The sequence below is a fragment of the Nicotiana sylvestris genome, chromosome 8 (assembly GCF_000393655.2).
Source record: "Nicotiana sylvestris chromosome 8, ASM39365v2, whole genome shotgun sequence".
NCBI lineage: Eukaryota > Viridiplantae > Streptophyta > Magnoliopsida > Solanales > Solanaceae > Nicotiana > Nicotiana sylvestris.
In genome coordinates this window covers 27,773,152-27,917,330 of record NC_091064.1, presented here as the reverse complement: position 1 = coordinate 27,917,330, position 144,179 = coordinate 27,773,152, and the positions used below count along the sequence as shown (strand labels likewise).

General features: G+C 39.4%; 4 protein-coding genes, 1 long non-coding RNA gene and 1 other non-coding gene across 9 annotated transcripts; 5 read left to right on the top strand and 1 right to left on the bottom strand.

Moving 5' to 3' along the window:
- Positions 1-5,929: 5,929 nt before the first annotated feature.
- LOC138874827 (uncharacterized) lies at positions 5,930-9,439 on the top strand. Its single transcript, XM_070153613.1, has 2 exons — positions 5,930-6,161; positions 9,189-9,439. The coding sequence occupies exons 1-2, from the start codon at positions 5,930-5,932 to the stop codon at positions 9,437-9,439; spliced, it is 483 nt and encodes a 160-aa protein (XP_070009714.1).
- Positions 9,440-9,974: 535 nt separating this feature from the next.
- LOC138874826 (uncharacterized mitochondrial protein AtMg00810-like) lies at positions 9,975-10,451 on the top strand. The gene has a single exon (XM_070153612.1). It carries the CDS (start codon positions 9,975-9,977, stop codon positions 10,449-10,451), a length of 477 nt encoding a protein of 158 aa, XP_070009713.1.
- A 14,218-nt stretch (positions 10,452-24,669) lies between these two features.
- LOC138876658 (small nucleolar RNA R71) lies at positions 24,670-24,776 on the top strand. The gene has a single exon (XR_011402000.1). It is a non-coding gene; the product is annotated as a small nucleolar RNA R71 (small nucleolar RNA).
- Positions 24,777-84,166: 59,390 nt separating this feature from the next.
- LOC138874825 (uncharacterized) lies at positions 84,167-85,875 on the top strand. Its single transcript, XM_070153611.1, has 4 exons — positions 84,167-84,210; positions 84,860-84,929; positions 85,007-85,601; positions 85,745-85,875. The coding sequence occupies exons 1-4, from the start codon at positions 84,167-84,169 to the stop codon at positions 85,873-85,875; spliced, it is 840 nt and encodes a 279-aa protein (XP_070009712.1).
- A 4,791-nt stretch (positions 85,876-90,666) lies between these two features.
- Positions 90,667-91,542, bottom strand: LOC138874824 (uncharacterized). Its single transcript, XM_070153610.1, has one exon. The coding sequence runs from the start codon at positions 91,540-91,542 to the stop codon at positions 90,667-90,669; it is 876 nt and encodes a 291-aa protein (XP_070009711.1).
- Positions 91,543-93,654: 2,112 nt separating this feature from the next.
- LOC104249562 (uncharacterized) lies at positions 93,655-120,581 on the top strand. 4 transcript variants are annotated; one of them, XR_011401875.1, is made up of 5 exons: positions 93,661-94,085; positions 95,125-95,315; positions 95,427-95,597; positions 120,225-120,274; positions 120,409-120,581. It is a non-coding gene; the product is annotated as an uncharacterized lncRNA (long non-coding RNA). The 4 variants fall into 4 exon arrangements; XR_716796.2 differs by lacking the exons at positions 120,225-120,274; positions 120,409-120,581 and adding an exon at positions 95,687-96,036 and having other exon boundaries at positions 93,655-94,085; XR_011401874.1 differs by lacking the exon at positions 120,225-120,274.
- The last annotated feature ends 23,598 nt before the right edge of the window (positions 120,582-144,179 follow it).

Sequence of the window (144,179 nt, the reverse complement as noted above, 5' to 3'; positions counted from 1 at the left end):
CTCCTTCGCGCACTAGGTCGATCATGTGGGCTTCATGGTGTGCCGACAACGGGTTCTGATTGATGTTAGGTGCCTCTGGCTCCTGGACCTCGTTCCTATTTGTGTCAATAAGATCTTGTATGGCAGTCTTCAACTTCCAACACTTCTCAGTATCATGCCTGGAAGCCCCCGAACAATATTCACAGCTTATCGAGTGGTCCAGATTTTTGGGAAGGGGATTTGGCAATTTGGGCTCCATAGGACTCAATAGGCCTAACTGCCTCAATTTGTGGAACAAAGTAGTATAGGTTTCTCCCAGCGGAGTGAATGTTCTCTGCCTCTGCACCCTTTCATTCCTGAAAGTCTGATTCCTACGGAAACCTGGTCCCGAAGGATTCTTGTAGGCCCTTGGTGGTGGATATGTGTTTTGTGGAGGTGGATATGTATTTTGTGGAGGTGGATATGTGTTTTGTGGAGGTGGATATGTATTTTGGGGAGCCAGCGCATGCCATTGCGGGCAAGCCGGGGGCTGGGTGTAAGTTTGGGCGTGATGGACAGAGAAATGTGGCTCTTGTGGTGGGTAGTAGGGCTGTGGAGGGCCGTATGGAATGTGTGGGTAATTTGAGTGATGGGGTCTAGGTTGGTAGTGAGGGGGGGGACCTCTGGATCTGGACCAAGTACCTGCCTCGACTGTTGTGACATCTTCCCTTTTCTTCTTTCCGAGCGCACCTCCCGCGCCGCTCTGGATGGCCTGAGTGGTTGCTTTAATCGCCGAATAGCTCAGGATTTTGTTGGACTTAAGTTCCTCTTCAATCATACCGCCCATTTTTACTACTTCGTTGAAAGATTTGCCAACTGACGTCACCAGGTGACCGAAGTAAGTTGGCTCCAGAGTCTGCAGAAAGTAGTCCACCATTTCCCCCTCTCATTGGAGGATCAACTCTTGCCGCCTGCTCTCTCCAGCGGAACCCAAATTCTCGGAAGCTTTCCCCGGGTTTCTTCTCAAGTTTCAACCATGTGAGACGGTCAGGGACGATCCCAAGGTTGTACTGGAAGTGGCCTGCAAAAGCTTGTGCCAGATCGTCCCAGGTGTACCACCTGCTCGGATCCTGTCTTATGTACCATTCCAGTGCAGACCCGCTTAGACTTTGACCAAAATGAGCTATCAACAGCTCATCTTTTCCCCCGGCCCCTCTCATATTACTGCAAAAACCTTGCAGATATGCCATTGGATCACCGTTCCCCTCGTATAGATCAAACTTTGGCATCTTGAACCCTGCCGACAATTGAATGTCGGGGAATGGGCACAGATTTTTGTAGACCACACTGACTAGGTTTCCTAACCCATGGATATTCCTGAAGGACTGCTCCAGGCTTTTAAACTTTTGAAGCACTTTGTCTTGCTCTGGGCTCTTAGCTGGCTTTTTAGTCTCTACCGGGATCTCGAAGTGAGTATTATAAGTATGAGGCTCGAGTGCTTTGAAGGTTGGTTTAAGGGGGTAATATTGGTTATCGTGAGCCTGAAACAACGACTCGCTGGATGATCTTTGCAGCGTGGCTGGTGGGGGTGCCACGAAAATAGGAACATTTGGTAGAGGAGGGTTCTGATTGGGTTGTGAAGCTTGGGGCTCATAGGAATTTCTTCCCTGATAGTATTGGTGACTGAGGAAGCTTGTCGAAGGGCCGGGGGGAGGGTATTCCGGCGTGTGTCCTGGTGGGAGAGTAGGAGTAACGGGAGGGCCAAGCACTTTTTGTACCCTAGCTAAGGCCAACTGCATTTCTTTCATCTCCTGTCTCATCTTATCCATTTCCTCCTTCAGCATTTGATTCTCCGTCCTTTCATCATCGACACTTTGGTCTGAACTAGTCATACTTTTTAGTATGGGACCTTTGGATCTTGTTTGGTAACGGTAATCTGCCAGAACGTTCTAACAAACTAACTGGTTCGAAATCTCTGGAAGGACAACAAACTTGTTAGAGTTAGAGTTTAACACATATTGCAATTTCACGTTAGGGGATGCAATGTTCCTAGGCAGTTTAACCATTTCTAATATGTCTTTGCTTCGACCGCATGCGTCATTCTGGCTTACTTTGTGTGTGCCTCGTTTAAGTGTTTCTTTCTTTATCTCTCTTTTATTTCTTTCTTTCCCTTCTTTTTTTATTTACTTTGCCTTTCTATTTTTCTTTTTAGTGGTGGTCGAATCTTATGTGGATTGCCTACGTATCATGTCCCCGCATGAATCAGACCACACGTAGTTCTGCCACAAGTGCGGAAAATAAAGACACCATTTTTGGATTTTTCAACCTTTACTAGCAAAACATTTTATTACAAGGCAAAACATTTTTGAAAGGAAATTGACAGACTTGATACAGACTACAGATTTTATACCAAAAAGGGAAATACAAACTCCGACGGACAACAGACTCTGAAGACAAGGAAAATACAGACTCAAACTATGAATGTTTCAGAGTTTCGAATTTTGGCGTCCGGGGGGCGTCGTTCGGCCTCGCCGCGGGCTTTGGTGCAAGGCCCCTTTGCAGATCTTTCAAATATTCCATAATGTGGTGGACATAAATCATTATTGAAGCAAAGAAGGTGGTACGGGACATATCCTCACAAGCTAGGCACTTTATGGTGATGTAGTGCCAGATATCGTCGATTCTTCCCTTGATTCTGTCCCTTTCCATAAGCAATCGCTCTATTTATTGATTCCGCGTCCCCAACAGGTGACCAAAGCTATTATGATATCCCCCCGAGGCTGAATTTCCAATAAACCCGTAAGACCTTTTAGATATTTCTTGACCTCATCTTGCCCTTCACCACCTAAATCATCTCACCATAGCCTCAACTTGAAAGCGATTTTAGTCATTATTGAAAAAGGTTCATTTTGCATAGTGCTCATCTTGCACATTTATTAAAGTGATTAAGCAAAAAATAAAATTTATTTGACTCAACCAATTGGCTATTTTTTAATTTTTTCACAGATTAAAAGAAAGATCCGGTTCCGAACACGGCCTTTCAGCACTTCGGGAACGAAGATTTTGAGGCTGGGTGAGTCAACCGGTCAAAAATCCAAAAATGACTACAAGTGGCCGTTTATGCAAAGTCAGCCTTCCGGTGTCCCTCTTGGGAACATTCAGCTATTTTGACAAAAACGGCGTCACCCGACTTATTTATGACGAAAATTAAATTTTTTTGACATTTTTGTAAAGGAGAGGTTGGACCCGATGATGGTTGCCTACGTATCCCGCACCCTGTGAGAATCAAACCGGCGTAGTTCGGGTAGGTAAAACAAACTTCTTTTGAAAACAAGACTCTTTTCAATGGCAAATAAAACCATTTTTCATAAATAAGACCTTTTTATCAAAAATTCGACAGAGTTTCGACGCTATTTGGACATTGATTTTTTTCAAAACGGGCGATTAACTACCTCTATCTCTCTTTCCTCAAAGTATTCAAAAGCCGGTAAGCATGCAAGTCCGAAGCAAACAAATGCACATGTAGCAAGTTGGATGCATCAGGATGGTCTTTTGTCATTTTGGTACACCTGTCCTAGACAGACCCAACCCCTGTGTTGAGCCTCCAAAGTCAAATGCACATGATGCAAACAAACGTTCCTACTAGGTATCCGACATGCAGCTGAGTTATTCTAGGTTCGTAACCTGGGTATTTGTTCTAGACTATGTACCAGAGAGGACAACTCAAGTCAAGGAGGGGGCTACGTACCGGGGACCCGCGAGATCGTCCGGCTTTGTAACTTGTCTGACCTCTTTCTTATTTTAGGTTATGACACTAACAAAATAGGGAGTCTCAACCAGTAAGCCATCCCCATAGGTGAGAAGAAAAGGGTTTCATAGCAGTTTATATACAGTTCAGATAATATCAAAGCGATAAAAGCAACATTTTGCACATTTAGGCCAAAACATGTAATAAAATCAAATAATAAATGAAGCCAAATAATAACAATTATTCCAGGCTCGAATTATTGAACCCTGAACCAGAGATTCTGGGTTCGTTCCCCAGCAGAGTCGCCAAAGCTGTCACACCTCCTTTTTCACCTGTGCCCGCAGGGGCGTAGAGGAGTTTTTTCTAATTAAAGGACAATCGAAACGGGATTTTATTTAAAGGTTGAGAGTCGTCACTTAGGAGATTTATAGTGTCCCAAGTCACCGGTTGAATCCCGAATCGAGGAAAAAATTGACTCTGTATTACAGTATGTGAACCAGAAATCCGGATAAGGAATTCTGTTAACCCGAGAGAAGGTGTTAGGAATTCCCGAATTCCGTGGTTCTAGCACGGTCGCTCAACTGTCCTATTCGGCTTATTTATCTGATTTTTATACATGTTGAACCTATGCGCAAATTTTAACTATTTACCGCTTTTATTATTATTATGTTTAACAAGCATTGCAACGTCATCAAAATACATCTTGAACAACGTCACATCAATGCACCCGTGGTTATTGACACATTTCAACTCTGTTGAGATTTGGATTTGGGTCACATAAATGTGCACCCGAGTTTGAGAAAGTAAATTATTAAAGGCGCGCCTAAAGCAACTAGCGTATCATTATTTTGGGTAAGGCCATGAACTTTTGCTAAACGGCCTATCCCGAGGTCTAAGTAATTTTATCAACATGTATAGAGGGCCCCGCAGCTTGTGTATTTCTGTTTGTCGAGGCTCGTTTCATTCATTATTTTTAAAAGGAATTTTCAACGTCGTGGAAATGCATCTCGAACCACGTCACAATCAATGTACCCGTGATTAGCAACACATTTTGACCTCGTTGAGATTTGGATTTGGGTCACATAAATGTGCACCCGGGTTTAAGAAGGTAATGTTATTTAGAGTACGCGCCTAAAGAGACTAACGCGGGGCTATTTTGGGAAATGGCCGTGAAATTCGCTAAGCGGCCTGTCCCGAAATCTAAGTATTTTAATATATACAATTATCGAGTGCCCCGCAATCTAGGTACATTATTTGGCGAGGCTCATCTCGTTCATTAATTAAAGGGCAAACCTAAGAGCAACTATGATTCTCTACTTTATTTGTCTCTGAAATAAAAGAAAGAGTCCTAGTTTATTATGTATTGAATTATAATACGTTGAACTATGAATTGAATTCTTCCAGCCGAGCCCAAATAATGAATTTGCTTGTGCACGATTGCAGCAACCCGACATTTCAGCCACCAGCATTTGGGCTCAAAGTCGTGGATCAGTTCTAGAGCCCAACGTTCTTTTAATCTCCCCTAGGAGACCTTTCCGTGGGTTGGAAATCTTGGGACATGTTTGCCACGCATTCAAGCCCAATCTCCATGGTCCCAAAAATTTTTGACCTTTACCCAAACGAACTTACGCTAATGCCTCAATCCTTTCCTTCAATATGCATTTAGTGGGCGAATCATAATAAATCAATATCGAAGCTAAAAGAGATGCAACTTCTGAACTATGACTACATGATATCAAGGCTAGGGTTATTGACACTAAAATATAAACCATTTCTACTATCTATTATACATGGAATTAGTGGTACGAACATAGACATTCTTCCTAACCTTTTAGGCTCCGTATTCCAGTTTTAATACTTTATAGAATAGGGCGCCATACTTGGACTATATTAAAATTGAACCATACTAAAGTCGATTCTATTGAAGAGAATAGGCATAGGTTAATAGTCCATATACACAGTATTTCAAGTATTCAATTAACTTTACATACCACAAATATTCAGATAAGAAAGAAATAGCAACATGGTTCCCAGAATACACTACTTGTACTAGGATGAAACAGACTAAACTAACTACTTTCACATTATGCTACTGGATTCCAAACAAGTTGTTATCGAAGACTGAAAGAAGACAGATCATTCATTCATCAAGCTTCATACAATACAACTTTTACATATTTTTGCGTCTCATCTTCTATGGATTCAAGGGATACCAACCCAAAAATGGAAATACAAGGAGAAGAGAAGGAGGTCAGCAACATGCTAGTAGCAGTCAATACAACAGCAATACACCAGCAGCAACGACTTAATCAATACAAGATCAGGAAAAAAGTACTTCAAGCAATGCAGCAGCAACTTAAACCAAAACTCAATGACCAAAACCAATCAACCTCAAACCATGGGATGCAGCTCTTTGAAACAAAATCTAGTTCCGGATTCACACTTAACCAAACTGGTACAGAACATAATCTCAAACTACTCAAAATACTTCAGATTTGAAAGTGAACTGAAGGTTTGCTCAAAGGGTTGATGGAACAGTAACCTAACACTCTAGACTCAAGTTTAAATACTCTCAAAATTGAAACCTTACAAGATTTCTGAGCTGTTTATTTCAACTGACTAAAAACTGACCTCAAGATGATCTCAAACAATGATCTTTTTTTTCAGATTCAACAGCCCCCTTCTGATTTTAGACTTAAGATTTTCCCCGACCTTTTCTCTTTTAAAGTCTGCCAAAAAAAACAGCCAGACCAGCCTAAAAAGTCCCTCTTCCTAATTCTGTCCAGACCCCTTTTTATCCCCCAAACCTCAGCCCCTTTCCAGCTCTAAGGAGCACTTAGCTAATTAGGAAAGTATTTCTGCCCATGATATTCCCTGACAGCCACTACTACCTGTTTTTCTCTTTTTTAATCCAAGGTTATGGGTAACTTAACTTATTTAATCCACTTCCCATGCCATTTAAACCTTGTTCCCCACTAATTACTAAATAATTCATTAGTTTATTGGTACTTTAATACCCTACTGTCAGAACATTCAACTTAAACCAATTTCAAACCTTTCAATCCCAAAATACCCTCCTAAAGTCCCTAAAATTACTGAAATTACCATTCTACCCCATCAGCTATATCCAATCCTCCTAATCAATTAACCAAACTATAACAGCTATAACCAATCTTAAGTGAGAAATCCTAACAATTGACTAATCAAATCATATGAGACTAACTCCCAATTGACAACACTTAGGAATCAATTCATCATGGTCAGATTCATATCAACATTCAAGATCAGATTCATATCAGCATTCAAGATTAGATTCATATTAGAACAACATTAAGATTCATCAAACTCAAATCACAATTTAAGCTTGAAACTCAATTCAGACCAAATATCATCAAAAATAAAGATTCAGTGATTAAACTAACACATTTCTAGCTTAAACCTAAACAAGAACAAATGAACACTATCAACATACTGAATGAAAACAAACTGACTTATATGAAGAAAAAAAAACATGGTGAATAACAATGAGAAAGGGAAATTGGAACACTTTGAAATAAATGATACCAACAGGCCTATTTCCACACAAACTTAGAACAGAAAATAAACAGGAGGGTAAACCTACTGGAATGAACCAAAAATTAAACTATTATTATGCTAATCTAACATTCAAGCATACCAGACTAATCGACGACACTTATTCAATCGATTACACAAATTATAACATATAACAATCGACAACAAACAGAAGCAATGATAAAATTGGACCAAATAAAAGGTCTGATTGGAGAAAGAAAAGAGTAATCGATAAAAAACGAATTTGAACTCATCTTAAACAAACAAACAACGAAACATGAAAACAAACAGGGAAACAGAAGAAATACCTCCGAACTCAGAAACTGGACGACCCTACTTGGACTCTGACTCGAACCTTTAATTGAGGTCGAACAAACCTTAATCGAGTGTTCTCAACTGAGAACACTTCGACTAAGGTCCACTGGACACCCAACTTCCTTTAATTTGGTCAAATTTCAGCCTTTGGTTTTCTAGGGTTCTTGGGGGTTCGATTTGGAGTTCGAACGGTTCTGGTCTGATTCGAACCAAACCAACTGTGGTTTGGTGACGGGGGAGGTCAGGGAGATGTCCGGTAGGAGTTTGGGACTGGTTGGGGTAGGTTTAGGTTTTTGGAAGGTCAGGGTAGGTTCTGCTCGAATCTTTGATTGAAGATTCGAGAAGTTGGGGGTTGATTCGAGGCAAACGGTTAGCGGATCTGTAATGAGGGTGGTCAGAGGGTTCAGGGGTGTTATTTGGGTGGCCGGCGGCGGCGTTGCCGCCGGGTTTCAGGTGAAAGTGTGGGGTGGCGGCTCTAGGGTTTCGACGGGTCGGCTCTGAGAGAGATGACTGAATAAGGGGGGTGTTTGGAAATGAGAGGGGGGTAATGGGTCTGGGTATTTTGGTACATTAGATTGAGGGGATTGATGTGATCTGTTGGATTAATGAAGATTGATGGCTAGGATCAAGGGGATTAAACAATACGGCATCGTTTGGTTTAAGTAGGGGGTCAGTTTGAATCGGGTAACGGGTCGAGCCAGGGAATGGGTAAGGGAGACGGCTTTTGAACCGTTGGATCATGCAGGACCAACGACTGTGATTGATTGTCGTTGAAACAAAGTCGTTCGAACATCTGTGAGATTTGGACCGGTCTGGGCATCTGTTTGGGCCTGATTTTTGTCAAAATAAAACGGCCTAGTTCCGATTTGGCCCAATTTTTACTCTTTTCTTTTTCCTTTCATTTTCTTTTAATTCCTAAAAACCAAAATTCCTAAATTAAATTTTAAAACCAAGATTATTTTAAAAAGATATTAATTAACCCTTAATAATAATTAACACACAAGATCAAATATTGATTAAAATAATAATCACACAATTAAACAATAAAAATGACAAAGCTACCAAAAATTCATATTTTTGTGATTTTCATTCTTTAAAATTGGACATGGTTTAATTAATTCAAAAAATGCATAATTAAATCCTAAATATGCACGCAACAGGTATTTTGGTATTTTTCAATTAATTAAAACAAGGTAAACATTCACAAACAAAATAATTATCCAAAATGTCACGCAAAATTCTCAAAATTGTACCCAAAGGCAATTTGTTTTATTTTTCGATTTCTTTTGGAGTAGTTTTCGTGAAGCAAAAATCACGTGCTCACACATACAACTTAGAATCAATATCTTAGCCTAACTTAACTTTAAATTTGTAGTTGCTATATTTTAATTGATAATCAAAAGAGAACCAAAAATGTTAGAAGATGAATTAGGAGCTAAAACATAGTCATAGACCATACAAACACTCAACTCCAAATTGAAGCTCCCTGTGGAAAATTGACCTCGATACCGCTATTGGGTAAAAGTATTAGCGCCCACTCTTCCTTAGGTTGAGTCTGCTGTGATCACTTATCATAGTTTTATAAATGATAAAGATGCATTAACTGTGAAACTAGGAGAAACAGAACAATCGAGAGATGATCTAGTAGTCGTTGTGGTAGATTTAAAGGAAACCATTGAGAGTCTAAAGAAAGAAAAAGATGCCTTAACTGAAAAAATTGCAAACATAGAACATGAGAGAGATGATCTAGTAGCTGTTGTGGTCGATCTAAAAGAGACCATTGAGTGTGTTAAAAAGGAGAAAGAAGTTTTAACTGAGAAGGTTGCTAACATTGAGCATGAGTGAGATGACCTATTAGTAGTGGTTGTAGACCTAAAGGAGACACAACGAGGAACAAGACAAGGCTATTATTTCAAGGATACAATTAGGAAGAAGGGATTGACTATGATGAAACATTTGCTCCAGTTTCTCAAATGGAGGCCATCAGAATCCTATTGCCTTTGCATCTCATATGGAATTCAAATTGTTTCAAAAGGATGTCAAAAGTGCATTTCTGAACGGTTTTCTAAAGGAAGAAGTCTTCGTCAAGCAACCACCTGGATTGAGAATCATGAGAATCCTGAGCATGTCTTTAAACTTGGCAATGCTATATATGGGCTAAAGCAGACTCCTCGCGCTTGGTATGAAAGGTTGTCAAATTTTCTTCTAGAAAATGGCTTTACAAGAGGAAAAATTGACAACACCATTTTTCTAAAGAAATGAGGAAGGAACCTACTCATTGTGCAAGTCTATGTTGATGATATCATTTTTGGAGGAATGAAATGATTATTTGAGTGAGGGATTTGCAAAACTCTTGGGAAGTGAGTTTGAAATGATCATGATGGGGAAATTGAACTTTTTCTTGGGTCTGCAAGTCAAGCAAACTCCTAAGGGTAGTATGATAAGCCAGAAAAAGTACATCAAAGAGCTTTTGAAGAGATTTGAGATGGAGAGTTCAAATATCATTGATACACCTATTGCCACTGCCACTCACCTGGATATGGATGAACCTGGTTCTCCTGTAAACAGGACCATGTATAGAGGCATTATTGGAACACTTCTGTATCTCACAGCAAGTAGACCAGACATTGTTTTCAGTGTGGGACTCAGTGCTGGGTTTCAATTCAATCCAAAGGAGTCTCATCTGAACCTTGCAAAGAGAATTCTGAGGTATCTCAAAGGAACACAGGACCTGGTTCTCTACTATCCCTCAGGATATAACTTTGAGGACTTAATAAGGATGATCCTGACTATGCTAGTTATCTGGTGGATAGGAAAAGCACTTCTAGCATGGCACATTTTCTGGGTTTGTGTCTAATCTCATGGGGCTTAAGAAAACAAACTCAGTGGCTCTTTCAACTGTTAAGGCTGAGTATGTGTTAGCTGCCTCTTACTGTGCTCAACTGTTGTGGATCAAAAAGCAGCTAGAAGATTTTGGTGTGTTCTCTGATTGTGTGCCATTACTATTTGATAACATAGTGCTCTCAACATGGCAAAAAATCCAGTTCAACATAAGAGAACAAAGCATATTGATGTGCGACATCACTTCCTTAGAGACAATGTTGAGAAAGAGCACTTATGCGTGAAGTTCTACAGCACAGAAGATCAAATTGCAAAAATCTTCACCAAAGCACTAAGTAGAGAGCATTTTGAAAAGAATCACTTGGAACTAGGATTGATGAAATCAAGCTAAGGACCTGGTCCCTCGATGATTGGCTACGAATGAAATGTACAGGTAAAATAGCTAAAAAGTTTTTTCTGGCAAAATCAAGACAATTACATTTGCAAAATCAGGAAACCTATCAGGGATGAGGCCCAAACACCTTCTTCTTCAAACCAAACACCTTCTTCTTCAACTCTCTAAACTCCATCATGTCTGAAAATCAGGAAACCCAAAGTGTTCCAAGCATCATCCCTACTGTGTCTTCACTTGTTGAAGCACCAGTGTCAGAGCCCACACTCCCCACTCCGACCAATCCACACCCTAAGTTAGAGTCACAACCACCTACCTCTCCGACACAATCGAGTACTAGTTCTCATCGGAGTCACAAAACTTCGACTCCAAAAATGTTTGTGGTTATGACCTCTCCTTCTACCTTGCCTAAAGAAATGGTTGAAGAGGATACCGTAGGGGGAGAAGAAAATCTAGAAATTTCTAGTCTACCTGTGGAAGAAAGCTCTACCAAAGAAAAAGATGTGGGTCATATATATGCTGAATCAACAATGACAGCCCCTGGACTTGATTCTACAGATAATACCCTTCCTCCTTCTGAGTTTACCATGGGGTTACAAGGATAAAAGACCATAGAAAATATGTTGTCAATAGCTGCTAAGGGAATTGTTATTGGGGGTGGTGAAGGTTCTGAGTCTCAGGGGGAAGAAAATAGTACACTAGTGGGGAGTAGGGAACTAGTTCCTGTTGAAATATCAGCACCAGACAGTAGTATTGGGGCACCAACTGAGGGACATGATCCCTCCACTCAAGAGGAGCCAACCCCTAGTTCTTCTCAAGCACCCCAGGTCAGTCTTGATCCTACTCCTTCTCCTCACTTCTACACTGAGCCTTTGTTCATAGTAGTTCCTAAAATGAGACCTTTATCTGAGGAGGAGAATACAGATAGCGAAGAAGAAAATTATGATAATGTGGCTATTGCGAGCTTTATTAGTGCTAAGAGTAGAAAGGCACCTCCTGATACGCTTAAATTACACTTAAATAAATAGTGTAAGGCAGTTGATGTCAAATATAATAACCCAACAAGGTTAGAGTCGAATCCCACAGGGAATAGATGTGAAAAGGTTACTTGAATAGTGTGAAACTCGACTTAAGTCGTAATTCTATTCCTTTAGCTTAAAAAGAGAATGATATAATTGTGAATTAACAAGAGAACTATTTTGTTGTGAGAATGTAATTAATTTGATTAAGGAAACCAAGTTGTATCCCCATCAATAAAATGTAATGCTATCAGTGTTAATATGATATATTTCTAATGGAAGGTCCTTTGATATGCAAATGGTTTCTAAATGACTACCCAATATTTCTCAATAGTTGGGTAGTATTTTCTCTTTATGATTTTTGATCGGCTCCAACCCTGTACCACTATAGAATGACAAGAGTGGTCGATGCAGCTTTTACCCGGAAGGTCGAGATCGAATCCACAGAGAGCTAATATCAGTTTGGAGTTCGGTTTCTATCTAATCTAGCTATGTGCGATATTCTTAATTGCACTTCTTATCATGCTTTGTTTTGGTTATTATTCTACTTTTAATACTAATGAAAAATGAAAATAAGCTAAGTATGATATTTTTGTAAGGGTTTTCTTTATTGGTAAAAAGGCACTAGGGAAGTGACTTATACCTAGGTGGGTATCTAACGGGGTCTAAAACATAGGGCAGACTTGTTATAATTGGGAACATGATATAACTATTGCATACATAATTATTCACTCTATACCTCTTGGTAGTTTGAGTGACTTTGCCCTAATTGGCTTTCTCAAGCCCAATTGGGTGTTTAAACAATGCAAGCAAAATTGGCTCAAGTTGGGTATTACTATCTCTAGGTTTAACCCTTTAATTGGGGCTATCAATCTCTTGAATGCACCCCAATTCCTTGTTAACTTGAATTTCCTAGACTTAGTCTCTCTTTCTCAAGAAGAGCCTAAGTAAAAAAGGCACAAATCAGTATTTGCAACCACCAATTCAACAATTAAAGCATGAATCAAGCTAAATATCATTGACCCATAAACATTTAAGCCCTAAAATTGAATACCCATTAAATACTCATACTAGAGTTGGGCAACCATAGCTAATGGGTTTAGCTACTCATAATCAAAAAAGAAATCAAAGATGGAGATGAAATATAAGCCATAAGAAGTAATTACAAGAGTAAAATCTAAGGTTAATTGCTAAAGATATTCTAAAATTACTCTAAAAGCAAAAAGAGGCCGTTCACGTGTTCCACTAAACAACAGATGCCCTAAAAATTTGAAAAAAACTATTTATACACAGCTAAATTTTTCGGACAAAATTGCCCCTAAGGTGATTCCGCTGATAGCGGAAAATGGGTCGCCTCAGCGCTTGGACTTCCGTGGACGGGCAAAAGCAAGTGCGAACCATGGTACTTCTCTTCTGAACTTGGTCTGAACTCTGAGTCTGCTGAGAGTGAAAAATATACCTCATCAGCATTCTTCCAACCGCGGTCGTGAAATATGTGCACGGACCTCGGTCTTCAATTTGCTCTCCAAACTTAGTTCTCTGATTCTCACTTCCGCTAAGGGCGAGAATTGGACCGCGGCTGCTTCAGATGTCTCCGCTGCCGTGAAGTTTCACTGCAGGCAGCAGCAACTTGTTAAGCTTCAAGAACACTCTCTCAATCCTCAATCCGCTGAGAGCGGCATCAGGACCGCCTCAGTGGTAGACCGTCCGCGTCCGCTGCTATTTCTCGCTGTTAGCGCCCTTTGACTTCAACTTTGAACTTGTGCAGGTTCCACTCCTTTTCGAGCTGGTTATGACTTCCTTGTCTCTTTTTGACTAAACACTGCAAACAAGCACAATAAGTTAGTTTTCGGGAATACTTGTACACACTTTTAATCCAAAACCTAAGCAAAAAGGAGCATAAAATAGGCTAGAATCCCTAGTTATTAATTTTTCCAAATATAAAAGAGTTGCAATTAAGAATGACCAATTTATGCCAAGTAGAACACACTTATCCCTAAGTGATTCTATTAAACAAGGTTTAAAGCCTTGAGTTATTGATATTCACTTCTACCAAACCCTAACCCACTTTTCCAAGTAAAGATAGAGTAAAATGGAATAAGTCAATGTTTGAAACCACCAACAATAAATAAAGCATAAGAAATGAATAAATATCAACCATCCATTATATATATGTTCAATGTTAAACACCCATTAATATTACACCCATTTAGGGTCAACAACCTTAGTATTTAAAACTAGCTACTAATACTAGAATACAAAAACAAAGCAATAAATAAAGTCATAAAGCTTACAAAGGTACAAGATTCTCTCTTCAAAAGCTTCCAAAATAATGGTGTATTCAATGCCTTCAATGTAGTTCCTTTTTCAGACTCAATGACCCACAAAAATCCTAGTAAATCTATTTATAGTAGACTAAAAGTTAGGGTCAAGATTAGACAAAAATACCCTTACAGAACCCTTCTATGACCGCATAATGGTCGTAGACCATGTATGCGATCCGCATAGTTGACACTTGCATCGCAGAATTTCAGATCTTCAAGCCCAGATTTCCACCGCATTTCCATTATGCAGTCCGCATATCAGTTATGCGGCCATATTTTCGATCACAGAAGTGCTACACAGATTTTTCAATTGCAATTGTATGGTCATTATGTTGTTCGTAGAAGTGTTAAGCGACCGCATAATGGACCACACATTTTTCTCTTTAGTTGGACAAAAAACTGCTTCAGTTTGTGGTGATTATGCAGTCCGCATATTACTTCTGCGGTCGCATACTTGCAGCATTCCTGCCCTTTTGTGGATTTTTGACTTCTTTTCTATGTTTTTGGGTCTTCAAGTCTCATGCACTACAAAACACCAAAACTTCATAAGAATTAACTACAAATGCATTGAAAGACGAGCTAAAGTCTATGTAATTGGTATCAAAAGTGCCGAAATGCTACGGCACATCAACACCCCTAACTTAAACTCTTTCTTGTCCTCAAGAAACTAAAACAAAATTATCCTATCCTATACTACTTCTATTTTTGACATGTCACAAAACAGTAGTGACTGTAGATGGTTTTGATAATCAGCTAACAAACATGTAACCTCTTTTATTTACCCTTCATGGAAGACAACTATTATTTAATAATTCAACTAATCAACTTGTGAACTTCGAGCCTCAACCAAAATGACAAAATGCTACTCACAGCTAAGTGTGCACTTGTATTCTATAAAGAACCTAACTTCTGCTAAATCTTGCAATTCATGCGTGCTCACAACCAAGAAACTCCCTAACTCACACATATGTACCGGGGATGTAATCAAAACACTCTTGCACTCAGAATGAAAGCTGCATGCTACAATTATCAGTCCATATGCTTGCCCTTATTTTAACTTGTTGCTATCTCAGGAATGATTGGCTGTAGATCACCAAGGACTTTTCACGGGTTGTAATGTAAGCTTCGGGACGGGTTGGATAAATATTTGGGAATGCAGTGGCTATACCCTCCTTAAACTCTACATATATTTTTCTTCTTTACCTCATAGCACTTATTAACCTCGAGTTACCGACGTAGAACCACCTCAAAGTATTTCTCTAGTTTCTACAAGACTCCACTCTTTTTCTCTTTTTTTTATGATTGTTTTTTTTGGAGCTTGAGTTTCTTTATATATACAACTTTGAGGTTGTTTTTTGTTTTTTTCTACACACAGTAGTCAACCCTATCAATTACCACTTTGTACTGGCACCCCCAACTTAGGCTTTTAGCTTCATTCTTAATCGTTCAAGGAGGGATAGGTTCAAAAGAAGGAATTATTTTACAAAGGGGTAAAGGTTTGTAATGTGGCAGCCAATAAAAGGTTAAAGGCTCAACGAGGGTAACTAGGGTGATTTATGTACCAGGGAGGTCAATTTGGTCAAAATTAGCTAGCAATCACAAAGAGAGCTTAAGATCATTTCAGCACTCAATCATTAACCTGAGAGTTGCACTAAGAAACTAACCGGGCAAGTTCTAGACATTAGAAGTTAAGCATGTGCATTATTTATACAAATCCTCACTCACTTACAATGCATGGACTATTCAACTCAACATAGTTTCAGCCCTCAAGTGAATGCAAGGCAACTCAAAGCTTTCATCACATGATATGTAAGATTCTGAGTAAGCATAAAGTCAAAGAGCGAGCCTCAAGTTCACAAGAATGACTAACCATTTTTTTAATATGTATACAAAAGAAGGAAGGGTACCATTTATTCACAAAGATTTATTACATGCTTGAAGCTAGAACAATCAAAACCAAACAAGTCAAAACATTCCATGCTACTACCGTGGTTCTACTATTACACCCTTGGAAAAGAACCCGGCGAAGAAAAACCAAGGGGAATTCATTGCTAACTATCAGTCTATACTAATAGAGTAAAGAGTTTATGTACAATTTTCACACAAAATATGACTACCCCACCCCAACCAAAAAGCATGCATTGTTCCCAATGCATAGAGAATGTAAAAGCGAAGTTTAGGGGCTTCATGGGGCGCACTAGGCGCTTGGAGGGGCTGAAGTATCCAGGGCATTATAGGGTCAACTCCTAGAACTATGGTATCAACAGGTGGAAACTCGGACTGTGTGGTGGTCTCTAAGGTTGGAGTAGGAAGCTCCACCTGTTGTGAGGCTGGGTCTAGGACCTGGGAGCTGCTAGCCTCTCCCATTGAAGGTTGTGTGGTCGATGGATATGCCTTGGAGACCATGTCTGCAAGAGAATGTGCAATTGTTTTCTCCATGTCTGCTTCCTCTTCATCCTATGCATCTGTAGAAGCTGCCACTTTCTTACCCTTGTTGTCCAGTTGACCCTCAGTCTCTTCTAACAATGCGTCCTCATCGGTTTCCTCATCTTCGGTATCTCCCTCATCAGACTCCCCTTTCATCTCTCCGGATCCCTCCTCTGAAGGAATGTCAATGTGTGCAATGAAAGGTGGAGCCTTTGAAGTTTCAACACCCTGTGCCTTCAGATCTGTCATAATGTTTGTGAAATCTAACTCCAAGCCTGGAATGGAGGTGCCAGTATCCTGCTCGCCTTCTTTCGGGAGAAAGGAGGTCAAGTCAAACTCCAAGTTCTGCATTTTCTACAGCTCTAATTTCAGCTCATCGACCTCTTTCCTATGCCGAGGCATATCTCCAACTTCACCTCACTCGACCCTCTCAAACTTCAAATTGTTTTAGGCGATCTTCATAAGATTGATGCTATTGTTGAAGAATGCTCACTCAGGCTTGGACGTGGGACAATGCTTACCGGATGAGATTTGGGATTTCTTTTGTCAGCCGGTGTACCTTAGCATTAGTGTGCTGAGCTAGTAGACCCAGCTTTGAGAGAGCTGGTAAGGTAACATGTGATCGATCTTCATAAGATTGATGTTGTTGTTGAAGACCGCTCACTCAGGCTTGTACGGGGGCCAATGCTTACCGGATGAGATTTGGGATATCTTCTGTCAGCCGGTCTACCTTAGCATTAGTGTGCTGAGCTAGTAGACCCAGCTTTGAGAGAGCTGGTAAGGTAGCATGTGGTCATGCAGCCATTGGATTAGGAGTGGTTGTGGAGGTAGCTGGGGCAGGAGGGGTGTCAGGTAGTGCCGGGGCAGCAGGTGCTGCTGAGTCTGATGGATGGGGGAGTGAAGTCTCTGTTTGGTGGTCCATCTCCTTGTCTACTGCATCACTTATCCGATTGATTTCAATATCTTGAAGAGCTTTCTCAAGGAGATCATGCTTTGGGATATGGGGCACCCTCACAACCTTACATAGAGCAGTGATCAAACAAGGGAAGGGAAGTGATGTTTGTTTTTAGTTTGCTCTAATCCTCATCTCCCTGAATATAATGTGTCCCACATCAACCTTTATGCTCGTCATGATACATGCAATGAGGAGTGCCTTTTCTGTGTTTATGTCAGTTTCATTCCTAGTCGGCATCAAACGGGATCAGACGAAACTGAGCCAATATTGGCCCTCCTGGGTAAGATCCCGCTTGTAAATCTTTTGACGTGGGTCAATCCAGGAGGGTGTCCCCTTTGCTATGATAGATGCAATCCAGGCACACTTGTTTTCCTTGTTGGTGACTTTGGCATTATACTCAGCCGTGTCTGGCGACCAATCCTCAAAGTATAGGTCATTAATGGTGGCGTCATCACAGAGTACTTGGACCCCTCGAACTTGGATAGATTGCAAAAATAACATGTTCCTCTTTTTCTCAGCATTCCTTCAGGCAACATAAGAAACATAAAACTCCCTCACAAGAGTCTCATTATACTCATCTGGAACATCAGTGAAGAACTCCCATTGCCTCTTCTTAATGTTCTTGATCACGTGAGGGTAGTGCTCCTTCAGACCGTTTAGACTCAACTGCTTCTCCTCAAGAATCTTTCTCTTTGTTATCCCTTCTTTGTATAGGTTCCATTAGCCTGTGACCCCAAATCTTAGATCTTCCCCACTCTTCCATTGTGATTCAGCCTGTAGGTCAACGAATGGCATGAGGTCACTCTGTGGCTCCTTCTCTTCATACTGGGAGGAGTGCTCAGAAGTGCTGCGGTTTGTCATAAGCGGTGGACGTTTGGATTGTTGTGCCTGTTGGCTTAGAGCAGCAGCGTATTTCTTTCCACGAGAGGGCGGTGATCGCGTTGAAAGAGACTTCTTTGATGTCATTCCTATCAATGAAACAGTGTGTAGATGGTTGATATAGCATAGGAATCACATTGAGAGAAAATGAATGAAGCAAACAACTTGTGCGATGGGTAATGCGATCGCATAACCACTTTGAGAACCACAAACCCATCGCAGATTTACAATACCTAGAAGGCAAAACAATTATGCGATCGCAACAAGGCCCGCAGATTATGTTATTCGACCGCAAAGTGGTCGCATTTTCGCTCACCAGATGAGCAATTTTTCTGACCCTATTTGCGGCAACTGTGCGGTACGCAAAACTGGTTTGCAATCGCAAACTCCATTGCATAACCGTTTTTCATCAGGCCACCTAGGGTTCCAATTGCGACAACTTTGCGGACAACAAACCAATTATGCGAACTGCAAAGATCGTCTTCTTCAGTTAAAAATGGTCAAACCCCTCACACACAAAACTGCTATCACTCAAATGTAAAAATTGACCAACGAATTTCCCACCCAGGTCCCCACAACAAAGGTTTGAGAGGAAAGGGGAGGAAAGGAGTTCAAGCAATTGATATTATGCAACATAACCACAAGAAAGAGGGAAGAGAATCACATACCAGATGTCTGAGCAAGATAAAAATTTATTCTGAGATGTGAACGAGGTGAATCTTTCCGCAATGTTGATCTTTGTTATGTGCTTTTGTGTGTGATTCGAATGTTTTTGGCTTTTTCTTCTGTTTCTCTTTGTTTTTGTATTTTTGATTTTGTGTGTGTTGTACCGTGTTCGTGTATGAGTTAGAGTGAAGGTATGCAAAAGGTTTAGGGTATTATACCTGAGCATTTTGCGGCAGGAAAGTGGATCATATAACACATTATGCAGTCGCATATGTGTTATGCGATGGATTAAGGACTAGGTTGCCCAAACATTATTTTGCAACGATTTCTGTGGCCGCATAGTTGTTATGCGGGCCGTAGAATCTGAAACCTCATTGCATTTTTGCAGACCCATCTTGCCAATTTCTCTGACTATGTCTGCGGCCACTATGCGGGTTTGCAAAGTCATTATGCGACCGTATAATTTTAGCAAACCACAGACCCTTCTTTCTTTCATTTACCTCAGTACGTGAACCCTATTCATGGTATTTTGGACTACCTACACTCTAATACACACGTCAACCTGCTCAACAATAACAACTAAATCTATATAAATGAAAAACTAACAAAAGAGTGATACCACACATTGGATGCCTTCCAAGAAGCGCTTATTTAACATCGCGACACGATGACGTTGATCCCGTTTGGGCTACTCAGTGGTTGGTGTAGGACTATCCTTGAGAGCAATTTGTTCTACCAAGTGTTTTTCTCCTGTGGTGCCAAGGTAATGCTTAACCCATTGGCCATTTACTTTAAAAGTTCGAGTCCCGTCTTCCGACTCCAACTCAATAGAACCATAAGGGGACACATTTACAACTTTGAATGGGCCAGACCATTTGGATTTGAGTTTGCCTGGAAATAACTTGGGTCTTGAGTTGAAGAGTAAGACCAAGTCATTGTATTTGAATTCCCACTTTAAGATCTTCTTGTCATGAACAAACTTCTTTCTCTCCTTATACATGGCTGCACTCTCATAGGCATGGAGACAGAATTCTTCCATCTCATTGAGTTGTCTCATTTTCAGGTTAGTAGCTTCGGCCCAGTCAAGATTCAAATTTTTCAGAGCCTACATGGCTTTGTGTTCAAGCTCCACTAGCAAGTATCACACCTTACTAAAAACCAACCGGTATGGTGAGGTGCCAATAGAAGTCTTAAATACTGTGCGATATGCCCACAACACATCATCTAGCTTCCTTAACCAGTCAATCCTATTTGCATTAATAGTTTTTGCTAGGATGTTTTTGATCTCCTTGTTGGAGACTTCAACCGGACCACTCGACTGAGGATGATAAGGTGTGGCCATCTTGTGCTTTACGCCATACTTTTCGAGAAGCTCGGTGAAAGCCTTGTTGCAAAAGTGAGAACCGTCATCACTAAGGATGGCCTTGGGGGTACCAAACCGCGTGAATATGTTCTTCTTCAAGAATGCGGTCACACTCCTTGTTTCATTGTTAGGAAAGGCGATCGTCTTGACCCATTTGGAGACGTAGTCCATAGCCACTAAGATATATGTCATGCCATACGAGCTCATGAAGGGGACCATGAAGTCTATCCCCCACACATCAAAAATTTTGACCTCCATTACAAAATTTATAGGCATCTTATGTATTTTAGATATTTACCCTTGTCTTTGACAATGATCGCATGCCTTGATCATTTGATTTGCATCTTGGAAGATCGATGGCCAATAATAGCCACATTCAAGCACTTTTGCCGCCGTCCGGTTCCCTCCATGATAACCCCCAATCGGGGAGTCATGGCATGCTTTGAGAATTGGCATTACCTCATCTTCCGGAACACACCATCGAATGACGTTGTCGGCACAAATACGGAACAAAAAGGGTCTCTCCCAATAGTATTGCCAACACTCCCGCAAGAACTTTTTCTTTTGATAAGCTTCCAATCCATCGGGAACAAGGTCACTAACCAAAAAGTTAGCGATGTCGGCATACCAAGGAGCGAATGTGCCAGACAATGACAATATGTGCTCATCTAGAAAGGCATCATTGATTTCAAGGTATTCTTTTGGTCTCCCTACCTCTTCAAGCCTAGATAGGTGATTCGCAAATTGATTTTCTGTCCCTTTCCGATCCTTGACTTCAAAGTCAAACTCTTGCAACAAAAGGGCCTAGTGAATCAATATTGGTTTGGCATCCTTCTTCTCCATAAGATAGCGAAGAGCAGCATGATCGGTGTAAACTATCACTTTGGACCCCAACAAATAATTCCGAAATTTTTCAAAAGCATAGACAATGGCAAGAACTTCTTGCTCAGTCACAATGTAATTCATTTGAGCGCCATTGAGTATCTTGCTTGCATAGTAGATAGGGTGAAGGATTTTGTTATGTCGTTACCAAGTACCGCCCCACTAGCTACACCACTAGCATCACACATGAGTTCAAATAGAAGAGACCAATCGGGTGTGACAATAATAGGTGACGTGGTGAGATTTTCTTTCAATTCCTCAAAAGCTTTGAGACACTTCTCATCAAATATAAACTTTACATCTTTTTTGGGGAGCTTACACATGGGATTTGCAATTTTTGAGAAGTCCTTGATGAAACGCCTTTAGAAGCCAGCGTGCCCCAAAAATCTTTGGACACCTTTTACTGAAGTGGGTGGAGGAAGCATGGAAATGATTTCGATATTTGCCCGGTTAAACTCTATGTGTTTGGAAATTTTGTGGCTTAAAACAATGCCCTCGTCCACCATGAAGTGGCACTTCTCCCAGTTTAGCACAAGGTTTGTTTCTTCATATCTCTTGAGCACTTATCTAAGGTTGTCAAGACAATGCTCAAAGGAATCACCCTCTACAGAGAAGTCATCAATAAACACCTCTAGGAAATCTTCCACCATGTCCAAGAAGATTTACATCATGCACCGTTAAAAAATAGCTGGGGCATTGCATAGCCCAGATAGCATACGACTAAAGGAAAAAGTCCCATATGGGCATGTGAATGTTGTCTTCTCTTGATCTTCCAAGGCGATATTTATTTGGTAATAGCCGAAATATTTATCCAAGAAGCAACAGAATGAACTTCCCGCTAGCCGAGTGAGCATTCGATCAATAAAAGGCATAGGGAAATAGTCCTTGCATGTAGCACTGTTTAGCTTCTGGTAGTCCATGAAAACTCTCCACCCGATCACTATTCTCATTGGGATGAGCTCATTTTTGTCATTTTGGATCACGGTCATGCCTCCTTTCTTTGGCACACATTGCACCGGACTCACCCATGAACTATCGGCAATAGGGTGGACCACCCCAGCATCTAACCATTTGATGATTTCTTTATTTACCACCTCTTGCATGGAAGAGTTTAACCTTCTTTGATGCTCCACACTTGGTTTGCTCTCTTGCTCCAATTATATCTTGTGCTCACAAATTCCAGCAGGAATCCCTCGGATGTCCCTATTGTCCACCCAATAGCTTGCCTGTGCTCCCTCAGGATATTCAACAAGTGTTCTACCTACACATCATTCAACAAAGAAGAAATGATTACCGGTAGAGTTTCATTAGAGCCAAGAAATTTATACCTCAAGTGCGGTGGAAATGGCTTGAGCTCAAGTTGTGGCAGTTTAATAATTGAAGGCTTGGTGGGGGGAGTGACTCTATTCTCTAAGTCAAGAGAAAGTTTCTTTGGTGCATAAGTGTAGCACCTAAGTCCTTCTAATGCATTCACCGATTCCATGTACCCCTCCATGTCTTCACCATCAAAATTCACCAAAATAGCCGCCAATGCCTCACCAAGGAATTGTTCTTCCATCTTCATCTCGATTGCGTCTTCTACCTCATCAACAATATCAATGACTGAGATGCTTTCATATGCATGTGGCAGCTTCATACCTTTGCTCTCTTGAAAGGTAACCTCTTCGTCGTTAACTCGGAACTTGATCTCATTTCGTTCCAAATCCATAAGTGCTCTTTCGGTAGCAAGGAATGGTCTCCCCAAGATGATAGGGATTTCTTTGTCAACAACACAATCAAGGATCACAAAGTCCGCGGGGAGGAGGAACTTTCCCACTTTCACAAGAACATCATCAACAATCCCCACCGGTCTCTTTATTGAACGATCGTCCATTTTCAACCTCATACTTGTAGGCCTTGGCATACCTAACCCCACTTGCTTGTAAATAGCAAGAGGCATTAAATTTATGCTAGCCACATTATCACAAAGAGCTCTTGCAAAATCGCACAACCCAATAGTGCATGGAATGGTAAAAGCTCCCGGGTCTTCTTTCTTTTGAATGGTGGTTGTTGCAATGATGGAACTAACCCGGTGACTCACATTCACCACTTCATTCTTGGTGGTTTTCTTATTGGTTATCAAGTTTTTCAAATACTTGGAAAAACCCGCATCTCTTGAAATGCTTCCACAAATGGAATATTCAACGATAATTGCTTGAGAATGTCGTAGAACTTCTCAAGTTTTCTATCATCAAACTTCCTAGCAAGTCTTTGAGGAAAAGAAGGAGGAGGTCTAGGAATTGGTGGTAGATTTTTTGGTGTCTCTGTCACCTTTTCCTTAACCTCTTCCAGGTTCACTTCTTGAATTTTCACCTCTTCTGGGACTTTTTTAGCTTCAACAACAATTGGCACCTAAACTTGTGCCTCAACTTCTTGTTCAGAATCTTCCACTTCAACCAATTGCTCATTCTCTCCTTGAAGTATTTTCCCGCTCCGAGTTGTAATTGCCATACAATGAGAAGTTGGATTGCTCCCACTACCTTTTGGGTTTTCAACTGTGTCACTTGGGAGTGTGCCATTTTTCTTCGAATTTTGCTCTCTTGAGAGATCTCTCATTTGCATCCCCAACTTTTGAATAGATGCGGTATGAGAACCTACAAGCTCAGTCATATTCCTCATTTAAGTGTCAGATCTTTCTTGATTTTTCAATACTCGTTCAAGCATGTTTTCCAACTTGGAATCACTTGAAGAACTTTCCTTCCAATGCGGAGAGTTGGAATATTGCCCCTTTGGTGGAACATATGGGTTTGAGCTTCGATTTGAAAAGTTGTTGTTGTTGTTTCTCCAATTCCCTTGATTTGAACTACCTTGGTCATTTCGTCACTGTTGGTTGCCTTGCCCTTGCGGGTTAGGCCTCCATTGGTTTTGTTGTCTTGAACCTTAGTAGGGTTGACTTTGATAACCTCCTTGAGAGTTGTTGACATAATTTGCTTCCTCGTAATCCTTATTTGATGTGGGTTGAACATCTTCCACCACATTCACCTTTTTTGTTTGGCTTTCGGTGAACATCTTCGTCAACACATTGACGTTGGTGGCAAGCCCGGAAATTACTTGATCTCTTTCTTGGTTCTCCTTAATCATGTTGGTCAGGGAAGGAGTACCATATGCAATTCCACCTGTGGTGTCCTCTGAGTGCCAAGCTTGGTTATGTATTGCCATTTTGTCAAGGATTTGTGTGATCCTCGCAAATGTTTTATCCATAAAAGATTCATCTGCTGCATTTTTGGCTATAGATTGATTCATAGGATCCAAGACCATGTAAAATTTCTCCAACAAGATAGATTCCAGAAAACCATGATTCGGCGACCTCACTAAATATAGCTTGAATCGATCCCATGCCTCATGTAGGTGTTCTCCATGTAATTGCTTGAAAAAGAAAATTTTATCCCAGAGCTTAGACTTCTTGCTTTGCGGGACCCATTTAGCTAGGAAAGCATGAACGAGTTCAGGCCAAGAATGAATGGAATTTGGTGGTAGATTTTGGATCCATTTCCTTGCCTCTCCAGCCAGTGAGTACTTGAACACCCTCAGTCTTAGGGCATCATCTGAAACATTATTTTGCTTGTGCATCGCACACACACCCAAGAAGTTTCTGAGATGTTGTGTCAGATCATCATCATTGGAATTTCTGAAATATCCCTTTGCTTTGAGCATTAGGATTAAACCGTGTTCCACGTTGAAAGTGGCAGCATGAACTCTTGGAGGAACAATGGCATTTATATCCTCAATGTACTCATCAATATCTGCAAAAGGATTCTCTTCTTCGTAATACTTGGCCATGTTATCCTAGTAACACCAAGCAAAGTAAGCAAAGTGTGATAGAGTAGAAGAAGACGTAAAGTAAAGCACACACTAATTGGTAATTTCAAAACCGTATTCCCCAGCAACAACGCCAAAATTTGATACGCTCAAATTACACTTAAATAAATAGTGTAAGGCAGTCAGTATCAAATATAATAACCCAACAAGGTTAGGGTTGAATCTCACAGGTAATAGGTGTGAAAAAGTTACTTGAATAGTGTGAAACTTGACTTAAGTTGTAATTATATTTCTTTAGTTTTAAAAGAGAATGATAAATTTGTGAATTAACAAGAGAACTATTTTGTTGTGAGAATGTAATTAATTTGATTTAGGAAACCAAGGTTGTGTCCCCATCAATGAAATGTAATGCTATCGGTGTTAGTATGATATATTTCTAATGGAAGGTCCTTTGATATGAAAATGGCCTTTGACATGCAAATGGTTTCTAAATGACTACCCAATATTTCCCAATGGTTGGGTAGTATTTTCTCTTTATGATTTTTCCAAATATAAAAGAGTTGCAATTAATAATAACCAATTTATGCCAAGTAGAACTCACTTATCCATACACGATTCTATTAAACAAGGTTTAAAGCCTTGAGTTCTTAATATTCACTTCTACCAAACCCTAACCCACTTTTTCAAGTAAAGATATAGTAAAATGGAATAAGTCAATATTTGCAACCACCAACAATAAATAAAGCATAAGAAATGAATAAATATCAACCAACCATTAAATATATATTCAATTTTAAACACCCATTAACATTATACCCATTTAGGGTCCACAACCTTAGTATTTAAAACTAGCTACTCATACTAGAATACAAAAATAAAGCAATAAATAAAGTCATAAAGCTTACAAAGGTACAAGATTCTCTCTTCAAAAGCTTCCAAAAATAATGGTGTCTTCAATGCCTTCAATGTAGTCCATTTTTCAGACTCAATGACCCACAAAAATTCTAGTAAATCTATTTATAGTGGAGTAAAAGTCGGGGTCAAGATTGGACAAAAATGACCCTACAGAGCCCTTCTGCGACCGCATCATGGTCACAGACCATGTATGCAGTCCTCATAGTTGACACTTGCATCGTAGAATTTCAGATCTTCAAGCCCAGATTTCCATCGCATTTCCATTATGCGGTCTACATATCAGTTATGCGACCGTTGCAAAAGTGCTATGCAGATTCTTCAATTGCAATTATGAGGTCATTATGCGGTTCGCAGAATTGTTATGCGATCGCATAATGGACCGCACATTCTTCTCTTCAGTTGGCTAAAATTCTGCTTCCGTTTGTTGTGATTATACGGTTCGCATATTACTTCTGCGGTCGCATACTTGCAGCATTCTCTCAATTTGGTGGCTTTTTGACTTATTTTTCATATTTTTGGGTCTTCAAGTCTCATGCACTACAAAACACCAAAACTTCATAAGAGTTAATTACAAATGCATTGAAAGACGAGCTAAAGTCAATGTAATTGGTATCAAAAGTGCCAAAATTCTATGGCACATCACCTCCCTAGGGGTCAACGTCTAAGAGACCCATCACGAAGTTGCAAAATAAGGAAGAACTTGAGTCAGTTTTAAGGAAAAGCAAAAAGGAAAAGAAGAAGAGGAGATTGGTGAAAGATGGAAAGGTTTTTCATGAGAAGGCAGTGCCTCCTGAACTAGTCGTGAATGTTGATGATGAGGTAGAGGAGGAACTTGGTTGTTCATAATTCCTCAAAGAACTTTATTGTTCCAAAGTCCAAAAGGGAATCAAAGGAGTTGAGAAAGGTTGAGGGTGACAAATCTGGTAGAAAAGAGAGGGAGAAAGTAGTTGAGCATTCCTGTGAAAACGAGGCTGAGGAGTTTGTTGAGAAGATCTCCAGAAAATCTGTAGACAAAGGAAAGAGTGTAAGAAAATCAGTGAAGCGAAAGGCAGGTGATAGTGAGTAAATTGGTTCCTCCAAAAAGGCCAAAGTGAATGTTGATAGGCATGAGGAAAGGGAGAATTTGAGAAATCAGAAGGTGCTTTGGAGCCACACATTTGCCCCTAATATTCTTGATATTTTAGGAATGCACCAATTGGCTGACATCTTGTTGCAGCCAAACGCACACGTAAGTATACGCGGTCGTCAGGTAATAAAGTGACTAAAAGTCGGATGTCGAACCCACGAGGACTTGTGATTAACTATTAACTAAATTAGACTATCCTAATTATCTAAACAAGAATTAAACCTAGAAATATTTGATTCTAAACTAATTAAAATAAAGAAAAAAACAAATAATGAGCGTTGAACAAAATAAGAGCATATTTTTATGTTATCAATGTAATGAAAACGATCTAGGGTTATGGGCTATCTAACACTCCTATTGTACTCTTCAATTGAATGGACTAACTAATTTATCTAGTTTATTGGTTAACAAGGTTAATATTGCTCATAAGAATCTGTCCAGTTCTTACTCGCCTATTCAAACTAACCTAACGCCTATATGTCTAGGGAATTAGAACTAACAAGAACTAATTTATAATTTCTTGAAATCAACAAAGCAAGACAATTAGGTATATGTATATCCTAACCGCGAATACGGTCCCTGATGCCCAGGTTCAAGAACTTGCTCTACTCAATCCTATATGCAATTTAGAATTTCCACTTTCGAGTTCAACTCTAGATTCTTAGAAAGTATTTAATTGGTGATCAAGCAATCAAATAATTAAGCACAGGATTAAATAAATAAACCAATACGATAAACTAGCAAATCAAAATCAATATATGAATAACAATAGTCATGAAAAAACCACAACCCTAGAACGTGAATTTTAGCTCTACATAGATATGGTAGGCAAACAATAAATCATACAAAGAAACATAAAAATTAATAAGTTTGGTGTAAGAAAGATGGAACTTGATGAATTCCGGCCTCCATGGCGGCTCCTTGCTCTCCCTAGGTCGAATTTCCTTCAAAAAGTGTGTTAGATCCCCAAAAGGGGCATTTTTCGCCTATATATTGCGTACAAAAGTCGTGATCCAAAATTTTCATTTTCCTAATCCGACTCAGCTTCAGGGATTCGCATTCACCCCATCCTCCACTTCTTCAGCTTCGCATGCTAGGGTGGATGCTTCGTATCCACCCTTTGTTTCTCCATCTCTGTTGTGCCCAGGTGCGTATGCTAAGGTGGATGCTATGGACCGACTTCACTACTAAGGGTGCACCAACTAGCATTCTTTCCAAGGTTGGATGCGACACATCTATCCTCTTCTCATATAATTGGAACATCTTTTCTTCATATTTTTGCACTCCAAGCATCCTAAATCATCACACACAACTTAATTAGTCATAAAACCAATAATTAACACATGTTGGAATTTTTAATACCAAATAGCACCAAAAAAGTGGATAAAACATGGGTAAAGTAACATCAAAACATATAGAAATATGCCCAACATCACCACCCCACACTTAAAACTTGTTCGTCCTCGAACAAACCATCACTATATTAGATGAAACAAAATTAAGCTCTTATCATTCAAAGCACACTACACCTAGGACCATGGTTGATAGTAACAATTAAGATCTAGCATATGCATTCAACACACACTTCCCTTTTATTTTATGCCAAACTTTAAAAATTTTCAAACAAAGACAACATGCTCATAACAATCCTAGCTCAAAAACCGACTCAATGTTACAATGAAATCATGGATTGAACACTCAATAGCGTAGAGAAGTCTAATAACGTAACCACCCCTCGTGAAACCATATGCCCTTACAAAAAAATCAAGGAGAATAAAAAAAATCCACATATTCGAATCAAATACTCAAATATAGTTTAAGGACTCATATCAAAGAAACGTCGCTCACTCTCACAAAGAAGTCACATGCATGCACTTGGTATCATAGGCTTACCCATAATGTAAATCTCTACTAATATAAGCTCGCTCGATCTAAAATCAATTAGGACTTTTCATGGTTGTAATGTGGACTAAGGGATGAGTAGGATATATTTAGGAATAGTGGTTTACCCTCCTAAGTACTTTAACACATCACACGATAAAATTTAAGTGCAAATTCTTCAATCCAATTCAGTTTCACAAACAAGAGAACACCCCAAAAATATTCCCTCTTTCACTAAGCATTACCTTAATTTACATCCCGCTAGCAAAAACAAGACAATAATTTATTCATATAATTTTTTTTCTTTTTCTTTTCCTTCTTTTTTTTTCCTTTTTCAATTTCCGCTAGTAGTGTATTATTTTACTAAAAAAGTGCCCCTTTCTTCCTTTCATTGGTTTTACTCAAAAGCCACTCCACATTCCCTCCTTACTTTTTCAAGCGTTCATTTCACAATTAAAGTGCTTTAAGAGGTAAAAGGATCAAAAGTTTCAATTAAGAACAAAAGGGTATAGGCTCGTAATGTGGGTACCAAATAAAAGTATATCGGCTCAAAATGGTTAACTAGGGATAGATTTTATTTTTGATAGGCATTTAAGCTCAAAAAGATCAAAGAAAACCTAAAATTATTTTTCAAACCGAGCATCACCTGAAATTTCGCTTCAACTCACATACCGGGCAAGTTCTAGACTCAATCACAAAAATATGGACTACACAAAAACCTCACCACACATGGCACATGACACACTAAGGACGGTCCCATTCCAACTCTCAACAAATTCAAGTATTCACGGAGCCACGAGATATTAAGCATTAAGCACAAAGTGAACATAAGTCAAGTAAACGAGACATATGCGCCAATAACATGTTGTCTAATTTATAAAGGTATCATGATCAATTTTAAAATATAGGAATGGTACTACACATGCCAAAGCATAAATATGCTAATATCAAACAAGTCAAGAGCGCCTAGGAATCTCATACTTCTTCCTCCATTTATTTCTAAACTCTAATCTACTCTAAAAGGGAAAAACAATTCCTACCCGGTTCAAACTACATCTCATGGAAAAGAACCAATGCACAAAGAAAAACCACGGAGGATTATTACTACCTAAAGGAAACTAAAAGACATATTTTTGAATTTTTATTTAGACTTTAATCCCTCAAGAAAACTATTTAGGAGATCCATCATCGGGATAAGTCCAATTTTTTTTTTTTTGGAATTAAGCTACTAAAACTACTACTACTATACTATACCATTAATTCTACTAACTATGCAATTAAAAATAAGAAGCTAGCTATAAAAAGATAAAAAAAAATTAACAATATACTAATATAATACTATATAAACCATAGAGAATTTTCCACCCCACACTTAAAAGAGTGCAGTGTCCCTAATGCATAAATAAAGCAAAAATAACAAGGGTGAATAAGAAACTCCCTGAATTACCAAAGGCCGAAGCTATAGCAGCTCACGTGGTACTCAGACTTCTCCCAAGGATAGTACTTTGTGCGGTTACCTCACACTAGTTCCAATCATCTAGCTTGCTTTTGTGCATCTTATGGCCTTTTCTTCGTATGGTGATAATCCTACAAAACAAAAATAAATACTAGTAGAAAAATAATACAATAAAAATAAAATAAGCAAAAATAAAAGAAAGGAGTAAAGTTGGGTTGCCTCCCAACAAGCGCCTAATTAACGTCGCAGAACGACGTGAACTACTTTTTCCTCCACCTCGAACTTATGAATTGTACCTCTAACATGACATCCAGTCTGCAGCTATGCTCCAGTGGTGGGGCTATAAAGATAACCAGGGCATGCAATAAAATTTTCACTCTATACTTCTGGGCCTTTATATGAGGAATGTAATTTTTTCTTTCTGGCCCGACAAATCCAAGAATGTAAGCATCTTGTCCCTCTTCCATTGACTCCTCCAAAGGTTCAGATGACTCGATTTCCATGTCATCATCCAAACACAATGTCGAAAAATATTTAGAATGAGGACCAACACGCCCCAATTTTGGAATTGTATTACTATTTACATTCTCATATTTACATGCACTAGAGTCTTCAAATATAACATTATCTACTCTCTCATGTGACTCTAGAACACTCTTCCCAACATTGACATCCTCAAGAAATATATGGTCTAATAATTGGTATTCTCGTTTTAACTCCTCAATTTGGTCTAGAAGATTTTTTTCAGTTTTACATAACTCATCATTAAATTGTTGGGCATTGAACGCATCAACCTTTGCACTCAAATATGCATCCAAGTTGTGCAAAGCCAAGCCAAATTTGTCAATTTCTTGTGCAAGATCAACTATCCCCTTCGATCAATCATTCACCAATTTTGTTAGAAGATAACGTCGTTCCTCAAGTTCCCTTAATCGTGAATATTCTTCCCAATACCAACCCTTGCTCCCATATTCAAATTCAGACCTCCTAGAGTTCAGGTCATGACAAGCCCAAAAAGACGGGCCATAAAAGTCTTCCGTTAACCAAGCGTCTTTATCAATAACCTTACCTCCGTATATTCATCCCCATATGTCATGCTGAGAGAACTAGAAACACACTAAGAGAAAAATTAAATAGTTAAAAAAATAGAATATTTACAAAAAGAGAAGGAAAAAAAACTTGTAAAGATAAAAGCAAAAGTCTAATATAGAAAAATAGTTAATTTCTAAGTCCCCGGCAACAGCACCAAAAAGGCCAAACGCACACGCAAGTATACGCGTTCGTCAAGTAATAAAGTGACTAAAAGTTGGATGTCCAACCCACAAGGACTTGTAATTAACTATTAAATAAATTAGACTATCCTAATTATCTGAACAAGAATTAAACCTAAAAATATTTGATTCTAAACTAATTAAAATAAAGAAAAAAACAAATAATGAACGTTGAACAAAAGAAGAGCATATTTCTATGTTATCAATATGATGAAAATGATCTAGGGTTGTGGGATATCTAACACTCCTATTGTATTCTTCAATTGAATTGCCAAACTAATTTATCTAGTTTATTGGTTAACAAGGTTAATATTGCTCATAAGAATCTGTTGAGTTCTTACTCGCCTATTCAAGCTAACGTAAATCCTATATGTCTATAGAATTAGAACTAACAAGAAGGCATTTATAATTTCTGTAAATCAACCAAGCAAGACAATTAGGTATATGTCTATCCTAATCGCGAATCTGGTCCCTGATGCCCAGGTTCAAGAACTTGCTCTACTCAATCCTATATGCAATTTAGAATTCCCACTTTTGAGTTCAACTCTAGATTCGTAGATAGTATTTAATTGGTGATCAAGTAATCAAATAATTAAGCGCAAGATTAAATAAATAAACCAATACGATAAACGAAGAAATCAAAATCAATATTCGAATAACAATAGTCATGAAAGAACCACAACCCTAGAACATGAAGTTTAGCTCCACATAGACATGGTAGCCAAACAACAAATCATACAAAGAAACATAAAAATTAATAAGTTTGGTGGAAGAAAGATGGAACTTGATGAATTCCGGCCTCCACGCTGGCTCCTCGCTCTTCCTAGGTCGAATTTCCTTCAAAAAGTGTGTTAGATCCCCTAAAAGTGGCATTTTGGCCTATATATTGCGTACAAAAGTTGTGGCCCAAAATTTTCCTTTTCCTAATCAGACTCAGCTTCAGGGATTGATGGTGGGGTGGATGCTTCGCATCCACCTCGTCCTCCACTTCTTCAGCTTCACATGCTAGAGTGGATGCATCCACCCTTTGTTACTCCATCTCTGTTGTGCCCAGGTACGGATGCTAAGGCGGATGCTATGGCCCGACTTCACTGCTAAGGGTGCACCAACTAGCCTTATTTCCATGATTGGATGTGGCACATTCATCCTCTTCTCCTATAGTTGGAACATCTTTTCTTCATATTTTTTCACTCCAAACATCCTAAATCATCATACATAACTTAATTAGTCATAAAATTAATAATTAACACATGTTGGGAATTTTTAACACAGAATAGCACCAAAAAGCGATTAAAATATGGGTAAAGTAACATCAAAACATATAGAAATATGCCCAACATCAAGTACCAACAGTGGACACATCTGTTCACAAGTGACAGTCCTAAAGTTTATGAGGAAGAGGTGCGCAATTTTTATGCCAACTTCTTTACAGTTGAGGATGATCATATTTGTATGATACTGAATGGTGTTGATTTCGTGATGGATACTGCTGTTTTGGGAACTATTTTGGGGGTGTCTACTGATGGTATGACTTCTATTAAGGGAACCTGCTCTTCTAACTTTAGAAATGCCATCGTGAAGGACAAGGCCATACAACACGAGGAACTGGTACACAAGAAGGCCCTCCTTCCAGTGTACCAACTGCTGTTTGAATTGGTGAACAAGGTTCTACTCCCTCGTACAGAAAGACGGTCCATTACATCACGAGCATACCTGGTTCTCATGGAAGCACTAGATGGCTACACAACTATAAACCTGTCTGGCATCATGATAGAGCACATGCAGAAGGTGGCAGAATTCAAGGATGGTAATCATGGGCTGTCTTATGGGTTCCTCCTCACTAAGGTTTTTGAATTCTTCAAAGTCCCTTAGGGAAAATCTAAAGTGGGTACTCATAAGCAAACCTTCTCCAAGACCACCCTCGAGGAATGTGAATACATTGATAAGAGTGGAGGGGTTGGAAGCATTTCTACTATCTCTCAGCTGATCAACACTCAGAACAGTGCCACTGAACAGATAAGAAATCTGAAGGCAAGGGATGTCATTCTCGAAAGTCAGCTCAGTCAAGTTCAGTGGGCACCTGGTTCCAGTAGCTCTCAAAGCACAGAGGTTGCCCGTCTGACAAAAGAAAATGTCAACATCAGGAAATAGGTTGAGGACCTGAAGGAGAGACTGCTTATTGAACATGTGTCAGCTAATGCTCGAATGGACATCCTTCTTAGAAACCTTGCCTCTTCATCTAGGCCTTCTGCTTCCAGTGCTCCCTAAACAGTGTCCCCTTCCCAAGTTCCAAGACTCTTTGTATCTGTCCTCTGTTTTAGTTTTGATGATATTTATGACCGATACTTTTGTTTTTTCGTTTTTATTTTTGTGGATGTGTTGGTAACAATATAACTGCTCCCTGCTTAATATCCAAATTCTAATGAAAGTTTCTCCTTTTGTTGTATATATCTTGCTCTTATGTTCTGTTTTAGTCATGTTTGTGTGCATACATGTGGCATGAGTTAACTAAGTGTTGATATCCAATTTTTCCCTATATATTTTTTATACTCAAAATACTTTCAAAATAGCATGTGTATGCATATATAAGCATGCCTAAGTATTTTGGTATTTTTCCCAAATTTTTAAAAGATTTTCAAAACCAATTTATTGTTTATTTTAATAGTACAAAATCCAATAATTATTTCTGAAATTATCATTTTGGTGAATAATTTATTTCCATCCTCATAGTTACACCAAAACATAATTAACGTGGTTTTTGCGTATTTTTACAAATTCATTTGTTATTTTTTAAGCTAAATTACATAAAATTGCAATTATGGCCTATATTACGATTAATAGTGTTTTGCAATCATAAAATCATTTCCAGCATTTTTAGTTTAATTTTTATATATTATTAATTAGCTCAGTGCTTTTAATTTATTTTTAAAATCATTTTACTATTTTTTTATAAATAAAAAGGGTAAAACTGGCTATTTAACATGTAGCCTCAGTTCATTTCAATTATAGCCCCATTACATTTCAATTTTAGCCTAAAAGTGACCCAATTTCAAACTCAAATTCGGATGACCCAATTCTTTTTTTACCCGACCCATTAACCCGTTTCAAACCCGTCCGGATTTTCTTTCAAATCCTGGCCGTTGATCATTTTGATCAACGGCCCTGATTCACCCTTTCCTTTTTTAATCCCCTACCCCTCTAACCCTAACCCCATTTGCACAATGATGCCGCCTCTAAATCCCAAAACTCTCTCAAGGTCCTTCAGAACCCTAGACTCCTCCTACCTTGTTCCACCGTGTTTTCACCGGAGTCCATGGCTTCTCAGGCCATGGACAACCTATACTCACCTCCTCCGGCTCTTGCATGCCTAATGCTCGAAGGTTCGAGGCCAGACCTCGAAGGTCTTCACTCAGACCTTCACCGATTCAAAGATTCTGTCCATCTCCGGCCTTGCACCGGCATACCATGGTGTTTTGAGCCTGATTCTGACCTCTCCGACTCAGATCGGTGACCTTTTCAAAGCTTTTTCTAGGGTTCTTCTGAAACCCTAACCCGTCTAGGTTTTTCCCGATTTTTCTTTTAGATCTGTTGTGTATCTATGCTTTACTTGAGTGTTCAAACGATTTCCCTAACTTTTCTTTCAAAAATTACTTTCCGGAGCCTCTTTTACCATCTAGGGTTTTCTGAAAATGCGTAAGTGTTTATCTGACTTTCTTCTCCTTTTCTTTTGTATGTATTTGCCTCTACTGTGTTCTTATGTTTTCCTTCTACCACGTATGTTCCTATACCGTGCTTTCTATATTCCGTCCTTGTATGTTCCTACTGTATTCTTCTATCGTGTTCTTAAGTGCTTTTACTATTTTTTTCCTTCTACTGAACTTTGTTTAAGCCTCTTCTAAAAGGATCTTCTTAAGCATGCTTCCTTCTACTATTCTTATCAGTTTTTTTCTCATCATGCTTCGAATTAGCTTCTTTACTCTGTTGCTTTGAACTCTTCTATTGTATTTACGTGCTATTCATGAGTTCTGTTGCTGCGAGAAGCATGTTAGAAGTTTCAGTTCTTTTCAGAAACCTCTGAACATGTTTCGATTCAACTGCTAGCCCTCTCATCTTTGCTTTATGGTTTGCCCGAACTGGGGTTCTTATTTAAAAAACCCCAACTCTTTTAGATCAATTTCGAAGTTTCATATGATTATGACCTTTTGATAAACTCTTCTAAACTCTGTTACTGAATTTTCCACTTATTTTACGATGGCATGACAATTTTTCTTTCATACTTAACGTGTCTGTATGCTCTTTATATGTGATGAACCTTTCTGTAAAAGAGCTTTCCAACTTGTGATTGATTCAGAATCCCTTTTAATAGGCCTAATTGATTGCTACTGATTTTCCGTAAGTTAAAATTTTTCCTCTCTTTCTAACTTGGTTCATTGGTAATATCGAATCCCTGATTCATCGATTTACTAGGTACTAATTGATTTACTGTGTTCTTGCCTTATTTGGGCTAACCGTATATTTTAAAATTTTCTTTCCCTAGTAAAACCCCAATGTATTTACCCCTAATTTCCTACTTTACACAAGATGTTTACTTGATTTTCTTTCCTTAACTGATTGTTGTCCATTATCGTTTGAGTTTGAACTCCTTAATTAAAGGAAGTTCTTATGTTGATTGATTATAATTGATACATAGTTCCATAATTACTATGATTCTTCCCTTACTCTCTACCTGTTTTCCAAGCTATAAATACTCGACTCTTTTTATTTTCACGACACGGAATACACTTCAGAGCTTCACTTAATTCTCACAACCCCTTCTAAAACTTTCTGCACTTTGGCTTTCTCAAGACTTCTGCTTTCATTTGTTTTTCCTGAAACTGGTATGTCCTAGTTTTGATTCTAGCATCAACCCCAATGTGTTTACTTACAAGTTTTTATGTCCATGCCTACTTTACTGCTTTGTAGAGTTCAACTTCTATGATAGTATGCTTATGTCTTGCTATCTGTTACTGCAATGAATCCCATTCCCCATACCCCTTTATGTGCTTGAGCTATGGTTTAAGACATGGGGATACACAAAGTTATTGTCCATGGATTAAAACTGGATCCTTTGGATCCTAGGCTCTTTCAATTTCCCATACCTTATTCCCTTAGGTGTGTTGAGTTGAGGTATAGCCTGGAAGCACCCAAGTTGCTATCCAGGGATAAACCTGACTTTAAATAGGTCCTAACTCTCTAATTTTTAGCTGACAGGCTGGTCAGGGGTGTGCCAGCACTCCTAATTGCTGGTCATGACCACCAGCCTGCCTTGGCATTCCCTAATTCCCCTCTATTGCACCTACACCTATTCCTAGAACCTTAAGTTCCGCCCCTCTCTTTTGAACCTTGCTTTGGGACCTTGAGTTTCCTCTGAACTTGGACATTTGAGGGCTGGCCCTTCCACACTGCACTATAATCTAATTTTGCAATATATTTGGGGTGTAAGCATTGCCTGGAGTTCTTGAAGCTCCTTGGAACTTTGACACATCCCAAATAAGAGAAAGGCTTTGGAATCTGATCTTTGGAAGTTGGTTTAATTCATATTTCAGACCTGGGGTCTGAATTAGGCTCTCTTTGGTTGGAATATTTAATTTCTAATATATTTTTCTTATTCATTCTGGTCTGTAATAATCTTGTAACAAATATTTGAGGTCGGCTAGTGGAAAAGGGTAGGGTACTATGCATGCAATGGGTAGATACCATGTTCATAGGGAATTACTATACTTCTGAAATTCTGCACTCGTGTAGATACCATGTTCATAGGGATTACTTTTTTTTCTAAAGTTCTGCAAATCACTGAAACTCTGCATTCTCATATAGATACCATGTTCATAGGGAATTACTATACTTCTGAAATTCTACATCTTCATATAGACACCATGTCTATAGGACTTTCTGCATTCTGCATCTGTTATTAGGCAAACGTATTATTGGATTTAAATACCTAATCAATTGCATGTAGACAACCTGCCTATAAGATTCCTGTATAAGCAATAACAGTGCTCAAATCGGAAACACCTAGAAAGCATGTCTATAGGAGTTGTTAACTAAACCTGAATCGTCAACTCGCTTATAAGCCTAAAATCAGTAGCAATAATGTTTAACGCCTGCAGATCTTACTGTAATTGACAATTCTTTTTCTGCAATCAGTTTACTTCTTTATTTCCGAAACTAATAGATATCATGCCTATAGGTTCTGTTTAACGCCTAGGCAAGCCTTAGGGTAAAATTTTATAATTGCATCAGTTTTGATAATTACAACCAGCAGGCAGGCCTAATTCGGACTTCTTTATCTGAAAAATATGTGATAAATTAGCCACCCTTCCTACGTTAAGTTTAATACAGACCAAACCAGTATTTGTAAGTCATGCTAAATAATCTGCTGCTTTGAATGAGGAGGCCGACTTGAGCCTTAACTGCTATTTGTTTCCCTTTTAACTGCTATCTGTTATTGTTTGTCGCCTAGATTTTTATCCTTTTGAAAACTCCGCAAAAGCCCCAACTCCCTCCCCTTTAGGATTAGTAGTCCCAAATGCCTCCGGGACTGATAGGATTGGGGCGGGTAATAGCATGCAATAAGTAACGATACCATTTCGCGCTTTGACACCTTAACGGGGTGGGAAGGGTAGATATGCATATGATGACCGATGCGCTAATATCACGTGCGACCCCTCTTCTGAGGAGTGATTGTTGGGTATTGCATTGAAGTGATCCATATTGATTATAAACTTAGGACTCCCCTCCCTTTATTTGCTTTCATCTCTTCTTGTAAAACTATTCAAATCGTTTTTTTTAAATTTCTGCCCTCTCTACTTACCTTCGAAAGTTTTCAACATGATTGCAATGTTATACGCGAATCCTTATTTGAGCCTTGATCGTTTACTTGTAAAGTCACAATTGTAACATGGCCGGGAACCACACTAGTGGATCTTGAGGGGTGCCTAACACCTTCCCCTCGAGATAATTTCTAGCCCTTACCCCAACTCTGGTTTTCCAACTCAAACTCTTCTAAAAAAGTGTCATAATGCACTATAATCATTAGGTAGCGACTCTTCAAATTCCGAAACCTAATTCTCGAAAGGGAATAGAGTTGTCCTTCCCAATGTCGTATAGCCAATTTCTGACCCCACGGTTAGAGAAAAGGGGGCGTCGACAGCATGGCGACTCTGCTGGGGATCTTCTTTAGGCTTTTACCATTGCATGTTGCTTGTGACTTTACTATCTCATTAATTGCTTTATTTACTGTCTTTTATTCTATCACTACGAAACTGACTTGGTTATTCATGTCTTTTCCTTCCTTTAGTTGCTTTCCTCTCCTGCTTTATTTCAATACTGATGTAATTACTGCAATTAGTGTAATCATTTATCTTATGAACGTGAAAATACATGTCAATTTGTTTCATTCTTGTAAACTGCATCTTCAACATTATATTTCACTCGTGCCAAACAAATACCATAGCAATGCTTATAATGAGTGGTTGCGCTCTTCCACTATTAGCACCCTTTAAATTCGGCAAAGGCATATTTGCGGTAAAACCAGTCGATCAGCGGTGCAGTCGACGGTTCCGTGCCTTTTCCTCTTGAGTTGTCCACTCAAGGGTACCTGTCTACCACCCCGATAGAAACCTTATTCTGTCTAACTATGCATGCATCATGGTCAAACCTAGCCGAGTCAGTTATGTTGTCCACATAATGACTCATTAAGATAGCCCTGTCCAAAGTCCATCGGGTTTCCCCGAAACCCAAACGGACACCTACATGTTCTGTGCATTTATTTGGAGAACTAAATGCTTTTTATGCTAATTATTGGTTTAAATAGTTGAGTCTGGCGGGGTAAGGGTCTAACACTCTATTTTGCAGAAAATGAGGCACGAAGTCCCTAGATTTGGCATGGTAACCAACATTCATCCAAGGCTGCTAAATTGGTGGGAAGATCTCCACTCCAGTGATCGGACACTCGTCCGAAAATACTTAGGGAATCTGCCTTCTCTTCTAGAAATCTAGCCTGACAACAAAATCATAGAGGCTGCAACTCTATTCTGGGATAGTGACAGGTCCATGTTCCGCTTCGGGGACCTTGAAATGACTCCTTTGCTCGAAGAAATAGGAGGCTTAGCTGGTATTCCTTGGGAGACTCCGGGTTTGCTTATGCCAGAGAATTGCAAGGGTATGGGTTTCCTTAAGATGATGGGACTGAAGAAGAACCCAGACTTTACCTGTTTGAAAGACTCCTACATCCCATTCGACTATCTGTACGAGAGATACGGCCATAGCAAGTCATACCGCACCTACTCAGATGAATTTGTCCTCACCTCACTGGGGCATATTTACATAAGGGTCTTCGTATTCATGTTTTGTTTCCTGGGGATGATAGTGTTCCCTATGAAGAAGGCTAGGATACACACCAGACTGGCCATGGTAACCAAGACTCTGATGGAAGGAATTGGCGGACAACCTTTCAGTATAATGCCCATGATTGTTGCTGAGATATACCGGGCTCTGGACAACTGTCAGCGAAAGGCCAGTCATTTTGAGGGATGCAATTTATTACTTCAGCTCTAGCTAATGGAGCACCTCCAGAAAGGAGAATACCGACAGGAGATCTTACACAGAGACTGGGATAATCACATTGCCTTCCACCAGCCAAGGCGTATGAATTATATGCCTAACATGTTCGCTCAGCCAGAGGACGCTGGAAGATGGGTGGAGCTATTCGAAAATCTAAAAGAAAACCAGGTATAATGGATGGTTGAATGGTTCCCTATGGAAGAATTCATTGTTCGATCCCGAGACACACCATTTCTCATACTCATTGGTCTAAGAGGAACTTATCCCTATGTTCCCCTCCGAGCCATGAGGCAGGTGGGAAGAAATCAAATCATACCAAGGGTCGACAAAATGAGTCACTTTAGGGCTGACTTCAAGGACAATGATAGCCCTCACAAATGCCAAGCTCAACACATGTGGCATTGCAAGCTCGTTTTGGGGAAATAATCTATTGAGCCAGACAGGTATCACGCTCGTAGCGTGCCGCACTATTCGGTTTGGTTGGAAGATAATCACAATGGTATGGGTCAGCCCGGGTTCATTCACGGACACAGAATCATCGACGAGAAAGCAGAAGCACGGGTTAAGTACAATCAACTGCACAAGAGAATTCGAGAGTGTGAAAGTGAGCATCGGGAAATACAAGAAGCCCATCAAAAGTTGATCGAAGAATGGAAGGATATGGCTGTCAGCGCCAACAAGCAACAAGGGTATTTGGAGCGGGGTCTAGTGGAGCTAGAAGGATAGTTCCTCAAGAGGATTGAAGATTGTCGAAATGCTGAAGGGAATGCAGGCGGACATTTGGCCCAAGCTTATCTGCTGCTAGGACTGCACGAGCTGGTGAAGCTATTCGAGGGGGATAAAGATACCGAATCTGGGGAAGGTCCTTCTGGGACCAAGTAGTTAGGAGTCCTTTATTTTGCTTTTAATAATGTAATAAGGCCAATGGCCACTAGCGACATTTTATTTTCTGTTATTTAGCATTGTTTGGATTCGTTTTATTTTTATCAATAAAATCAGGCATTTAGCATTATAAGTTCTCCAAATTAATTTGTCGCTAGGCCTACCTCGGGCACAACGAGGCACCCAAATTAGGACGCGATTTATATTCTTACACAATGTGTTTAAATATTGCAACATTTTCTTCTCATAACCCGCACTAACTTGTTACTTTTTTGTTTTTCTTTATTTTTATTCCCCTCCCCAAAGGTTAGTTCGTACATTCTGGCACCATCATCATACAGTACGAGATCCAAGGGCCCTCCACCTCCTCCTCCTCCGAGTCCTATCCGGAACAAGAACAAAGGTAGAATGGGAGATTCAAGCGCCAGAAAGGAAATTGAAAGAATTGAGATTCCTCAGGGTACCCCAGTTGCTAAGGAAACTGCTGCCCAACTTGAGCAGAAACTGTTGAAGTTACAAGAAGAACTGGATCAAGTTCGGAACTTGGCAAATTTATCATTCACTCTCACCGCTCCTGATGTCAACTTTCCAAATGCTCAAAATCCTGCACCTCCACAGAACACCCCACAACCACAGATGTAACCCGCTCATGCTCAACACTGCAACACATGCCACACTCCACTACTCATTCCTGAACCACTGAACACCACAAATGACCACCCCCACAACACTCCCATCTACGTAGATACCATACCCCACTACAATCAACCAATCTCAAGTGCACCTGAGTCTGATGACAAGGACTCTCTTATCAGAAACTTGGCAGCAGAACTCAAGAAGCTGACCAGCCGGGTCTAGGACATGGAAGGAAACAAAGGCATAAAGGGGCTGAATTATGAGGACCTCTGCATTCAACCAGATGTTGAACTTCCGGAGGGATACAAACCTCCCAAGTTCGAAATGTTCGATAGCACGGGAGATCCCAGAGTCCATTTGAGGACATATTGTGATAAGTTGGTCAGAGTCGGAAGGAATGAGAAAATCCGTATGAAACTCTTCATGAGAAGCCTGAAGGGGGATGCTTTATCCTGGTACATCAGTCAGGACCCTAAGAAATGGACAAGCTGGTAGGTATGGCATCGGATTTCATGGATAGGTTCCGATTCAATACAGAGAATGCACCGGATGTATTCTACATCCAGAATCTAAAGAAGAAGCCTACTGAGACATTCTGCGAGTATGCTACTCGTTGGAGATCAGAGGCTGCTAAGGTAAGGCCGGCCTTAGAAGAGGAACAAATGAACAGATTCTTCATCCGGGCTCAGGACCCACAATATTATGAGAGGTTGATGCTGATCGAGGGCCAGAAATTCTCCGATATCATCAAGCTGGGAGAAAGAATTAAGGAAGGCATTAAGAATGGTATGGTTACTAATCTTGAAGCATTGAAGGCCACCAACAAGGCTTTACAGTCTGGTGGCACGTCCAAGAAGAAGGATGTCAATGCCGTGATGGTCACACAGGGATCCAAATCACCACTAAAATACCACACTTACCTGTCACCTCCACTTACATATCATCCTATCCCAAATTACCAAGCACCTGCACCCTCTTACCAAAATCCACCACCCATTTACCAATCATCTCCACCTCCCACATATCAACCCACTTCACCCAGATACTCTCAACTTGCACCCGTTTACCAAGTTTATAATGCCCAACCCTCTCACTACCAATCACCTCCCACTCGCCAAAATTTCCCTAGACCTAGACCAAATTTTGACCGCAGACCTCCCAGACAATATACAACCATCGCTGAGCCAATTGACCAGCTGTATGAGAAACTTAAAGCTGCTGGTTACGTCTCCCCTATCCCTGCCATAACTCTAGAAAATCCTTCCCAGTAGGTCAACCCTAATAAGACCTGTGTGTACCACTCTGGCATGAATGGTCACACCATTAACGAATGTCGCTTGTTGAAGGACAAGATTCAAACTCTGATAGACAATAAGGTTATTGTAGTAAAGGAGCCTGCTCCTAATGTCTGCAACAACCCCCTGCCTGATCACAGAGGTGGGGACATTCACATGATCGAGATTGAAGATGACTGGGACCCCAAGGGATCGATAGGACTGATTGCTGAGGATAATGAGCCAAAGAAACCGACAGTCACACTTAACCCGATTGTTGTGCAGAACCAGCCCTCTAGGGGCGATGAAGTAAACATGTCTATACCTCTCGAATTTGAAGCACCTTCTTCTGCGAAGGTGGTCAGGCCAATTGAGGTTGAGTTTGGGGCTCCAAAGGCACCTGTACCCTTTGAAGTTGTTGTGTTACCACCGAGGGTACCCATTCCTATAGCAATGTCAGACATAACACTGTTCCACTCAAATGCCATACCATGGGATTACACAGCTAAAGCAAGGAGGAAAGGAAAGACCAAGACGGGAGAAGAAATTTATGCATAGGGTATGACCAGAACAGGCAGGGTTTACACTCCAGAGCACCTAGCGGAGTCCAGTAAGAAAGCCTCGGGACGGACTACTAAAACTGGTCCTGATGATCTTTGGAGGAAAATACAAGCTAAGGAGTATTCGGTCGTTGAGCAGTTGAACAAAACACCAACACAGATCTCCATCCTAGCTCTTCTATAGAGCTCTGACGCACACAAAAATGCCTTGATGAAGATATTGAGCGAAGCTTATGTGCCCAGCAACATAACTGGGGGCGAAATGGCAAATATGGTAGGACAAATACTGGAAAGCCACAAAATCACCTTCCACGAAGATGAGCTACCGCCGGAAGGACTGAGTCACAACATGGCCCTACACATCACCGTGCAATGCGAGGATTACTTCATCACTAGAGTCTTGATCGATGGAGGCTCCAGCCTCAACATCTGTCCATTGATAACTCTTAGAACATTGGGAAAGATCCTGCACGAGATCAAAGAGGGGGCCATCAATGTCAAAGCCTTCGATGGGCCCCAAAGGTCTACTATCGGAGAGATCAGCCTATGCTTGCAAATGGGGCCAACCTGGTTCGACGTTGACTTTCAAGTGATAGATGTCCCAGCATCCTATAATTTGCTGTTGGGACGACCATAGATCCACGCCGCTGGAGCCATAGCATCGACCCTACATCAGGCAGTGAAGTTCGAATGGAATCACCAAGAGGTGATTATTCATGGCAATGGTAGCAACCCCATATATAGTCGCCAGACCATCCTGATGATTGGAGGCAGAAGGAGAATAGGCGGAGAAACATACCACCACATTGAAAGGGTCAACGTTGTAGACAAGGATAAATGGTGGGATAACAAGATTGAAAGTATCTTGAATTGGTGTGGGTACGAACCTGGAAAGGGACTCGGCAAAACCCTCCAGGGAATCACCAAGCCCATCAAGCTGAAGGAACATGGTACTACATTTGGTTTGGGGTATGAGTACACTTGGGAGGTGTTCAATCACTGGTCGCCATCATGGCACGGTCCCTACTATCCACTGGAGCATCTGATACCTCGCCTGGAACAGACTTTCCAACCGGCAGACATCATATATGGATCAGAGGAAGATGAAGCATTAGCAGCCATGAAGAATCTGTTCCTGGAGGATGATGATATGGACTAATGTGTTATTTTCGAGGAGGAAGGCCCTTCTATACAAACTGTGAACCAAGGAGAGCACCTCAGCAATTGGTCAATCAGAATCACCAGGACCCAGAAAGCTTCGGGGTAGCAAGGCTAAACAAAAGCACCATGCATCACATTTTACTTTTTACTAGCTGATTTTATTTCCTCATTGTCTTTAATTCTGAAAAGAGCTCTGATACTCAAAACAATTACGAATTTAATCGAAGCATTTCAGTTTATTATATATCTCGCTCTTATTATTTTTCTATCATTCACTTTATTTTACACAGCATTACTATTACTTGCATTGATGATGAACCAACGATTGTGACATGCAACGAGACAACGCAACAAACGAATACGGACTCAGAAGAGGATGATATACCAAAAGAGGTCGTTAGAGGAGTTGAGAATTTTGAAAATAGGTCTAAGTCTAACTTGGATGAAACTGAGGTCGTTAATCTGGGAGATGCAGAGAATGTCAAAGAAACGCGCATCAGTGTTCACCTGTCACCATCAGAAAAGAAAGAGTACACGGAGTTCCTAAAGGAATACGTTCCTAAAGGAATATGATTCCAAGGGGAAGTTCTCTCCCAATTGGCAGGGTCCGTACATGGTTCACCGGATTCTAACTGGAGGAGCCCTTATTCTTGCAGAGACGGATGGAGAAGTCTGGCCGAAGCCAATCAATTCAGATGCAGTGAAACGATATTATGTGTAACCGCTTATGATTCCCTTAATGATGTAATTTGAACTACGCCTGACCTGATTCCCATTTAAGAGGGGATACGTAGGCAGCCCTATGGGTTCGGTCACAATTTAATAAAAATTCCATTTTCCCCGCTATTGGAACTGGGGCAGAATTTTGAGGAGGACCCTCAAAATTCCGAAGATGATTTTATTTTAGTCATTCAGCACAACCATCAGAAATGTCTGCTCAGCAAAGTGGGGCAGAATTTTGAGGAGGACCCTCAAAATTTCGGAGCGAAAGAGGTTGCAATGTCTGGAACCACGTTGCAGTCGTTGGTTCATCTAAATAAAGTTATTTTCGATCATATATATACGTTATATTTACTAAATCATGCATAACTATTATCCGAATTGTTATTGTTTAGCGACGCTACCCCAATGACACACAATGTCAAGAGCCCGGGGAAGACGAACTAACCTTTCCCCTCACAGAACTCACGATTTTCTTTGGATGCAGGCACTCGACTTGCAATATCGTCAGGTATATTTATGTACACAGACCTTCCCAAGAATGCAACTTTTCAGAATCATCACTTGCCCGCAATTGCTATCCGTACACAATCTCCCCAGCAGTCATATTGTCATAATCGGCAATCAGCTAAGAGATCTTACTACTAATCATCCTTTTACATTCTTGCACTGCATAAGGCTACCTTTCTGCCTTCTGAGGTTAAGCTCTACCTCCATTTGCATTCTGCATAAGGCTACTTTTCTGCCTTCCGAAACTAAGCATTGTCTCCATCCTGCATTTCTCTGCATTGCATAAGGCTACCTTTCTGCCTTCCGAGGTTAAGCTCTACCTCCATCTGCATTTCTCTGCATTGCATAAGGCTACCTTTCTGCCTTCCGAGGTTAAGCTCTACCTCCATCTGCATTTCTCTGCATTGCATAAGGCTACCTTTTTGCCTTTCAAGACTAAGCTCTGTCCCCATCTGCATTTTGCATAAGGATAACTTTCTGCCTTTTGAGACTAAGCTCTGTCTCCATCTGCAGTTTGCATAAGGCTACCTTTCTGCCTTCTGGGGTTAAGCTCTACCTCCATCTGCATTTCCTGCGTTGCATAAGGCTACCTTTCTGCCTTTCGAGACTAAGCTCTGTCTCCATCTGCATTCTGCATAAGGCTACCTTTCTGCCTTCCGAGACTAAGCTCTGTATCTATCTGCATTTTGCATAAGGCTACCTTTCTGCCTTCCGAGGTTAAGCTCTACCTCCATCTGCATTTCCTACATTGCATAAGGCTACCTTTCTGCCTTTCGAGACTAAGCTCTTTCTCCATCTACATTTTGCATAAGGCTACCTTTATGCCTTCCGAGGTTAAGCTCTACCTCCATCTGCATTTCCTGCATTGCATAAGGCTACCTTTCTGCCTTTCGAGACTAAGCTCTGTCTCCATCTGCATTCTGCATAAGGCTACCTTTATGCCTTCCGAGACTAAGCATTGTCTCCATCTGCATTCTTTTTGCATTGCATAAGGCTACTTTTCTACATTTCGAGGTTAAGCTCTACCTCCATCATCATCTGAAATATCGCAACCTTTTATTTACGTCTTGCATCGGCTGAAAGATCACCACCTTCTACATTTCATGGACTGAGAGATCGCCAAATTGTCCAAAGGCGTCATTGTTCGGAGGCACCATTTTCATAGCCCGAGAACGCCATGTCATGGCCTGAGGACCCCATTTTATCTTTTGTATAACATTATTCAAAGGCATCATGGTTCAGAGGCACCATTCTCATAGCCCGAGAACATCATTTCATAGCCTGCGAATCCTTTACCATACGCCTCATGGCCCAGGACATCATGGTTCGAGGACGTCATCCTAACCGTCCGAGGACAGCATTCATGGTCTAATGGGAATTTGCATCACGTTTAAATTTACGCAAAATATGCGCTCGTATTGCTTACTTGCAGGTGCACCGGCTGGTAACGACCGTCTTAGCAGGAGCGATCCCGCTCCGGTTCCCGTGGCCTATCGATTTTTCAGAAAACCTCTCTCAATCTAAACATCGCGTTCGTCCGTTTCAAATCTCCATCGACATATTCCGTCAATGGTTCCTGAACTACATATGGCCTGATTCCTGTAAGACCGGGGATATGTAGGTGACTCAGAAACTAGAGCTCGGTGAAAACTCCTTTCAAATTGCCACTCCGGTAAAAATTGGCCATCTTATCTTTACCCGACAACTCTTTCATCCTTCCCGGGTAAAGAGGGGCAGTTGTTGATACCCAATTTTTCCCTATATATTTTTTATACTCAAAATACTTTCAAAATAGCATGTGTATGCATATATAAGCATGCCCAAGTATTTTTGTATTTTTCCCAAATTTTTAAAAGATTTTCAAAATCAATTTATTGTCTATTTTAACAGTACAAAATCCAATAATTATTTTCGAAATTATCATTTTAGTGAATAATTTATTTCCATCCTCATAGTTACACCAAAACATAATTAACGTGATTTTTGCATATTTGTACAAATTCATTTGATATTTTTTAAGCTAAATTACAAAAAATTGCAAATATGGCCTATATTACGATTAATAGCTTTTTGCAATCATAAAATCATTTCCATCATTTTTAGATTAATTTTTATATATTATTAATTAGCTTAGTGCTTTTAATTTATTTTTAAAATCATTTTACTATTTTTTATAAATAAAAGGGTAAACCTCGCTATTTAATATGTAGCCTCAGTTCATTTCAATTATAGCCCCATTACATTTCAATTTTAGCCTAAAAGTGACCCAATTTCAAACTCAAATTCGGACGACCCAATTCTTATTTTTACCCGACCCCTTAACCCATTTTCAAACCCGTCCGGATTTTCTTTTAAATCCTGGTCGTTGATCATTTTGATCAACGACCCTGATTCACCCTTTCCTTTTTTAATCCCCTAACCCCTCTAACCCTAACCCCATTTGCACAATGACGCCGCCTCTGAATCCCAAAACTCTCTCAAGACTCTCAAGGTCCTTCGGAACCCTAACCTCCTCCTACCTTGTTCTACCGTGTTTTCACCGGAGTCCATGGCTTCTCAGGCCATGGACAACCTATACTCACCTCCTCCGGCTCTTGCATGCCTGATGCTCGAAGGTTCGAGGCCAGACCTCGAAGGTCTTCACTCAGACCTTCACCGATTCGAAGATTCCGGCCATCTTCGGCCTTGCTCCGGCATACCATGGTGTTTTGAGCCTGATTCTGACCTCTCCGACTCAGATCGGTGACCTTTCCAAAGCTTTTTCTAGGGTTCTTGTGAAACCCTAACCCGTCGAGGTTTTCCCCGATATTTCTTTTAGATATGTTGTGTATCTATGCTCTACTTGAGTGTTCAAATGATTTCCCTAACTTTTCTTTCAAAAATTACTTTCCGAAGCCTCTTTTACCATCTAGGGTTTTCTGAAAATGCGTAAGTGTTTATCTGACTTTCTTCTCCTTTTCTTTTGTATGTATTTGCCTCTACTGTGTTCTTATGTTTTCCTTCTACCACGTATGTTCCTATACCGTGCTTTCTATATTCCGTTCTTGTATGTTCTGCTATTGTGTTTTCTACACTATGTCCTTGTATGCTTCTCTACTATGTTCTACTATTTTTTTTCTACCATGTTCTGGTATGTTTCACCTATTGTATTCTTCTATCGTGTTCTTAAGTGCTTTTACTATTTTTTTTTCCTTCTACTAAACTTTGTTTAAGCCTCTTCTAAAAGGATCTTCTTAAGCATGCTTCCTTCTACTGTTCTTATCAGGTTTTTTTCTCATCATGCTTCAAATTAGCTTCTTTACTCTGTTGCTTTGAACTCTTCTATTGTATTTACATGCTATTCATGAGTTATGTTGCTGCGAGAAGCATGTTAGAAGTTTCAGTTCTTTTTAGAAACCTCTGAACATGTTTTAATTCAACTGTTGGCCCTCTCATCTTTGCTTTATGGTTTTCTTGAACTGGGGTTCTTATTTCAAAACCCCCAACTCTTTTAGATCAATTTCGAAGTTTCATATGATTCTGACCTTTTGATAAACTCTTCTAAACTCTATTATTGGATTTTCCACTGATTTTACGATGGCATGACAATTTTTCTTTCATACTTAACGTGTATGTATGCTCTTTATATGTGATGAACCTTTCTGTAAAAGAGCTTTCCAACTTGTGATTGATTCAGAATCCCTTTTAATAGGCCTAATTGATTTTTACTGATTTTCCTTAAGTTAAAATCTTTCCTCTCTTTCTGACTTGGTTCATTGGTAATGTCGAATCCCTGATTCCTTGATTTACTAGGTACTAATTGATTTACTGTGTTCTTGCCTTATTTGGGCTAACCGTATATTTTAAAATTTTCTTTCCTTAGTTAAACCCCTATGTATTTACCCCTAATTTCCTACTTTACACAGGATGTTTACTTGATTCTCTTTCCTTAACTGATTGATGTCCATTACCGTTTGAGTTTGAACTCTTTAATTAAAGGAAGTTCTTACGTTGATTGATTATAATTGATACATAGTTCCATAATTACTATGATTCTTCCCTTACTCCCTATCTGTTTTCCAAGCTATAAATACTCGACTCTTTTTATTTTCACGACACGGAATACACTTCAGAGCTTCACTTAATTCTCACAACCCCTTCTAAAACTTTCTGCACTTTGGCTTTCTCAAGACTTCTGCTTTCATTTATTTTTCCTGAAACTGGTATGTCCTAGTTTTGATTCTAGCATCAACCCCAATGTGTTTACTTACAAGTTTTTATGTCCATGCCTACTTTACTGCTTTGTAGAGTTCAACTTCTATGATAGTATGCTTATGTCTTGCTATCTGTTACTGCAATGAATCACATTCCCCATACCCCTTTATGTGTTTGAGCTGTGGTTTAAGACATGGCGATACACAAAGTTATTGTCCATGGATTAAAACTGGATCCTTTGGATTCTAGGCTCTTTCAATTTCCCATACCTCATTCCCTTAGGTGTGTTGAGTTGAGGTATAGCCTGGCAGCACCCAAGTTGCTGTCCAGGGCTAAACCTGACTTTAAATAGGTTCTAACTCTCTAATTTTTAGCTGACAGGCTGGTCAAGGGTGTGCCGGCGCTCCTAATTGCTGGGCATGACCACCAGCCTGCCTTGGCATTCCCTAATTCCCCTCTATTGCACCTACACCTATTCCTAGAACCTTAAGTTCTGCCCTCTCTTTTGAGCCTTGCTTTGGGACCTTGAGTTCCCTCTGAACTTGGACATTTGAGGGCTGGCCCTTCCACACTTCACTATAATCTAATTCTGCAATATATTTGGGGTGTAAGCATTGCCTGGAATTCTTGAAGCTCCTTGGAACTTTGACACATCCCAAATAAGAGAAAGGCTTTGGAATCTGATCTTTGGAAGTTGGTTTATTTCATATTTCAGACCTGGGGTCTGAATTAGGCTCTCCTTGGTTGGAATCTTTAATTTCTAATATATTTTTCTTATTCATTCTGGTCTGTAATAATCTTGTAACAAACATTTGGGGTCGGCTAGTGGAAAAGGGTAGGGGACTATGCATGCAATGGGTAGATACCATGTTCATAGGGAATTACTATACTTCTGAAATTCTGCACTCGTGTAGATACCATGTTCATAGGGATTACTTTTTTTTCTAAAGTTCTGCAAATCACTGAAACTCTGCATTCTCATATAGATACCATGTTCATAGGGAATTATTATACTTCTGAAATTCTACATCTTCATATAGACACCATGCCTATAGGACTTTCTGCATTCTGCATCTGTCATTAGGCGAACTTATTATAGGATTTAAATACCTAATCAATTGCATGTAGACAACCTGCCTATAAGATTCTTGTATAAGCAATATAGTGCTCAAATCAGAAACACCTAGAAAGCATGTCTATAGGAGTTGTTAACTAAACCTGAATCGTCAACTCGCTTATAAGCCTAAAATCAGTAGCAATAATGTTTAACGCCTGCAGATCTTATGTTCCTGTAATTGACAATTCTTTTTCTGCAATCAGTTTACTTCTTTATTTCCGAAACTAATAGATATCATGCCTATAGGTTCTGTTTAACGCCTAGGCAAGCCTTAGGGTAAAATTTTGTAATTGCATCAGTTTTAATAATTACAACCAGCAGGCAGGCCTAATTCGGACTTTTTATCTGAAAAATATGTGATAAATTAGCCACCCTTCCTACGTTAAGTTTAATACAGACCAAACCAGTATTTGTACGTCATGCTAAATAATCTGCTGCTTTGAATGAGGAGGCCGACTTGAGCCTTAACTGCTATTTGTTTCCCTTTTAACTGCTATCTGTTATTGTTTGTCGCCTAGATTTTTATCCTTTTGAAAACTCCGCAAAAGCCCCAACTCCCTCCCCTTTAGGATTAGTAGTCCCAAATGCCTCCGGGACTGATAGGATTGGGGCGGGTAATAGCATGCAATAAGTAACGATACCATTTCGCGCTTTGACACCTTAACGGGGTGGGAAGGGTAGATATGCATATGATGACCGATGCGCTAATATCACGTGCGACCCCTCTTCTGAGGAGTGATTGTTGGGTATTGCATTGAAGTGATCCATATTGATTATAAACTTAGGACTCCCCTCCCTTTATTTGCTTTCATCTCTTCTTGTAAAACTATTCAAATCGTTTTTTTTTAAATTTATGCCCTCTCTACTTACCTTCAAAAGTTTTCAACCTGATTGCAATATTATACGCGAATCCTTATTTGAGCCTTGATTGTTTACTTGTAAAGTCACAATTGTAACATGGCCGGGAACCACACTAGTAGATCTTGAGGGGTGCCTAACACCTTCCCCTCGAGATAATTTCTAGCCCTTACCCAAACTCTGGTTTTCCAACTCAAATTCTTCTAAAAAAGTGTCCTAATGCACTATAATCATTAGGTGGCGACTCTTCAAATTCCGAAACCCAATTCTCGAAAGGGAATAGAGTTGTCCTTCCCAATGTCGTATACCCGATTTCTGACCCCACGGTTAGAGAAAAGGGGGCGTCGACACTAAGCTAGACTTCTTTTTGCTTGATGCTTGCTACTGATCTTTTATGATGCCAAAAGGGGAAAAAATAATTAAGGGGGAACAAGATGGGGAACAGATTTTGGGGAATGTAGGAAATGCGAATGTCATTTTATTTCTTAGGGGGAATTTAAATTATAAGTTTGTCATTATCAAAAAGGGGAAAATTGATAGGTTATATGTGTATCCCTGCTATGTTTTGATGATCTAACAAACTTATTGGTAAGAACCAGATAAGGAACCTGATACATCGTCAAGTACTTAAGATCAACAAGTCTCCAGTCAGGGACGCGGTTCAACTCTTGAGAGTCAAAGGAACAACAAGGGGAATATATAGCTACCAGTTTCCGTGATGACTATAGAAGTCAACCCCCCAACTGTAATGTTGTTGCCTGCACATGCAACAGTGCAAAAACAGTGCAACAATCAACTTTAACGGGAATTCCCTTTGTCCAACTTACTTGCATCATTCAAGTGATGTCACAAATGAATTATTAACATCAAACAAAGGTAATACAAAACACTTGCACATTCAAGAATCAATCAAGCATTCTGTCAAGCGATCTATCAATCTGCAAGTGACTCTCAAGGGCATCAAGAATAAAGAACAACATAACAACATACCAGTTCCCTGTATCGAGTTATTACATGTCCTTAGTTGTGTTGTACTTTTGTTAAAGTACTCAACTTGTAATTCCTACTTAGCTTAGTTAGAAGCACTGTGTAGGAAATCTTTGTAAATCATAAACCTTTGTGTTTGTGTCTTGGCTAGAGTTAGTCGAGTTGTAAGTCTTTATAATATAGTTATTACAAAGTGGCGTGTAATAGAGTTATTACAAGTTAGTAAGGGATTAAGAGGTTAATTCCTAGGTTACAATAGGTTGTAATCTAAAGTTTGCTCATTAGTGAAGTTGTAATCCTACAAGGGCAGGTCGTGGTTTTTAATCCCGTGAGCTGGGAGTTTTTCACGTAAAACTCCATTGTGTCATTTACTTACTGCAGTGTACGTGTGTTCTGTGGGAACTAATAGAGAACCTGGTTCTCTATATAGTTTGGTGGACCCTTAGTTTTTATCAAAAATTTTATTCGCACCATGTGTTTAAACTAAGCCTAGTTAAGTTAATCGTAAAAAAATAAACTAAGGTCTATTAGGAGTTTATTTTTTAATAAATAAGAAACTATAAAAAGAAGCTAGTAGAGTCCTACTCTGTTATTTCAATTTAGATGATATATTTTGCTTATCGAGAATCAAACAGGGTGAAGGTTGATCAATATTTTAAAATATATATTTTTTATCATATTGACATAAAAAGAATTTAAAAATTTAGTATTTTTCTTATAGTTTTTGAATATCTAAATTTTAATTTTAAAATACTAAGTTGAACTACTCCAATTTAAAGTTTAGTCAAATTAACTTCGAATAAGCGAAATATGTCTATCTAAATAGATAAAATAATAGCTATTGGTACTAACTTACCAACTCCTAGGGTTGCCAACTTATCGTCATCGCCTGTGTTCTATTTCCTACAATCATCTTGTAGCTTGAATATTATGTACTGAAGTGACGATGTAGAGATTTATAGTCCTTACTCCTCGGCCTCTCCCTAACTTTTTCTAAGTTCTAATCCTGGCTTTTTGTCAAATACTGCAAAATCTTGTCTAGCTCTACAATATTAGTTATACCAATAAATACAAGACTGCGAAAATCATAAACTTGATTTCTTTTAATCCTTGGAAATAATTTTACTGTTTTACTAGCACTAAAATATCAAAAGCATAGAATTAGTGTCCAGTTGACGAACAAATAAACATTTTATAGTGGATGAGACTCTAAGCTCGATTCTTCAACATATAATAGATTGAGTCTCAACAATGGTTCTCACACACAAAAGCCCAATCAAACTCCCAAAACTTCAACATATGTACTCGAGTTTTTCTTTTGGTTTTTCTTTCTTTTTGAAGATGAGAAAAATGTGAGACCGCAAACTTCAGGAAGAATTTGGTTCGTTTTCGATGTTACTATTGCATACGTATCTTTAATTGACATCCATTTTTTAATTGAAAATTTCAAAATATATTTTGAGAGGACCATCTTTTTTTTTTCCTCTGTATCTTTTAAAAAAAGGTAAAAAATATGCTATTATGGGGTTTGACCATACGAATTCTACAAGATAGCAGTTAACTTTTTTGAATCTTTTAATGCTCATCAAGTTAGATCTTTCCTACCGAATTAGCCAATAACATAACGATGTTCCAATGAGGATATTACATCTGCATAGGTACAATAATTTTTGTTTTAGGTGGATAATAATCTAAGATAGTACGAACTAATTATTTATAAATGATTTGAACACAATCAACCCATCAAAACCACATTCACAGATTGCAAGATAGAGAAATATTATATTTTTTAAAAATTAAAGATAAAATATAATGATTGATTGGTATCAGCAAATGCAATCATGACAGAAGATCTATCTCCTAAAATTTTGGAAAAAAAATAAACAACTAAAGAGAACTTGAAAATTTTGATCCAAAGAGATTAAGAAAAGGATTTATAGTGGGAAAGTCTATTGTGGCACTGTAGCTTCGTTTGCGCTTAGCTCATTGGAGGGAAAACGGAGTTTGCGGCTGTATTGGATTTGTTTGATTGCAATAACTTGAACAATTTAGGTTTAAGTTATGAATATTGATAATGTAAAAATAGTTGCACCTTCAGTTCAATTTAATCGATTATGATAGATTATTACTCTCTTTGTTCAAATATATGTGATACTTTTCGGTTCTCGAGATTCAAATTATGTGAATTTTGATTAATAATTTAAAATAAACTTTTTCATCATATTAACATGAGAAGAATTGTAACTTATAATCAGAGGCGGATCAAGAATTTCAAGAAGACGGGCACATTATTATAAAAAGGTGGCTCTAGAATTTATATTTGATGGATTTAACTTTAGTTTCTTATCATGAACCCGCTAGACTTTTAAAATTATATGTTTAAAGTTATGATGATTCTTTTTGAAATTTTAATGATTTACATATATACTCATACTCGTGCCAAAAACAAGATCGTCCAGAGTCTGATTTGAACTGCCAATTTCAATTGTAGAGGTGCATCCAATAATTATTGGACCATAGGAGTCTCTGAGCATGGGTGCACACACATATATTTAAGTAATTTTGAAGAAATACAATATTGTTATATATGGTTTAGGGAGAGAAGCATGAGTTCATGTGAACCCATTTTCCTTAACCTAGATACACACCTGCTTATAATTCTTTTTGTATAGTTTTAAATATTAAAATCTTAAATTTAAAATATTGAATTGTATAATATAATTTAGTTTCGATGATTAATAAAATTGACTCTCGAGAAACGAATGAGACGAAAGGAGTACTATATTTTACAAAATTATCATATCTGCTTGTTATGAAGATTACATATTATTGTAGGTTAGTTTACATATAATGTAAATTAGATATACATTGTCAATACATAAAACCTACGCTTGTTAAGAAAATTTTGAATTTTTAAATAGATTAGATGCTATGACCAAGAATTCGGCTAAGAATAAATTTAACTTTGCAAATCCAAGAGTTTTTATCGTAGATATGATTCTTCTCCCATGAATAATTTATTGTTAAATAGGTCATTATCACTGTTGATTAAAAAGGTTTACAAGCAAAGAATGCTTCAATAGTATTAGCAAACAATTCACACCTTCAATGACATTATTTTCTTTGACTATTTTCTGCTAAAGAATGGGGGGATTTCCCAGAAATTGTTTACTAAGCTGCTTCAGATATTGATAATTAAGTACATTATTGTCATATTTAGTGGTCCTTCCCTTTTATAATTGGCATCTTATACAATCTCCAAAATTTAGTCACTCTGGTCTCCTTCGTAGTACTTACTCTACTTTTATTTTTAATATTAAGTTGGAAATGAATTTAGACAATACTATGTGCTATATACTAGCACACCACTTCAACTAAAACCACCTTGAACTATTATAACAGATCAAAGACGGAATCAGAATTTAAAATTTACAGATTCAGGATTTAGCACTATTAAGTTAAAAGTTCTAAATTAATAATTTTTATATATTAAATGAATTTTCAAAGACAAATACAGAGTTTGGATCAAAGTTGTTGAGTTCAGCCGAACCCACACCTCGATCTCTAGATCCGCCCGTGGATCAAGAGGGGGCAGTGACAAAAATAATTATCGTAATTAATATGTCAAATATTTTAAGAGATACTTCTTGTAATTAAAATGAATAAATTTTTTTTAGAATAAAACAAAGAAACTGAAACCATAGTCTGCCTGATCAATAAAACAGATAGACAAAGAGTTTATGTTTTCTTTTAATACATTGGCCTCTTTGATTTACATGGCTTATGTTAGTAATAATACAGATTGTTCACTATCAAATCAGAAACAAATATTGTTCTATCTTAGATATTAAGTTGCTAACCCAAAATTCGCAATTCAAAAGACAGAAAGTCTAAAAAATAACAGGTAGCACCACTATAAAATCTAGAGGACGTATAGATTTGTTATTTACTCAAGTATTAAAAAGATATAAAGGGCAAAAATATTAAAAGAAACGGAAAAGATATAAATTGATAGCTTGCTGCTGGAAATTGTCGGATTAATTTAATTTTTAACAGCAATAAAGTGCTTGGGTGTTACTTGTAGCCATTTTCATCTGAATTCATCCGAATATTCAGTGTAAAACTCTTTATCATTTGTTTATGGCAAAATACATAGTTTACCTATACACCTTGCACCCAAATTCATGTTACAAATCTGTTGATCACGAATTTAACGTTACACATCAAATCTTTCAAAAGTGTGTTAATGACACACCACTTTTGATCAGCCTAGTTCAGTGGCAGATCCATGATTTTCACCAAGGGGTGTCAAAATATTAATAATTAGATACATCGAAAAGTCAAGGGGAGTCAACGTACAGTAAATTCACATAAATTAAAAAAATCTATCTAGCGATCTAGTGTAATTTTCAGGCGAATGGGTGTCGCTCGACACCCCTTGGTTCAATGTGGCTCCGCCACTGGCCTAGTTAATACCCAATGATGTGTTTACACGCACTTATTTAAATTAACAACAAATTATTCTTTAATAGAAAATGGACAATCCGACCCAAGCTTAAAATAAACCTCAATTTACAAGATTTAAAAAAAATAAAATAAAGTAACGATGTGTCTTCCTCAACACCGCCCTACCCCCTGGGTTTATCCTCTTCCCCAATCCTACCTACACTCTGGCTCCTCCTCTAGTATCACTTGCACGCCGGCTTCTTCCAACCCACCCTCCATCCCTGTTATTTTCCCAATAATTGTTAGATCCACCGGTGGCCATAAAACTTATTTCCATCGTTGGAGCAGGGATGAGAACAATGAAAGATTGACCAAATATTGATTAGAAAAAGACTTAAAAAGACACAATTAGACCTAAAATTGCACTGGAATGTCACGATCCAACTTTCCTCCGTAGGATGTCATAATGGCACCTAGTCTTTAAGACTAGGTAAGCCTAACACTTATTGAATTATTAGAAGAATTTAACCATTAACTACTAAAAATGAAATAGAAACCTTTATACACAACTTACAATTCCAAAAATCGGTAGTACATGTCATAAGCTCTACTGAGTTTACTAGGAAAATTCCTAAATACAACTGTTCGGAATGGAAATTAAACAGTACAAACACAAATCAGAGGGTGACTTCGAGGACTGCGAATGCGATGACAGGTTTACATTGAGCCTCCACAATAGTGCTCGATCCACCAGCTAATAATCAACACAATCGTGGAACCTGGATCTACACAAAAATATGCAGAAGTGTAGTATAAGTACATCACAACGGTACGCAGTAAGTATCAAGAATAACATCGGTAGAGTAGTGACGAGAAAAAGTGTGAAGGTGAACTAATAGGGAACAATATTAACATAATGCTAAGCAGGATAAGGAAATATAAAACAATACATACAATGATACACTAGCAATAACAATATCTAACAGGAAGTAGTCAAGTAATAACGTTGTAGAGTAAGCTGAACACAGTCTAAGTCTGTAAAATCAAATAAAGGAAAAATCGGCAACAACTTAATAAGAACAATCACTTTCACACCACATCTATTCAAGCATTTCCACGAGGTACCAAACCTCATAATCACAGCTCATGGGTCCCAATTCCTAAATCCTAATCACTTGGCATTTTGTGCCCACATTTCAATTCATAACTGCACAGACGACTCACAGCCGAGAGAACAACTCTCACATATAAGGCAAGTAGACAAGAATACATGTAACATCCGAATTCATCTTCTTAAACTGATATGGGTGATTAATCTACGTGTATGTTTGTGCAAGTGTTCAATCCAAGTCATCAAACAAGAGTAAGGACAATGAATGGAGCATGAGAAACAATCACCGCGAAATATATAATGTAAATAAGATAGCAATGAATTGGGCGTTACGACAAGCACAACAAGATTAGATACATAGAAAAGAGCAAATAGAGAAACACGGAGAAAAATAATTATTAGTATGCTAAGGAAAACAACAATCAAAGACAAGTTCATAGAAAAGAGATGACATGACAATAGAGCCCTCCCGAGGTACCGCCTCGTAGTCTCAAATAGTAAAATGAATCACAAATTTCCTTATATCACCGTAGGAGCCCTTATATTTAGTTTTGAAAATCATTTTCCTGAAATAGCATCCCGCATTTTATCCCACCTTATCACACCGCATGGCTTCCAGTAGTTCCCCTTTCAAGCCCACCTTATCTCATCGCATGCATTTCAACACCCATACTTTATACCACCGCATGCGTATTAATAAGAGTAGCATGGCAGAAACCTCGTACAACACAATAGCAACCGTACAACAGAAACCTCATGCAAACACAATAACAACCGCACGCAGAAACCTCGTGCAAACACAATAGCAACCGCACGGCAGAAACCTCGTGCAAACACAATAACAACCGTACAACGGAAACCTCGTGCAAACACAATAACAACAACCGTACGGTAGAAATCTCGTACAAACACAATACGAAATACTACAACAACAATGACAATAACACAAAAATATGGTAAGTAAATCAACTCAGGAACTCCAAAACACAAGGAGATGGAAGAACGAGCTCACAAGGATAGGCACAACGGGAACTAATGGTATAATATAGCAATAGCTCAATAGGGAAGAGATAATGTGTAGTAATGATTCCACATAAGTACAATTCAACGATAAGAGTGATAACATGAATTAATGACTCCAATTAAGAGTAAGTCAACAAAGATAAGGGATAACAAAACTTCAATTAGGGTGAAGCAATTACGAAGACATTCAACAACTTCAATTAAGGATAAGTAGATTATGGAAAATATAGTAATAACTTCAACTACTGATAGAAAATTACGGAAAAGATAATAATAACTTCAATCAAGGATAAACAATTACGGAAATAACAACATAGCAATAAAGAGAGGCAACAACTTCAGTTAAGGCACATAAAAGTTTAATCGACAATAAGGGTAAAACATGAAGCAATTAATTCCAAAAAAGACATGTAAGGGTGGATTTAGTAAATGGGAAATTTAACATGACACCACAACTTCATATTTAATGGACATAAGAACTTAAGGGCCCTAAACAATCAAATTTCCACAAATAAGTCCGAGTACGTATTCGTCACCTCGCGTAGACGGTCTTCACATGACACAATTAGCACCGAAGACTCAAATCCTAAGGGGTAGTTCCCCCATACGAAGTTGGACAAGATACTTACCTCGCAGAAGCTAGACCGACACTTTAAAATGGCCCTCTTAAGTGAAAAAACCTCTGGACTGCCCAAATCTAGCCAATATAACTTCAAATCATAAATAAAACTCATAAGAACTAATTCCGGATAATAAAGCCTCTTTAACAAGAACTAAAAAGTCAACCCGGGGGTCGCACCTCAAAACATGATAAAATTCATAAAACCCGAACATCTGTTCCGATACGAGTTCAACCATACTAAAATTATCAATTTTCGACATCAATTCGCCATTCAAATAATCATTTTACATTTTGAAAGATTTCTTCAAAAATTCCCATTTTCCTCAAAACACTAATTATAAGATAAAATCATAGAATACAATAAATTCCGGGAGAAGAACACCTACCCCAATGATTTGCTTGAAAATCCCACGAAAATCGCTCAAATCCAAGGTCTACAACTCCAAAAATAATAAAAATGGCTAACCCTCGAAATAGAGTACTTTTATATTCTGCCCAGTTATAACACATAGTGATCGCGAAACATCCCATGAGATCGCGAAGAACAAAAAATGAAGTTCGACAAAATGACCCTACGTGAAAGGGAACAAACATATGCGAATGCGATGAATAAGGACAGCAACCTACACGAATGAACAAAAAGACACGCGAATGTGATGGAAAAATGATCACCAGCGCTCAACGCCCAGCTCTACTGCGCAAACGCGGAAAGGTAGCAGCGAATGCGGATATCTGATTGCCTAAGCTTCATGAATGCGGGGGAAGGAGTGCGAATGCGAAGAAGTAAATTGATCAGCCACAAAACAGGCTACGCGATCGTGAAGAAGAAATTCAGACACCAACAACAATAGTAAAAAAACATAGAGAAATGGCCCGTAGCCCATCCGAAACACACTCGAGGCCCGTGGGACCTCAACCAGATATACCAATACATCCCAAAATACAATACAAACTTAGTCGAGGCCTCAAATCACATAAAAAAAGTCAAAATTATGAATAGCACCACGAATCGAACTTATGAATTTTCAAATCTTCCAACTTCTAAAACTCGCGCCGAAACATATCAAATCAATCCGGAAGGACGTTAATTTTTTCATGAAAGTCCAAAATGAAATAACGAAGCTAATCCAACTCTAGAAATCGCATTTCGACCCCGATATCACTAAAGTCAACTCTCGGTCAAACCTCTCAATCTTACAAAACTTCAACTTTCTAATTTTCACCAAAACGCTTCAAATTACCCTACGGACCTCCAAATCAAAATCCGGATGCACGCCTAAGTTCAAAATTACTATACGAAGATATTAGAATCAGCAAAATGCCATTTCAGATTCGTCTACACAAAAATCAAATTCCGATCAACCCTTACCGGTTAAGCTTCTAAAAAATAATCTTTCTTCCAAATTGACCCGAATCATCCGAAAACTGAATATTATAGAGCTTGGGCTGGATCGGCCCCTCTGGAGTCTGCACATCCATAGTGGGCGATCTGCTAGCTTTGTTATGTTTGGGCTGGATCTGCCCTATTCAGTACTGAGTGACTGAGTGTGTCGAGTAATTGAGCGTGATGAGTGGAAAGTATCAAATAGAAAGATTGAGTACTCTGAGGGTTTGAGTACATGAGTTTATTACCAAGATGCATTGCACTTTACATGCATACTTAAAATACATGCATAGAGATGCATTTCTTTCTACTACCCATTTTTTTGGGACATTCATGATTTCACCTGTATATTTACATGTAGGCATAGAGATGTATTTTCCTCATGTTATCTGAAAATGAAACATCTTATTTATTGTTGAAAGGTTTTTGGGATAAATCACAGTTTTCAAACTTACTCATATATTTTTAGGGTTTTCGGTGAATGATTTGGGATCTACTGATATACTTGAAAAGCATGCCTATTTTCCATAACTGTGAACGAGCTGAGTTATTTCTTGTACCATATTTATTATACTATTATGAATTGTTGCTGTTTATTGGAGTTGGACTCTGACCCTTGTCCCAGCTCGTCACTACTTTCAACCGAAGGTTAGGTTTGTTACTTATTGAGTGCATGGGGTCGGTTGTACTCATACTACACTTCTGCACCTTCCGTGCAGATGTTGGATGTTGATATTGCTGCATACGATGGGAGCTAGATCGGAAGATGTACTTACGTCCTAGTTATTGCTATCACTTATCCTTGGTAACATTAGATTCAAATTATGTTCATTTAAATTTCGAACAAATGTTATAATTATTTCAATTCTGTCGGGCAAAAAGCTGAATCTTAGAAGCTCATGATTTGTATTACCAGTCCTTGGGGAGTTTTATAAATTCATTTATCTCATCTTTGACTCATATTAATAATATTATATTGGATTTTATTATTAATTGGCTTACCTAGCAAATTGGGTTAGGTGTCATCACGACTAGCAGGATTTTGGGTCGTGACAAGTTAGTATCATAGCTCTAGGTTCGTAGGTTCTACAAGTCATGAGAAAGTGTCAAGTACAGTCTAGCGGATTAGTATGATGACTCCCATACCTATCTTCGAGAGGCTATGGGAACTTCCTATCTTTATTTCTTTATCGTGTGGTATTGATTCAGCTTGAAGCGTAACTCTTTGAATTCTTTCCATGCATTTGTATGTGCATGTGAGCGCTCGGTATCAGCTGTACATCGACGACTTGCGATTCCATGGATGAGGTGCGAGATGAGATTTCTGTGTGCTGATGATGTGCCAGTCTGGAGGACTTGAGGCCAGGTTTTGACTGTAGCTTGAGCAGGGGGATTTCAGTTTTGTGAGCATGTGGTTTTGGACTTATAAGCCCGGCAGTGTCCCTATGAGTGGAATTTGTGGCTCGATGAGTGGTTGGATGGCTATATGATGAGTATGATGTGACTGTGGGATGTGTTCAGATGGATTGAATGTGACGAGAAGAGTTTGCTTGAGATGTAAAAAGGACTATTGGGTGCTTGATTTTTATCTTGATGACGTATAGTCTCGAGTTATGAGTGTGTTGGAGGATCTTTCATGTTATTTAGCTGTGGGACGAATTAGGCTCTTATGTGTCACGATCCTAACCTAGAACACGGTCGTGATAGTGCCTTTCGTAGAGACAAGGCCAACCAACTAAACCCAATTCACTTGTTAAAGCAGTTAAACAACATAAAAGCAGTCTAAAACATGATTTAATGATAATAAGTAGCGGAAATACAACCCGACACAGCCCTAACCGGGGTGTCACAAGTCATGAGCATCTAACAATACGAAATCCTCAAATGTAACTACAGAGTTTTAAATACTAAACTAAGGACATAAAGGAAATAGATAGGGAGGAGCTCCAGGCTTCGAACACCAACAGCTACCTAAAAACTCCTCGAAGATCCGCCTGAAGCTGGGATGAATCAGCACTCGGGAGCGGAACCAGCTACGCCTGAATCTGCACACAGGGGTGCAGGGAGTAAAGTGAGTACTCCAACTTAGTGAGTAACAAATGTAAATAATGATTGAAAGTAAGAACACACGTAAGGCACAAGGCATTCTATAATGAAGCAGTAAAATCACTTAAATTCAGTAAAACCAGTAAAAAAATCAAGTAAAATCCTCTTTCAACCAATAAACAGGTAATTGACAGATAAATAAGATAAAGTAAACAAATAGAAGTTCGCCCATCGGGCACAGTATCAACAAATCCGCCCCTCGAGCAACATCTCAGATCAGTACCAGCCCCTCGGGCTCAATTTCACATCACAATGGGTACTCGCGCCCACTGGAGGTGTGCAGACTCCTGGAAGGGCCCCTTACGGCCCAAGCGCAATAACAAGCCACCTCGTGGCATCAAATCTATGCCCTCGACCTCATATCAATCAACCACCTCGTGGCGTATATATCTTAGGCCCTCGACCTCAAATCAGCATCAGTGTTTCCTCACAACTAGGCCTTCGGCCTTACTCAGTCAAAAATACTCACAAGCCCCTCGAGCAATAGTAAAACAGTGTTTCTCAGCCATACATCATTTAAAATATCATTTAAGTCTTAAAACAGAGTAAACATGGCTGAGTATGAAAACAATGGAAAATAACATGACTAAGTTCAAGTATAAAGTCAAACAGTGAGGAAATATCAATAGAAAGCCCTGAAGGGTTCAAATAGTTGGCACTAGGCCCAAATATGGCATTACGCCCAAGTAATGATGATAGCAAATAGTTTTCATTCAAATACGCGGTAAAATCATCAATCGGGACGGACCAAGTCACAATCCCCAATAGTGCACAACCCCATGCTCGTCATCAAACGTGTGTCTCACCTCAATATAGCACTACGATGTGCAAACCCGGGGTTTCAAACCCTCAGAACATCATTTACAATCATTACTCACCTCGAACTAAATAAATCTCTAGCTCGTGACAACTTTGCCCCTCGAATCAGCTTCCACGCGCGTCGAATCTATCTAAAATCAGAATGAGGACGTCAAAGTATGCTAAGGGAATAAAGCCCATGCGAAAACAATCAATAAATGGCACAAATCCCGAAATTACCAAAACCCGGCCCCTAGCCCACTTCTTGAAACTCAGAAATTTTCACATAAATAGATTCCTTATCTCCCCACGAGTTCATACATATCAAAAGTTCTCAAATCTGACCTCAAATGGTCCTCCAAATCCCAAATCAAAAGTCCAATTTCTCAAGCCCTAGTTCTTCAATTTTAGGCTTAGCTTTCATGATTTTCTAGGTGGAATTCACATAATAATCGAGTTTTTAGTCCAAGAATCTTACCTCCCAACGATTCCCCCTTGAATCCCTCTCCAATCTCCCTCACAAATCTCCCAAAATGGCCAACTATGGAAGAAATAAACCCAATCCTCGCGGACAAGACGAGTTTAAAAACATTTCTGCCCAGGCATATTTTCTTCATCGCGATCGCGGGAGAACCTTCGCGATCGTGAAGCACAAAGCTCAGCTTCCCCAATTTTACTCTACGTGAACGCGATACAGCCTATGCGAACGCGATGCCCAGGTGACTTACACTACGCGATCGCGGACATACCTCCGCGTTCGCGATGCACTAAGATCCATTCAAGACTCAGGTCCAGTTAACTCTATGCGAACGCAACTACCTTCCCGCGTTCGCGATGAACAACTTTCCCATGCTATGCGATCGCGAGCCTCTCTTCGCGAATGCGAAGAACAACTGGACAGCTTCCTCAAAACCTTCTACGTGATCGCAGGACTCCCCTCGCAATCGCGAAGGGCAAATTTCTGCAACATCTGAACCTGCAATTTCTGCAATCTTCTCAACTTCAAAATGATCCGAATGACCACCCAAAACTCACCCGAGGCCCCCGGGACCTCAAACAAAGGAACCAACATATCTTAAAACCTTATTCAAACTTGTACCAATCTTTAAAACACCTCAAACAATATCAAATCACCCAAAACACATCGGATTCAAGCCTAAGTTTCGAAAATCTTCCGAAATACGCTTTTGATAAAAAACCCAACCAATCCACGTTCGAATGACCTAAAATCTTACAAACACATCCCAAATGACACAACGAAGCTACTGCAACTCTCAGAATTCCATTCCGATCCCTATATCAAAATCTCGCCTATTAACCGGAAATTGCCAAAATCTCAACTTCGCCAATTCAAGCCTAAATCTACTCCGAACCTCCAAAACCCATTCCGGTCATGCTCCTAAGTCATAAATCACCTCCTAAAGCTAACCAAACCATCAGAACTCACGTTCGAGCCCTTTAACACATAAGTCAATATCTAGTTGACTTTTCCAACTTAAACTTCCTTAAAAGAGACTAAGTGACTCAAACCTTACCAAAACTATTCTAGATTCGATCCGACCAACCCGATACCACAAAACACGGATAATGAAGAATAAAGAAGCAGAAATGGGGGAAACAGAGCGGTAACTCATGAGACGACTAGCCGGATCGTCACATCCTCCCCAATTTAAACAAACGTTCATCCTCGAACGAGTCAAGTAACATACCTGAAGCCTCCAACAGGTAAGGATATCTGCTCCGCATCTCCCGCTCGGTCTCCCAGGTAGCCTCCTCCACAGGCCGACCTCTCCACTACACTTTCACTGAAGCTATATCCTTTGATCTCAACTTTCGAACCTGATGACCTAAAATAGCTACTGGCTCCACATGATAGGTCAAATAATCATCCAACTGAACCATGCTGAAATCTAGAACATGAGACACATCCCCAATATACTTCCGGAGCATAGAAACATGAAATACCGGATGCACACTCGACAAGCTAGGTGGCAACGCAAGCTTATAAGCCACCTCCCCAATCCTCCGAAGCACCTCAAAAGGCCCGATGAACCCCGGACTCAATTTTCCTTTCTTCCCAAATCTCATAACACCCTTCATGGGTGAAACCTTCAATAGAACCTTCTCGCCAACCATGTAGGATACATCTCGAACCCTCCTATCAGCATAACTCTTTTGCCTCGACTGCGCTGTACGAAGCCTCTCCTGAATCACCTTCACTTTCTCCTAAGTATCCTACACCAATTCTATCTCAAATAGCCTAGCCTCGCCAGGCTCGAACCAACCAACTGGGGATCTACACCGCCTCTCATACAAAGCCTTATATGGAGCCATCTGAATACTCGACTGGTAGCTGTTGTTATAAGCAAACTCTACAAGAGGTAGAAACTCATACCATGACCCTCCGAAATCAATGACACAAGCATGCAACATGTCCTCTAATATCTGAATAGTACGCTCGGACTACCCGTCCGTCTGAGGATGGAAAGCTGTGCTCAACTCCACCTGAGTACCCAACTCTCTCTGCACGACCCTCCAAAACTGCAAAGTAAACTGAGTGCCCCTATCTGAAATGATGGAAACGGGGACACCATGCAAGCGAACAATCTCCCGGATATAGATCTCTGCCAACCGCTTTGAGGAATAGATAATACACATAGGAATGAAGTGCGCGGACTTGGTCAGCCGCTCCACAATCACCCAAATAGCATCGAACTTCTTCAAAGTCCGTGGAAGTCTAACAACAAAGTTCATAGTGATCCTCTCCCACTTCCACTCGAGAATATCCATCCGCTGAAGCAAGCCACCCGGTCTCTGATGCTCATATTTCACCTGCTGACAATTGAGACACCGAGCTACAAATCCCACAATATCTTTCTTCATTCTTCTCCACCAATAGTGCTGCCTCAAATCCTGATACATCTTCGCGGCACCCGGATGAATGGAATACCGCGAGCTATGGGCCTCCTCCAGAATCAACTCCCGAAGCCCATCCACATTGGGCACACAAATCCGGCCCTGCATCCTCAACACCCCATCATTACCAATGGTCACATCTCTAGCATCATCATGCTGAACTCTGTCCCTAAGGACAAGCAAATGCAGATCATCATACTGGCGCTCTCTGATGCAATCATATAAGGATGACCGATAAACCACACAAGCCAATACCCGACTGGGCTCCGAAATATCCAACCACACAAACCGATTGGCCAAGGCCTGAACATCAACTGCAAGAGGTCTCTCCCCAACTAGAATATATGCGAAACTCCCCATACTCACTGCCTTTCGGCTCAAAGTATCGGCCACCACATTGGCCTTTCCCGGATGGTACAATATAGTGATATCATAATCCTTAAGCAACTCCAACCATCTCTGCTACCTTAAATTAAGATCCTTTTGCTTGAACAAATGCTAAAGACTACGATGATCAGTGAACACCTCACAAGATACGCCATACAAGTAATGCCTCCAAATCGATGCCCAGGCGACTTACACTATGCGAACACGATGCCCAGGTGACTTACACTACGCAATCACAGACACACCTCCACTTTCGCGATGCACAAAGATCCATCCAAGACTCAGGTCCAGTTAACTCTATGCCAACGCGACTACCTTCCCGCATTCGTGATGAACAACTTTCCCATACTATGCGATCGCGAGACTCTCTTCGCAAACACAAAGAACAACCGGACAGCTTCCTCAAAACCTTCTACGTGATCGCAAGGCTCCCCTCGCAATCGCGAAGGGCAAATTTCTGCAACATCTAAACCTGTAATTTCTGCAATTTTCTCAACTTCAAAATGATCCGAATGACCACCCGAAACTGACCCGAGGCCCCCGGGACCTCAACCAAAGGCACAAAATATCTTAAAACCTTATTCAAACTTGCACCAAGATTCAAAACACCTCAAATAACATCAAATCACCCAAAACACATCGGATTCAAGCCTAAGTTTCTAAAATCTTCCGAAATACGCTTTTGATAAAAAACCCAACTAAACCACGTCCGAATGACCTGAAATTTTACACACACATTCCAAATGACACAACAAAGCTGCTGCAACTCTCGGAATTTCATTCCGACCTCTATATCAAAGTCTCGCCTATCAACCAGAAATCGCCAAAATCTCAACTTCGCCAATTCAAGCCTAATTCTACTCCGAACCTCCAAAAACCCATTCCGGTCATGCTACTAAGTCATAAATCACCTACCAAAGCTAATTGAACCATCAAAACTCACATCCGAGTCCTCTAACACATCAGTCAACATCCGGTTGACTTTTCCAACTTAAACTTTCTTAAAAGAGACTAAGTGTCTCAAACCTTACCAAAACCATTCCGAATTCAATCCGACCAACCCGATACCATAAAACACGGATAACGAAGCACAAAAAAGCATAAATTGGGGAAACAGAGTGGTAACTCATGAGATGACTGGCCGGGTCGTCACATTATGCCTTGTTGGTGTGTTCAGACTCAGGAAGATTAAGTGATTGCGTAGTAGTTGTGGCTGTGAAAGGTAGAAAGAGATGTCAGTTTGAGGCTAAGTAGGTGGGTTATAACCTGCGAGGTAATCTACGAATGGGTGATTTTTATGATGTTGTGTTGAGGCTTTCTTTTCTACCAGTGGGTTATATTTGTGTGATTTGAGTTTGGACCGGTTGTAATAGATGAATTGACCGTCATAAGGATGAATACGAGATTTACGGATGATTTGAGGTATTATATGGTTTGTTTTACATGAACATATGAAGGATTGAGTTGAACTTCAGTGCGGAATTATGGCAGTAATAGAGTATGGGTATTATGAGTTATCGAGTATTTTGTTCCATGGATTTGAACCAAGTGGGGGAGTCTGCTATCGACAATTTGATTGCATGGCTATGTGTTTTACTGGTTTCCGTTTGAGGCATAGTTGTGAATCGTATATGGCTTACAGAGATTAAGATTGAGGATGACTCGAGTAAATGAATTTCTGGATACGGTTTATGTTACACTTTATGGGTATATGGGAATCATGGGATGATTGAGTTGTTATTGTGGAAGGTTTAGTGCGCATGGAGTAAGACTTTGCTCGGTCGCATTAAAGCGGGGTTACTTTTTTAGGTGTTGTCGTGCTAATGGGGCAGAGTTCGTTCGGCCCGTTTGATCGGTGCAATTGACACGTGTGTAGAGTAGATGACCCTTGAGAAGGTTCTAATAGATTCAAGAATTATATGTAGCAATTAATAATTTTACGGATTGGTATATGACTAGAAACTGAGATTTACATTGGATGGTGTTGAGACTCGCGATATTTCTATAACTTTACGGATTGTACATTTTAGTATCAAGAAGGTAAAGGAAACGGTTTTAGATTAACAGAAGGTCTCTTCAGAATAGGTACCTCGATTGTGGTACTTTTGGGGTGCTTAAGAGGGAATATAGCGGCTTATGGGTGTATGGTTTTATGCTAGGATCACTTATGGTGAGTTTGGGTAAGCATCGTGGTGTTCTAACAAGGAGAAGTATCAACTTGAAGGTAATTTAGAAGAAACTCGGAGGAAATAGGATAGCTTGGTAGCAGGTGGGAGCAACACAGTAATAGTTATGATCGATTTTTTGGGTACTTATGATGTGGTGAGTCTCTACAAGTGTTTTATGATAATATCTTGGGTTTGGCGACCTACGTGGATTGGTTGAGTTAGAGAGATTCAATTCTGATGGCTTGGTTATGCGCAAATGGGTTTTGAGGAGTTCTCGATGGTTTCTACCACGGTTTGAGATGGATATTTCCTACCGGCGTAAAGAGCATGTTGCATATTGTAACTTTCTCTTGGATAAGATCAAATGGAAAGTTTCTGACTGATCGAGTATGTATCCTGCTAGTGACTCAGAGTTGATTATGAGATTCTCGTACTTTTCATATAATGGTATCATAGATGCGATGTGTTGTGTGGGGTTGAGATTTTCACGTGCAAGGTCATGGTTCCATTTTGAAATAAGGGTTACAAATTCTCAGATAGTATGAATGGTTTTCGATGTTTAGATGAATGCTATAACTACTTGGTATTTCCTGAGAAGGGTGCACATCTTAGAATGCGCATTGAGATTTGACTTATGGATACTTCATTGGTATTGTAGTATTCGCCTGGTTGATCGACTGTTGATATTCAGATTTTGCTATGTAGCACAGAAGAATTATCGAAGTATTCCTCATGGGATGATCGTGTATGAGAGAAGTGTTAGACATTCAAACGGTGGAGTTGGGATCAGATATAGTGACTCATTTGTTCTATGGATTTGGAGACTAGGAGTTCTCATACGTAGATTGTTTCATGGTTGTGGGCTGTGAAAATGTGGCCAAAGTTAGCGAGATGATGGTATGCATTATGGTTAGGTCATTGTGGACTTTCATATGGTTATATATTTATTTATGGGTGACAAGAGTTGATTTGGAGTCCATTGGTAAGGCCCAATGAGGACGTTTAATCTACATCGGGTCGGATTGGTTGACTCCGTGTTGTTGATGTTGAGAGATGTGCCATTTAGTTATAGTTGAGCTTATTCATTTTTCGATGTGTTCTATGAGTTATCCTTCTATGCTACGAGGGGTTGTGATTCGTTGGTTATACGCACACATGGTACGGTTCTATTTGGGACTTATAGCAAAATTTGAGCTGGATTGATATTAGGGTGTTGAATGATTGATTGTGCATCTAGTTTTGTTCTTTCCAAACTGTGGTGTTGTGTTATTGGTTCCTCCATGCCTATGGTCATGCATCTTGGGAAATTATGTCTAATTGCGCGTGGCTGTTGATTTTGGGCATAGTGGCTTGGGGTATTTCATATGGACCAGTGTTTGGCTAGGATTATGCATTATAGTGAAGTTGTGTGGGATATGATCCTTCGTGTTAGATTCATGTGTATTGGTTCTACTAGTTAGGATGGGTTTGTAGCATAGTAGCATTTCGATTGTGGTGGTACTTGTTGAACTTGCAGGATGGCTCTCTTGTTTGAGTTCTTTTCCATGATTGAGTACATTTGAATTATTGTGTATTGGTGCACGGATTGCATGACTTGTGGCTCTGGGTAGTAATTGTGTGGCATGTCAGTAGAGTAGCTTGTATTTGATAAATTGAGGTCGTCGGACCTAGAATGGGTGCAATTAGTTTTGATTGCGGTAAATTTGAAAGGGTAATGTCGTTGATCTGCTAAAAAATTGGCTATAGTTCTTAAGGAGGAGAGGGAGTTCCATGACTTGTTGATCTGATGAATGGTTATGAGTTTCTATGTGTTTTTTTCATCATCGACAGTGTACGAAGGTTTTAGAACGAGGTTTTGTTTAATATGGGGTTTATTATCAGTATTGGGTTGTTTTGTGCAGTTACTATAATCGGAAATTTTGCTATGAGTATGCGAGTCATGTGGTATGTCATGTGATTCCATCTTCGGTTATGGTTATGACTTGATACAACTTTTTCAGATTTATACAATGTGTAGATGCGAGGTTCAGGTCTTGAAGGAAAATTTCGGATGTTGGAAATTGGATTCGGGGGTTTACGGACTAAGGTTGAAGTAATGATCTTCAGTTATATTGTATTGTCAAGCCAATATGAAATAGAGTGTTGTGGGATCAACCCCGGGTATGCGTGTGGTAAGGTTATACAATGATTTGATGGCTTGGGAGTAACTCTTGGCATGTTCGAGGACGAACATATGTTTAAGTGGGGGAGGATGTAAGGACCCGACTGATCATTTTAAGCATTTGCCCTTCGCTCGGTGGTTTGAGGGCATGATTAGCTCCACATGAGGTATTATGACTTGTGTGAATCATCGGTTTTGATTTTCAAGTTATTCAGAATCAATTTGGAAGAATGAATTTCATGTTTGAAGCTTTAAGTTGGAAGAGTTGATCAAGCTTGACCTTTTAGTATTCGAACTCGGATTGGAGTTTTGGTGATTCCATTAGGTCTGAATGGTAATTTTAAACCCCGGCATATTCCCGGATTTGCATTTGGATACTTCTAGAAGGATTCGACGCTAATTGGAGAAAGTTGAAAAATTTGAAGGTTTGAAAAGTTCATAAGTTTAACCAGGAGTTGACTTTGATGAAATTAGATTCGGATTTTGGTTCCGGGAATTAGAATAGCTTCGTTATGTCACTTGGGACTTGTGTGTAAAATTTGAGTTCATTCCGGGTTGATTTGATATGTTTTGGCGCAAGTTTTGGAAGTTGAAGATTCAAAGTTCATGAAGTTCGATTTGAGGTATGATTCGTCGTTTCGATTTTCTTATGTGTGATTTGAGGCTTTGAGTAAGTTTGTAGTGTGTTTTAGGACTCATTGGTATGCTTGGGTGGGGTCCTGATGACCCCGGGTGTGTTTCGGGTGAGTTTTGAACAAGTTTAAGCATTTCGGCACTTTGATGATGTTCTGGAGCGAGTGAAGTACGGAGGGCACATTTTGGAGTGCTGAGGCAAAGCCTCATGTGCAGATCGCAGAAATTCTCTTGCGGCCGCAGAAAGGAGAATCTATAAGGAATTTGGAGTTGATCCAAAAATAAAAATTGTAGTCCTTTGAGTCTAGTTTTCAGAAAGGTAAGTCATTCGTCATTTGAACATTTGTATAGAAAATTATGGCCAATTTACTAAAGCCTGGTAGTGCAGTCACTGCTAAAGTGCGACCATACAATTTGGATTGCGGCCGCGAAACCTGTAATGTGTGGACCACACAAAAAATATGCGGTCAACACAATGAGAGATCAGATTTTGTACTATATAAACGAGGGTTAGAGTATTATTTCACATTTGGACTTTGGAACCTCGGTTTGCGGCATTATTTTCGTGGGTACTTCAAGAAACTCATCGGGATAAGTGATTCTAACTTGGATTTGGTTAGTATACGTGACTATATTATTATTTTCATCATTTAATTAGTATTTTGAGATGAAAATTTGGAAAAAATTGTAGAAACTTCATAAACTATAATTTAAGGATTTGAAGGTCGAGTTGCGATCGGATCTGGCTAATTTTGGTATGGTTGGACTCGTGGTTGAATGAGTGTTCGAATTTTGTAACTTTTACCGGATTCCGAGACGTGTGCCCGGTGGTTGACTTTCGTGTTGGCTTATGACTTTTGATTAAGAACTTAGTATCTTTTATGGAATTGATTCCTTTTTCTCGTGTTGATTGTGTCGAATTGTTTGTGGCAAGATTCGAGGCATTCAGAGGTTGTTTCACGAGGCACAGGTGTGTTAGAGTAGAGATTTGCACGGTTTGAGGTAAGTAAAACTTCTAAACTTGGTGCTGATGGTATAAAACCCTAAATTACATGCTATGTGATTCACATTGAGGTGACGGGCATGCTAAGTGACAGGCATGTAGGCGTGCACCATAGTAATTGTGACTTTAGTCGATTCCATGGAACTGTGTAGCTATCTTCTCTGAACATTTTTGTTGTACTTTATGTGTTAGAGCACTTGAACTATGATTCATGCTAGAAATCATGTTTAAGTTATATGCTGATACTACTGGGACCCGTCGTGGTTGTTCTTTGCTGTTGAGTTACTTGCTTAATTGCAGTTATGTACTTAGTCACATTCATCATTACATATCATATCTCAGTCTCTATTATCGTATGTTGTCACATCTCGTATCATTTATTAGGGTTTCTTAGTATGAGTGTTGTGAGCTTGAGAGACTGGAGGGATTGATGACTGAGTTGGGGACTGAGGGCCGGATTGTGAGTGTTATTGATGGGGTAGGGATGCACGCCGCAGTAGCATTTATTATTCTTGAGCTGGATTTGCCCTGCATTATTGATTCTTGATAGGATTAGGTAGCACGCCACATCAGGATTTATTATTCTTGGGGTGGATCTACCCTGTTTTATGGATTCATACTAGGATTTGGCTTATTATAGTGCTCGGGCTGAACCGGCCCCTCCGGAGTCTGCACATTCATAGTGGGCGCACTGCTAGCATTGTTATGTTTGGGATGGATCGGCCCTGTTCAGTACTTAGTGACTGAGTGTGTCGAGTGATTGAGCGTGATGAGTGGAAAGTTTGAGACAGTGAGATTGAGTACTCTGAGGCTGTAAGCACACAAATTCATTACTGAAATGCATCGCATTTGACATGCGTACTTGTGATACTTGCATAGAGATGCATTTTTTTCTGCTACCCGGGTTTTTTGGTGACATTCATGATTTCACCTGTATATTGACATGTAGGCATAAGGATGTATTTTCCCCATGCTATCTGAAAATGAAACATCTTATTTATTGGTGAAAGATTTTTGGAAGAAATCACAGTTTTCATACTTACTTATATATTTTTGGGGCTTTTGATGAAAGATTTGGGATCTACTGATATACTTGAAAAGCATGCCTACTTTTCGTAACTGTGAACGCGCTGAGTTATTTTTTGTACCATCTTTATTATATTATTATGAACTATTGTTGGTTATTGGAGTTGGACTCTGACCCTTGTCCCAGCTCGTCACTACTTTCAACCTAAGGTTAGGTTTATTACTTATTGAGTACATGGGGTCGGTTGTACTCATACTACACTTCTGCACCTTGCGTGCAGATGTTGGATGCTGATGTTGCTGCGTACAGCTGAGCTGGATCGTGTACTTGCTTTCCAGTTATGACTATCACTTGTTCTTGGTAGCATTCGATTCAAATTTTGTTCATTTAATTTTCGAACAGATTTTGTAATTATTTCAATTCAGTCTTGTAAAATCTCAATCTTAGAAACTCATGATTTGTACTACCAGTCCTTGGGGAGTTGTATAAATTCATTTATCTCATCTTAGACTCACATCAGTATTATTATATTGTGTTTTATTGTTAACTGGCTTACCTAGCGGGTGGGTTAGCTGCCATCACTACTAGCGAGATTTTGGTTCGTGGCATCAACAGGTATATAATAAGGATTTGGGTGCAAGGTGGACGGGTAAACTATGTATTTTGTCTTTATTTATCTTTTAAACTTATATACATATAACTCAGTTAGGTTTAATTTTTTTCAATATTTTTTTTAAAAAATAAAACCTATCCTAATTTTCAATACGATTTGTAGATTTATATTGAAACCTATAATTTCATAAGAAAAGCATAATATCCAATCGATTTGGTTGGTTCATTCTATTTCAGAGAACCATTGACTAAAAAAAGGTAGCAGCGAATGCGAATATCTGATTGCCTAAGCTTCACGAACGCGGGGGAAGGAGTGCGAATGCGAAGAAGGAAATTGATTAGCCACAAAACAGGCTACGCGATCGTGAAGAAGAAATTCAGACACCAGCAACAATAGTAAAAAAACATAGAGAAATGGCCCGTAGCCCATCCGAAACACACTCGAGGCCCGTGGGACCTCAACCATATATACCAATACATCCCAAAATACAATACAAACTTAATCGAGGCCTCAAATCACATAAAAAAAAGTCAAAATTATGAATAGCACCACGAATCGAACTTACGAATTTTCAAATCTTCCAACTTCTAAAACTCGCGCCGAAACATATCAAATCAATCCGGAAGGACGTTAAATTTTTCATGAAAGTCCAAAATGAAATAACGAAGCTAATCCAACTCTAGAAATCGCATTTCGACCCCGATATCACTAAAGTCAACTCTCGGTCAAACCTCTCAATCTTACAAAACTTCAACTTTTTAATTTTCGCCAAAACGCTTCAAATTACCCTACGGACCTCCAAATCAAAATCCGGATGCACGCCTAAGTTCAAAATTACTATACGAAGATATTAGAATCAGCAAAATGCCATTTCAGAATCGTTTACACAAAAATCAAATTCCGATCAACCCTTACCGCTTAAGCTTCTAAAAAAGAATCTTTCTTCCAAATTGACCCGAATCATCCGAAAACTGAATATTATAGAGCTTGGGCTGGATCGGCCCCTCTGGAGTCTGCACATCCATAGTGGGCGATCTGCTAGCTTTGTTATGTTTGGGCTGGATCTGCCCTATTCAGTACTGAGTGACTGAGTGTGTCGAGTAATTGAGCGTGATGAGTGGAAAGTATCAAATAGAAAGATTGAGTACTCTGAGGGTTTGAGTACATGAGTTTATTACCAAGATGCATTGCACTTTACATGCATACTTAAGATACATGCATAGAGATGAATTTCTTTCTACTACCCATTTTTTTGGGACATTCATGATTTCACCTGTATATTTACATGTAGGCATAGAGATGTATTTTCCTCATGTTATCTGAAAATGAAACATCTTATTTATTGTTGAAAGGTTTTTGGGATAAATCACAGTTTTCAAACTTACTCATATATTTTTGGGGTTTTCGGTGAAAGATTTGGGATCTACTGATATACTTGAAAAGCATGCCTATTTTCCATAACTGTGAACGAGCTGAGTTATTTCTTGTACCATATTTATTATACTATTATGAACTGTTGCTGGTTATTGGAGTTGGACTCTGACCCTTGTCCCAGCTCGTCACTACTTTCAACCTAAGGTTAGGTTTATTACTTATTGAGTACATAGGGTCGGTTGTACTCATACTACACTTCTGCACCTTGCGTGCAGATGTTGGATGCTGATGTTGCTGCGTACAGCTAAGCTGGATCGTGTACTTGCTTTCCAGTTATGACTATCACTTGTTCTTGGTAGCATTCGATTCAAATTTTTTTTATTTAATTTTCGAATAGATTTTGTAATTATTTCAATTCAGTCTTGTAAAAATCTCAATCTTAGAAACTCATGATTTGTACTACCAGTCCTTGGGGAGTTGTATAAATTCATTTATCTCATCTTAGACTCACATCAGTATTATTATATTGTGTTTTATTGTTAACTGGCTTACCTAGCGGGTGGGTTAGCTGCCATCACTACTAGCGGGATTCTGGTTCGTGGCATCAACAGGTATATAATAAGGATTTGGGTGCAAGGTGGACGGGTAAACTATGTATTTTGTCTTTATTTATCTTTTAAACTTATATACATATAACTCAGTTAGGTTTAATTTTTTTCAATATTTTTTTTAAAAAATAAAACCTATCCTAATTTTCAATACGATTTGTAGATTTATATTGAAACCTATAATTTCATAAGAAAAACATAATATCCAATCGATTTGGTTGGTTCATTCTATTTCAGAGAACCATTGACACCCCTATTAATGGTCAATGAAGTCAATTGAAAATATTGAGGTTACAAGTTCAAATACTAATGGACCCAAAATACTTAGGTGAATTCTTTGCATTTTTCCAAGCACAAGTGGATAGAATTATTCGGTCCCTATATTGATGGGAGGTAACAAGTGCCCCGTGAAAATAAACAAAGTGCGCGCAATTTAACTCGAAAACATGGTTATAGGAAAACGTCTACTACTATGCAGAGGCGGGACCAGGAGTTGAAGGCTATGGGTTTGTGGTTCTAATCCTTTAAATTACTGTGTTGTAAATTAATAGTTAGTATGTAGGGAAATTTTCATAAAACACTATCTTTTAGTAGTAATTAGCCATCTATAGATATCATTTGCTATATTACGGATTATAGATACCTTTTATGTGGTTATAAGATGTATTTGATGTATTTAAGCTATTGTATTCATGAATACAGTAGCAAAAATAGGCGTGAATCAGGGAAGTCCAGCTAATCAGTTGTTGTATTCGAGTGTATTCGACTGTATTCATGGAGTGAAACATGAGATTACAACTGGACAGATTGTTGTATTCGACTGTATTCACGGCATGAAATAGGGGATTACAATGTTTTTAAAACGGAAAGTGAATCAATTAACATAATAGACTCCTAATATAACTCCACAAACTCAATTATAACACACAAAATTTGTATTTTCAGTTATAAAAAAGATTCTCAACCAAAAAATACCCCAAAAACATAGCAATCTTCAGAGAAATTATATAATACATCAGAATACATAAATTATATTAATTAAAAAAACTTATAAATACATTCATGGCATATAGAGAGATAGTGAATACGGTGAAATACACAGAATACAGCGGGATACATTGAAATACAATGAAAAAAAGACAGAGAATACAATAAAATACATGGAATACAGCGAGATACATTGAATTACAATGAAAAAAAAAAGACAATGAGTACAATGAAAATCATGAAAATATAGCGTAATACGTTGAAATTACATTGAAATATATTAAAAGAAATGTTTTTCTTCATCGCGAAAGAAAGAAATCGTCACTTAGTGGATCTTCGAAACCGAATCCTCTTTCCACGACCGCCGCCATCTCCTCGTTGGACTTGAAATTATGAGCAATATTCCCATGTTGAAGTTGATGAAAATCTTGAAAATTTTGAGTACTACTCAAATGATCAGAATCTTGAACTTCTTGTTTTCACCATAGCCTTTGTTGGTGTTGTTGTTGGCTATAAGGGAAATGCATATTCAAAGGCTGAGCTTGTTGGAATGCAATGTTAGACTAGATATGATTCGCGTTCGCGCCATAGCTACTGATTGTTCCATTTGTGAGATGAGATCCAATGGTTTCTTGACTAACTCTTTCATAAGCCGCCGCCAACTCCTCAACTGCAGTTCAATTCTAGAAGAAGACAAAGCAAAAAGAATGAAAAAAAGTTGATTAGCATATAAAGGGAGGGGAAAGTGGGAAGGGATAGAAAGAAAATCGGTGGAAGGAGGAGAAAATCGGAAATTTTAATGGGATGAGGAAGAGAATGTGATGTATCAAAGTAGAGAGAGAAAGAAAATAGTGTAACTAATTAGCATATTTAGTGGCTTAGGGCTAGTGGTAACCAAAATTAAATATTTTGCTATAAACCTTAAAAAATATCTATAAAATATAATTTTTTTAAATGGTATTTATTTAAAATAAATAAGGTGTAACCTTCTTTGCTATAGTAGGTAAAAACAAAGTTTGGACCAAAACTACTGGGTTCGGCCGAACTCGTAGTTGATGGGCTTGCTCCACCCCTGCTACTACGTCAAACTGATTAGGAAGCCCGAAGCCCTAACATCTAAGATCTAACGATATGGCTGTCTAATATTCTCCAGCAAACCCTAAAATAGGCTAGGGTGGGGGCTATAAAGTTATAAAGACGCATTCTCTTGTTTAGTTGCTGGAGAAAGCAGGCAGTTCTTCTCTTTTCTTTTTTAATCAATAAAATAATTCCTTCATAATCACTTCATTCTAATTGATATACAAGTAGCATAAACAGAGAATAAACGAATCTCTTAATTTCAAGGAAAGTTCTTTAATAGAGACAATTTATTTAATTTTCTTCCACTCCAGCCAAAATAATATTTTGGCTGGTAGGGTATCTGCAACTACTTCTTCTAATTTAGCTCAACTTTCTTTTAAAAATATTCAAAGAGTGTTTGTTTATATTTCTTGGAAGTTAATTATCTCAAAGACGAAAATCAATTTTAAGAAAATATTAATTCAATATTTAGTATGCTGGACAAAACATATCCAAAGATACTATTAATATGCCATAACATTGTTCGTTTTGTGCTAATTTCGCACCGTTATCCCCAAATACCTCATGCCATTAATTGTATTTAATTTTTTTTTATATTTTGTACTTTCGATATTAAACATTGTTCACACACCTCATCAATTTTCCCCTTAAACTAAATTTACACGACTCATCACCATTCATTTGCTAATTTGAAAATTAACTGTGTGGCACACATATATCCAGGTAATGGCAACCAAGCCCACATGCTTCTAACCAATACCATCATTATACGAAAATTAATTAATTGCTAGCACTTACCATTTATTTGAACTTAGTGGATTATTTTGTCGATCAAAATTTAGATAGATATGAAGAAATCATTTGATACGAAGTGCTAACTTATACAAGAATAAGATTACCTTAATCTTACAAAATTTTCTTTAAGTGAGCAATCTGATCAAGTTGCCTAACCCACTATGACTTTTTATAGATGATTTAGTCGATGGAATTAAACCATGATTGTATTCGATGCTATATCGATTAAGAATAATAAATTTTTTGACTGAGAATTCATCTTTCTTTTCTTAATCTATGAATCTTTGTCTTTGAATAGAACAATTTGTTTAAAGAATACGCTCATGTTTGCTTCCGTGGTCCTCTTTTCTTGATTTAATTTAATCTTTGGTGGGTTTTCTGTGTATTGATTGGTCCTCTATTTGCCACTTAAGCATTGACTAAACTAGTTCAATTGGTCCTATCACCCCTTAGATTTTGGGTCCAAAATCTTTCCCCTTTGGGAAATCTTGGATTATTTGATATACATATCTTCACTCTTCATCTAGGGAAGATGACAATTATAAAAATTCTTTGAATTATTAATGTATAAAATACATTTGCAATTTGCAGGAATGGTATCCCTGAATTATTTTCATACTGTTTACTAAGTGGTAGGGACATTGAATATCTTTTTTTCTTTCCTTCCCAAACTGAATATCTACTTCTTTGTTAATTTATCTTCTTCTTTTTTTAATTAAAAAAAGGAATTCAATTGTTATATGCAGCAATTAATTTTATTTCCATCGAGTCACCTAAAAAATAACTAGAGATAGCTTCTTATTACGTGAAATTCATTAATAACCTGAAAAATAAAGCATGTTATTTGCTCCATCAGGTTAAAATGTATAAATAATATATATTTTTTTTATACTGCAGGTGCCTATAAGTTAAATCCAAAAAGAAGTCCCAACCAAATCAATCAATTTTTGATGCTCTTTTTCTTCATCTTGACTTTCTTGAGACAAGCACTGAAACTACCTAATTTCCCATTGTTTCAGTAAACATAAAATTTCTTAAAATTTCTATCATTTCTCTTTTTATGTTTCAGATTAGACATCTATACGCAAATGTGAATTGATTCCATTTCCATCTTTCTGTTGGATTTCTTTTCGACTTCAAAAAAAATACTCCCTCGTCTCATATTAACAGCCATGATTACTAAAATTAGTTATCTCAAATTATTTATTATATTGAAAGTTCAAGACAAAATTGATTATCTTTTTTCTTTTTTACCATTAGTGATAATTGTTCTTGAAGATGGAGATAACACATAAATATTCCATGAAAAAAGATTATATTTTAAAACATAAATAAGGACAGAATAGTCCAATCCCTTTCTTAAGGGTCATGCAAAAGAAAAACACGATACATAATATGAGACAGGCGGAGTACTCTATTGACTAATTAGAGTTTCCTAGTCTTTGCTGCTAATAATTGTAGGATTTTATTCGAGAAGATTTGTTTAATCAAATCTATAGGGAGCCGAATGCAAGTTGCTCAAAATTTATAGGCAAGCGAAAGCGCCAAATCTTTTTCCTCTTTTTGTTTTTCCTATGCTGGAATATTTACTTTTAACTTTAACGTTAAGCATAATGAAAATGAATATGTTGAATACTAATAACTCAACTTGGGTTGGGCTTGAATTCTCCATCATCTTGACTCATCGTGTTACTACGCGAATATTCTTACATTATTGTTGAAGTCATACTGTCATAATAGTTACTAGCTTTTATATCTTAAAATAAATGTTTACCTCGAAAATACGAGTAACAATTAAATTTGGTTTGTGGTTATAAAGATACGTGATTTAGTTCAATGCTAATTAATAATCGAGAAGTATAACGAATAAATAAAAGAAATGAGTAAATCAAACCAGCGTTGTTAGGCAGTGTCGACCTCGAGCCAAAATGACCTCGGGATGGATCAAGAATAGTTAAGCAAGAATAATAAAGCTAAATGACAATTCTGATGAACAATGAGCGAAAAAGTAAGAGAGAATATTCTTTGCCAATGATTGGATCCTCTTACAAATGATTGTGGTCCCTTTTATATAATAGGGGAACCCTAAATAAGGTACATTTCCATTTACAACAAGAAATCTTATTAGGACAGCTGTATAACTGCCTAGTACGGATTTGTACTAATTCGTACAAATCTATTCCGGAATTTACGCCATGATCTTGGGGACGTGGCGGGTATCTTATCCTTCTGTAACAAACTCATACCGGCACTGTCTCGGAGTTGATCGTACTTGGCTCCGATGTTCCTCGAGCACTTAGGCCTTTGAGCCTCTTACTCTGCATTCGAGCCCGAGCTTGGTCTATATCGAACTTTTGTCCTCGATGCAACCTCTCGAGCCTACAAAATCGGAGGCACATGATTTTGACCGTATACTTATAGTCCCCGCGTTTCTTTTAATAAAATGATAAGAAACGACTTGAACCTCGATTTTCCAGAGTCTCTAATGATGACTTCATTTCCGTGACGTAGGCGCTCGAAGCGACCGAAACATCCCACTAGTTCGCTTCCCCAAAACATTAAATGCATGCCAATAATGGTCGGCCACTAGTGACGTCGAACCGTCGCCGCTCATCTATAAATACAGGGCTCCTTCTTTGAATTAAAAACGTTACTCCTTCATTACATTCACTCTAATCTCCTTTCCTCTTCTTCTCTTTCTGTCATCATCTGCTTCCACCGCCCCTTTAAGTGCCGGAAAATGCCAAACTCCCAGTAAACACCACGCTCCGCTACCTTCTACATCTCTTAGCTTAAAATCCACAGCCAAAACTTCTAAGACAGTCCCCCAAAAAGAGAAGGCATCATCTTCTTCTTCTTCTTCCCGGCCGGCCAAACTAGTGGTGCCGACCCTTCACGAAATCACTCCCGGCCCCTGTGTGATAAAGAAGGATTTCAATATCGAAAATCCCCCCAACATCCCAGACTGATGCGAACATGTATCTCGATATATCAGTTCGATATCGGAGAAGCACCTTAAGGTCATGAAGAAAGATTGTGGCTGGAGAGACGAGGTCGTAGTGTAGATCCCCGACCCCAAGGAAAGCATCACTACTCACGTGGAGGGGTTCTTAAGTGTTTACACTTACCCCTCCACACTGAGTCCCCTCGATCCGATAGTGATTGATTGCTGCAAAAGGTACGAGGTTACCCTCGGCAAGATCCATCCCTCCTTTTGGCGCATCGTGATTATGCTGCGCTATTTCTCCAGCAACGCTGAGGGATTAGAGTTTACCCTTAACCATCTCATTCAGCTGTACCGACCTCAATTGTTTCGAGGGCTCATCAAGCTTCAACTCCGATCAAAAAAGGCCTCATTCGCTAGTAACGACGAGGATAAAGATCGAGGCTGGATGAGCCGGTTTATCAGAGTGAGGACCTCGGACGTCATCCCTTGGGGAAAAATGCCATTCCCGGAGAGATGGAATTTAATCGTAAGTGAAGTCCTTTTCCAAATACCCTCCCATATTATGCTTCCGTGTTTCATAATGCCTTTACCTTTTTTGCAGTTGTTCCTTGGACGTCGCACGCAGTCCCCGACCTCGAGGACTAGGTCTGAAAATTAGCTGCAACCTCCTTGTATGATGAGCGCAAATGGCGCAAATTATCGAGGGGAAAATGGGAGGCCAAACATCATGGTAAGTTCTCTTCCCAGGTTTTGTTTGATACTTTTCTTTTATTGGTGATGCCATCTCACTCATGCTTATTTGTGCAGGCATCAGAGATGTCTCCGAAATAAGGCCAACCTCGCCCAGGGAAGAGACCGAGTCCCCGATTCTAAAATCGGGGAAAGAAAACAAAAGAAAGAGGGCTTCGAAGCCCGAAGATCCCCAGGATGAGAGGGCCCCTACTCGAAAGCCAAGGAGGAAGCTGATCCACGTGGACTTGGATTCAGCCATCCAATTTTAGGAAGATAAAGGGAATGAGGGTGAAGAATCGACGCTAGTGCCCCGAACTAGGAAACCAGCCAAGGCCACCAAGCCCTCCGAACCTAAAACCTTGCCTCATGATGAAGGAACTCCGATGAAAGACTCAGGCAAAGCCCTCGAGTCCCCCGAGATCGAGATCATTCCCATTCTTTCAACATGTACTCCGTAGGGGACAAGTTCTAAGAGGGCTGAAGCTAATCAAAGCGCCCTGAGTGAGGAGTTCGGGGCTATGACAATAGGTCATTCTCCTTCTCTACCATCTTACTCTGAGGAGGCAATACAGGATGCACGTGCTCTGGGAATGCCCGACCCGAACAAGATTCTCAAAAGAGGATCCATTTCAGGATTGTTTCACCAGGGTTGACGATGCCGCCGACCTTAATGACGCATCCACCCTCTTCGAAGAGGCTCATTGCCTCTTTTCTCGGGTAAACACTAAATTTTATTGTTGTAATTTTCTTTTTTCTCCCTTTATTTGACTGACATGTCTTCATTTTATATGTAGAACATCATCAAGGTCAGGGCCGATCTAAGCCAATGTGAGGCCGAGCTCAGGAAAGCCTCGGATGAAGAGAAGGCCTTGAGGCTCCTTTGTAGCCAAAAGGAGGAGGAGCTCAAAGTCCTTCGGGCTGACTTGGCCAAAGTTCAGAAAAATGAGGCCGAGCTAGACAAACAGGTAACCATGATATTAAAAGAGTATGGACTCCTTGGCCTTACTGCGGAGACTAACACTTTGATGTCTCAGCTGCAACAAAAGTTGGAGATAATTTGGCAGCTCCGGGGAGAGGTCGATCAGGTTAAGGCTGATTGTCACCAATGGAAAGGGAACATGGATCAACTTGCTGCTGATAAAGAAGCTGCTCTAGCCCAACTAGCCTCGGCTGAGACTCAGCTCCAAGGTATTAAAGTGAAAAATCTGGCCCATGCCAAGAAAATCGAGGAGTTAGAGGAAAAACTTGCTAAAGTCGGGGCCGAAGTTGCAGAAGCAAAGGGTGAAGTTGAGAAGACGAAGGCCACAGCTGATAAGGCCATTGCCGTATACTTAAAAGACGCCGAGGTTGTTCAAGCGAAGCTAAGGGAGGCCTCTGACCGAAAAAAATGTAGTAATGATTTAGCCAAGTGCCAATCCCGGAGGGAGACTCACGAAGAATCCACGCCTGAGGGTTCGACCTCACTGAAGAAATAGCCCAAGCAAAGGTGCTGGAAATCGATGCCAGATTTCTCGTTTCTTCTGATGATGAAGATGCTGTTAGTGGTTCTGAGGGTGGGGGTGATGAGGAAGGAGTCCCTGAGGAGGAAGAGGTTCCTAAAGATACAACTCCCAAGGATGTAGTTCCTGAGGGTGTGGCTCCCGAGGATGTGGCCTCGAAATAGATTAGGTTCTTTTTTGTTTCTTCGTTTTTGTATAAGGGCTCCTCGTGGATGTTTAAATATATTTTGTAAATTATATTTTATAAATATAAAGAATTCCTTTGCTTCATCTCCAATTTGCTTTATCTCCGATTTTTATTGAATTCCGCATTGTCTTTATTTTGTGAAATTTTTTGATAACTTCAATGATCAAGTGAACATTGGCTCGGACTCTGAATATAAAAACCCTTAGGTTTCTTAGTAATCGATGGGCGATATTCGAATTTATAATAGAATACCTCTTAAGGTTTTTGTTAATCCTTGAGCTATGTTTAAGTCGATTTGATGCGAGCTCAGGACGATGGGACTCTTGAGTCCGATTAAGTGAGAGTAAGATATCGAACTCCGCATGCTTCGGCCCTTAGGCTATTTTATATTTGCCCTTAGGCTTTTTAGGTCGGCCCTTAGGCTCTTGAAGTTGGGCCACTTCAGCCTCTAAGGCGGCTATAATTGTTCCCTATTTTCGGCTAAAAGACTTAGTTAAAATTTCTTTATGCCTTAGCATGTGTTTTTTGTTCCTGTTGAGTTTTTCGAAGGTTCGATCAATCAGAACCTCATTTGTAATCCGTTTGTGTTACGATAATTGAAAACCTCTTGAGGCTTTTTTTGAAGGCTGGTTTTATCAAAGCCTTTAAATTATTTGAGGGCTGATTTTATTGAAGCCCTTTTTGCTTTTGTCGAGGGTATCCTAGTTTCACCGGTTTTTCAAAGCATTTCAAGGCCATTAACTTATGGCAAAATTCGGGCGTCTCCAAGCCGCATTATTTTGGCCGTAGCCTTTAATATGGCTGTAGCCTTGGGGTATGTCTCTTGGAATTATTTCCCGATAACCCTTTGAAATTGTTCAAAAGGTTAGTCCCCGAGTATGATGGCCTTGGCCTTTATGTCGAGGGGATGACTCTTTGAGGTCTTATGAATTCGTGTTTAGATGACTCAAATGCGTTGACTGTCGATGACATTCCCCGAGTATTCGAGGTGTATTCACGTTTTGGCCCTTGAGCCATTTCTTGCAAAATCGCAAGTATGATGTTCATATAGTAGCAAATTTCTTTGAGACACAGAGTGTTTTTTGATATAGAAAGAATGTTTCTATGAATAATTTGATACATGCGTACATGTTTTGTCGTCTGAGCTCGACTATTCTATATGGACAAGGTTCATCTGACCATTTGGTCCGTTACAAAGTTTTCCTATCGATGCCCTCTTTGGCATGAGGTATTTTCCTCGAAAATATAATCTCCGAGAGTGATGCCCCCGAGTATTCGAGGTTGATTGAAAAGAAGCCTTGGATACTGTTGAGTTCTCCTTAGGTAGCACATAGTTATTTTCTGGTAAAACCCATTTGGGACAAAATCCGATCTAAGGGAAAAAGAGTGCAAAACGTGCTTTAAAACCCAAGGTCTTCGTGTGGAAAGGTTCCCTCGAGATCGATCGAACACCTGCAATGAGTTAGCCTTAAATTTACATGAAAAAGGAGAAGGCCATACCTTATCAGTAATATCGCTTGAGTAATGATACACTTCAGTTGTTTGGAAATTGCTCGCCTTCCATCGTGCCAAGTTTATAAGATTCTTCACTGACAACTCCGATGACTCGGTACGGTCCTTCCCAATTCGGGCCTAGTTTCCCTTCATTCGAGTCTCGAGTATTGAGGGTGACTTTTCGTAGAACTAAGTCCCCCATTCTGAAGTGTCAAAGGTTGGTCCTTCTATTATAGTATCTCTCGACTCTTTGCTTTTGTGCAGCCATTCGAACGAGCACTGCTTCTCATTTTTCATCCAATAACTCGAGGCTAGTATTCATAGCCTCGTGATTTGACTCCTTCGATGCATGTTGAAACCTGGTGCTGGGTTCTCCGACTTCGACCGAGATTAAGGCCTCAGAGCCGTATACAAAAGAGAACAGAGTAGCCCCCGTGCTGGACTTCGATGTCGTTCGATATGCCCAAAGAACCTTGGGTAGAACTTCTCGCCATTTTCCTTTTGCATCGTCCAACCTTTTCTTTATGTTTTGAATGATGGTTTTGTTTGTTGACTCGGCCTATCCGTTCCTGGTTGGATGATAAGGCATTGGTAAAATCCTTTTTATTTTGTGTGCTTCAAGGAACTCCGTAACCTTGATGGCGATGAATTGCTTTCCATTGTCGCACACGATTTCGGTGGGTATCCCGAATCGACACACGATGTTGCCCCAAAAAAAGTCAATAACTTCTCTTTCTCTGACTTTCTCAAAGGCTTGTGCTTCCACCCATTTAGAAAAGCAGTCAGTCATAAACAAAATGAATTTAGCTTTACCTGGTGACGTTGGTAGAGGGACAACTATATCCATTCCCCATTTCATGAAAGGCAGAGACATGAATGAGTGTAGTTGCTCTCCAGGCTGGTGAATCATTGGTGCGAACCTTTGACATTTATCACATTTTTTAACAAACTCCTTGGTGTCTTTTTCCATGGTTCGTAGGTCCCTCGATTCATTGTGGTCCGATGGGAGTCTTCCATTTTTCAAATAATCGATATACTTATTCCTCCAATCCCAAGTCAAATTTGTAGAATTTATCTCAGCATGACCCTCTTCAATCACAGACTTCGGTAATTGGACGACAGTCCCCAGGACGATATCATCTTCTTCAACAGATGACCCCAAATTAGCAAGTGTATCGACCTCACTATTTTGCTCTCGAGGCACATGATCTAGAGTCCACTCATTGAAGCGGTGCAAATTTACCTGTAGCTTATCCAATTACCATTCCATCCTATCCTCTCGAACTTCGAAACTTCTATTTACTTAATTAACCACCAACAGTGAATCACACTTGGCTTCAATATTTTCTACCCTAAAGCTTTTAGGTAGCTCGAGACCTGCAATCATGGGCTCGTACTCGGCCTCATTATTAGTCAACCAAGAAGTTTTGATAGATTTTCTAATAATACTACCTGTTGGTGGCTTCAAAACAATACCGAGCCCGGACCCTTTCACATTCGAGGCACCGTCCGTGAAAAGGGTCCATACCCCCAACGATGTACCTGATTTTAGCAGAAGTTCTTTCTCCACTTTGGGTACGAGGGTCAGCGTAAAATCGGCCACAAAGTCAGCCAAGATTTGAGACTTGACGGGTGTTCGGGATTAATATTTGATATCATACCCACCGAGTTCGACTGCCTATTTGGCCAATCGTCCTGATAGTTTGGGCTTATGCAAAACATTTCAGAGAGGATAAGTGGTTAGTATACATATGGGATGACATTGAAAATATGGCTTTTACTTTCTAGATGCGCTTATTAATGCAAGTGCTAATTTTTCTAACTGAGGGTATCTAGTTTCAGCATCTCCTAGAGTTCTGCTTACATAATAAACAGGAAATTGCGTACCTTGCTCTTCTCGAACTAGTACTCCACTTACCGCTATCTCGAACACTACCAAATATAAGTAAAGCTTTTCATCTAGCCTCGGGGTGTGAAGCAAAGTGGCCTCGATATGTATCATTTCAACTCTTCTAAGGCTTGCTGGCATTCCGAGGTCCATGCGAAGTCCTTTTTCTATTTGAGCAAGGAAAAGAACCTATGACTTCGATGTGATGACCTCAAAATGAATCGACCAAGACGACTATTCGTCATGTTAGCCTTTGCACGGATTTCATGCTATCCACCATTGTGATATATTTGATGGTCTTGATCTTATCGAGGTTGATCTCGATTCCCCGATTAGACACCATGAAGCCGAGGAACTTCCCCAAGCCGATTCCAAAGGCACATTTTCCGGTTTAAGCTTCATGTTGTAATTCCTCAAGATTTTGAATGTTTCGTGCAAATGAGTTAAATGGTCCTCTGCGCGCAGGGACTTAACCAATATATCGTCAATGTAAACTTCCATTGATTTACCTATCTGTTCCTCGAACGTTTTGTTAACTAGGCATTGGTATGTAGCTCCAGCATTTTTTAGCCCGAAGGGCATTACGTTGTAACAATAAGTTTCAAACTTAGTGATGAACAAGGTCTTCTCCTGGTCCCCCGGGTTCATCTGAATCTGATTGTACCTAGAGTAGGCATCGAGAAAGGTAAGGATCTCATGGTCGGCCGTGGCATTGATCATGTGATTGATGTTAGGTAGTGTAAAAGAGTCTTTAGGGCATGCTTTGTTTAAATCCTTATAATAAACGTACATTTTAAGTTTGTTTCCCTTTTTAGGAACTACAACTACGTTGGCTAACCACTCCGGGTATTTTACCTCCCGAATAGATCCTATTTTAAGAAGCTTGGTTACTTCATCCTTTATGAATGCATGCTTCACCTCGAACTGGGGCCTTCTCTTTTGCTTCACCGGTTTGAACCTGGGGTCGATGCTTAGCCGGTGTGTTGCTATTTCCGGTGGGATCCATGTCATATCTAAATAGGACCAAGCAAAACCATCCATATTATTGATAAGGAATTGAATGAGTTTTTTCCTGAGTTTGGGGGTTAACCCCGTTACCAGGTATACCTTTTTCTCAGGCATGTACTCGATCAGTATGACCTATTCCAGTTCCTCGATCGTTGACTTGGTTGCATCTGACTCTTCGGGAGTAACAAAGGTTCGAGGAGTAAGGAAATCCTCTTCTTCTTCTTCTTCTTCGGTTACCTGTTCTTCTGTTTCGGTCGAGGCTGGGGTCGTTGATTGCTATTTGGCTGTCTGCTTATCTTTAGTGCTCGATTTTTTAGAGGTCGAATGCACTGGTGCCGGAGTCACATCCTCGACTGCAAACATCTCCTTTGCAGCATGTTATTCTCCGTGAACCGTTTTCACTCCATCCATTGTTGGGTATTTCATCATTTGATGAAGCATTGAAGGTACAACCCTCATGTTGTGAATCCACAGCCTCCCGAGTAGTGCATTGTATCTCATATCACCTTCGATGACATGGAATTTTGTATCTTGAATAGTTCCCACCACGTTTACTGGTAGGATTATCTCCCCCTTCGTTGTTTTGCTCTTTATGTTGAAGCCATTTAGGACTCGGGATGCAGGTACAATTTGATCCTGTAGGCTAAGTTGCTCTATGACCCTCAATCTGATTATGTTTGCTGAGCTACCTGGATCCACTAGAACATGTTTAACTTGAATTTTATTTAACAAAATAGAAATTACCAGGGCACCATTGTGCGGCTGAGATATGCCTTCTGCTTCCTCGTCATTGAATGATAGGACGCCCTCGGGCACATAGCTCCGAATCCATTTTTCTCTGGTGATCGACACTTTGGTGTGTTTGAACACAGGCCCTTGTGGAATATCGACGCCGCCAACGATCATATGGATTACATGTTGTGGTTCTTCATGCTCATTTTTTCTATTTGCATCTCTTTCCCTGAAGTGGTTCTTAGCCCGATCAATGAGAAATTCTCGAAGATGAACCTCGTTGAACAACTGAGCCACTTCCTCCCTTAGCTTCCTGCAGTCTTCAGTTCTATGGCCATGTGTGCCATGATACTTACAAATCAAGTTTGGATTCCTTTGAGAGGGATCAATTTGTATAGGCCTGGGCCATATGGTGTCTTTGATTCTTCCAATAGCTGATCTGATTCTCGATGCATCTATACTGAAATTATACACCCGACAATCGAGGTGCTTTTGCGGGGTCGGTATGTTTATCGAATCCATTCTTACTCCTGAGTCCCCCAGAGCTATGACCTTGATCATTTATTCATCATTTCGAGGAGCATTACGCCCCGAGCCGTTGTTTCTCCAATCTACATACGGCTGATACCGTTCCTTGTTTGATCTTGATTCCCTATCTGTACCCGGGGGAGCTTAACTGCCAATCTTTTAGGATGAACTGAAACCGAGGGGGCTCCCAACTGGTCGTCCTTGACCCCTGACCTTCGATTGGTAACAATTATACACATCTGACCATGTCACAGCTGGATACTCGATAAGATTTTGCTTTAATTATCAAGACGTGATAGAACTCCATTCGTTCAAACCCTGCATAAAATCCTGCACTGCCTAGTCATCCGAGACCGGTGATAAATCCATTCGCTCCATTTGAAACCGGAATACGAACTCCCTTAACATCCCATCGCTCTTCTGCCTAATCTTAAAAGCGTTTGATTTCCTCGTTGCCACTTTTATGGCCCCGGCATGTGCTTTCACGAAGGCATCTGCTAACATAGCAAACGAATTGATAGAGTTCAGAGGCAAGTTATGATACCAAATCATGGCTCCCTTAGACAAGGTTTCCCCAAACTTTTTCAATAATACTGATTCGATCTCATCATTATTCAAGTTATTTCCTTTAATCCCGCAAGTATACAAGGTAATATGTTTATTGGGATCAATTGCTCCATTGTATTTAGGTATATCGGGCATACAGAACTTCTTGGGGATGGGCATCAGAGCTGCACTCGGGGGAAATGATTTTTTTGGCGTCCAATCCTTTCAACACTGGGGGTGCCCCTGGTATTTGATCAACACGGGAATTATAAGTCTCCACCTTTTTGTCATTATCCTCAATCTTCTTCTGCCCGGACTCGATCCTCTTGGTGAGTTCCTCGAACATCCTCATAATTGTGGGGTCAGTCCCCGATCCATTCCCGTTTGCTCTCTCTGGCACCGACTTAGTATGTCGAGGGTTTTCTGGTTCGACTATACTTAGAGTTTTATTCTAACTTTAAAGTTGAGCGATGGCAATCTGTTGAGCTTGTAGTATCTCGAATATTACTTGGAGGTTGATTCCTCATTCTCCTACACCTTGTGTTCTTTGGCCACCAGATCTAACTTCCCTGCGTACACTTGCTCCAGGGTCTGTGCCTAGATCTGCATTCAAAGAAATGTGTGAACTAACATCTACTGGTTCCACATTTGGCACTTCCCTAGGGTTTATTGGTGATATACACTACAAGAAAAAACCTTATATGCGACCAACATTTAGGGACGAGTTAATAATCTCGTCTCTAAAAGTATATGTATTGGGACGAAATTATGTTGTGGTCCTTAATGCTGTATTTTATTGCGAAGGTCCTAAAGCTAGTCCCAAAAAAAATTAGTAACTGGTCCCAAATTACAATTTTGGGGCCATGAGCGGTAGAGCATACCGCCAAATACTATACTAAAAAATTAAAAAAATTATGAATAGGCACCAAAACTAATATACTAAAATAAAAAAAATTCTTAAAATTAAAGAAATCTTTGTTATCCCAAAACAGAACTACTCTGCCCTAGTCTCTAATAAACTCCGCCTTCCTTCATTCATCTCTAAAAATCTATATTTTCTCAAAGCAAAAGTTGCAAATTCGTTGGTTCCTAAATCGCAGGTCTATCCTAGTTTTCAACCTCGCTCATTTGTGAAACCCAGGTATGCTTTCTCTTCTGAGTTGCTCTTTTCTTCTCTAAGTCCTTCTTCTCCTTCTTCTCTAACATTAAATTGGTAAAAGGTTTCATAATTTTATTTCTTTTTTGTATAATCAATAGATATATTATTGGGTTGGGATTCCTAATTTGATTTCTCTGAAGTATACTCATATTTGTAGCGTACTGTGTGTTTGAAGAATTAATCTTCAAATAGGGGAAAGGTATATTTATATTTGTTCATGTTTGCCGTTTGGGAGAAAGTATATGGAAATGTAATAATGTGGCCTTTTGTTTTGGCCTTGTTGTAAGAGGCCTTGGTGGCCAATTTAAAACCATCAGAATTGAGATTTGCTGGCCAAGTTATAACCAAGCAAATCCAATTCCTTTATTTATAAATTGAGCCGATTCAGGCTCATTTGAGGTACACCAACAACATTTGAATTATTCATTTCTTGTTCTTCTCCTCCTTCTTTAGGAATTAAGATTATTTTGTAAGAGAGTTGAGTGTCGGAAAATACTTGTGTGAACCCTTCTTTGGAGTGATCTTGTGAGATTATTCTTTTGGGATATTTGGGAATAATTAGAGTTTTTACTCTAATTTTGTACTCTCTTTTGTACTCTTATTGTTATAGTGAAATTGCTCCTCTCCGCTTGTGGACATAGGTCACACTGACCGAACCACATTAAATTGGTGTCTTCTTTATCTGCTTTAATTACCATTATTATCAACTGGCATTGTCTTTGTTATTGTCATTATAATATTGTTTGGCTAAATTCCGCACTATTCGGGTTTTCGATCCTAAAAAATCGCAGGTCTACCCTAGTTTTCAACCTCGCTCATTTGTGAAACCCAAGTATGCTTCCTCTTCTGAGTTGCTCTTTTTCTTCTCTAAGTCCTTCTTCTCCTTCTTCTCTGACATTAAATTGGTAAAATGTTTCATAATTTCGTTTCTTTTTTGTATAATCAATAAATATATTATTGGATTGGGATTCCTAATTTGATTTCTCTGAAGTATACTCATATTTGTAGCATACTGTGTGTTTGAAGAATTAATCTTCAAATAGGGTAAATGTATATTTATATTTGTTCATGTTTGTAGTTTGGGGGAAAGTATATGGAAAGGAGTTGCAAGAAAAATGCAAAAAAGAGATTAGCCTAATTTATTGCTCGGAGGAAGATTAATACTCGGGGGATAGGGGGAGTGTAGGGTCACATGGGGAATATTGGGACAACTATCTACAACTGGTGGAGGTTGAGTCTCGATGGTATTACTAGAAAGTAGCAGTAGTTTAATGTAAAGGAGTCAGAGACCATGAACCCTTGGAAAAAGCTTCTTAAATATTATACTTACTACTTTATCTTTTGTTATGGATATGGTTAGGAATTTAAGAAGGAAATTTCACAGGAGTCAACCCAATTGGTTGATATTCACACCTAATATATCGTCTGACCTTACTATATTCGGTTTAGAAATCGAGATAGAAATCCTGAACTTCATGTCTAATATAGTCAACCTCACCCTTGTGCTCAATTGGCGAGTCTTTGTCTTCAGCAAGTAGTATTTCTGTAAGCAAGATTGAAAAATGTACCTTGTTGCAAATATATATCACATTTCTTTGTTTGATATCATTATTTTCTTTTCCAGTAATATTTCTAAACTATTGAAACAAGTATAAGATTATACTCTCAGTATTTTTTGAAATTTTAAAATGGCAAGCATTTTCATCTGATGTACATTACAATGCATTAACTAAAAAGATAAAGAAGCCTAATCCTCTAGTGCGACCTTAGACTTCAACATAATTTTGTGCATATTGTAATAACTTGTGTTCATCTTAGTATTTTTCCTGTCTTTTATATTTTTTTAATCTAATTTTTATCTACTCTCCAAGGTTATGGAACCTAGTAAGCAATGGATGCAAAATAAGGTGGGATCAACTACGAGGATTGCTGCCAAATATGCACTCGTCGTGCCAGGAGCTATAGGAAAGGGACGAGGACGAGGACGAGGACTTAAATCTTTCGTTGAGAAGGAGAATATGCCAACTAAGAGTTTATTTCCTCAATCTAGTGATCTAATTAAGTAATACATCCAAATAATTGAAACAACTAAGACTTTTTAAATATAATATTTTTAATTTGCATAACTGAATTTTAATGCCGAAGTGCTAGTAATCTGATTTCTTTTTGACAGGTGCTATAGGGAAGGGACGAGGACAGGGGCTTAAAAAATCTACCACGTTTTCTAGTCAAGGAATGATACATAAAAACAACATCGTTCTTGATAAAGAGTACATGGAAGTTGATATTCCATTGCCTTCATCTACTAATCAAGTTAAGAAATACACCCAAAAAGTTGAAACAGGTAAGTTTTTTCAAATCGTTGTTTTTTTAATTGCATATGTAACTGAAACAAATGCCAAATCTTTTAATAATATGGTTTCTTAAGTTCAGGTGCTATAAGGAAGGGTAACTTCATCTTGTCACACCTCCCTTTTTACCTACCCCGGAAAGGGTATAAGGGAGTTTTTTTCCAACTTAAAGTGACAATCGAAACGAGATTATTTATCTAAGAATCAGAGTCGCCACTTGGGATAATTTATGGTGTCCCAAGTCACCGGTTCAAATCCCAAATCGAGGAAAAATTTGACTCTGTATTACAATCCGCGAACCAGAAATTCGGGTAAGGAATTCTGTTAACCCGGGAGAAGGTGTTAGGCATTCCCGAATTCCGTGGTTTTAGCACGGTGACTCAATTGTTATTATTGGTCTATTTATATGATTTTTAGAACACTTTCAAACCCATGTGCGTTTTTACATGCTTTTATTTAATTTTAGGAAGATTTCAACGTTATACAAAACACGTCTTTGGATCACGCCACATGAAATGCACCCACGATCCGTGACATATTTTGTTTAACATTGATAGGATTTGGATTTGGATCACATGAAATGCACACCCGATAGTTTAGGAAGGTAAGTTATTAAAGTAACGCGCCTAAAGCAACTACACGTTTGCAACTTTGCGAGGGTCATGAAAATTACTAAATGGCGCGTCTCAAATTCTAAGGATCAACACAAGATTAATTAAATGAGGGCCATGCAATGACAATTTTTGTTGGGCATGGCGCACCTCAGTTCTAAATTAAAGAGGCATTCAAACTAGCTTTGGAGGGCCATAAGCTATTTTGCGTTATTTAGTATGGCTAACCTCATTCTAAAAAAATATTAATTGTTTAAAGAAAACTGTAGGATTCCTAATTACTCAAATATTGACTAATGGATTTGTTGAAGGCCAAAAGAAAGTACTACTTCATTTTAAAGAAAAACTCAAGCCCAATCAACGAGCCCAATCAACGAGCCCAATCCGTATGGGTCATGTGCAAATAGAGTATTCTGAGATACACATGTCGAACCTCCACAACAACTGAAATCAGTCAGATTTTTAACGTGCCAAATTAACATTAAACCAAAAGTCATTGCAAGCTTTGGGGCTCGAAGCAGGCCCGTCATGATGAAGGTCGACAAAACCAAAACAGCTCAAAGCTGTGCATTCGTACTTGAGAATGCTTTCGCCACTTGGGCTGGCTTTAAGCCCAGATTTTACAAACTAACAATTAATTTAGATTAAAAGCTAAGTGGGATTAAACCTACAATTATTCCTGACTCTTAGATAAGGGACACAAATTGCCTAATTAACTTCCATATTTACAATTGTCTTAACATAGAATAATTGACCAAATGTTCCCAAACCAATCCATTATTATTCATGAGTAAACATACTGGAACTATGGATATCAGTCCTTTAAATAACTTGACAAGAACAGTCATACAAATTTTAAATTCGTTCAAACCTTGGCTTAATCAGTGTACATGATAAATGGAGACTTGTAAAGGGGCCTAATGAACAAACATGATTTCAAACCTTAGGCTCATGGGCAAACATGCTTATAAAACAACATCAATACACGTACAAGCCAAATACCTAACATTTTAATGGATTCAAATAAACATTAGAACCAAAACCTTACTGATATTTGAGAGAAACTTAAGCAAAAAATCTGTGATCTAGAGCACAAATCAAAATAAACTAAATAATTGAGGCCTACAGTTCATTTTCCATACAAACAATCCACAAACCTGCTCATACACCTTCTAAACATGTTATTTAATGTTGAAACTAAACAATTGGCTAAAACACAAACCCAATTTTATAAAACCAGTACCAGCTCGTTTAACATCTACCATTACCAATCTACTACATGGTATTTAAATAGTAACGAAAAAAAATAAAGAGAAACTATGACAAATACAACCTATATTCCATCGGATTCCACTTGATTCTCATAACCAACATTCAATCAGTATTTCTGGACTAAGGAAATACCTGGAAATGAAAGTAAAGGGGATAAGATCAGCAGTAGCAATAACAGTATCCAACAACAGAAAGAAACCACAGAAAAAAAATAGCTGTAAACCAAAGACTGATGCTCAAAAATCAAAAATCCACAACCAGAACTTCAAACCAAGCTTTTAAACCACCAAATTCAAATCATTTGAGCCCAGATAAGTTAGAAACTATTTTAGGAATTAGAAACTGAAGAGATCACAGAAAGGATTCAATCAAACCGTGAAAAGAAGCCGTTTATATTTTTGGAATTTTATCCCCTAGGTCTCTCTCTTATTTTGTCCTTCCTCTTAAACTTCTATATCTCTATTTCTTTTTCTTTGGACTCTATATTCTGTCCCTTCTCTTTCAATCTTTTCCTAAGCAAGCTTTATATAGGATCTCTTAAGGCAGCCTAAAATCAATTCCCTATTCACAAATGCCCCTTCCTCAATTTCTGAATTGATTCCACTCAATTCTTTGCTCTTTATTTTATTCAATAATGCACTCCTAAACCCTACCACTATTAGAAGCTTCTTAATTAGTTAGGTAAGGTTCACACAACCTAAATAATCCCTAGGCTATCCTTATAACCCCTGTTAATTACTCAAACCTAAGAAATGGGTCAAATTGACCCAAAGTCCTTGAGCTACTGTATGTGATCCAAACCAATTACTGCGATCATATGGAAGGCAAAAAACAAAAGCGACTACTTAAATGGATTCAACATACGACTGATTAATAACAACTACTATATAACTGATTAATATCAACAAACAAACATAAAATTAGTTAGGTTATTAAAACAAACGGCCTAATTATATGAACTAAGTCAGCGGACCAATAAGAATCATAGAACAACTTTCACAAAAAGAAACAAAGGGGACAATGAGCAGAGAACTGTTTGAACTCAACAGATTGGTCGAGTTTTCAAAGGGAGTAAAAAAAATCTAACTAAAGAAAGGGAGAGGAAAAAGGAGATGAAATGAATTAAAAGAATGAAAACACTTACCATTTCAAAAATCAACAACCTGCTATAGACCTTGATTTAACGAGACTGATGTTAAATATTTGTTCTTTGTCAAGAACAACTGAGCAGCATCAGTCTTCATCGAATCTAATCTTCAAAACTTTGACATAAACAACATCATAAGACCATGCATGCCACTAGGTTTTATTGAGGACAATCTTAGATTTTTAGGTCTCGACCTCAAATTTAAGATTCGAGAGATTCTGACAATATTCGAGGGAAAACAATAATGGATTTGGTACGAGGGAGATATGGGGGTTAGGTGATGTTGATTTAGGGTCGATTGGGTAAGTTAGGGTTTAAGGGTGTGACCTTCGATCCCATATTTGAAGAGTTCGACTGTGATTCGAAGGTAATGGGTTGAGGATTCAGAATAGGGAGATGAAGGAGAGTCGATGGTGTGAATTTGGGGTTGTTTGGTGGTTCTCCGCCGCCATAGGTGATTTCCGACAGGCGGTCAACGGTGGTTTGAGGCGGCGATTTTGGCTGGTCTCTAAGAGAGATCAGAGACGATGAGGGAGAGGGGGTCTGAGAGGGTAAGGGGTTTGAGGTTTTGAGTATATTAAATTGATGATTTAATTAGGGCTGGTGGATGGTTGGAATCCAACGGCTCTGATTAAATCATTAATGGGAAACAGGGTTGTTTTGTTTCACTGGGGGGGAACCGATTTGGTTTTGGATCGGGTTGGGGTTTGGGAAATAGGCGAGAATCTGGACCGTTTGATCAAACTAATTCAACGGTCCAGATTAAAACACCTGAAACGACATCTTTTGGATTAAGCTGGAGATGGATCGGCTATTGGGGTGGGTCTGGGCCAGTTTTGGTTGGGTTTTGGGGACAATTGTCAAGTTTGGCCCAAATACAGCCTTTTCTATTTCCTTTTATTTTCATTTCTTTTCCTTTCCCAATTTCTTTTAAATTAAACTAAAATAAAAACCTAAATTAATTCCTAATCCAAATTATCTAATTAATTTAATTAACTCTAAATTGTGACTACCACAACTAAGTTAAGTACCAAATTAAAGGGAGAATTACCAAAAAATCAAAAATTTAAAAGCAACAATAAACTATTTTTTGTGATTTTCCATTTTTGTAAAGCTACTTAATTAATTCTTAAAATATCAAAGTTAAATACTAAATGAAAAAAAAATGCAATATTTTTTTTATTTTTAAATAATTTAAATAAAATAAACATGCACAGACAAATACAAACAATAACAGAAAATGCCACAAAAAATCCGCAAAATTGCGAACAATGGGAAACATTATTTTGTTTTTGAATTTATGAGAATAATTCATATAGGGCAAAAATCACGTGACAGCTGCCCCTCTTTGCTCGGAAACACGAAGAGTTTTCGTGCAAAGATCAAGTGAGCGGATACGAGCGATTTTTGCCCATTTGAATACTCCGTGTGAAGCATCTTTGAAAGAATCTGACCGAACCTCTACTTCAAAGGTTTCCTACATATCCTTGGCTATAAAGGAATCAGGTCAGTGTAGTTCGGGAAGTTTCAGTAGCTGGGACTACCATGAAGCTGTGATTTCACTGTTGCTGCTGCTACTGCTTACTGACCTCCTTATTACACCGTGACAAAATAAAAGAAGCTAGACTAATCTATGAACTATGCATTACAAAGATTTATTTTCAAACTTGATCTTGTGATTGTTGTTGCCTTGTTGACTTGTATTTTCCTACAGAAGTTCCTTTGTTGCTGACTTGAATCGTAATTTTGTGATGCTTTCCCTTTCCTTTAATTACTTTCCCTTGTTTTCTAGGTGGATACCTGATTGCCGAACTTTAACCATCTTCCTTTGACTATTATTGCCTTTCCTTGAATTGCTTCCTTATGTTCTTCTTCCTTTCATTTTAGGTGGTTTCTTGATTGCCAATACTTGAATTGTATTCCCTTCCTATGAAACTCGAATTGCTTTCCCCTTTCAACTTGAACTGTCTTCTTTTGACCATTGTTGCCTTCCCTCTGTTCTCCAAGCGGGTTCCTGATTACTGAAACTTGAATCGTATTCCTTGCCTTCGTTCTTCAGGCGGGCTCCTGATTATTGAAGTTTGATTTGTACTTCTTCCCTTCGTTCTCCAGGTGGGCTCCTGATTTCAACAAAATTTGAATTTGTACTTCTTCCCTTTTTCTTCAGGCGGGCTCCTGATTTCCAACATTTGAATTGTACTTTTTTCTTTCGTTCTCCAGGCGGGCTCCTGATTACTGAAACTTGAACTGTATTCCCTTGCTCTCCAGGTGGGCGCATGACTGCTAAAACTTGAATTGCATTCCCTTGCTCTCCAGGTGGGCGCCTGACTGCTGAAACTTGAATTGTATTCCATTGCTCTCCAGGTGGGTGCCTGATTGCTGAAACTTTAACTGTTTTTTCCTTGACTTGTTCTCCCTTGTTCCTCTAGGTGGGTGCCTGATTACCAATACTTGTGTCAATCTTCCTTGAAACTTGATTTGTTTTCCCTTGTTCTCCAGGTGGGCTCCTGATTACTTGATTCTGAACTGCTTTTTATCCTTAACATCCGTGTTGTTCTTCCCTGTTCTTCAGACGAGCACCTGACTTCAACAAAATAGACAAAACAAAGAAAATTTTCTACCCCAGTTTGGTAGTCGGGAACCTTTGTGAGTGTTAAATGAATCATGTTACTTAATATCTCTAACAATCTATAAACTAGATCCCATTATCCAGGAGGGTCCTGAAAATTTCTAGTAAAATGCCCGTTTCAAAGCTGCATTATATTTTCTTCTATTGAACCTTGTTATCTAACTTGGTCCTAAAACTTCATCCCATTATCCAGGAGGGTCCTGAAAAGTTTTAAATTAAATATTATCTTACAAGTGACGCTTTTAAAGCTAAACTATACTTCCTTATAGCCGAACTTACGCTAAAACTTGTTATCTAATGGAATTCTTAGTGCTATGTCCCATTATTCAGGAGGGTCCTGAAAATTTCTAGTGAATCCTATCTCAAGCATGCAAACTTCGAAGTTCCGCTTATATTCCTTTGGGGTACATTTATGCTAGATTCTGCTACTCATAATTATTTTAAATTTTAAACTAAGTCCCATTTTCCAGGAGGGTCCTGAGAACTTTGCAATCAAACCTGCTTGGAGCTAGCTCTTTCTTCACGTAGGATTTCTCCGAAACAAATGAAATTTTTGCCCCTATTTCAAATCAAAGAAAAATCTTGTCAGTTTAAAACGTGGTGGTTAGTTGTGGCATTCTTGCTGAAGGTGGTTCTTCCTTTGCCATGCTTTGCTTTGACTGGCTGCTTTGAGCCGGTCGAGAATTGTTTGACCTTCTAATTGATCCTTAACCCTAGGACCCTAGATGATCTGAGTGCTCTACACCCCAACTGTTGTTTTTCATTTCTGACCTCTACATCTCCCGCGACATTACTGAACCATTTCATTGATTTAACTTTTGCTTACACTCTATGTACCACTTATCATCACGCTATCTCTGGCATGTCCTAGCTAGATTTTGCTTCGTGCAATTTTGAAACTGGTAGTAAACTTTGAAATTCCTTCTTATTTGTTGAAACAAGGCTAACCTTGGAAGAGCTTTAGAGGAGTAAAATTAACAGCAATGAAACTAGAACCAATAATCATGGTATGTATTTTGGATTAATCAACCTAGTCTGTTTAACCAATCACTTTTCCAATTGTTTTACTTTGTGCTCCAAAATCTCCGCAACCCGATGTTTACTTTCCGCCAGCTTACAGACCTTGTTTGGCTTGCAATGCCCTGAAGGATTTTCACCGACAAACCTCTCTCATTTGTTCATTACTCAATTCCTTGTTGCCTCATGGTGCCCGTTAAGGTTTTCACCAATAAGACTCTCTCATTTTTACTTTCTCTCAGCTTTCGTCACCTCATGGTGCCCACGAGGGTTTTCACCAATAAGACTCTCATTTTTTGATTTCTCTTGCTTAAACCGGACTGTTGTCCCTGATATGAATCCTCTTTACTTGCTTGACTTGGCATCTCTCGAAGACTGATCGGGAGGTCTTTCTTTGGACTGTAATGTGGGCTCTTTGGATATGTTTGGAAAGAAAAAGGTATCAAAAAGGCTTAAAGCAACTTAAATAGGTCAAAATTACAACTTTTGGAATTTGATCTCTTACCACAATCACAACTTCTATCCCAGTTTCTTGCTTGGGGATTTTTGATTTTTATTTTGATATGATATGACCGAGCCGTGAGGCTGCCTTCGTATCCTTAACAGGAATCAGGTCAAACGTAGTTCACACCTAAATTTCTTTGTTTTCTTGTACTTTCTCTTTTCGCTTTTTTTTTTCTTTCTTTTCTCTCTTTTTCGTTATTGATTCCAAAAGAGGGGTATGAAATAAAATAAATAAGGCTCAAAAGGGGAAACAAAGGGTAGAGTGTTTAGATAGCAGAACAAATTGCCTTCGTCATTCCAATCTTCGAAACAATGCCAAGTACAAACAATCAACAATTGAACCAAAGAAATCATACATAATATCTCTTGACTGCATCAGAATTGATAGCCATGTCTACACATTTGCCTTCGATATTTGTTAGATACAAAGCACCATTGGACTACACTCTTGTTACAATGAACGACCCTTGCCAATTTGGGGCGAACTTGCCCTTCGCTTCGGCTTGGTGTGGAAGGATGCGCTTTAATACTTGCTGACCCACTTCAAACTTTCAGGGACGCACCTTTTTGTTGTACGCTCTTGCCATTCTATTTTGATATAACTGCCCATGACACACTGCTGCCAATCTCTTCTCATCGATCAAACTTAACTGCTCCAAACGGGTTTTGACCCACTCATCATCCTCAATCTCGGCCTCAGCAACAATCTGAAGGGATGAGATTTCAACTTTCGCAGGTATCACTACTTCAGTGCCATATACCAACAAGTAAGGAGTTGCACCCAATGAAGTGCGAACAGTAGTGCAATAACCCAACAATGCGAATGGTAACTTTTCATGCCATTGCTTGGAACCTTCCACCATTTTCCGAAGTAGCTTCTTTATGTTCTTGTTGGCTGCCTCGACTGCTCCATTTTCCTTGGGGCGATATGGGGTGGAATTGTGATGCGTAATCTTAAATTGTTGACATACCTCTTTCATCAAGTTAATGTTAAGATTAGCACCATTATCTGTGACGATCACCTTTGGTATCCCAAATCAACAGATGATATTTGAGTGAACGAAATCGACCACTGCTTTCTTGGTCACAGACTTGTTGGTTTTAGCCTCAACCCACTTGGTGAAATAATCAATGGCCACCAGAATGAACCTATGCTCATTGGATGATGCTGGTTCAATTGGTCCAATGACATCCATGCCCCAAGCAACGAAGGGCCATGATGCCAAAATTGTGTGCAATTCCGATGGTGGAGAATGAATTAAATCTCCATGTACCTGGCATTGATGATATTTGCGCACAAAACTGATACAATCTCGCTCCATGGTGAGCCAATAATAACCTGCTTGGAGAATTTTCTTCGCCAGCACATATCCACTCATATGTGCTCCTCAGACTCCAGAATGTACTTCGGTCATGACAGTCGTGGCTTGTTTAGCATCTATGCATCTCAACAATCCAATATCTGGAGTTCTTTTATACAAAACTCCTCCACTAAAGAAAAATCCACTTGCCAACCGTCGAATTGTTCTCTTTTGATCCCCCATGGCTTGCACCAGATATACCCCCATTCTGATGTACTCCCTGATATCATAGAACCACTATTCACCATAAAGTTCTTCTTCCACCATGTTACAGTAAGCATGCTGATCTCGGACTTGAATATGTAGAGGATCGACATAAGCTTTGTCCGGATGGTGCAACATTGATGCCAAGGTAGCCAAAGCATCGGCCACCTCATTATGGACCCTTGGAATATGCTTGAACTCCACTGATCGAAACCGTTGACAAAGATCATGCAAATATTGTCGGTACGGTATGAGCTTCAAATCTCGTGTTTCCCATTCTTCTTGAATTTGATGTACCAGAAGATCCAAGTCTCCCAAGACCAAGACTTCCTGGATATCCATGTCTGCAGCTAGCCTTAAGCCTAAAATGCATGCTTCGTACTCAGCCATATTGTTGGTACAATAAAAACGAAGTTGAGCTGTAACAGGATAGTGATGCCCTGTTTTAGAAATAAGAACGGCTCCTATTCCAACTCCTTTCATGTTAGCATCCCCATAAAAAAAAATTCCAACCTGGTTTTTCACTCTGCTCTAGCTCGTCAATATGCATCACCTCTTCATCGGGAAAATAAGTCCTCAATGGCTCATATTCTTCATCGACCGGGTTCTCGACCAAATGATCGGCCAACGCTTGGGCTTTCATTGAGGTCCGAGTCACATAGACGATGTCAAACTCTGTGAGCAAAATCTGCCACTTCGCAAGCCTCCCTGTGGGCATAGGCTTTTGAAAAATATACTTCAACGAATCCAAGCGCGAAATGAGGTAAGTAGTATAGTATGACAAATAATGTTTCAATTTCTGTGCTAACCAAGTTAGGGCGCAACATGTCCTTTCCAGGTGAGTGTACTTAACCTCATAAGCTGTGAACTTCTTGCTAAGATAGTAGATGGCCTTTTCCTTCCTGCCAGTGATATCATGCTGACCCAATACACAACCAAATGAATTTTCCAGGACTGTCAAGTAAAGAATCAAAGGTCTCCCTGGTTCTGGTGGAACCAGCACAGGTGGGTTTAACAAGTATCCTTTTATCTTATCAAATGCTTCTTAACACTCATCAGTCCACTTGATCGCAACATACTTCTTCAGCAACTTGAAAATAGGCTCACAAGTTGTCATGAGTTGAGCAATAAACCTGCTGATGTAGTTCAATCTCCCTAACAGACTCATCACCTCAGTCTTGTTCCTCGGAGGTGGCAATTCTTGGATACTTGGATCTTTGATGGGTCCAACTCAATGGCTCAACGGCTGACTATGAATCCCAACAATTTTACGGATGGAACACCAAATGTGCACTTGGCAGGGTTAAGCTTGAGGTTGTACCTGCGAAGCCTTTGGAAAAATTTCCTCAAATCTCCGATGTGGTCGGCCTGTTGCTTCGACTTTATGATTACATCATCTACGTACACCTCAATCTCCTTGTGTATCATATCATGGAACACAGTAGTCATTGCCCTCATGTAAGTTGCCCCAGCAGTTTTCAAACCAAATGGCATTACTCGGTAACAATAAGTTTCCCATGGCGTGATGAATGTCGTCTTTTCCGCATCTTCTTCATCCATTAAAATATAATGATACCCTGCATAGCAATCCACAAAAGATCCACTCTCACGCTTGGCGCAATTATCGATCAAAATGTGGATGTTGGGTAGTGGGAAATTATCCTTTGGACTTGCTTTGTTGAGATTGCGGTAATCAACGCATACTCTGATCTTGCCGTCCTTCTTCTGTACTGGCACAACATTAGCTAACCAAACATGATATCGTGTGACCCAAATGACCTTTGCGTCCAACTACTTAGTGATTTCTTCCTTAATCTTCACACTCGTATCAGTTTTGAACTTTCTCAATTTTTTCTTGACGGGAAGGAATGTCGGGTCAGTGGGTAACTTGTGGACCACTAAATTAGTGCTTAAACCCGGCATGTCGTCATATGACCATGCAAAAATATCTTTGTATTCAATCAGGGCTTTGATCATCTCTTCCCTGATCTTTGGTTCAAGGTGGACGCTTATTTTAGTCTCTCTGATATTATCTGCATCCCCTAAATTAATGGCTTCTATATCATTCAGGTTGGGTTTGGGTTTTCCTTCAAAGTGATTTAATTCCTTACTAATTTCTTCAAAGGCCTCTTCCTCATCATATTCTGATTCGTCATCACACTCTACTTCTTGAATTATTTTTCAGAATTAGATTGATTTTTAAGACTGAGATGAGGATTCCTCTCGCATTCCATGTCATTAGAACCAGCGTAAAAAGAACTGTACAGAAAAGAAAAGAAAAACAAAAGGGAAACTATTAGGAGTGATGAAGAAAGGGAAATTGCATTTCATTGAATGATAAAAGATAACAAGGTTTGCACAATCAAATAGACTGAAAGATAAAAATCTGGATTACAACCCTGGAATAACCCAAACAAACTGAAGGAAAATCAAAATAAACTACCAAGACTCCTTTTGAGTGGGGAGAGGAGTGACTTTCCAATTATTAAGCTTTATTTTTGGCCCGACGAATTGAATTTCTGCGTTGCTAGAACCTTCACTACTTTCCACCATGTTCATACCGTCGAACAACTTCTCAAATCTTTCAATTAACGCCTTATCAGGATCAATCACAGGACTAGGAATTGTTGTTACCGGTCATTTTCTGGTACCGTACTTGACAAATGATATGGAGAGACGTGGGACTGGCTTTGGAAGGACCCATGCCCTCTGTTTTAACTTTCTGGCTCTTCTTATGTCTACGGCAGTGGGCTTGAATCCCAGACCAAATGTTCCCAAGTTTTCAGGAAGAGCCACCGGCTGTATGATCCCTTGCAAAGATGAGCCCAAACCTTTACCAAGTACAAAACCATTCTTCAACATCTCATATGCCACCATGACTGATGCGACAGTTATCTTCGGATTTGGAATGTATTTTCACTCTGGAACTTTCTCTACCAACATCATGTCAAAAACCTGGTAGACCCACGGTCCCTTGTCATCTTCCACTTCAATGAACGATACAATGGCATCGCTGTGAGCGCATAAACTGTCTTCGCCATGCACAACTATTTCCTATCTATCCCATTCAAATTTGACCACCTGGTGTAGTGTTGATGGGACTGCTTTAGCGGCATGAATCCACAGTCGACCTAAAAGCAGATTGTAGGACACAACTATATCCAGCACCTGGAATTCTATTGTGAAGTCAACTGGCCCTATTGTCAGCTCTAGTATTATATCCCCAGCTAAATCTTTGCCTCCGCCATCAAATCCCGGACACATATACTACTCTTATGAATCCTCTTATTTTCCACTTTCAACTTACTCAGAGTGGAAAGAGGGCAGATGTTTGCACTGGAACCATTATCGACCAATACCCGGGTAACCACGGAGTTCTCACATTTCACCGTAAGGTAAAGGGCTCTGTTATGCTTAGTACCCTCTACGGGCAATTCATGATAGGAAAAAGTGACTCTGTTCACTTCAAAGATCTTGTTGGCTATCTTTTGCGGATGGTTCACGGTGATATTATCGGGAACATGAGCCTCATTCAAGATTTTCATTAAAGCTTGACGGTGCTCGTCTGAGTGGATTAACAATGACAATAGTAAAATTTAAGCATGCGTCTTTCTTAATTATTCCATGATAGAATAGTCCCACACCTTCATCTTCTCAATAATTCCTCTGCATCTTCTTCAGTTACAGCTTTCTTTACCAGCACTGATTTATCTTTGGAGATCTTAGCTTTTCTCAACTCCTCGGGGGCAAAACATCTTCCCGAGCGAGTGAAACCCTGGGTTTCGCAAACTTCTTCTTTGATTTCTTTCCCTTTGTAAGTCACTATCATCCGTTTGCAATTCCATGGAATAGCCCTGCTGTTGACTATTGGTAACTGGGTTACCGTCTTGAAAATGACATGATCTGTACGGGCGCCCTCCACGATTACGACAGGTTTGCTTGCCACTCCTGGCACAACCACTTTCATCCTTTCTTGCTTTGCTGCAACATCACTCGAAGACCCCTTCTTAACTATTACGGATGGTTCACTACTCCTTTTTATTGACTTGAGCACTGATTTCTCACTTGATGATTGTTCAACTGTCTTGACCCCACTGGACCGAATCATCATGACGGTTTGTGACGGCTTCCTGGGCTCTCCTCCCTCATGCACTATTTCAATCATATTTGCCTTAGGATGGGCTGGCATCAGATTCCGGTTGATATTGGGCGCCTCAGGATCTTGAACTTCAATCCGATTGGTATCAATAAGATCCTGGATAGCACTTTTTAAGTGCCAGCACTTCTCCGTGTCATGACCTGGAGTGCCAGAACAATACTCATAGCTTACGGAATAATCAAGATTTTTTGGGGGAGGATTTGGCAATTTGGACTGTATCGGCCTCAGCATGTCCAGTTGTCTTAGCCTGTGGAATAAACCGATATATGACTCTCCCAATGGAGTAAAGGTTTTCGTTTTCTGCAACCTTTCATCCTTAAATGCTTGATTAGGCCAGAAACTTGGTCCAGGAGGGTTTCGGTAGGCTCGTGGGGGTGGATAAGTGTTTTGGGGAATGGGCGCATGCCATTGCGCGTGAGTGGGAGGTTGGTTGTATGTTTGGGCATGGTGGACAGAAAAATGAGGTTCTGGTGAGGGGTAGTAGTGTTGGGGTGGATTATATGGGCTATGAGGGTAACTTTGGTGGTGGGGTCGAGGCTGATTATAGTGGTGAGATGAGCCTATGGATCCGAACCAAGTTCCTGAATCAACCATTGCTACGTCCTTTCTCTTTTTTTTCCCAATTCCTCATGTGCTGCCCTGAATAGCCTGAGTGGTCGCCTTAATAGCCGAATAGCTCATGATTTTATTCGACTTGAGGCCCTCTTCTACCATACCTCCCATCTTCACTACTTCATTGAAGGATTTTCCTATAGCTGAGACCAGCCATAGTAAGTAGGTTCTAAGACCTGTAAGAAATAATCCATCATCTCACTTTCTTTCATTGGAGGGTCTACTCTTGCTGTTGCTCTCTCCATCAGAAACCATACTCTTTAAAACTTTCACTATGCTTTTTCTCCAGTTTTTTCAAGGACAGTCAATATGGAACGATCTCAAGATTGTATTGGAAGTGACAAGTGAATTCTTGCGCCAGATCATCCCATGTTTACCACCTTCCGTGATCCTGCCAGGTGTACCACTCCAGCGCCGATCCACTCAGACTTTGACTGAAATATGTCATCAGCAATTCATCTTTTCCTCCAGCTCCCCTCATCTTGCTACAAAAACCTCTCAAGTGTGCTACTGGATCACCGTGCCCATCGTACAAATCAAACTTGGGCATCTTAAACCCTACTGGTAATTGCATATTTGGAAATAGACACAGGTCTTTGTAAGCCATACTTACTTGACCTCCTAACCCCCGTATGTCTCTAAATGATTGTTCTAAGCTTTTAACTTTTCTAAACATCTCCTTCTGTTCAGGATTTTTGGATGGTTTTTCAGCTTTCGCAGGGAGATCAAAATGAGGAGTATAAACTTCTGAAGCTTTGAAAGTGGGCTCTGGGGGGTAGTATTTGTTATCCTGGGCTTGGAACACAAGATCACTGGAAGATTGGTGTAGTATAGCAGATGGGGATGCTACGAAGACAGGAGTGATTGGGGGAGGAGGATATGGAACTGGTTTGGGTGGTGGAGCTTGCGGGGTTTGAGAGGTGGTGCCTTGGTAATGATCATAAATAGGAAATCCTGCAGATGAATCAACAGTAGGATGTTCCTGGGTTTGAGTCAATGGCGGGATGAAAGTAGGGTTGGCGAGGTATGCTGGTGGTGGTTGCCCTTTTGCCCAAGCCTGGTACATTTCGTCCATCTGCTGCTTCAACTTATACATCTCTTCTTTCATCGAATTAACATCCAATTCTTCCACCTGTCTTGAAGGATCGATGCTACTCGCATCATGTTCTTGGTTAGACATGATCAATTTGCCTTTGGACCTGGTGTTGTATGGATCGGTTGCCAGAATGTTCAACAAACTAACCACCTGCCTTAGTTCTGGAGCATCAACAACAAACTCGTTAGTGATTAGAGCTTAACAGATTGGTAACCGCATATTTGTGGAATGCAATGCACCTAAGTAATTAATCATTTCTATCATGTATTTGCTCAATTGCTTGTGTCATAACGGCTTTTCCTTATTTCCATGTGCAACTTCCCTTTTTCTCTTTTTTTTTTCTTTTTTTTTTTCATTCTTGCCTTTCTTTGTTTGAATTCTCTTTGTTTTTTTATTCTCTCATTTCCCTTTCTTATTTAGTTTCGTTCTCACGGTTTCTTATTTGCTTTCTCTTTTCTCTTGGTTATGGCCGAATCCTATGGAGATTGCCTACGTATCATGACCCCGCATGAATCAGACCGAGCGTAGTTTTGGGGTATAAGTGTAAAAATAAGTAATAAAACATTTTTGGGATTTTCAAAAAGCAAATACTTTGATTATAATGACTCAAAAACTAACAGACTCAAAAGAAACTAACAGACTCTAACAGAAAGAAAATACAGACTCAAGTAAAAAAAATCACGAATACATTAATGCCTCAAATGCTCCCGGGGCCCGGGGGACATCATCCAGTCTCGCCACGGGCCTATATGCAAGATCCCTTTGAAGCCTCTCCAAGTCACTCATTATTTGTCGGACAAATGTCATCACTGCCGCGAATAAAGTGGTGCGAGTCATATCCTCACATGCTTGGCATTTCACAATAATGTAGTCGGCGATGACTCTGACCCGCTCTCGGTTTCTACTCTTTTCCTAAAGCAGACGCCCGACCTGTTGATTCCGGGCTTCTAACACCTGAGTGTCGTGGAGATGTTGATTTTGCAACTATTGCATTCCTTCCTCCATCTGAGCCATCAAATCATAACAGTGGTTCCTATCAGCTTTGAAGTCCTTGGCTTGCTTGGCTGCTTCATTCTCAAGGGTAGTCATTTTTCTCTTCAGGATGGTGATTGTCCCTTCATTCTTTCTTTTCATTTGCTGCACAAACTTTGCCTGCTGTTCCGCCTTCTTTTCCCATTGTGCCCGGACTTCTAGGTTGGCCTCAGACTGTTCCAGGACATCTTGACACTCAAGGGCTTTCTTTTTCAGACTGCTTATAAGCCTTTCATCCGCTCGGCTTCTTTCCGGGTTTCTAGCAACTGTTTTCATCTTCCGGATTTGAACTTTGAGGGTTTCATTTTCCTGAGTTAGTTTTTTCTTTTCTCCCTCATTGCGGCGGCTTGCAAACCATTTTCAAACTAAAGGTCCAAGACTTGCCTTTCTAACATGCTTATGGTAGCCCTGTACTCGTTTTCTTTGGTCAACAGTCCCATTGCACATGTGCTCCGTCAGTGAACTGTTGGACATGGGGTCTTTTTGCGGGCCTTTCAGGCTCCTGATGAACTCGGGATCTTTTACCATACCAAGCAGGGTAACCAGGCTCCAACTCACCTCTAGATAGATCTCGTATTTGAGTTTTAAGCTCTAAGAATCTGCACTGATGCCAAATAGGACGCACCTTTTCTTCTGTAAAGGCAGCTTTTGGTTCTAACTCAATGACCTGCCGACTCAAATCTTCATCGTGTGAGATGGTCTGGTAATGGCCTAACTGACGCAGGACTCCATGCGGAGCATAAGACTAGATACTCCGAAGACCCATCAATAGCAAGAAACACACCCCAACCGACATATAAATTACTTCACTGATCGAGAGCCACCCGAACGTCCATTCGATCTTGTTTGCAGTCAAGGATCTCAAGTGGGCGTGCCATGCTTTTGTACCCTTTGGGAACTCATAACCCTCTACCCGCTTTTCCTATTTTTCAATGCACTCGATGCCAGTCATACCACAATTCAAGTATCCGGGACGGTGACAAAGGTGTTCCTCCATCTATAATTGTAACAGCATATTGCACCCTTCAAAGAACTTTCTTCCATCTCGACAAAGGGTCAGAGCTCGATAAATTTCTTCACAGATCAATGACATTATAGTCCCATTTGCCTTTTTCATCATAAAGTCAGCTATCCCCACGAGCCCCAACTCTATATTCCTATCTTTTCTGGGGCAAATCAAAATACCCAGGAACCCCGTTATAAAAGCTAATCCTCTCCGAGCTTCCTACTTGTCTTGGTTTCCTGCATGAGTAAGACCGGTATCTGGCATCTCGAAGCCACAAGGATTCCTGTAACGCCGGTACAAGAAAAAGAAGGTACAAAATCCTTTGGCTAAATTTCCGTCTCGGATGTCCCGAGTGATGCTTAACAGGTCCAAAAATTTGTGAGAGGTTACTACTCTAGGTGCCACCAGGTATTGATTTCTAAGATTCCCGTCGAAACAGGTGTAGCATGCTATCTCTTCCAGTGTAGGAGTTTACTCGAAATCAGCAAAGTGGAATACATTATGTGCTGGGTCCCAAAATGGTATCAAAGCCTCAATTATGTCCTTTCTCGGCTTAACCTTCAAGAGCCCGATAAGACCACCCAACCCTTTTGTCACAACCTTCCTGCTGTCGTCCCCCATATTATGCCACCACATATGTAGCTCCAAAGGGATCTCTTCACGGACTGAGAAAGGTTCATTTGAATTGTGCTCATCCTGCACATTTATTAAGGTGATTTCAATTATAAGAAAACTACGACTCATTTTGACTCAAGAAAAATGACCATTTTTCAAAATTTTCACAAAAATATCTGGCTTTACCGATACGACCTTTCAGCACTCCAAAAACGAAGATTTTAAGGCTGTGTCGGCTAACCAGCCAAAACCTTGAAAACTGACTAAAGGTGGCTATTCTTGCAAAAACAGCCTTCCGGCGCCCTTTTGAGGGACATTCAACTATTTTTGGCAAGAGTGGCATCACCTTACTTATTTGCAATAAAAATAAATTTTTTGTTCTTTTCGGGCTATTTTTGCAAAAAGGAAGTTGGACCCGATGGGGGTTGCCTACGTATCTCACACACTGTGAGAATCAAACTGGCGTAGTTCGGGCAAATAAAACAAAACCAACTATTTTTAAAAACAAAACCTCTTTTTTTCCGCTTTTTTTCATTTCATTTTTCTCAAAAAAATCGACAGAGTTTCAGCACTATTTGGACATTGGGTTTTCAAAACAGGTGACGAACTCACTTAACCCTCACATTGCTATTATTTTTTTTCCAACCTTCTCCCATTCTTTATAAGCCAATCGGCATGCAAATACGAAGCAAATAAATGCACAAGTAGCAAGTAAGATGCATCATGATGGTCCTTTTCATTTCGGGTACACCTGTCCTAGACAGACCCAACCCCTCTGTTGAGTCTCCAAAGTCAAACACACGTGATGCAAATAAACGTTCCTACTAGGGATCCGACATGAGGTTTTGTTATACTAGGTTTAAAACCTGGGTTTATTGTTCTAGACCTGGCTTACCCGAGCAGACAACTTGAGCCGAGGGGTGGGGGCAGCGTACCGGGAATACAGAAGCTTCACCGGCTTTGAAACTTGTCCTAACCTCATTCTAAATTTGGGATATGACTCTAACAGAAGAGAAATCACACGAAGTGCACACTCCTCCATGATTTAGAAGACTCAGAGAGCAGATGGGTTTCGCAGCAGTTTATATACAGTTCACAGAATATTAAAGCGGTAAAAGCAACATTTAGCACATTAGGCCCAAACATGTAACAAAATCAGATAATAATAAAGCCAAATATAAAAATTCATCTAAGCTCGAATTATAAATCCTAAAACAGAGATTCTGGGTTCGTTCCTCAGCAGAGTCTCCAAAGTTGTCACACCTCCCTTTTTACCTAACCCGGAAAGGGTATAAGGGAGTTTTTTTCCAACTTAAAGTGACAATCAAAACGGGATTATTTATCTAAGAATCAGAGTCGCCACTTGGGATAATTTATGGTATCCCAAGTCACCGGTTCAAATCCCAAATCGAGAAAAAATTTAACTATGTATTACAGTCCGCGAACCAGAAATCCGGGTAAGGAATTTTATTAACCCGGGAGAAGGTGTTAGGCATTCCCGAATTCCGTGGTTTTAGCACGGTCGATCAACTGTTATTATTGGCCTATTTATCTGATTTTTAGAACACTTTCAAACCTATGTGAGTTTTTACCTGCTTTTATTTAATTTTAGGAAGATTTCAACGTTATACAAAATACGTTTTTGGATCACGCCACATGAAATGCACCCACGATCTGTGACATATTTTGTTTAACGTTGTTAGGATTTATATTTGGGTCACATGAAATGCACACCTGATAGTTTAGGAGGGTAAGTTATTAAAGTAACGCGCCTAAAGCAACTACGCGTTTGCAACTTTGCGAGGGCCATGAAAATTGCTAAATGGCGTGCCTCGAATTATGAGGACCAACACAAGATTAATTAAATGAGGGCCATGCAATGGTCATTTTTGTTGGGCATGGCGCACCTCAGTTCTAAATTAAAGAGGCATTCAAACTAAGCTTTGGAGGGCCATAAGCTATTTTGCATTATTTAGTTTGGCTAACCTCATTCTAAAAAAATAATAATTATTTAAAGAAAACTGTAGGATTCCTAATTACTCAAATATTGTCTAATGGATTTGTTGAAGGCCAAAAGAAAATACTACTTCATTTTAAAGAAAAACTCAACCCCAATCAACGAGCCAAGTCCGTATGGGTCATGTGCAAATAGAATATTCTAAGATACACATGTCGAACCTCCACAACAACTGAAAGCAGTCAGATTTTTAACGTGCCAAATTAACATTAAACCAAAAGCCATTGCAAGCTTTGGGGCTCGAAGTAGGCCCGTCATGATGAAGGTCGACAAAACCAAAACAGCTCAAAGCTGTGCATTCGTACTTGAGAATGCTTTCGCCACTTGGGCTGGCTTTAAGCCCAGATTTTACAAACTAATAATTAATTTAGATTAAAAGATAAGTGGGATTAAACCTACAATTATTCTTGACTCTTAGCTAAAGAGACACAAATTGCCTAATTAACTTCCATATTTACAATTGTCTTAACATAGAATAATTGACCAAATGTTCCCAAATCAAACCATCACTAATCCATTATGGCTCATGAGTAAACATGCTGGAACTATGGATATCAGTCCTTTAAATAACTTGACAAGAACAGTCATACAAATTTCAAATTCATTCAAACCTTGGCTTAATCCATGTACATGATAAATGGAGACTTGTAAAGGGGCCTAATGAACAAACATGATCTCAAACTTTAGGCTCATGGGCAAACATGCTTATAAAACAACATCAATACATGTACAAGCCAAACACCTAACATTTTAATGGATTCAGATAAACATTAGAACCAAAACCTTACTGATTTTTGACAGAAACGTAAGCAAAAATTCTGTGATCCAAAGCACAAATCAAAATAAACTGAATAATTGAGCCCTACAATTCATTTGCCATACAAACAATCCAGAAACCTGCTCATACACCTTCTAAACATGTTATTTAACGTTAAAACTAAACAATTGGCTAAAACATAAACCCCATTTTATAATACCAGTACCAGCTCGTTTAACATCTACCATTACCAATCTACTACATGGTATTTAAACAGTAAGGAAAAAAACAAAGACAAACTATGGCAAATACAGCCTATATTCTATCGGATTCCACTTAATTCTCATAACCAACATTCAATCAGTATTTCTGGACTAAGGAAATACCTGGAAATGAAAGTAAAGGGGATAAGATCAGCAGTAGCAACAACAGTATCCAGCAACAGAAAGAAACCACAGAAAAAAAAACAGCTGTAAACCAAAGACTGATGCTCAAAAATCAAAAATCCACAACCAGAACTTCAAACCGAGCTTTTAAACCACCAGATTCAAATCATTTGAGCCCAGATAAGTTAGAAACTATTTCAAGAATTAGAAACTGAAGAGATCACAGAAAGAATTCAATCAAACAGTGAAAAGCAGCCGTTTGTATTTTTGGATTTTTATCCCCTAGGTCTCTCTCTTATTCTGTCCTCCCTCTTAAACTTCTATATCTCTGTTTCTTTTTCTTTGAACTCTATATTCTGTCCCTTCTCTTTCAGTCTTTTCCTAAGCAAGCTTTATATAGGATCTCTTAAGGCAACCTAAAATCAATTCCCTATTCACAAATGCTCCTTCCCCAATTTCTTAATTGATTCCACTCAATTCTTTGCTCTTTATTTTATTCAATAATGCACTCCTAAACCCTACCACTATTAGAAGCTTCTTAATTAGTTAGGTAAGGTTCACACAACCTAAATAATACCCAGACTACCCTTACAACCCCTGTTAATTACTCAAACCTAACAAACGGGTCATATTGACCCAGAGTCCTTGAGCTACTGTCTGTGATCCAAACTAATTTCTGCGATCATATGGAAGGCAGAAAACAAAATCGACTACTTAAATGGATTCAACATACGACTGATTAATAACAACTACTATATGACTAATTAATATCAACAAACAAACATGAAATTAGTTAGGTTATTAAAACAAATGACCTTATTAGATGAACTAAGTCAGCGGACCAATAAGAATCATAGAACAACTTTCACAAAAAGAAACAAAGGGGACAACGAGCAGAGAACAGTTTGAACTCAACAGATTGGTCGAGTTTTCAAAGGGAGTAAAATAAAATCTAACAAAAGAAAGGGAGAGGAAAAAGGAGATGAAATGGATTAAAAGAATGAAAACACTTACCATTTCAGAAATCAACAACCAGTTGTAGACCTTGATTTAACGAGACTGATGTTACATATTTGTTCTTTGTCAAGAACAACCGAGCAACATCAGTCTTCGTCGAATCTAATCTTCAAAATTTTGACAGAAACAACATCATATGACCATGCATGCCACTAGGTTTTATTGAGGACAATCGTAGATTTTTAGGGCTCGACCTCAGATTTAACATTTGAGAGATTCTGGCAATATTCGAGGGAAAACAATAATGGATTTGGCACGAGGGAGATATGGGGGTTAGGTGGTGTTGATTTGGGGTCAATTGGGTAAATTAGGGTTTTAGGGTCTAACCTTCGATTCCATATTCGAAGAGTTCGACTGTGATTCGAAGGTAATGGGTTGAGGATTCGGAACGGCGAGATGAAGGAAAGTCGATGGTGTGAATCTGGGGTTGTTTGGTGGTTGCCTGCCGCCGTAGGCGATTTCCGGCAGGCGGTCAACGGTGGTTTGAGGTGGCGATTTTGGCTGGTCTCTGAAGAGAGATCAGAGATGATGGGGGGGGGGGGTTCTGAGGGGGTAAGGGGTTTGAGGTTTTGAGTATATTAAATTGATGATTTAATTAGGCCGTTGGATGATTGGAATCCAACGGCTCTGATTATTATAATTAATAGGAAACTGGGTCGTTTTGTTTCACTGGGGGGAACCGATTTGGTTCTGGATTGGGTCGGGGTTTGGGAAATAGGCGAGAATCTGGACCGTTTGATCAAACTAATTCAACGGTTCAAATTAAAACGCCTAAAACGACGTCGTTTGGATTAAGCTGGAGACAGACCGGCTATTGGGGCGTGTCGCGGCCGGTTTTGGTTGGGTTTTGGGGACAATTGTCAAGTTTGGCCCATATACAACCTTTTCTATTTCCTTTTATTTTCATTTCTTTTCCTTTCCCAATTTCTTTTAAATTAAACTAAAATTAATTCCTAATCCAAATTATCTAATTAATTTAATTAACTCTAAATTATGACTACCACAACTAAGTTAAGTACCAAATTAAAAGGAGAATTACCAAAAAATCAAAAATTAAAAAGCAACAATAAATTATTTTTTGTGATTTTTCATTTTTGTAAAGCTACTTAATTAATTCTTAAAAATGCAAAGTTAAATCCTAAATGCAAAAAAAAATGCAATATATTTTTTTATTTTTAAATAATTTAAATAAAATAAACATGCACAGAAAAATGCAAACAATAACAGAAAATGCCACAAAAAATCCGCAAAATTGCGAACAATGGAAAAAATTGTTTTGTTTTTGAATTTATAAGAATAATTCATATAGGCAAAAATCACGTGCTCACCCATCTGATCTTGGATAGGTAAATAGAGTGTACTTTTCTTATTAGAAGTTAGAACCTGTTCAATATTTGTTCATTGACTGTGGTTGCAAACTTTTTGGAAAGGTGTGGTTGCAAACTTTTTGTTCACAGAGTGTGCTTTTCTTATTAGAACCTGTTTAATATTTTGCTGGTGTCTAGTGCCTAATATAGCGCTTAATTAATTAAGCTTCCTATATACATGCATGCTACAAAAACAACTATAGCTGAACTTGATATGAATTTATATATTACTGTTAAAGTTTTCAAAAAAATCTGCATAGATGTTTTTGCCGATGACTTTGTATAGATTATTTAATTGTGATTTTAGTTCTATGACTGGAGTACTTTTCTTTTCTTTTCTGAAATGCCTCCAACTCTGAATCAACAGCAGTTGTTTCTTGTGTAGCGTTTGCAACGTGTCCTACTACTGCTACTGCTGCATGATTAGCAGTTATTGCTCAATCAGCTGGAGCACTACTATGTTTTCCAGTTTTTTGACTTGTTCTGCCACTGGTATTACTTGTAACTTACCCCCAATAGCTGCTCGATTTGAAACTTTCTCCTGTAAATTTGTTGACCTTCACTACCTTGTAATCTTAACACCTGCTGCTGCCCAATGTTTCTGTTATCTTCTGAATCTTGGACCAAATAATCTGTCGTGCTCTTTTTGCATTGAAATTTCCCAATTTTGATCTCCTTTTTGGTTTAAGCTACCTAGGTATCTGCTTCCATCTATAAATACCAAAATAAAGGAATGGAGGCCAACTTTGAACATGGATAGAGTTGTTGGCAGATGTTATTTGTATCTCTTATTTAGCCAGTGTTATTTATTTTTCTACACAATACTTGAAACTTCATTCAAAATTTAAACTGCTACTCATTTCTCTCTTTTTAAAAACTCTTTACATTAAGTGATTGCAGGCTCAACATTGTCATTATAGTTGCGTGCATATTAGTTGAACAATGCATTATTTTTCCACACCAGAAAAGCTTATTTTTTCACAAAGGCGAGAAGTAATAGGAATACAACAAACCGGGCTAAGTTGAAGATGCTTCATCATATTAGTAGTAAGCTTATTCGAGAGATAATTTATCAAAAGGTATTATCATAAAATCTCTATTTTCCTGAAGGAAATATTTACGAGGCGTTTCTTGACATATTTTCCTTTGATGTAAAGGGTGGGAAAGATGGCAATCCACCAGATTTGGCAACAATCTTTTTGAGACTCTTAAGAAAAATAACAAGCTTGTTGAACTTGAAGCAATTGAAAAACATGAATGTTTGGTAAAATGAATATGTAAATTACTTGAAATTATTATTGCTTCTATCTGATAGAAGACAAAAAAAAGATATCCTTAATTTTCCATCAATCTAAAAATGTTGTATACTTATTTGATCAACCAATTGGAGCTACAAATGCTGACAATACTTCATCACCTCTTTGTTATAAATGAGAATATCCTTTGTAAACTTGAATGAAGGAAATCTAGCAACTCTTTTATTATGGGTGGTATTTCATATTTGCCTTCTATATTCATAAGTCTACATCCTTTGGCCCTTTAAGCAAGTATGTGGTTAACTTGGATGTTGTTTTGCTCTATAGTGACTTATTCATCTTATCTGGTTTCTCAGTTACCTTGTTGCTGCTGTTGATATGTCACAAGTAGCTATAGTGATCTTATCTGCAAGCTTCAAACTTTCCTTGTTCTCCGTTTAAAGATTCACTTTGATTCTCTGATTCTTCTTTTCCTTTTGCACATTGCTTTTTACCGTGCAATTTGAAATCCAAGTCTCCAAAACTTTTTTAATTAATTTTTTTATATTCATGTAGCCTTGTTGATATTGCTAGATAACACCTCAAGAATTTAGACTGCCTTTAGAGTAAGCGGTTTAACCATTGCTAGTGTAAATTTACATATATTTTTTTCCAATAGTTATTCATTGTCTTTTCAAAATTTACATATACTGTTTTACCAATATTTATTCATCGTCTTTTTAAAATTTTGTACTTGCAGGTTTTGAAGATTAAAGCTACAAGTGAAGATTCAAGTTTGGAAGATACACAAGCTCATTATTTTATTGCTAGGAATGTTATGTAAAACTTTATATCATAGTCTAGCTCAGGATGTTAGTTATAATTTTTTTTATTAAGGTGTTGAGGAAATATTGAAACTAACATTATCGGATGTTAACATTGTAACTAATAACTTTATTTCTATATTATATATATTACCTTTTTTATATTTTAGATTTTTAAATAGAAATTTGATATTTATTGATAAAATAACTTTTACTCGTGGTTAATAAGAGATCAGAAATACGTTCATTGAAGTTGCTATAATTATTTTAAATAGGGACCAACACTGCTCGTCTCAAAAAGATAAGTTATGGCCAGTTAAATGCTAGTCGCTAAAACTGGTTAACGACTGGAAAATATATATTTTTCATACTATATTTGTCATTCATTAGGGAGGAGAATAGCGATCGCTAAAACTATTTAACAATGGGAAATATATATTTTTCGTAAGATTTTAATTGTCTATTGGGACGAGATATGTAGTCTCTAAAGGTATTTAACGACTAGATTTTTCTCCGTCTCTAAAAGATTTAGCGACCGGGTTTCTAAACCCGTCGTTGTTGCTCTTTAGCGGCGGAAGCTATTGCGACGGGTTGCGACCAGATTTTTCCCGTTGCAATTGGCGTATTAGGACCAGATTTAGATCTTTAGGGACCAGATTTCCCTTCCTTATAGGCTGTTTTTCTTGTAGTGATATCAACCCCTGGAGCAATTATATTGTCATTTTCTCCGTGGAACCCAAGATTGTCATCACCGTGTATGGGTGCATTATGTGAGTTTGACATATTTTATCCTGAAATCAAAGAATCTTTGACAAGAACAAGTGTGAAACTAACGTGTGTTATCAGAATCAGTATCGAAATAAACACTATTATCTTTAGCCTCATGGTGGGCACCAAACTATTTACCTCGAAAATATGAGTAACAATTAAATTTTGTTTGCGGTTTTAAAGATGCATGATTTAGTTCAATACTAATTAATAATCGAGAAGTATAATGTATAAATAAAAGAAATAAGTAAATCAAACCAGTGTTGCTAGGCAGTATCGACCTCGAGCCAAAGTGACCTCGGGATGGATCAAGAACAATAAAACAAGAATAATAAAGCTAAAAGACAATTCTAATGAACAATGAGCGAAGAAGTAAGAGAGTATATTCTTTGCCAATGATTGGATCCTCTTTACAAATGATTGGGATCCTCTTTATATAATAGGGGAACCCTAAATAAGGTATATTTTCATTTACAACAAGGAATTTTATTGGGACAACTATATAACCGCCTAGTACGAATTTGTACTAATTCGTACACATTTATCCCAGAATTTATGCCATGATCTTGGGGACATGGCAAAAATCTTATCCTTCTGTAACAAACTCATAACAGCACTGTCTCGGAGTCGGTCGTACTTGGCTCTGATGTTCCTCGAGCATTTAGGTCTTTGAGCCTCTTATTCTACCTTCGAGCCCGAGCTTGATCTAAATTAAATTTTTGTCCTCGATACGACCTCTCGAGCCTACAAAATCGGAGGCACGTGATTTTGACCGTATACAATAAAAAAATAATATATGCATGCAAAGTTCATAAAAACATAGAAATAGTCATGTTGTATTCCAAAGCTTCAAATAATGAATCCTGACAAGCATATAGACTATATTAGAATTTGGACTTTGTGTTGATTGGCTATAGCACGAAAGAGTAATCCGTGACCCGAATGGTGGATAAACTAAAAAGGCCTAATACTAAATATTATGGAGCAATTTGTGCAAAATATCCATTAAGCTTAAGCTAATTATCTTTTCCTACCTATTTGAAAACTATTTATAATATATACCTACCAAATTAAAACTAATTACCTCTACATGCTTACCCATCCCAATTTTTTTTTTTACCCATTTGGCTTAGGTTAGTTTGATTTGATTTGGCTTTATTTGGCTTTGCTTGAATTAGCTTGGCTTGGGTTGACTTGATTTGATTTGGCTTGGTTTTACTTGAATTTGCTTGGCTCGGCTTGAATTGGCTTGGTTAACAGTAGCTTGAATTGGCTTCATTTAGCTGGGTATTAAAAATATGGCTAGGAAAAATATTTTCCGCCCCATGAGTATTTGCTAAACTTCCCCAATATTATGTGTGTAGATAAGCCAACCCAGTAACTATTGGTCTATGATGGGTAGACACTCTCTATAAATAGAGGCCAACCCCCTTTTTCCTAGCCGTTATAGAAACTCTATCGTATTTTGTTCTTGAGTGCGTGAATAGCAGATGACGTCCCATCGATCGGTTTTTTGGGTTGTAAAAGCGTGATAGCTAGTAGATTATGGATGTCGATCTCATGCTTAATTCGCCGTTTGCTATTACGGCTGAATCAATGAAGTTGAACTGTATGTATATTTAATTCTGACTCAAGATTATATTTATTTGTCGGTATAGTTGTATCTTAGCCTCTAATATGATAAAACATAATTAATCTTACAGACTATACTGGATCGTCAAGTAGTATACAAGGACTGTTCCTTTTCCTTTTGGTTCATTGGCTGTATATAATATTGCCCCATATTCAAGTAACTTTTATTTGTTTCGTTTGCTTGAATAAAAAAATTAAATGAAACCTCTAAACACTAAATGGCTGGTAATAGAATTTCTTAACTAACTGATGCACGCTTAGTTACCGTTTGTACGTAGAAAATTTAATATATCAAAGTCTAATCTAGGTGAATAACCCGCAATTAATTTGAATTCAAAAGTAAAAAACACTCCATGGATTAAATCGGGAACAAAAAGACAAGTGGAAGAGGAAAGTTTGGTACCGAGTCTGTAAAGTACTGATAGAAGATATGTTGTGCAAATCCGCTGTTCTTGTGATGACCCGATATGTTATTTAGAGTTTTAAATCTTAATTCTGTGTTTCGAAAGCTCAAATAACTTCTTTAAGCCTTTCTCGATTTGCATGCGCAATCCGTGCCTTTTTCCGGAAAGTTTTTTGCTCAAATAACTTCGGTCAACGTTCTGAGCAAACGTACCCGGATCCATATTTGATGGTCCCGGGGGGGTACGCATCGTGATTTGGGATTCGATCGCATGTTCGGAATCGAATTCGGAGGTCCCTAGCTCAAGCTATCGTAATTTATTGAAAATTTGAAGTTTAAAGATTTAAAGACTTTATAAATTTGACCAATGATTGACTTTGCTGATATCGGATCCGTATTTTGGTTCCGAAATATGGTATAGGTCCATTACTATATTTATGACTTGTCTACAAAATTTGATGCAAAACGGAAGTGATTTGACGTGAGTCGAACGTTCGGTTGTTAAAATAAAAGTTCTTAAGTTTTATTGAAAATTTCATTCAATTTGGTGTTCGGTTCGTAGTTCTAGGTGTTATTTTAGTTTTTTGATCGCGCGAGCGAGTTCATATAATATTTTTGGACTTGTGTGCATTTTTAGTTGGGAGCCCCGAGGCCTCGGGTGAGTTTCAGATAGGCTACGGATGTTTCAGACTTAGAAAAATCTGATTTTTGAGCTTCAGCTGTCATCTGGTGTGTTGTGCTTCGCGATCGTGAATCCTTTTTCGCAATTGCGAAGGGAAATCTGGGATTGGGGAGGAATTGTTCTATGCGACCACGAGGGGATGGACGCGAACGCGGAGCAATTGGGGTCTGCCCTTCGTGAACGCACCCATACCTTCACGAACACGTAAGGTTTTAGGCCTGGGGGGAGGGGGAGTATTTGGTTCATGCTATGTGAACACGGACCAGGGGACGTGAATGCGATGGTCGGGGGGAGAACCATCGCGAACGCGAAGGCCATTCTGGTCGCTGCCTTTCGCCACCGCGTCAAGCCCTTCACGAACGCGAAGAGGGCCTGACGCCAGTGATTTAAACAGTCCAAAAACGGGACTTCTCCCATTTTTCATAAACTCTCTATTAGAGCTCGGCCTAGAGGTGATTTTGAAGGGAAAACTCAACACCAATTCATAGGTTTGTACACTTTAACTCATTCTCTTCCATTTCTAACATCACCCATTAATTTCTAGCTCTAATCTATGTTCTTACATGGTAGAAAATTAGCGATTTAGGAAGAATTTAGGATTTTTGCAAATTCGCGATTTAGACCTCAATTTGAGGTCTGATTTCAAAACTAATTACGTAATCGGGATTGGGGGTGAATGGGTAAACAGATATCCGAACCTCGAGTTTTGACTAAGCGGGCCCGAGGTTGACTTTTTTTGAATTTTTGGGAAAAGTAAAAATCCTATCTTTATGTATTGTAATTGATTCCCTTAGCATTATTTGACGGTATCGGGTCAACTGTGGATAGATACGAGTGGTCTGGTGTCGGATTCTAGAGTAAACGCCCCGATAGAGCTCTGAGTTGACTGCGGAGTGATATAAGTGTCATGATTAACCTTGACTTAAGAGATTGAGACTTGTTTGCCAATTTTCTACATGTTTAAATGTTGGGTACAACGTATATGTGAGGTGATGAGTACTTATGCATTGTTGTTGGGTTAAAGCATGCGGGTGAGACTTGTTTCTTGTAATTTATTTCCTTCTTTGATTATGATATCCATGCCTAGACTAGTTTATTACTTAATTGATTGTTCTTTCCGCATTTATGGACAATTTGTGATAATTGAGTATTTTTGGGAGTTGGGGTTTGGTATTGTGGAACCGTTGTCGACGTAAGGTTTATTCTTGCTTATTCTATTTTCCAAATGTTATATATTCATTGCTACATGGTAAGGGAGAGTGTTAAAGCACGAAAGGTGATGTCATGCCAATTGTTGTTTCATTTATTGATTAATACATAGGGAGGAAGAGAGTTAAAGCACGAAAGGTGATGTCGTGCCGTATTTATCGTTTCATGATGAAAATGAGAGTAAAAGCACAAAGGGTGATGTCGTGCCATATTTATTATTTTATGGAGAGATTGAGAGCAAAAGCATGAATGGTGATGTCGTTCCATTATTATTGTTTCATGGTGAAGTTGAGAGTAAAAGCACGATGGATGATGCCGTGTAGTCTTTATTCATCATGTTTTTCCATTTTCATTGGTTGAAGGTTTGTTGACTATTTGATATTGTCATTTCCTGTTGTAGTTACCGTATCTTGTACCCCCTTTCGCATGTCCCCTCCCACTAGTAGATGCTTAATCTCTATTGGTTGTTATGTTGTATATATATCCTCGTTTTGTATAGGTTTATATACGTGAGTGTCCTATTATAGCCTCGTCACTATCTCGCCGAGGCTAGGCTCGACACTTACGAAGTACATTGGGTCGGTTGTACTCATACTATACTCTGCACTTCTTGTGCAAATTTTGGTATTGGTCCCAACTGCACGTGAGGTGCATTAGCTCGGATTGGCATACTTGGAGACTCGAGATAGATCTGCTGGCGTCCGCCGACCTTGAAGTCCCCTTCCTCTTTCCTTAGTTACTGTTTATTTCATTCGAGACAGTAGTACTTGTTTTAGACTTTATTTCTAGAACTTCTAGAAGCTCGTGCACTTGTGACTCCAGATCCAGGTAGTACTTAGATAGTATGGGTTATTATACCACTTCGTACTTCATTTTATTTACATTTCAGTTTAATTGGTTTTATTTATTTGAATTAATTAAAACTGGCTAAAATATTCTCTAACGTTGGCTTACCTAGCAAGTGAAATGTTAGGCGCCATCACGGTCCCGAAGGTGGGAATTTCGAGTCATGACAGTTCTAGTTTGCATAACCAGTGAATCCCTAACAATTACTAGACATAGTTTAATTTTATATACTTATATTTATACCATCAGATTACCTGAAGTATAATAATAAATAATAATTTCTATAAATTACGTTAATAGTTTTAAAAATAAGGCAATGACTACTATCGCAGGTATAATTACTGAAGTAGATAGGACAAAGGCCTTCTCTTTCTGTCCGGTCTTCCCGAAGTGACGAATTGCATGTAAAGATCCGCAAGAGTTTATAATTCCTTAATAGCTCGTTGTTATAACTTCTATTTAGCTCGTTTCGTGATTATTCACTTCAAACTCTCTCGTTCACTAGCAGTGGTGTAGTTACCTTATACTAAGGGTGGTCAAGCGCACACCCTTCGCTGAAAAATTATACTATATATATAAGTTAAATACTACTTTGTATGGTTATACTACTTTGTATAAGTTATATATATACTATATATATAAGTTAAATACTACTTTGTATGGTTATATATTTTTCAATACCCAAAACTCAACATGTCGTGATGGCGCCGATCACCATACTAGGAAAGCCGACAATCACAATAAAACTAGGCATTTTATATTAAAAATAAGATGAAGCAAGTTTAACAGTAATAACTCTCATAAATAGCTGATATGGACAATTGCGACTCAAATACAAACTTTCCCAAAGTCCGAGTGTCACTGAATACATGAGCATATATACAATAACATAGTCTGAATCACCGTCTAGGAAGATAGAACTGTATAAGTAAAACTAAGAGATAGAGGAGGAGAGTCAAGGTAAGCGGATGCCAAAGTAGCTACCTCGATAATCTCTGAACAGGTAAAACCTCGAAGATCATCAACCACCATGCCCGGAAATACCTGGATCTACACACGAAGTGCAGAGTGCAGCCTGAGTACAACCAACTCAATTAATAACAAGACTAACCTTTGGGCTGAAAGCAGTGACGAGCTCAACCAATACAGTACAAATACAGAGTTTAACAGTACATAAATGATAGGAAATAAGACATTAATATCTCCAAGAAAAATCATAATCCGTTCGTACATAGTACAGGAAATGTAGTCATGCTTCCAGGTCTAACAGTTAAGCTCAACACATATAAAATATGCCAAGTGTGACTGATATAAGGAATATGATATCTTTATATCTATATACCAATATGCAAACCGTATGTGATACAACACAATGAAAACCTCATGTACTCACACTCTCAGAATACTCAATCTCATTGTCTCAATTCTCACTCGTCACACTCAGTCGCTCAGCACTGTACAGGGCCTGCTGCGATGTGCAGTCCGATCCACATATAGCCATAATACTTGTTGCAGCATGCAACCCGATCCACATATAGCCATAAGGCATGTTGTGGCATGCAATCTGGTCCACATATGGACATAAGGCTTGTTGCAGCGTGCAACCCAATCTATATATATCCATAATGCCTGCTACGGAGTACAACCCGCTCCACAATTTCACTTACAAACACAACTCTCGGGCCCTAACTCAGTCATCAATCTCTCCAGTCTATCGGGCTCACAAATCTAATGCCAACTAGCCCTAATAATGATATATAAAACAACAATAATAGTAACGGAGACTAAGGTGTGATATGTAAATGATGGATCTGACTGAGTACAAAATTACCATTTAAGCAAATAATTTAATAGCAAAAATGATTGCAGTAGGTCTCTGATAGGTGGGAATTTTGACTACTTATTAGATTCTTTTTGTTTTTGTTTTAGTATGAAAGTATTGATTTATGTTCCCGAAACTAATGGAAGTTTGCAAATTGCAGGAATGTTGGAAGTTTGGTCTCCCATGATAAATCCGACTCAAAAAGGAGTGTTCCGAATCACAAGGCAATAAATGGTGCAGAATTAAAGAACTGCAGTCCTCAAAAGGATTTCTGTGGCCGCAGAAAGTGCGAACCACAGAATTCCATCTGCGGTCGCAGATCAAGTGAAAGAGCCCAATAGGACTGGCCAATTTACGGACCGCAGATCCCTTATCTTGCAGGCATAACTGAACTGTACAACCCCACAATGTTTTATGGTTTCTCCTTTGCCTACATGTCTCCTGTATGTGCTTGAACAATGAATTGCAATTAACAATCTCCTCTACTTGATACAAATAATGGTTCGATCAAGAGGACGAGGCGACAGTTCAAAAGGGAGAGGTGAATCTTCTTGGGGTTGAGGCAAAAGTGCCTTGCCCCTTGGACAGCCCAAGACGATAAGAAATAATGTAACAACCGGCAGTGGGAACGGTACAAACCTCTCCGGGTGTAGCTCTTATGTCCTGTCTAGGGAGGTGTTAGAGGGAAACTCAGGCTCTGGCCACACAGTCGAGCCCGCAGCGGAGATACCAGCTCAGGGACGAGCCGTCTTCGTCTCACAACACCTCTGAGGAATTGGAGAGTGCTAGACAAGCTTTTGAGCCATCATCTACACAAGTCCCTAAGTCATAGGTTACACATGATATCCCCGATGATGGCAGAGAGGGAGATGCAACAACTACAAGGCTTGAAAGATCAAAGAAGAAGGAGGTTTGGGAGGATCACTTTGTCAGCCTGGCCGCCTTCACCAGTTTCTGTATGTGGTAGCCAGTAAGGTCGCTAACTCTTGAGCGACAATTTCTGTTGAAGGATTTGGATAAGTATGACCTAGCTATATTGAGACTGTTCAAGGCACGAAAGGGGTGGATGTGGTTCACCCAGAGGGTAGAGGATGCCAAAGAATACTTCATCCGTGAAATTTATGCCAATGTGGCTCATATAAAGTAAGGGACGAAGGTTAATCAAAGTACGCAACCTCAAGGTAAGGTTTGATTAGCATATGCTAAATACGTACTTGGGCTTCGAGGATGTTAAGCCAAAGGTGTATCTGGAGAAGTGCGCACTGAAGAAGGAAGTCCAACCTTGGTTGACTGAGATTCTAGCGCCACCAGGGCCACCACCACCATGGATTGCCGTTGGTTTCCCATTCAGCAAAAAACCTTGAGCTTTGAGGCAAAAGGGTGGCAGACCTTTGTTTGTAGTAGGCTGGATCCATGCTAGAACGAGACTCACCTCTTATTCCTTAGGCAATTCTTGTGGTTCCATTATGGTCTGGTACCCAATCAATATGGGTGATGTGATGTCAGCCAACATTTTATTAATAGCACAGTTGGATAGCTCGACCTACCCTTATTCCAAACTATTATAGAGTATATCACTTATGCAAAGGTAGATCCGAGGGATTTTGACACCAAGGTGAAGACGATGAAGCCCTTTGATTGGTATTCACTGATGGATACGAGCAACCCAAAGAAGAAAGTCCAGCCTTCTCCCACTACAAGCCAGTCTGATGAGCCAACAATGGTAGTTTCTGAGGTAGTTGATATCCCATCCACCGATGCTTAGCCTTCTACCACTGCCACTGTTATGCTCCTACCATCATCTTCAGTTCCGACCACAACCCCTAGAGTTTCTCTAAAGCCAGTGCCCGTGCCCACAGTTCTGCTATCTGCACTGTGAGTCTCCCAGACATTGGTGAGTCCCAACAATTGCAGACAACTACTACAAAGATGTCTGACTTGTCAAGTATTGTTGCAGCGCAGTCAATTCACAAGCATCACAAGCTCCTTCTGATATTGAGGAAACATTGAAGAAGATTCTGGAGAACCAACAAACTATCATGGACACCTCGGTACAATACGGGTCAATTAGTTAGGAGTTGGGAAATGAAGTGAAGAAGATGAGGAAGTCCCAGTTAAACAAGAAATCAGCGGACAAGCTCCGAAAGGAGGTGGCCGAATTGCTACAGCCGGAGACCTTCCCTATGATATGCTGCTTGACCCGCACCATTCCGCCCCAGATCCTTCAACACCATCTACACTGGTAGCACCAGCTAACCAGTCTTACGAGCCAGACCTTGCTGCTGACACTGCTGAGGTAATACGTGAGATGTTTGCCAACCGAGCCATGCCTAGATTTGATGATAATGAGATTCAGTTGGCTAATCATTAGTGAGATGACATTGCTGGTGACACTGAGATGTCCAAGGATCCTTAGGGAGTTTTCTTCAACCTCTCCTCTTATACTGTTATTTTGCTAAGCATTATGCTTACTTTTATTCGGGGGGGGGGGAGGGGGCAGGAAAGGGGTGGAGTTTATTTGACACATTGGTACACTTTGATACATTTGATCTATAATAATTTGATGATACTCTTTCTTTTCTTATTTGTATTTATCTATCTTCTCTCTCTCTTATTATGCATATTTTTTTCTATCTGTAGTATCTTTTGCTCAATAGACTCTTTATTTTTGTTTTTGCTTATTAGATTCTTTATCTTTTCCATATTAGTTTTTGTTTGTTAAGTAGAATCTTTTCATATTTAGTAGATAATAAGCCTTCGGTTTTTTTAACGCCACAGTTCTCTCAAAAGGTAGTTGTTGTGTGAACTGGGTGACTCGTCCTAATGATGGATGACATGACAACCTTCTTAAGGGAATGAGTCCGTTTTTTGTGGTTAGGTAATAATAGTGTAGTAACAAATAAAAAGACCTAATCAAGTAATTTTCGAAGAGTTAATCATGATTCATTCAGTACTAACATACTTAACTACGTTCTTATGATTAGAGATTTGGTTTTTGAAAGAAATAGCTCTAGTTAGTGATTTGTGACTCTTGAGTTGACTTTGGTAATCATCGAGTGGTTTAATTGTCATAGTGATCTTTAAACATTAATGTGGTCATTGTAGGCTCTCGACTCTATCCTCTTTTACAATCTAGTTGCGTGAGGGGTGAGATGAATTGTTGTCAGTCCAAGTATCCATGCAAATGGTCTAGAACTTGCCCCGAATGTGTTTCAAGGCAAAATCCTAAGTTTTTCTTGCTTTGAGAAGTGATTGTCGGCTTTCCTTGGCCCGTTTGAGCTTTCTATTGCCAACCAATGTCGTAATCCCTAGTCAACCCCTTTGAGCCTCTAGCCTTTCTCATTTGATAACCATGTTATAAGCCTTTACCCATTTTGTCGTGACCTTCTCTTGGCACCCAAACTTTCCTTTACACTTTTGTGAAACAAGTGGATTAAAACATAAGTTTGGGGGAGAGATGAGGAATTTGAAAAAGGTATCAAGACACAAAAAGAGAAAAAAAATAATCTCTATGAAAAGAGAAGGCAAGAAAAGAAAAGAACAAAACGTGATAAAGTGGAAGGGATGATGGATTCAAAAAGAGGTAATGATCCCTAGCATGAGCAATAAAAAGGGAGAAAAATAATGAAATAAACAAGAAAGAGTAATGTTAAGTCTCTCTAGTCCCAAATGAAAAGAAAATGCCTCTAAGAATTAGCAATTGTGAGCCAAAAAATGAAAGTGTGGAGCGCTTAAGGAAAAGTGTTTACTTACCCATATAATATCCGAGTCCAGAACCAAAATGTGGCTCTTTCAGACTCAAAGAACCAAAATGTTTGGAAAAAAAACTTGGTGGCTATTTTATAAATAACGCCTTTTTAAAGGGCCATATACCTTAACAGACATTTGCCTAGTTAAGTATAGGGCCCTTTTAAAAGGCGCTGTATATATAAAGCCCTTCCTTACCGCGCTATACATATTATGTGGGACCACCAATAATTCATCTGGGCTTAACTGACATAACAATAATTCAAATAGATATAGTGCCCTTATTTAAGGCGCTATACCTCAAAAAATTCAACCCCCGAATTGGTTTTTGCCTTATTTAAAGACGTGGATTTTGTAAATATCCATTCAGAAATATTCTCAAGTCTTATGAAATATTTCTTCTTTAAGTTGTTTTGCATTTTGTCATAATGTGTGAAGAGCGAAGAATTAGGGTTTAATTATATTGGGGTGGTGAGGTTGTGGTGGCGAATAACTCAGTAAGCTATAATTTATCTCCACAGTTTTATGTTAAGTTGTTACTTAAAATGGAGTACGATAGATTGGTATCATTGTTATGTAATAAAATGAGTGTGAGCAAACGTTCGGTAAATATTAAAGTAACCGAAAGATATTTGTATTCTGTGACTCCGCAAGGGGTTGCGTGTTATGTTGAGTTTAGCATCGACGATGATGAAACTTTGAGAGATTTTTTGAGGACTGCGGATGAATACCGAGAATTTTTTGTGATAAAACTATTGGAAATGTACGTCAAGGCTGAAGACGTTTGTAATAATGAGTTTGTGCAAAGTAGGGATATCCCTAAATCATCGGGTGGTTATTTTGGAGCAGTTTTAGCCGAACAGGTTCCGAGTGAAAGAGTTTGGCCTGATCTAAACTTATCTCCACAGGCGAATGAGGAGCGTGGAAACAATTTCTCCCCTAGTTTACATAATCCACGAGTCGAGTGGTAAACTTCAATTTTCCTTTGTGTTATGATGTATATTTTTATGTATTGAATTTGTAGTAACACTCATATATTTCACAGGGGGTACCGACCATATATGAATTTTACAAGTTATGAACCAACAGCCAGTTGGAATATGCCTAGTTTTGGTGTGTTGGATCATGGTAGTCCATCCAGGAGTCATCATCAACAGGATAATATGCATCATAAGATATCAACACATTATGATTTGTAAGTGAATATATAAATTTATATGTCAAGTTTGGACCAATTTGAGTAACTCATTATTTTATTGGTTGTGTAGTGAAAACGAGCAACATGATGGTCCCGCCCTTTCTCAATTGCCTGAAGACGACATCTTTAATCGGGATCTAGTAGATGCGCAGAGTCAGGAAGAGAATAGTGATTATGACAACAACGCCGATAAGTTTGGAGATGACACACCCTTCCCTGATAAGGGTGAGATGAGGAGGAAGAGAATGTTGAACCTGATTTGACGAGGGAGTATGTTCCACCTCCTGTTAGACTAAGAATGTACGAGTCCCACGTGCCGCTTCATTCAAGGGAGATTTCCTACCTTGATCATTTTCCAAGTAAGTTGGATGCGAATGCCCTCACAAGAGATACTAATGAAATTCGGACAACAATGTGTGATGAATCTAGAGCAACGATGCTGTCAAAGGGCATGCTTTATCCTTATAAAGCGTGCCTAAGTAGGGCGGTGCGAATGTACAACATAAAAGAGTGTCATGAGATGATGGTAGCAGAGTCATCCCCAGATGTATACAAGGTTATTTTCCATAGATGGTTTATGCATTGTGATTGGATGCTACATGCGAGGAAGAACAAACAAATATATGGGTTGTGGGTAAATACACTGGCACCCACAATTGTTAAATAGACACATTCAGTGGGAATCCCTTTAACTTGGACGTTGACATGATTTCTTTTGTCTTGATTCCACACATTAAAGTGTCCATGAGGTACAAAATTAAAGAGTGTATAATATATGTTCACTAGGAATATGGGTGTACCATTACCAAAAGAGAGACATTTTTCGGTCGCAAACGTGCATTTGAAATTGTTTATGGTAACTGGGATAAGCCATTTACATCTCTACCCAAGTACATGGATGCATTGAAACAATTTAACCTTGGGACTGTTTTTGAATGGAAGTTGATCTGAGTCCAGTAATACTAGAACATATATTCAGATATGTGTTCTGGGCATTTAAACCAGCAATTGATGGTTTTGCGCATTGTCGGCCAGCAATATCCATAGACGGCACTCATGTCTATGGAAAGTATGATATTAAGTTGTTGATCACCGTTGCAGTAGATGCTAATGGAGGTATATTTCCCCTAGCTTTTGCTATTTGCACCAATGAAAGCCAAGAGACGTGGATGCTATTTTTGAACCACTTGAAGGAGCACGTTGTCAGAAAATGTTCAGGTATTTGTCTAATATCTGATCAACATGGAGATATTTTAAGTTATATACAGTATTTGCCTACATGGCAGGAACCGTATGCATACCACCGTTACTGTGTGAGGCACCTGAAGGCCAATTTCTAGAAGTCACGTCCCAACAAGGACTTGCATGATTTAATATGGATGATTACAATAAAGCAACAAGAGTGTAAATTCAGGAGGCGCATGGAATCAATCAGGCAAGAAGATGAAGGAGCCTATCGTTGGTTGATGTGACATGAGCTTGACAAGTGGACATTTCATGCAGATGGTAGCAGACGATGGGGAATTCTAACTACAAATGTGTCAGAGTCTTTCAATAGGTTTATGAAGTCTGCACGTGGATTGCCTGTCACTGCCATGGTGCGGATGTCATTCAAGCAGATGGCGGAGAGGTTTGTTGAAAGGGCTAGAGGTGCATCATCATTGATGGAGAGGGGTGTTGCATTCATGCCAATACCAATGAAAAAATTTGAGAAATATAGGAGGCGAACACATTGGCATTCATATTTACTGTATTGCAACGAGCGAAATATTTTTGAAGTTCGCACCGTTATCCATCAAAATCAGGGGAATAGTACACACATCATAAATGAAGCCAGAAGGTTATGCTTTTGTGGGAAATGGTCCATCTACCACGTGTCATTCTATAGGTTTCGCGGCAACCGGCTACATTGATAAGTAATATAGTATTGCTGCATACTTATATACTTATAGTGGACAGTTGCAGCCAGTAGGTGCTGAGCATTATTGGCCACCGGAACCATTTAAAATGGTGTGTAACAAGGAGTATTTGCATTAGCGACAAGTGCAAAAAAGAACACATGCACGAAACCAAATGTATGTTGGTGATACCATTTCTGCTCGTAAATATGGTGTATGCTCGCAAATAGGATACGACCATAGTAAATGTCCTTCAGTTGGTTTGGGTAGTGGTGGTAATTCAACTACCGGTGGAAGTTTATCCAATGTGGCCAATTATCGAGGAAACACGTAGTATTTTTTTCTTTATTGTTGTAATTAGTGTATGTACATGTTCATCTTGCAAAATGTATGAAATAAAATTATATTTCTATTGGTGTTAAGTCTTACTGATATTTAGCATTAATATTTCAGTACAACAATTTAGCATACACCCCAAGAAAAAAAAACAACTTTCATTCGCCATTATCGTTGCTGTCTAGCACTATTTCATTTTCACTGTCTTCAATTTCGTCATCAACATCGTGTACGTACCCTTCGAGACCGAGGGCATCATAATCTAGCCCATTTGACACACATTTCTCGCATTTCATCGCTATCATCAAGAAGACCACTTGCTTGATTTCTACAACAATATGGGACACCCATGTCTAATGTCCGTGGTAGAAACTTAGGTTGTCTCTATGCAATTTATTATAGTCTAATAAATTCCAGTATTGATCCTCCGTTCCTCCCTTGAAGTTAAGATCATCTATTGCATGATGAACAACTAGTGCCTTTTCCATCTTTAGAATCTCATTCATCAGTTGCCTAATCACTTCTGGTTCATCTTTGTGTGTGTTTGTTTGGAAGACTGTTGTGACAACCCAGCCAGTCGTATCATAAGTTACCGCTCCATTTCGCCCATTTCTGCTTCTTATTGCCTTGTCTATCGTATCTATAAGGAATACCAGGCTACCGTTAAGGTAGCTCACCCGGTGTGAAAAGGTTGGTTGGCTCGGGTTCGAAAAGAATTTGGTAAGGTTTGAGACAATTAGTCTCTTTTGATGAAGCTTAAGTTGGAAAAGTCAACTGGATGTTGACTTATGTGTTAGAGGGCTCGGATGTGAGTTCCAATGGTTCGGTTAGCTTCGGTAGCTGATTTAGAACTTAGGAGCATGACCGGAATTAGTATTGGAGGTTCGGAGTAGATATAGGCTTGAATTGGCGACGTTGTGATTTGGGCGATTTCCAGTTGGTAGGCGAGATTTTGATATAAGGATCAGAATGGAATTTCGAGAGTTGAAGTAGTTCCGTTGGGTCGTTTGGGATGTATGTGCAAAATGTTAGGTCATTCAGACGTGGTTTGGTTGGGTTTTTTATCAAAAGCGTAATTCGGAAGATTTTTGGAAACTTAGGCTTGAATCCGATGTGTTTTGGTTGATTCGATGTTGTTTGAGGTGTTTTGAAGATTGGTACAAGTTTGAATAAGGTTTTGGAATATGTTTGTACTTTTGGTTGAAGTCCCGGGGGCCTCGGGGTGATTTTGGATGGTTGACGGAGAGTTTGGGATTTTTGAAGAAGCTGCAGATTTTCTGCTTCTATTATTTCCGCACCTGCAGATTGGGGACTGTAGGTGTGACGCCGCATATGGGTACCACCATGCGGTAAGTGTCGGATAGCCTTGTCTTCACGAGAGGCTCCATCATAACCAGTACCGGGTTTAGGGTCGTGACAAGTTGGTATCAGAGCCTAGGTTACATAGGTCTCACGAGTCATAAGCATGTTTAGTAAAGTCTCGCGGATCGGCATGGAGATGTTTGTATTTATCCTCGAGAGGTTGCAGAACCTTTAGGAAAAACTACATATTCTTGAAATTCCTGTCGTGGGAATTTGTTGATCCGAGTACTAAACTTCTATTATTCTATTCTCTCACAGATGGTGATGACACGTGCTACCATTCAGGATGGACGACCACCAGTACCACCAGTTGTGGACACTAGAGGCCAAGGATGCGGTCGTGGTCGCGGTAGGGGCAGAGGTGTGGCCCGCACAGTAGCTAGGGCAGCACCTGCATATCCACCAGCCTCCCCAGTTCAGGATTAGGTCCTAGTTGTGGATGCTCCAGCAGCACCAGCTTAGGCACCAACTGTGCCCATTGTGATTCCAGGTCTTCAGACGGCCTTAGCTTAGATCCTATCAGTTTGCACGGGCCTAGCTCAGGCGATTTCGGTCACTACAGCCGTAGCTACTTCTCAAGCTAGGGGAGGCACTCAAACTCCTGCCGCTCGCACACCTGAGCAGGTCGTGCAGGGACTTCAGACGCCGGGGGAACATCCAGCCCAACCGGTTGCAGCTGCTCAGGACTATGTTGTTCCTACCATGCCAGAGGACGAGCAGCGTAGGTTGGAGAGGTTTGGTAGACTTCATCCTCCTACCTTCAATGGTGCAGAGGGCGAGGATGCCCAGGGTTTCTTGGATAAGTGTAAGATGATGCTTCGTACAATGGGTATTCTGGAGACCAGCGGAGTCACTTTCACTACTTATCAGTTTTTGGGAGTTCCTTCACTTGGTGGGAGACTTTTGAGAGGTGTAGGCCTGTTGGTGCAATACCTCTTATTTGGCAGCAGTTCTCCATTCTCTTTCTGGAGAAGTATGTGTTGTAGTCTCATAGAGAGGAGCTGCGTAGGGAGTTTAAGTGGTTGTGTTAGGGAGAGATGACTATGACGCAGTATGAGATGAGGTTCTCCGAGTTAACTCATCATGGTATTTGGTTGGCTTCGACAGATAGAGAGAGGATTAGGAGGTTTGTTGATGGCCTCACTTATCAGCTTCATATTCTCATGACCAGGGAGAGGGTGACTGGTGCTACTTTCGAGGAGGTTGGGGATATTGCCCGTGAGATTGAGTCTGTTCATCTCCAGGAGTGAGAGGAGAGGGAGGCCAAGAGGCCTCGAGGATCTGGTAGTTATAGTGGTACTCCTTAGAGAGGCCAGTTTCAGCACGGTAGAGGCTGTCCATTCAGGCATGCTCAGCCAGTTCGCCCAGGTTATCGTGGGGCGTCATCGGGTCATGGTTCTCACAGTTCTCATCAGGGCCAGTCATCACTTAGTGCCCTTCCAGCTCATAGTTCGTCCCGTGCTCTATCAGTTCAGGGTTCTTCTATGCCGAGTGCATCTGCTAGTCATTTCGGTGCTAGGTGTTCCCTTCATTCCCCTTCTCCAACACCTGGGAGTTGTTATTAGTGTGGTGAGATGGGTCATATGTAAGGGCAGTTCCCTCCTTGTCTTGAGAGTTCATCTCAATAGAGGGGTCAGTCATCGACTTCAGCGCTAGTTACTTCATCACCACCCACTCAGCTAGCTAGGGGTGGAGGTCATCCAGCTAGGGGTCGCCCCAGAGGGGGAGGTCGATCAGGTGGCGGTCAGGCCCATTTCTATGCACTTCCGGCAGACCCGATGCTATTGCTTCAGATGCTGTCATTACATGTATTGTTTTGGTCTACCACAGAGATGCCTCTGTATTATTTGATACCGATTCCACCTTTTCTTATGTTTCATCCTAGCTCGTTATTTGGGTACTCCCCGTGAGTTTCTTGCTTTACCTATTCATGTATCTACCCCGGTGTGCGATATTGTTGTTATAGACCATGTGTACCAGTCGTGTGTGGTAACTATTGAGGGTCTGGAGACCCAAGTGGATCTTTTATTATTGTGTATGGTGGATTTCAATGTCATTTGGGCATGGATTGACTATCTCCGTGTTGTGCTATTCTAGACTGTCATGCCAAGACAGTCACATTGGCTATACCGGATGTGCCATAGATTGAGTGGCGAGGTATGACTGATTATGTTCCCAGTAGAGTGATCTCATTCTTGAAAGCCCAACGTATGGTTGGGAAGGGTTGTCTTTCGTATCTAGCCTTTGTGAGGGATGTCGGTGTTGAGACTCCCAATATTGATTCTATTCCAGTTGTGAGAAATTTTTCTCGATGTGTTTCCTGTAGACCTATCGGGCATGCCACTGGATAGGGATATTGATTTGGGTATTGACCTGGTGCCGGGCATTCAGCCCATTTCTTTCTTCCGTATCGTATGGCACTAGCGGAGCTAAAGGAGTTAAAGGCGTAGCTTCAGGAAATCCTTGAAAAGGGGTTCATTCGGCCTAGTGTGTCACCTTGGGGTGAGCCGGTTCTATTTGTGAAGAAGAAGGATGGCACTATGAGGATGTGTATTGATTATAGGCAATTGAACCAGGTAACAGTTAAGAACAAGTATCCATTACCTCATATTGATGATTTATTCGACCAGCTTCAGGGGGCCAGAGTGTTCTCCAAGATTGATCTCCTTTCAGGTTATCACCAGTTGAAGATCAGGGACTCGGATATCCTTAAGACGACTTTCAGAACCCGATATGGTCATTATGAGTTCTTGGTGATGTCTTTTGGGCTGACCAATGCCCCAGCAGCGTTCATGCATCTGATGAATAGCGTGTTCCGTCCTTATCTCGACTCGTTTGTCATAGTCTTCATTGATGATATTTTGGTGTATTCGTGTAGTCAGGAGGAGCAGGTAGAGCATTTGAGAGTTGTGTTATAGAGATTGAGGGAGGAGAAGCTTTATGCAAAATTTTCCAAGTGTGAGTTTTGGCTCAGTTCAGTGGCTTTCTTAGGGCACGTGGTGTCCAACAAGGGTATTGAGGTTGATTCGAAGAAGATAGAGGCGGTTCACAGTTGGCCAAGACTATCCTCAGCCACAGAGATTCGTAGCCCTTGGTTTGGCAGGTTATTATCGTCGATTTGTTCAGGGATTTTCATCCATCGCATCGCCCTTGACCAAGTTGGCTAAGAAAGGTGCTTTATTTGTATGGTCGGATGAGTGTGAGGAGGGATTTTAGAAGCTCAAGATATCCTTGACCACGGCTCCAATGTTAGTTTTTCCATCAGCTTCAGGTTCATAAACCGTGTATTGTGATGCATCGAGAGTTGGAATTGGTTGTGTATTAATGCAGGAGGGTAGAGTTATTGCTTATGCTTCTTGTCAGTTGAAGCCCCATGAGAAGAACTACCCCTTTCATGATTTGGAGTTGACTGTCATAGTTCACGCATTGAAGATTTGGACGCATTACGTGTATGGTGTGTCTTGTAAGGTATTTACTGATCATCGTAGTCTCCAACACTTGTTCAAGCAGATGGATCTTAATTTGATGCAGGGGATATGGTTGGAGTTGCTAAAGGATTATGATATCATTATATTGTACCATCCAGGGAAGGTCAATGTGTTGGCCGATGCTTTGAGCCGAAAGACGGTGAGTATGGGGAGTTTTGGCATATATTTCAGTTGGGGAGAGACCTCTTGCAATTGATGTTCAGGCCTTGCCAAATCGGTTCGTAAGGTTAGATATTTCGGAGCCCAATCGGGTATTGGCTTGTGTGGTTTCTCGGTCTTCCTTATATGATCGCATCAAAGAGTGCCAGTATGATGATTCGTATTTGCTTGTCCTTAAGGACAAAGTTCAGCATGATGATGCCAGAGATGTGACCATTGGTGATGATAGGGTGATAAGGATGTAGGTCCGGATATGTGTGACCAATGTGGATGAGCTTCAGGAGTTGATGCTGGAGGAGGCCCACAACTCGCGGTATTCTATTCATCCAGGTGCCGCAAAGGTGTATCAGTATTTGAGACAGCTTTATTGGTGGAGGAGAATGAAGAAATACATTGTAGGATTTGTATCTCGGTGTCTCAATTATCAGCAGGTGACATATGAGTATCAAAGACCGTGCGGCTTGCTTTAGCGGATAGATATTCCAGAGTGGAAGTGGGAGCGAATCACTATGGACTTTGTAGTTGGACTTCCACGGACTTTGAAGAAGTTCGATGCTGTTTGGGTGATTGAGGATTGGCTGACCAAGTCCTGCACTTCATTCCTGTGTGTACTACCTATTCTTCAGAGCGGTTGACAGAGATCTATATCCGGGAGATTGTTCGTTTGCATGGTGTCCCAGTTTCTATCATTTTAGATAGGGGCACTTAGTTTACTTCATAGTTTTGGATGACTGTGTAGCGAGAGTTGGGTACTTTGGTTGAGTTGAGCACAACTTTTCACCCTCAGACAGACGGGCAGTCCGAGCGCACTATTCAGATATTGGAGGACATGTTGTGTGCTTGTGTCATTGATTTTGGAGGGTCATAGGATCGGTTTCTACCACTTGCAGAGTTTGCTTATACCAATAGCTACCAGTAGAGTGTTCAGATGGCTCTATATGGGGCTTTGTATGAGAGGCGGTGTAGATCTCTAGTGGGTTGGTTTGAGTCGGGTGAGGCTAGGCTGTTAGGGACAGACTTGGTGTAGGATGCTTTAGAAAAGGTGAAGGTGATTCAGGAGAGGCTTCGTACAACGCAGTCGAGATAGAAGAGCTATGCTGATAGGAAGGTTCGAGATGTGTCCTACATGGTTGGCGAGAAGGTTCTGTCGAAGGTTTCACCCATGAAGGGTGTCATAAGATTTGGGAAGAAAGGTAAATTGAATCCTCGGTTCATTAGGCCTTTTGAGGTGCTTCGCTGGATTGGGGAGGTGGTTTGTGAGCTTGCTTTGCCACCCAGCTTGTCGAGTGTGCATCCGGTATTTCATGTTTCTATGCTCCGGAAGTATATTGAGGATCCGTCTCATGTTCTAGATTTCAGCACGGTTCAGTTGGATGGTGATTTGACTTATGATGTGGAGCCAACAGCTATTTTTGAGCGTTAGGTTCGAAAGTTGAGGTCAAAGGATATAGCTTCAATGAAAGTGCAGTGGAGAGGTCAGCCCGTGGAGGAGGCTACCTGGAAGACCAAGCGGGAGATGCAGAGCAAATATCCTCACCTGTTTAAGGCTTCAGGTATATTTCTTGACTCGTTCGAGGACTAGCGTTTGTTTAAGTTAGGGAGGATGTGACGACCCGGCCAATCGTCTCATGAGTTACCACTCCATTTCCCCCATTTATACTTCTTATTGACTTGTCTATTGGTTCTATGTGTGATCGGGTTGGTTGGCTCGGGTTCGGAAAGGATTTGGTAAGGTTTGAGACAATTACTCTCTTTTGAGGAAGATTAAGTTGGAAAAGTCAACCGAATATTGACTTATGTATTAGAGGGATCGGATGTGAGTTCCGATGGTTCGGTTAGCTTCGGGAGGTGATTTGGGACTTAGGAGCATGATCAGAATGAGTTTTGGAGGTTCAGAGTAGATTTAGGGTTGAATTGGCTAAGTTGTTATTTTGGCAATTTTCGGTTGGTAGGTGATATTTTGATATAGGGGTCAGAATGGAATTCCGAGAGTTGTAGTAGTTCCGTTGGGTCATTTGGAATGTGTATGCAAAATTTCAAGTCATTCGAACGTGGATTGGTTGAGTTTTTTTATCAAAAGCGTAATTCGTAAGATTTTTGGAAACTTAGGCTTAAATCCGACGTGTTTTGGTTGATTCGATCTTGTTTGAGGTGTTTTGAAGATTGGTACAAGTTTGAATAAGGTTTTGGAATAGTTTGTGCTTTTGGTTGTGGTCCCGAGGGCCTCGAGGTAATTTCGGATTGTTGACGGAGAGTTTGGAATTTTTGAAGAAACTACAGATTTTCTGCTTATGTTATTTCCGCACCTGCGGATTGGGGACCGCAGGTGCGACGCCGCATATGCAGACGATTGGTCGGAAAAGCGGAAAGGGGCTAGAGAAGGAACCGCGGAAGAGGTATAGGAACCGCACCTGCGATAACGCAGGTGCGGATATTTCATCGCAGATGCAGAGTAGGCATTTTAAGTAATTTTCGTAGAAGCAGTTCAAGGACTGCAAATACGGTACCGCAGAAGCGCCTATATGGCCGCAGATGCAAAAATGCCTAGGCCATAAGGTATAAATTGTGTCCTTCTCGATTTTTGAGCTATTTCACCATTTTTGAGTCGGCTTTGGACGATTTTGAAGAGGTATTTCAAAGGAACTTCATTGACGTAAGGATTTTGGACCTAAAACTCATTTCTATGGTATAATTTCATGGATTAGGCTTGTAATTTATTGAATTTAAGGATCAAAGTTTGGGGAAACTAGAGCTTGGAAATTTAGACCTTTGATTGAGGATTTGAAGGACCATTTGAGGTCAGATTTCAGAACTTTTGATATGTATGAACTCGTGGGGAGATAAGAAATCTATTGATGTAAAAATTATCGAATTCCGAGAAATGGGCCCCGGGGTCGAGTATTGGTAATTTCGGGATTTGTGTTGTACATTGATTATTTTCGCTTCGGCTTTGTTCCCTTAGCATATTTTGATGCCGTGATTATGATTTGGATAGATTCGACGTGAGTGGAATCCGATTCGAGGGGCAAAGGCATCGCGAGTTAGAGATTTGACCGGTTTGAGATGAATAATGATTGTAAATGATGTTCTGAGGGTATGAAACCCCGGATTTGCACATCGTTGTGCTATATTGAGGTGACACACATACTTGATGACGAGCGTGGGGTCGTGCACTGTTGGGGATTGTGACTTAGTCCGTCCCGAATGACTATTTTACCGCGTATTTGACTAAAATTTATTAGCTATCATCATTATCTGGGCTGAATGCCATAATTGGGCTTCGTGCCTACTATTTGAACCCTTCGAGGGATTTTATTGATATTTTCTCACTGTTTTGACTTTATACTTGAGCTCAGTCATGCTATATTCTACTCTTTTCATAACTCAACCATGTTTACTCTGTTTAACACTTAAATAATCTTTTAAATGATATTTTGGGCTAAGAATCATGTTTTATTATTTCCCGAGTGGCTTGCGAGTATTTTGACTGAGTAAGGCCGAGGGCCTATTTGTGAGAAAATACTGATTAGAATTATGAGGCCGAGGGCCTGAGATGTGTATGCCACGAGGTGGCTTATTGATATGAGGCTGTGCACCTAATGATGATGCCATGAGATGGCTTAATATTGCGCTTGGACCGAAAGGGGCCCCTCCAGGAGTCTGCACACCCCCAGTGAGCGTGGGTAACCATTGTGATGTGAGATATAGCCCGATGGGCTAGTATTGTTGACATTGTGCCCAAGGGGCAAAAACCTTTATGTGCTTATCTGTCTTATTTGTTTGTCATTTATCTGTTTAATTGTTGAAAAGGTATTTCCTGATGTTTAAATTGGACTTATATGATTATTCGTACCTTTACTGATTCACCGTTTTAATGGTTTTACTGCTTCATTATAGCATGCAATGTGCCTTACGTGATTTCGTGCTTTCAGTAGTTATTTATGATTATTACTCACTGAGTTGGAGTACTCACTTTACTCCCTGCACCTCGTGTGCAGATTCAGGCATTGCGGATTCTGTCGTGCGAGTTGAGAGCTCTCGGTAGATTTTGGAGTCCACGAGGTAGCTGCTTGATGTCCGCAGTCCCGTGTTTCTCCCCCTTAACATTTCTATCTTTTTATCAGACAGTTTGTAATAGTTTATAGACTTCTCAGACT

What these genes read in the sequence shown, in the direction of transcription:
- LOC138874825 (XM_070153611.1), top strand. Translation starts at nt 84,167, where the DNA reads ATGGCGCAAATTATCGAGGGGAAAATGGGAGGCCAAACATCATG. An exon ending in ATGGGAGGCCAAACATCATG is followed by an intron (nt 84,211 to 84,859) that starts GTAAGTTCTCTT and finishes TTGTTTCACCAG; the next exon opens with GGTTGACGATGCCGCCGACC. An exon ending in CTCATTGCCTCTTTTCTCGG is followed by an intron (nt 84,930 to 85,006) that starts GTAAACACTAAA and finishes TTTTATATGTAG; the next exon opens with AACATCATCAAGGTCAGGGC.
- LOC138874824 (XM_070153610.1), bottom strand. Translation starts at nt 91,542, where the DNA reads ATGGATTCGATAAACATACCGACCCCGCAAAAGCACCTCGATTGTCGG.
- LOC138874826 (XM_070153612.1), top strand. Translation starts at nt 9,975, where the DNA reads ATGGGGAAATTGAACTTTTTCTTGGGTCTGCAAGTCAAGCAAACTCCT.
- LOC138874827 (XM_070153613.1), top strand. Translation starts at nt 5,930, where the DNA reads ATGGAAATACAAGGAGAAGAGAAGGAGGTCAGCAACATGCTAGTAGCA. An exon ending in ATTCACACTTAACCAAACTG is followed by an intron (nt 6,162 to 9,188) that starts GTACAGAACATA and finishes TAAATGATAAAG; the next exon opens with ATGCATTAACTGTGAAACTA.